The sequence below is a fragment of the Apium graveolens genome, chromosome 10 (assembly GCF_009905375.1).
Source record: "Apium graveolens cultivar Ventura chromosome 10, ASM990537v1, whole genome shotgun sequence".
NCBI lineage: Eukaryota > Viridiplantae > Streptophyta > Magnoliopsida > Apiales > Apiaceae > Apium > Apium graveolens.
Genome location: NC_133656.1, coordinates 210,744,623 through 210,888,801, shown reverse-complemented (window position 1 = coordinate 210,888,801; position 144,179 = coordinate 210,744,623). Strand labels below are relative to the sequence as shown.

Here is a 144,179-nt window from a genome sequence, read left to right as displayed (position 1 = left end):
GGAGATCCCTCGAAGTGTATTCAATGGGTAATAACAAGTTGTAAGGATGAATTGGTAGTACCTTTGCTACATAGATGATACTATAGTATCTGAGTCTATCCCCTGTAAACCTAGAAGGTACTGACACTGTTAGAAAAGCAAGAGTGTTAAAACTCTGAATGGGATCAAGTCAATTGACGAGATAGAGGCAGTATATCTCTGGAGATGCCCAGCTAAGCGAATGTAATTATGTGGTCGCAATTAGATGATAGGGTTAATCCTTGAAGCATTCGACGAACAGGATCGAGACATGACCATTAATGTCTCAAAGCCGTAGATTGGCACCATAGCCTTTGACTTGTCGTCGTCTATGGAATATGGTTATACTAAACGGATTAAGATTCAAGGTGAAACATTCCATCTAAATCTGATAGCCATTGAAGTAGAGGAATTATGAGGGTTCAAACCCGGAAGGGTACCGACTCTGAAAAATAAGTCATAATGGAAAATTAATCGTATTTTTGTATGGATTTGTGGGGGATTGTTAGAAAATTAGGATTTTAGAGCTTAATTTAATTATGTTCTTGATATTAATCCTAAAATCTAATGATTGGAAATTGTTCAATGATATTTGAACTTAAATTTTCATGTATGGTTTTAAGAATTTTCTTAATGAAATCCATATGAATTGAGAGTTGAAAGTAGCTTGGAAAAGCTTGAAATTTTGAGAATGTTTGTCCCACATTGAAATAAAAAAAGGGGGTTGTGTGCTTTATATGGTATTACCCACATGAGTAGTATACAACTACTAAGGTGTGTGATGGTCCATTGTGTTGTTGTGTGCTTCACCCGTGCGCGCCGCCGCCGCCCCGCCACGCCACGCACCGGGTAGGGTCGAAGGGCGATTTGGGCAAATGTCTCGGCGTCTCGCGTACGCGAGGCGACCTGGGCGAGGATTTTATTTATTTGAGAATTAATTTTAATTCGAATTTATTTATCGGTGACTGGATTATCATTATTATAATAAATTGTTGGGCTGGGTTTGATACTGAATTGGGCTAAGTCACTTTGTTACTGAGCTTAGTCTAAACACATTGAACCTGGACAAATAATCTGATCTGTAACTGATGAATTAAAATTAAATCTGATAATAATGTGGGCGTTAAGTGAAAAATTGTTACAAATAATTTAAATTCAAAATCTGATCAGTTTTGATTTTTTAAATTAATGGTGCAGTTTAATTCAGACATTAAAGTGTGTGGAACAGTTTTATTTTTCCTCTCCTATAAATAGAGGCTAAAGTGAATGTATTTTTTACACCACACAACATTCTCGTCTCTTCTCTCTCTCTGCATTTTCTCTCACAAAAACACAAGTTCGAAGTGCTGTAGGTTGGTTTTCCGGCGAATGAGGTGCTGGTCGAGATGGAGGTTTTGTTGCTACTGTTAACATAAACTCCGAGCTGTTTTATCCTGGTGGAGATATTGCACGCATCCCAAACACGGCAGGTAGGGGGCAATATTCTCTTCAAGAGCAGCCAGGACTTCGAGCAAGGCCTGGTGACTCAGCTGTGATCATATTTTCTTGGCATTTTGTATCTGTGCACCATTATTTTTGGTCACTGTTGAAAGCTATGGTTTCGGGTACATCTTCGTTTCTCTCTTCGTTATTTCAGTTACTGATTTTGTTTGCATGCATGCTTTATTTTGTTGACTGTGGTCTTGGCCTGAACTTGTTAAATTCTTTATACACTCGCCTCTCTGTTGCAATATTTGTTAGTGAAATTTACAACACAATTTGAATGGTTTGATATATACTTTAACAGTATAAAAGCAACTCAAATGCTAAAAAGTCCTTAGCTAAATTTATAGGTGGCATAATATAAATATAAATTACAGAGATTTTGTAAAAAAATTATGCACTTGAATATTTTTTTTGTTTAAAAATATAGCCAACCTCTTGATTTGATCATATTTGATGAACCTCGATCCAAATACAATATATCAAAATGAAATATATTATTTGTATCAATTTGAAATAATGATAATATACTATTTTTAAAATATAGTCAGCTCTATCATTTTGATTATGTGAATAATTTCTTGATTTAACAAATATAGCCAACTAAAAAAATTATCTTTACTTTTTGCTAAGTGAATACGGAGAGCAACAACCAATCAATCAATATATATACTTATATAAAGGAGAAGACAAGACCGTTTTTGTGGCGGCTCTCAAATCATTTTATTATATTTTTCTAATTTTCTCAATTTTTTAGTTAATAAATGTCAAAAACTATAATTACCTTAAATTTACCTAAATATATTTTCATTAGTCGTAATATTCTCCTAAAAAATTTACAATATCTTCCATTAACATATTTGAACACATTTATATATTTATTTATTATCCATAATTTCAGATTGACCAAAATTAATTAAAAATACAAAAAAATAAAATATTATTTTAGAAGCTCGCTGCGAAGCGCGACTTATTAAACTAATTTTTATATAATCTCCAAAAATGCCACATATATATGACATATAGATGTCACATAAAAATATTTTAAAGACTTATATTTTACTGATTACCTTTATAATTAATAGATTATAAAATATTTTCTTTCCAAACTACAATACTAATTACCTTTTCTAATTAGAATATGTTATTTTTCTATTTATCCCAACCAAAACATCTCCTTTTACAAAAATATCATGAGCGGGTTTATTTAATAATCTAGAATATAATAGTAATAATAATAATAATAATAATAATAAATATTATGATTATTACTAGCTAGCCAATTATTTTTTCAGTTAAAACACATTACCTTTGTTTTTACAAGCCGCCATTCTTTTTCAAAAAATAACGATGATCATGCTATTTAATAAAATAATAATTTTTTATCTCGATGAACAATATGTTAGTTTAATAATAAGCTATATTACATCTACACCAATGACCGTGACATACAAATAATAAATTGTAATCGCATGTTCTCGTGAAAAGATAGTTAAACGATATTTTGAAGATAATGTATATACAAATACAAGTACCCATTTTATGCATTCTCGTTGAATTATGAGTACCCTCTTCATCATGTACCAATGGAGCCATCATTTGAGTTATCGATTAAAATTGCGATCTCATACAGAATTTTATCATTAAATCAAGACCCCTGCTTACAATCAAGAAGCGAAATATAAACATCTCACCGGGAAAAGAAAATAACCTGAAAATACAAGACAAAAATTGTGTCGGGGTTAAACCCAATAGGTAGTATGGACTTGGTGATACAAGACATAATTGGATTGGGTAATAATTGTATTTGTTGACAATTATTATCATAATGGGATTGAGTAATAATTGTATGTGTTGACAATTATTATTATAATGGGAATGGGTAATAATTGTATGAGCAGACAATTATTATTGTAATCAGATTAGGTATGTCTTGTTGGCTAAGTTTGTGATGACTAAATATACATAGTCATGTTATTGTTTTGAGGTATGCTTAAGAGATGTAGTCGTCTTAGGTATCGTGTGGGAGATGCTTGAGTATTGGTTGGCTCAAGTATCAGTTTGGCACACCATTGAGGTGTTATGTATTGATGTATTATTGATAATTGTTTTGATTAATATTACAAGTTGGGACGTGGGTTTTTCACGTTAAATATATTGTTGTGTATTTGTGTGTGTACTGTATATTGGTAGAATTGAATCTCGAATATGTGTGTATTTTTCCTCTTAACAAGTGGTATCAGAGCCGAGGTTCGAGGTTCGTGATGAATTGGGTTGGAGGAACATTCGAGGTTCAATTGGTATAGTGGAGTATGTTGATGGATTTGCTAACAAAGTTACGTGCGGTATTGCGGTTGACTTGCACCGTGGATCAATTTGTTTAGACTCGAGGTGAAAGATGTACAGGATCATTACAATAGTTTCAATGGTTTGATAACTGATTAACTAGATGAAATTTTTTGGATCATACTCGTGATGTTCTTCAAAAGAGGCCGAAGGATTGTGAAAGTAAGGATCGGGTGACTCAATGCTGAAAGGAGGCACTCGTGGTTGATGTATGTGATTTTGTGGATCGATATACCGTTAGGATGAAGAACGGTAGTTTGGAGTTATTGGAGGTAACTATACGGGCCTTAGTGATTCTCAAAAGTTGGAAGAACGAGATGAATGGATTCTTATTCGAGGGGCGGCATCGGCGAACGGACGTTGATGTTTTGATGGTTACCATTCAACCTGATCTGGAGTATTGGGTTGAAGGGGAGGATTGTTGGGATTAAACCCAATAGGTAGTATGGACTTGGTGATACAAGACATAATTGGATTGGGTAATAATTGTATTTGTTGACAATTATTATCATAATGGGATTGAGTAATAATTGTATGTGTTGACAATTATTATTATAATGGGAATGTGTAATAATTGTATGGGCAAACAATTATTATTGTAATCAGATTAGGTATGTCTTGTTGGCTAAGTTTGTGATGACTATATATACATAGTCATGTTATTGTTTTGAGGTATGCTTAAGAGATGTAGTCGTCTTAGGTATCGTGTGGGAGATGCTTGAGTATTGGTTGGCTCAAGTATCAGTTTGGCACACCATTGAGGTGTTATGTATTGATGTATTATTGATAATTGTTTTGATTAATAATACAAGTTGGGACGTGGGTTTTTCACGTTAAATATATTGTTGTGTATTTGTGTGCGTACTGTGTATTGGTAGAATTGAATCTCGAATATGTGTGTATTTTTCCTCCTAACAAATTGAAATAAAAACAAATCAAAACATGATTCAAAAAAACTTAAATTTAACAGACGGAACCACAAAATAGGCGGTTAACTCTTGAATCCAATAAGCCCTGTTTGAATTAGAAAAAAAAAACCTAACAAAAGTCCTGATGACGTAAATCTAAAAAAATAAACCAAATTTAATAAAAAAGATATAAATTTTTCTTATTTTAATTTTAGTTATCATGAATCAATTGTATAATTTTTTTAGCCTGGATGAATAACGTATATTGATTTATTTTAGTCCGACATAATTATAGTGACTAATGAATCATCTCTATTTTCATTTTATTAGAATATTTTTGGAAATTACAGAAATTGAAAAACCCCGTAATTATATAAACCCAAACATTTTACACACAGATCTGCAATCAAATTTTTATTATTTCGGCTATTAGGTTCGTATCCCGATTATCCCACAATCCTAAGCCTACATTATATCTAACAATGAATTAGGTAGACTTTAATTTTATTTTAACACAAATCAATAATATAAGAATTACCTTTAGTTTGAATTAAATTTTAGATTTAGCATAGATTAATAATATACATAATTTTGTTTTAGCTTTAGGCCTGTTATATCAACCATCTAATTACATTTATTTTGTTTTTAATTTTATTTTAACTCTGGTTAAATATTATTTTGTATTCAGCTGAATAGATAATATATTTTGTTTTATTCTGATGACATTATATCGACCAACACATTATGTTGTATCCCGGTATGATAAAATATTTTTTAGCTAGATCGATAGTATTTATTAAATTATTTTACCCTGAGATAGAAAATCTTGGTTTTAGCCTCAACCCCATAATGTCAACCAAATCCAACTAATTATATTTAGTTTTTTGTTTAATTTCATTTTAGTCCGTAATGAATATTATTATGTTTTAGACCAAATTGATAATATGTATAATTTTATTTTAGTCGGATGACATTATATCTGCCAAACGAATTTACTTTCAATTTATTTTGGTTTATCTCGTTTTTTTAGCCTGATGACATTATATCGACTGTAACAACCCAAATCCGGGGTCAAGAATTGGTGTCACGAAATAATCTTTACATAAAATAAAATAATATTCAATTAACCCCTTGAATCCGGATCGTTTACAGGTTATGGTATGAAAAAAGAATCTAATCTTTTACAACTCACAATAACTAGAATACAAATTTAAATACCTTTATGCTAATGTTTGTGTCTTATTATCTCACATCTTCGTCCTTTCGCAGTGGAGATCTCTCTAACTTCTGCTGTCTAACGAAAACTATTCACTTTTATCTTTCTCTGCTTCTAAAAGAAATAAGAGTTTACAAAGCAAGAGTGAGCCAAAAATGCCCAGCAAGTAAAAAAAATTGAGTTCCAAATATTAATAACAAAGGAAAATTCCCGGACAAAATCTCTAAACAAATTTTAAACAGTTTAATTTATTCGAGGGAGTTGAGCGACTAAACCTTGGTTGTTACCAGCCTTTAGATATAAATCCAAAAGTGACAAGCGATTCCCAGATTCATCTCCTGAATCAGGGTTTTGCCCGGTTTTTGGAATCATAAAATTTTCGAGAGAGAATGTCGTTAATGGAGATCAACAACAAATTAGACTGGACACTAGTTCACACTTATATCCTGCTGATCAGTCAGGATAAAGTGTAGATCTATTCCCAACCGTATAGATCCATTCAGGTACCTAGGCATTATCGCCCAAGGGTCCGGTCCATCCCCGGCCCATAGGATCTAGCTCATCACTGGCCCTTACAGTAAACATCCAGCCCGTAGAGTATTTTGATGTCAAATCATTTTGATTTCAAAACATCCCAATTCATGGTTCGCAAATAACCCGAAAGAATGGGTATTTGCTCAAGAGAACAATCCATAATATAGGAACAATAATGAAAAAGAACTGGCATGATAAGAGTAATTACAGCGAAATATAAAATCTTTAACTATTCTGAACTTAGAATAGGAACGAAGAAATATTTGCAGTATTTTAAAAGAAAAATCAGGAATACTTGCCTCAATAAGCTTTAATCGCTATTATCGGTTGAGTTTTGAATTGCCTTGAACGTTTGGCTTTATCGTCCAGCCACTATCATATTCTGGATACAATCCTATCCTTCATGTCCTTCGATTGGAATCTTGTTGAGTCTGATAATTAATCACTAGATCATTCCTAGTCCAACGTTAAATCTCGGGTCTTCCAACTAGGACCTACAGGGTTAAAATATCCTAATTCAAATAATATTTTCGCTTAAGCTCAACTTAATACCATTATCACTTCTACCCATGCGATTTCATAACCCAACTTATATTTACATGTATTATTAAAATACACATAGCAATTAGGGTTCACATCTTCAAAACTCGGTTTGGTATTTATTTTCGGAAAATACGTATATTTGTTGTTTTGAAAATAGGGTAATCGATTATTCACAAAATATCTTATCACGTCACGTAAGTAGGTTTCGTAAAATTGAATTATATATCCTCGTTCGATGTCTCCAATAATTACAGGTTACGTTTCCGTATTTTCGGAATTAATTTTCCCGAAAATCGGGCAGCGTTTCCTTTCTTTATAGGCCTACCCGTTGAATCATTTCGACGTCAATTTCAATCAACAAAAACAACAATAATCCACAACTACAATTCACAATTCCCAAACACCAATGTAATTTCAATTATTTATTATTATTACTGTTAGTCCCTTAACAATATAACAAGAATTACAGAAGGGGGGTTGAATGGAATTCTTGAAACTTTTTCTTGATTAAAAATATTCTAACTCGAATATATATATATATATAATTGTGAATTGATTAGCACAATGCGGAATAGTTACTTAAATGAATCAAAACACAAGTAATTAAAAACAAGAGTCTTTAAAAACTTTTTGGTGGATTTGAATGATTCCACCAGAGATATATATATAATATATCGAGAGAACTCTGTGTGCAAAATGCTCACAGCTGCTTACAAATATTGAACAACTAAGAATGCAGAGAAATGATAAGAATTCTGCTTACTAATGTTTCTCTGCGTGTATCTCAGCTTATTCCTTAGTTGCTACTTCTTGGTTTATATATCACCAAGATTACAAAGTAATGAGACAGGATAATAAAACAAAAACTATCTAGTCTATTACAATGCTACTTCATTACTCTATTCCAGCATCTTTGAAATCTTTATAATAGTATGGAAATGGCAATGCTTCTTTGTTCTCGAAAACCCAGTTGAATAGGCTACCACATTCCATTTGTATCCACTCGACGCATGTGACTGTGTTGTCACTGTCAACAGATTTTTGAATTCTTTATCCGTCGGGTTCATAATCATCCGTCGAGTTATTGATCATCCGTCGGGTTGTTGATCATCCGTCGAATTCATTGTTATTTATCCGTCGGGTAGCAATCAGGCACTTGACTTCATTTCACTTATACAGAATTACAAGACATCATCTATATACAATTAATCAACCTATTCTGCATATCTAACTAAAGTCAACATGACTTAAGTACTACTACAGATTCTAAATAATGTGTATGCAGAAATGTGCTACAGACTTATTGTTACATAAACTACTCACTCGATGGATATAAGTCATCATCCGTCGGGACTATATTGAGTCATCCGTCGGGACTATGAACCTTATACGTCGAGTGCTACATAATTTCACTAAGTAAAATCTACCAAGATGTTTTGTTCATGAAATCATCAAGTACACAATATATACACAACAATCTCCCCCAATTTATGTCTACTGGAATTGTAGCCATAAATTAAGAGACACTTGATGATAACAAAACATCTTAAAAATACAACTTTTAAAAGACAGTAGATAATACTGAAAAGTGCTTTAATTAACAAAATGTACAAAGTTTTTGCTCACAGTAATTTTCAAGATGCTCCTCTAGCCTGAGCAGATTTATCTAGTTCCTTGAAGGTCTGGATCTTTTTCCAAGCTTTCTGTTGTTTTCCTCAATCTGATTTTGGAGCCTGTGGAATTCTAGTTCATCAGATTCTGAGAGATTTAGCTTTCCTTGCATTTCCAAAAGAGTCTCATTGCTAGAGATGCTCAATCTTCTCACTTCTTTGTCATCCATTAACTCCATCAGCCAGTAGGGCCTTAGATGCACTCTTCTCCCTGTGTAAGGAATGATTAGAGTCTTTGGGAGTGCATCTTTAGCTCTAACACTCCTTAGCTCTTCAATCTTCTTCAGTACCAATCTTCTTGCAGTAATATTGAACCCAAAGTTCTTCTTGAAGGATGGATAAACTTTAATCAGTACAGCTTGGCTTTCTTGAAGGATCCTGTGAAGTGGCCACTGAATCTCCGTTCCTCCTTAGTACTTGAACACTAATCTTTCAGGTAGGTTTCTGTATGCATCAATTCCTCTCACTTCATCTAGTTCATCTAGATAGAGGTTTAGATCATAAAATTCTTTGATGTCACACAAGTATATGTAATCTCCCTTACTGACTTTAGATTGAGCTTTGACTAGAGATTTGGATTTGAGTGGTGACAACTTCACTTTCTTGACTGCTCTTGACTTTGTTCTCTTTGGCTTATTAAGGATTGGAAAATAGAAGTCAGGAATTGGTATGTTCTCCCATTCTACTGGTTCATCCTTAGGCACTATAGGTTCACCATGGATGTTCCTGTAAGGATCCACCACTTTGATATCTTCAAATACCACAGAGGGTTTTGATGCTTGAGTTGTAGTTGGAGTGGATTCCTTGGGAAATTGATTCTCCAATTCTTTATCAACAATGTCCAGTTTCCTTTTAGTTCTTTTAGCCAATTCCTTGATTCTTGGAGATTTCTTCTGTTGTTCAACTTGCTTCTTTGATTCAATAATTTTATATGGCTGAGAAGGAATTTGTTGTGATGTATTTACAGCATGTAGCTTGGCCAAGATAACAATTTGCTCTTTCTTTTGTTTAGTCTTTTTAGCATCCAGAGCAGCTTGCTTCTTTTTCTGCTTTAATCTAGCCTTTTCTTCTCTCTTTGCTTGAGCAAATTAAGGATGTCCAGCCACCACACAAATTTCTTTCTCATTCCTGAAAATTTTAACAATTCTTCTTTTGGAAGCTGAATCAGCTAGATCTTTGTAGAAAGCAATTGACCTTGACAAAATCTTCTTTTCATCAGGCTTAGGTGTCTCATACACAGTATCCAAAGGGTTTTTTAATGATGATTTTGAGTAGTTCACCCTTGGTTTCAGAATTATTTCAGCCTTTGGAGATTTGATGCAGGATGACTGTCCTCTTTCCAGATAGTTCATGCTCATCTCATTCACACTAATTTGCTTGACTTGAGAGTGATGGATGGCTGACTTAACTGGCTCCTTGACAAGTTCAAACTTCTTTTGTATTTCCTCATCAATCTTCTCCCAGTTGACTAAACTCAACTTCTCCTTATCAGCTGCTCTTATGTTGGTTGCTGCTGCATTGATCAGATCTATACTGTCTATAACTGGTGGCTTTGAGATAGTAATTGAAGGCACAATTACTTTACTGATTTGAATCTGAAGCCTCTCCCCCTCACTTGGTCCTTTCTCCCCCTTTTTGTTATCATCAAGTTGAGTAGAGGAGGAGGTTTGAGCAGCCACCAATTTTTGAAGTAAATCTGTCTGTTGAGCTTGATGAAGATGAATGGCTGTTAAAGATGCTTCCATGGCTGACATTCTTGTGTCCAAGGCATCTATCTTGGTTGAAAGATCAGAATTTTTCCTTAATTGCCTCTTGATGTCAAGCATTGTAGCTTCTAGAAGTTTAGAATCTATCTTGTCTGAAATGGCCTTCTTCATCTCCTCAATATCATTCTTCATGGTGTTTACATCCCTAGCATGTTGGAAGCCTTGGATTTGTTGAAGTTGCAGGGAGGCTAGATCTTCCTGAAGGAGCTTCTTGGTGCTGGCATTAGTAGTGGTTTGAAGAGTAGTGTTTGTCTGATTGATTAGCTGGATCAGGTTTGTCTTGAATTAGTGCTCATCACAGTGCTTTGAAAATGCCCATGATGGCATACCTGATCTTGAACTTGAACCTACTTCTCCCCTATGTCCATTGCCTCATCTTCACTATCCCCACTCTCATCACCAAAGAAATCAGCTGATCCACCAGTCTCATAGTCCACATCACTAGCTGTAGAAGGCAAAGCTGTGATGGCATCCTTAGCTCTCATCATAGACTGTGTGGTATACACCAAATTCAGCATCCTTTCTGCATTGTCATTGCCATGTTCAGCTAGAAGTTGATAAGCTGGAACAGGGTGAGTAAATGCCTCAGCATCAAGGGAGGTGGAATCTATAACAGCTTTAGGATGCTGAGATAGTCCCTCCCTGTCTGCATCCTGGACATTCATTGACTCACTAGCAATGACATCTATCTTTATAGCTCCAGTGCATCAGGGTCTCACCCTGGCTCCCCACCCTCACACCCTCACCTTCACCTATTAAGGTGGGACTCCTCTCACTTTCTTTTGCCAATCCTGAAGAAGTGGATTGCATAGTTTCACTCATTTCCTCTCCTTTTTCCTGGAAGCAACCCAGACTCTCACTCAAAACACTCTTCTCTCTCAATCCTAAGAGTGACTGTACAACCACTAAATCTTCTGCACTTGAAATAAAAGAAGTTGAAGTTGTGCAGAGATACTCGACGGATGAGTGATATCCATCGGGTGAGTGGTTTTGCTATTCGACGAATAACTGCTGTTAAGCTTATCCGTCGGGATACAATCACTACTCGACGGATGAGCAATATCCGCCGAGACAGTAGAAATGAATGAACTGGGAATAGAAACTATTGTTGACTCTGTGCTGATTGAAGATATTTTGGGCACAGATGATACAACAGTTCCTGAAAGAATTGGCAAGTGAGCCAACAAATCATCTAAAAGATGATGCTCACTTGCACTAGATTTTGGCTTCCCCAACAGAGTTAAAGAAGGGGAATCAGGAATTTATGTGTTTATCATATCCACATCCAGAGAATTTGTTGGTGAGTTTGGTGTTTGAGGTGCTTCTATGACTAGAGATTTTGGCTGTGACTCCACATTTATTGGAGCCACATCAAACTGAATTTGTGAAGGTGCAGTGACTGTGTCTTTAGCACCAGTTTGTACAGTGTGTGTACCCTGTGCATCCCCAAGGGTTTTAGATTTCTTCTTTCTGGCATAAGTTTGGGGTGAGTTTGTGTCCCTAACCCTCTTGGTCTGTACTCTTGGTTGAGAGCTTTGTTCAATAACTACATCATTTTTGGAGGATGCAGCTAGAAATGAGCTTTTATCCTTTTTAAGCACTACAGTTTGTTGGGAAACTGCAGTGTGGCTAGGCTGGGATCCACTCAACTCTCCAACCTTATTCTTGGGGTTTCTTTTATGTTCACCCCTTCCCTCGCCTATCTTTCCCTCCTTCACACTCCCCTATCTGGTTTTAGTGGATTTTTCAACTGACATCTTTTGGGAGATACCAGAGGGGGCTTTCTTTGATTTGGGTTTGAAAATTTTTGCAGTTTTGGTAGCTTGGGTAGGCAACTGTTTGGTCATTGACACAGTTGCCATAGCCACACTGGAACTCAAAGAAATTAGTGAGGTTGGAATAGTGGTAGGGATAGATGAACTTACCTCACTTACCCGAGGTGCTTGCATTACAGGAAAATAGAACAATGGCACATCCTTGTGATGATTGGCCCTGTTCAAATCTGCAATGAGCCTTCTCTCTTGAACCCAACAATCTAGTTTGTTGTTAGGGTTCTTAAGCGCAATCTTTTCACAGAGGTGGTTAGCTAACATCATAAAGAATCTAGCATAATACACATTTTTACCTCTTTTAGTTAACTCTCCTAATTTAAAGCCTAACTCAAACAAGACAAGGTCGCTAAAATTATAGAATTTATCTGTAACTAGCATGTTAAGCATTGAGATATTGACTGAATCAAAATTACTGACTTTACCTGAAAATACCTTTGTCACAACATCACACATAAAACTCCATTCTTTCCTAAGACCCATTCTCCTAATGTCACTTAACTTAGAAGTAGAAAGAGCATAGTTCATGGAATTAAGCATATTAATTATATCAGTGTCAGTGTGTGAAGGTCACACTGTTATCAGGAATCTTGAAACATGCTTTTATAACATCACTATTGATATAGAACTCTTTACCTTTAATGGTGAGTGTGATTGTCTTATCTTTTGAGTTGTAGGTAGCAGTAGTCCACATCTCTTCAACAACTTCACAGAAGATTGTGGGTGATTCCAGCATGGCATAGTTGAGCTTGCAATTATTCACAAAGTCCATCATCTTGTGATAGTCACCAGATTGCTGAATACCCTTGTTCACTAGTGCAGTGAAATTGTTCTTCTCATAAATGAACCCAGTTTGAGACATAATCTTTACAACAGGTGACATTGTTAGAGAGTAAGAGCTTGAAGAGAAAGAGAGTAAGTGCTTTGAGGGAGAATGAAATTAGAGCAGTTGAATTGAGAATGATAAAAGAAAAGCGATTGAAATGAAATAAGCTTTTATACTATCTCAAAAATAACTGTTAAAAATAATAAAGTAAAATAAAGTAACCAATAGAAATTGCCTAAAATAGCCGTTTAAAAATAAACTGTAAAAATTCCACCCATTATTCGTCGTGTTATGCTTACAAACTGTAAGTATACTCGATGGATAATGTACAGGGAATTAACGGCTAAGATTAAGACAATTCGACGGATGAGGATAAATGGTTATCCGTCGAGTCATAAAATATTCCAGAAAAATAATTGATTTTTATTAGCAAATAGTATTCCGACGGATGATCAAACTCGATGGATAAAGATCATCCGTCGAGATGTAAATTTTGACTTGGCCAAAATTTCATCCTAGACTGAGAAATCAATTAAATTTATGGCTGCATTTCAACTAGCAAATTAACTCATATGGATTTAAGAATAATTAAGCATACCTAACTCACTTACCAACCTTGAAAATGTGGATTTATCCAGTGGCTTGGTAAAGATATCTGCAAGCTGCTTCTCACTTGGAACAAAATGAAGCTCCACAGTACCATTCATTACATGTTCCCTTATGAAGTGGTACTTGATATCTATGTGCTTTGTTCTTGAATGTTGTACTGAATTTTCAGTGATGGCAATTGCACTTGTGTTATCACAGAAAATAGGAATCCTCTCAACTTGCAAACCATAGTCTAGCAATTGATTTTTCATCCATAATATATGTGCACAGCAACTACCAGAAGCAATATATTCAGCTTCATCTGTAGAAGTAGAAACTGAATTTTACTTTTTACTGAACCAGGACACAAGCTTGTTTCCTAGAAATTGACAGGTTCTTGTTGTACTTTTTCTATCAATTCTACAACCTGCATAATCTGCATCTGAATAACCATTTATATCAAAACCAGAATCTCTAGGGTACCAAATGCCAAGTTTTGGTGTTCCCTTGAGATATCTGAAAATTCTCTTAATAGCTATTAAGTGAGATTCTCTAGGATCAGCCTGAAATCTAGCACATAAACATGTAGCAAACATTATATCTGGCCTACTAGCTGTTAAGTACAAAAGTGAGCCAACCATACCCCTATAACTTAAAATATCCACAGACTTTTCAGTAGTGTTTAATTCAAGCTTAGTTGCAGTGGCCATGGGAGTTTTTGCAGATGTGCAATCCATTAGATCAAACTTCTTTAAAAGATCAAAGATATATTTAGTTTGACTAATGAATATTCCATCACTAACTTGCTTAACTTGTAAGCCAAGAAAGTAAGTCAGTTCTCCCATCATACTCATTTCATACTTACTTTGCATCAATTTGGCAAACTTTTTCAAAGTTTCTCATCTGTAGAGCCAAAAATAATATCATCTACATAAATTTGAACAAGTATACTAGAACCATTAACATTTCTGAAAAATAAAGTTTTATCTACAGTACCTCTTATGAAGTGATTTTCCAAAAGGAACTTTGATAAAGTGTCATACCAGGCTCTAGGTGCTTGCTTCAGTCCATAAAGTGCTTTCAAGAGATAATAGACATGTTCTGGAAAATTTGAATCTTCAAAACCAGGAGGTTGACTGACATAGACTTCCTCCTCCAAATCTCCATTCAGAAAGGCACTTTTGACATCCATTTGATAGACCTTGAAATTGGCATGGGCTGCATAGGCTAAGAAAATTCAAATGGCTTCAAGTCTTGCAACAGGAGCAAATGTTTCATCAAAATCTATTCCTTCTTGTTGACAATAGCCCTTAGCAACCAATCTAGCTTTGTTCCTGAATACTATGCCATTTTCATCCATCTTGTTTCTGAATACCCATTTGGTGTCTATTGGATTCTTTCCTTTAGGCTTGGGCACCAGCTTCCATACATTATTCCTTTCAAATTGGTTTAGCTCCTCCTGCATAGCTAAAATCCAATCAGGATCCAACAAAGCTTCTTCTACCTTCTTTGGTTCTTCCTTGGAAAGAAAGATGTTGTATAGATATTCTTCTTGAGTTGCTCTTCTGGTTTAAACTCTAGAAGAAACATCACCAATTATTAGCTCAAAGGGGTGATCTTTTGTCCATTTTCTTTGTTGAGGTAGATTAGCTCTAGATGAAGAGGCCTCATTGTTGTCTTGATGTGTGATTGAGTTTTGATTGTTAGAAATTCCCCCTGAGTTTGTGGATCTCTGATTTGATAAAGGGGAACTTTCTGTAGGTGATCTATCTTGACTTCCTGCTCCTCTTGATAACCCGACGGATGGTGAATTTTGAGTACCGACAGATGAAGCTGGTTGTCTCCCGACGGATAACACAGATTGCCTCCCGATGGATGAAGCATTATGCAACTCGACAGATGTTGAGTTTTGTGCTTCATTGGTAGTGGATTTTTCTGCATTATCCTTAGATACAGTTTCTTGATCACTTTCATCATCACTGTCATCACTAACCATCTCTACATTGTCGAATTTGAGGCTCTCAGGGTAATCTCCATCTTGCAGTCCTTCAATCTTTTTATCATCAAACACAACATGTATTGATTCCACAACAATGTTGGTTCTTAGATTATAGACTCTATATGCTTTACCAACAGCATATCCAACAAAAATTCCTTCATCTGCTTTAGCATCAAACTTCCCATTTTGATCAGTTTGATTTCTCAAAATATAGCATTTGCATCCAAAGACATGAAGAAAGTTTAGAGTTGGCTTATTGTTCTTGAATAATTGATAGGGAGTCATGCATCTTGCTTGATTAACCAGAGAAATATTCTGAGTGTAGCATGCAGTATTAACGGCTTCAGCCCATAAATATGTTGGCAGTTTAGATTCTTCAAGCATTGTCCTTGCAGCTTCAATAAGTGATCTGTTCTTCCTTTCCACTACTCCATTCTGTTGTGGAGTTCTTGCTGTTGAAAACTCATGCAGAATCCTATTTTCCTCATAAAATGCTCTCATGATAGAATTCTTGAACTCAGTTCCATTGTCACTCTTGATTCTTCTAACCTTGAAATCAGGATGATTATTGACTTGCCTTATGTGATTGATGATGATTTCACTAGCCTCGTCTTTAGACTTTAGGAAATATATCCAAGAGAACTTTGAGAAATCATCTACAATTACTAGGCAAAATCTTTTCCTTGAGATAGACAACACATTGACTGGTCCAAACAAATCCATGTGTAGCAGTTGCAAAGGTTCTTCAATTGTTGAATCAAGTTTCTTCCTGAATGATGCTTTAATCTGCTTCCCTTTTTGGCATGCATCACACAGTCCATCCTTCGAAAACTCCACTAGAGGAATGCCTCTAACCAGTTCTTTCTTTACTAGCTCATTCATGGTCTTGAAGTTTAAATGTGATAGCTTCTTGTGCCATAGCCAACTTTCATCTTGACATGCTTTACTGAGAAGACAAGTAACAGATTCTGCATTAGATGAGTTGAAATCAGCTACGTACACATTTCCTTTTCTCACACCAGTGAGAACCACTTTGTTGCTTCTTTTATTAGTCACAACACAGGCTTCTGAGTTGAAGGTTACTGAGTTGTCTCTATCACAAAGCTGGATGATACTCAACAGATTGTGTTTGAGACCATCCATTAAGGCTACCTCCTCAATGATGACATTGTCCTTTGAAATCAAGCCATATCCCACAGTATAACCCTTGTTGTCATCTCCAAAAGTAATACTTGGGCCAGCTCTCTCCTTCAACTCTGTGAGCAGGGTAGAATCACCAGTCATGTGTCTTGAACAACCACTATCCAAGTACCAAAGATTCTTTCTGTTTCCCTGCACACATCAAAATCAAATCAAGTTGATTTAGGTACCCAAGTTTCCTTGGGTCCTGCCTTGCTAGCTTTCTTTTTCTGTTTCTTAGGCTTTATCTCCTTTGACTTGGGGATATCAGATTCATCCTTGGTCATTTGAGTTGGGTCTTTGAAACCATTCATTGCAACAGAATTATCATGCATATTATAATCAACAGAGAATGGCATGCTATTAGTAAACATGTTATTCCAGTAAGGCATGCTAAATGGCATTTGTGGCATACTAAATACAATATAATAAGGATTAGGTGCAAATGGCATGTTAGCAAACTGTGCATTCATATTCTGTGTAGACATAGCATTCATAGACATGGGAGGCATGGCATTCATGTTAGGAAAGTGAGGTGGCACAGACATGGAAGTAGGCATGGCAGATTTGCAATTAACAGACAAATGATTTACACTACCACACTTGACACAGATTTTTCTAGGAGCATATTTATCAGGTGTGTAGTTATTGTGTTTGTTAATCCCTACTTTATCATTTCTATTGTTTTTCCTTTTAGCCTCTGTTTTTACCTCAATCTTTTCAAGTCTGTCACTTAACTGTTTGACAGTCATGTGACCAACATTAGCCTTTTTCCCTTTCTTAACTTGACTCGATTCTTCTGAAACAAAGTTCTTGGAAACAGACCCATACTTCTCATTCAGCTTAACAATTTTGGCTTTACTGATAGGCTTGCTCACAGCCGACGGATGAGGATTTTCATCATTCGACGGATAACCCTTTTTGTTATCCGATGGATGATCCTCATCATCCGTCGAGTCTACATCTGTTAGAACTCCATCTACCAAATTTGATTCTAGTTTCTCTTTGTTCTTTTTCCAGGCTGCATCACAGAAAGACTCAATTCCTTGAACTTTGGTGATTTGAGCATGGACATCCCTGGATGTTTTCCATGCCTTAATCACCTCTTGTTCATGCTCGAGCTGCTTCTTTAAAATTTCTTCTTTCTTCAAGGACTCAGTTAATTCCTCATTGGCAATCTTACACTCAATTCTTAACTTTTCAAAATCAATGAACTGAGACTCAAGCACATTATTTCTCTCACTCAAAAACAAATTGTTTTCTTTGATTTTAGCATGTTCTTTAGTAAAAGACTTAAGTGTAACACGCAAATGATATAACTCCGTAGACATGTCATTTATGGCATCATTACACTCAGCTTTAGATAAATGTGCAAGGTTTGTAGTAATTACCTGATTACTTGAAGAACTTGTTTCTGTCTCATCAGACTTGGCCATTAGGGCTAGATTAACATAGCTGACATCTTCATCTTCATCCAGACTATCTGCTGCCCAGTCATGTTCTTGTGTTATGAAAGCCCTTTCCTTTTGTTTGAGCAGCTCAAAGTATTTTTGCTTATAATCCACAGGCTCAAACTTTTTCTTGTTGGAATCTGACTTCCTACACTCACTGGCAAAATGCCCTGCCAAGCCACATTTGAAACATTTGAATTTTGATTTATCCACCATGTTTCTATTTGGCTTGGCTGCTCCAAAGTTCTTCTTGAACTTGAGCTTGGCAAATCTCCTGGAAAGAAATGTTAGGTGTTCATCAATGTCTTCCATGTCATCTTGGCTCAAAGAATCTTCACTTTCTACTGTAAGCCCCTTGCCCTTGCTTTCACAGACCCTTGAAGTTGACTCAACAGCTTCCATCTTCATCTCCTTCTCTTTCTCTAACTCAGCAACTAGTACAATGGATCCTCCTTTCTTCTTTCCTCTTTCCATCCTCTCATCTTGCTCTATTTCAAGCTCATAAGTTTTCAGGATGCCATACAGTCTCTCCAAAGTAAACTCATTATAATATTGTGAGTTTCTTAATGAGACTGTCATTGGTTTCCATTCCTTTGGAAGAGATCTAAGGAATTTCATATTGGAGTCTTTTGTCTGATAGACCCTTCCATGCAACTTTAGAGCATTTAGTAGTTTTTGAAACCTACTAAAAATGTCAGTGAGAGACTCACTTTCTTTATTATGAAAATGCTCATATTGCTGAATCAAGAGCTGCATCTTATTTTCTCTAACTTGCTCAGTGCCATCACATATGATCTGTATTGTATCCTAAACATCCTTGGCAGTTTTGCAGTTGATAATGTTGTCAAACATATCTCCATCAACTCCATTAAATAGGATATTCATGGCCTTTTTATCCTTCCTGACTTGTTCAATGTCAGGATCAGACCATTCATGCCTTGGCTTGGGGACTGATGGCTCATTTCCTGTTGCAGCTCTCATTGGAACATGAGGGCCTCTTTCTATGCAGTCAACATAGGCCTCATCTTGAGAAAGCAAATGAAGATGCATCTTTACCTTCCAATGATGGTAATTATCTTTATCCAGAAAAGGGATCTTGACTCCAACATCCTTCTTGTTCATCTTGCTGTATTATTTTGTGAAATTCGATGGCTCGATAGATAATATTGTATTCTAACTGTCAAGGCAAATGGGACAGTCTCTTATGTAAATGGGACAGTCCCTTTACAAATGAGACAATGAATGGGACACTCTCAATTAACTGCAGAATGTAAATGACAGTAAATAAAATGCATAATGCTTAAAACTTAATAAGTAAAAACACCATAAGTTTTCACTTGGTTCGGCCCCTACACCTAGTCTATGGCCTACATCCAAGTCCCTATGCCAACTAGCATAGAGAATGTATTATATCCACTTAAAACAAAGTACTTACAAACTTTCCTTGATTACAAACTTGGCCCACTTGAAAGAAACCTTTCCCTAGCACACAGCTACCTAGAACAAGGCTACTTGGCCTTCCTCTTGTAATCAAACTCCCACAACCCGGGGCAAGTGATATAATACACCTTTCTGATACAAGAATATAATGTGAAAGTTTACAACTCAAACTAGGCTTCTTTTTTACTGGATATGTATCTCGGGTATAGAACAAGAAGGTATTTTTCAGATGATAAGAATTGACGTGAAAAGCATTAGCTGAATCCTGAAAAAGTGAGTTGTATTTATAAGCAAAGTTCTAACAAATTTATTTTCAAATAAAGGATAAAATAGATAAGATTTGAAAGCAAGTTTGTTTGAAAATATTTGAATGAAACTTGAGAAAACTAATATGTTAGTAATTTGAAAAAGATAAACCAAGTAAAGGATAAGTCTTGAAAGATTCAAACTTGGTTTATAAGATAGGGTTTGTTTGAGATAAGTTAAAGAGATATTTATCCAGTCAAACAAGATATACATAAAACCCTAACCCTTATCTAAACCTAGGATAGCTTCCTGAAATATCTGAGCAAACTGCAATGCTTGAATCTCGGTTGCTTCCATTCTATTTTTCTGCATTTTGTTGTTGAAAGATCTTATCATTATAAACACGAATAACTAACATTCTCCCCCTTTTATGATGATGACTGATAAGTGGCATTTTATACCACTTAAAACGTCTTAAAATGGCTTAAATTGGTGTCTTGAAATCAAGTATTTTGTGTATTTGATGCGTTTTTCTAGTGTTTATGCATTTCAGGGTATTAGTTGCATTTCGGAGGAGGAATCATCAAGAATAAGCCTTGGCATGTGTTCACCATTGCGAGAGGAAAAGAACGGGCAGATTACGGCGAAGAAATGGAGCAAACCTGGAATTTTTCCAGTAGGGTCCTGCGCGCCCGTGCAGCAATGCTGAGCGGCCGCGCAGCAGCCTTGCGCGCCCGCGCAGAAATGCTGAGCGGCCGCGCAGGGTCGGGGAAAAAGCTGAATTATTTTAGACTTCTACTTCTGTTTGGCTTCCAACTTCTATGTAATCTGAGTTTTATGGGACTATTATATAAGTAGATTTGAGACGTTTTCATAGAGAATAAGAAGGAGATTATGTTTTAGATTGTGTTTGGCGCAAGAAGCGAAGGAGATAAGGAAGAAGACCGATTTAGCACACCGCAACGAAGAGGAAGCATATATTCTTGTGATTCTTGTTTCGTTGTAACGTTGGATGCTAGTTTTCTTGCTTTGACTTATTTACTCTTGTGACGTACTCTGTTTTAATATAATTAGTTTAGTTATTATTTTCTTGTGTTGTTTATCATGATTTCATATGAACCCATGATGGCGATAAGTTCTATTATGGGCTAATCGTGATCATGGGGTTGCAACGGATTTATTATGAAATTCTTTAGTTAATTGTTTAATACTTTAGTGTGTGATGATTGCATGATATCTAGTATTGGTTGTGCGTATTCGTCTTATGTGCGTCGCGAACATATAAGATAGGGTGTTAATCTCTTGTGAAGCGACGGTGGATCTTGAGATTTAGAACTTGCCATGCTAGCATAGGTTCATGTACGTTGTGCATGATTAGTGGGTAACTCTAACAGTTTTATTTGCCCTATGTAATCAAAAGGAATAACTTGTGCTTAAATCGTTGTGTTGTCAATTTCTGTAGACATATAGGAACTCAACATGATTGATGACTATTCAACTTCTATCTTAATTGTGGATGTTTGGTAGAATGGTATTAGTACAATGAAAGTTGGCTTTTATCAGTTTCGTGTTATTCGATTAATATCATCACTGTCACATGCTAAAGGTAATAACAATGGCTATAGAAGGAAGTAATAATGAAGTTGTGATCTCATGAGTGTTTTATTATTGATAAATTGAAGTGTTAGTTAAGTGGTTAATTAAGTAGTTAATTATAGTTAATATTTAATCAACAATTTTAAGTGTTACCTTAACATTGAGAAGTAATCATACATTGGTGAGTGAGTTTAATTAGACAATAACTTAGTCTGAGTCTCTGAGGGAACGAACTAGAAAGTATTCTATATTACTTGCGAACGCGTATACTTGCGTGAATATTAGTGCATGTTTTCGCCCTAACAATGACAAAGAAAGAATAAATGCTCCCCCTATCAAAAACACTAAAGGCCTATAAAACAGAGTTAGATACAACAGAATATATTGCAGTTTGTAATATATGCAACCAATATGTGAATGAGACAACTAAAGAAAGAATGAGACACTAGATAAATATGCATGAAAGAGACAGTCTCAAACATTATATCATTAAACATATCACCCATTCAAAATAACTTAACTAACAACCCATCCATAAACCAGGATGTCCAGTTGTTATCAATACGCATCATATAAACCAATTCAAAAACATCCATCCAAAAACCAAAGTCAAAAACATCAGCAGTATAAAAACAAAGTCTTTAAACCATCATGAAATGAAACAGTCTGAAAAACATCTCATAAAACTTAAAAACTTCTCCCCCTTCATCATAAAAGGGGCTCTTAATCTGAATCATCATCAATGTTGACTGGAGCTTTGCCTTTCCCTTTGCCTGAACCAGAAGCCTTGTTCTGGGATGCTGGGAAAACAGGAGTTGAACCATACTCTGAAAAGAGCTTGTCAAAAGCATCTTGAGCTGGTGCTTTTCCGTCCCGTTCTCTTAGCCAATCACAAATCTTCGCTTTATATTCTTCCTTTGTCATGTCGAAGACCGAAGGTGGAGGGATGGCAGGAAGTGGCAGAGGAGCTGTGATTTCTTCCAAAATGCAATTGCCAATCCAGTCTCGTTTCTTGTGCCAGTACATCTTGCTTTTATCTTGCATTGCTGACAACTGCTGAGACACAAACTTCGTCTCTGATCCCAGCTTGAAAAATAATTTTACAAACTCTTTTTCCCAGGCCTTAGCCAAGGAAACCATTCCTTCTTGCAGAGTCCCAAACTCAAAGTCTATTTTCTTGGCTAACTTGACATCAGAAGCATGCAACACAGAAAGCTTTGCATTGATAGAGTCCAAAGACGAACAGACAAACTTTCGAAATAACTCAAAAGAAGCATTCATAATACTGACTTCAGAAGTCAGTGACCCAAGAGTTTTGACAGAGGCAAAATGTTGATTAATCGAAGCTAAAGCAGCAGAATTTTCTTGGCAAACAAAGAATTGAGGACAGTATTGGTGTTTTAGTCATTTGGTTCTAATGCATAATGGGGGGATTTGGGCAAACCACCAAAAGAGCGGTGGGTATCATCAAAAAACAGATCATTTGACTCAGACACTACGAGACCCTTCGCAGTCAAAACAGAAAAGTCAAAAACAACATTCAGTTTCTCTGACTTAGCAGACTCAATAGAAACATGAAAATACTGAAAAATCTTTGTCAATAAGGCAGGATATGGAAGATGCATTGATTCATGTTTAGCACAATGATTCATGTTAGAAAAAATTAACGAAGCTAAATCACAAGGGGTTTTCTTGACAAACACAGACAAAAGAATAAAATCTTGGAAAGTGACTCCATCACGACCAGACTTACGAGGAAGAACATTCGAGTGAAACAGTTTAAACAACAATAAACACATAGGAGTTAAATCAGTTACCAATGGTTTGACAGACACATAAACAAAGTTGTCACCGAGAATAGCTTTGAGTTGTTCCTCATACTGCAATCCTGGAATTTCGCCAAAGGCCTGGTGGGTAGTAAACGGGCAGGGGCCTTGATCGGATACGCATGTGAGTCTAGCCAGTAAATCCGCCTTAAAGCATACCGGACTTCCTTTCACCGAAGAGAACACAATATTGTTGGTCAAAATTGAAAAATTCGCATAGAACTCCTTCAGTAAATCTGGATAAATCACATCTGGAGGCGACAATAACGCAGCACAACCAACGTCTTCAAAAAGCGCTGATACTCCGACCCTAGTAAGAAGATCAATATCACATAATTTTTCTTTCAAAATAGACTTGTGCCACGCCTTCGTACTGTTGTCCTTTGCATGACATTCAAAAGAGTTTCCTGACTCTTTGCTAGACGTTGTTACTCTAACTCGGCGGCGTTTAGAACCTAAGGCATCGACTGGGGGTGTTCGCTGAACAGTGGATCTCGATCGACGGGCCATTGGTGAGAAGATTTAGGGTTAAGAGAGAAGATGAGAGGATTTTGAGAGAGAGTGAATGAGTAGAATGAAGAAAAATGAAAAGATTAAGAAAGAGAGTTTAAATAGGAGAGAGAACTGAAGAGTTAGAGATAGAAGAGAACACGAACAGATGAAAAGGTGAAGTGATGTATTGAAAAGAAAATACATGCACGAAGTACAAGGAGATGAGGAGTCTAATCAAAAGATTTCCTAAATCTATTTGTAATTAAATATGCAACAACACACGGACTAAATATAAAATAAAATAATACTAATAATTATACAAACAGATAAACACATGTAACAAACAGATAAGCACATGTAATAGTTAATGATTAACATTAAAAAAATAATCACATAAAATTACACAAAATCACGTAACAAATTAGAGAGAACACGTACCTAATTCACGACGCATTATACAAAATCTATCTTCAGCTAAGGGCTTAGTGAAGATATATGCACGCTGTTTCTCAGTAGATATATAAATAAGCTCAATATTACCTTTAGAAACATTATCTCGTAGAAAATGGTGACGAACATCAATATGCTTAGTACGAGAATGCATGACAGGATTTTTAGAGATATTAATTGCAGAGGTATTATCACAATAAATAGGAATATTTGAATAAGAAATACCAAAATCCTGCAATGTTTGTTGCATCCACAAAATTTGAGCACAGCAACTTCCAGCTGCAATGTACTCTCCTTCAGCTGTAGAAAGAGCTACTGAAGTTTGCTTTTTACTATGACATGCAACTAAACAATCTCCTAAAAATTCACAAGCACCACTTGTGCTTTTTCTATCAACCTGTGACCCTGCATAGTCAGCATCTGAAAAACCGATTAAGTCAAAGGAAGAGGTACTAGGATAAAATAATCCCAAATCACTCGTACCTTTTAAATATTTAAAAATACGTTTAACGGCATTCAAATGAGATTCTTTAGGCTGAGATTGAAAACGAGCACACAAGCATACACTATACTGAAAGAGATATGTCCTAAGTCCAATCATGTATGATGATTTAGGAATAACTTTTATGTAATCTGTTTTGATTTCATTGATATTAATAAAAGACTTGTTTTGGTTTTATTGCGGGCTTTATCTATTTAAGTGTTTAAATAAGATATACCATAGTTTAGAGTAAAGCTTTTTATGGATTATGATGAGATCATAATAATGAGACCTAAAAGATGATAACTCTAAGCTTAAATATTTCCTGGTCGTAGGATTACTAACTGGTAATTAGTAATCCGCAAAGATCGGTACATACTATGTTTGCTTCATTATGAAGGATGTCTGTTCTCATAGACATTTGTGTGGTGACATTATAGCTAGTATGTAGGTGCTTATTATAGAATAAGTTCACTGAACATGACTCACACAGCTGAACAACTGATGAAGTTCACTCACGTGTCAGCAGTTGTTCACATAGTGATAGTTGTACAAGTATCCTTAGACTTGAGGTCATCATAGTCATCTTGTGTACACTGAACTATGCTTTGGTTTAGTTCTTAGTCTCTAGGGACAATTATAAGGGCTCTACTGGGTATATGAATTTGTACACGAAGATAGTGTATGATCAATAAAGGATCTACCCCTTCCAGTGAAGGAAGAGAATGTTCAATGCTGATCCACTTATGCTAGTTCAGGAATCTCTGGCCAGAGTGAATGAAATTAGAAAGGAGTTTCTAATTTACATTAAATAGAACTAAGCATAGTGAATGGGAAAGCAAATGATTAAATAAGATAGGCTTGACACAAGTTCCATGCCTTGTATTTAATCGTGACATTACAGGGTAGAAGGAATTGATTGTACGGTAACTACTCACTGAATAGGTTCTTGGTATTCTAAGCAGTGAATTCGTATAATCCGGATAGTCGCGATATGCTGAGAAATATCCCTCACGATGTAGAATAAATATGATTAATTTATTAATTAATCATATTTAATGAATTAGAGAATTTATATAAATAATGATAAAATAGTTTTATTATTATTTATTTCTACTATCGGCTTAATATTGAACCTACAGGGTCACACCATAAAAGAGAATGATTTAATGGTGGAGGAATTAATTAATAATGACTGGTAATTATTTATTTGTGAAATAAATAATTAATTAGAAGATTTAATAATTGATTAAATAAGATTTAATTAATTCTTAATATTATTAATTAAGAATTTAATTTTAGAAATTAAATCAAGTGAGAGAATTATTTTTCTAAAGTGTTTAGAAAAGGGATTAATGATTAAAAGGTATTTTAATTATTAGTTAATTGGTTAATAAGAATAATCAATAATAATAATAATAATATTTTATGGAAAATTTTCAGCTAAAAATTTTGCCTATAAATATACTATTATAAACCCTATTTGCCTCAATCCAAATAATTAACCCTAATTCTAAAGTAGAACAAGAGGGAGGCAACTAATTCTCTCAACCTCTTCCTCCTCCATCACATCGTACTCTTGGTGGATACCGGTGTAGTGCTTCACACTTGAGAAGCAGCTGCTAGGGATTTCCGTTCATCATTCTTGGATCGCTATTAAAGACCTCCATCTTTCCATTAACGTAAAGCTTCTTAAGGTAAACATACTGAACTACGAATTAAATATTATTTTTCGCATGGATCCTGCGGAGGGTTTCGGTTTTATTTAAGATTTAAATTTACGTTTTCGTTGCGTTTATTTGTTAAAAACCCTTCAATGGCATCAGAGCTACTTGCGAAAAGTTTTTAATTCGTTTATGTGTTTAACTGTTTTCGATATATGAGCATGTACGTGATTCGCCATGATTTGATGTTGATATAATATGCTTATATATGTATGGTTTTGAATATATGATATTCATGTGAGTTGTATAATCATAAGATGATTATGTAATCTGTATATATACTGATATATACATGATTTATATTTGTTCTAATTATGAGAATCATATTAGATATGGATTCTGAATTGGCTGCTGCAGATTTGCTAAAATCTGGGTCTGCTGTCCGATTTACGCAAACGAATACCCTATTCCATAGATAAATGAGCGTCTGACCAAAACTGATAGTAAAAGCTATCAACGACTCGTCTGTAAGGCGTTTGACGTCGTTTACTGCCCGTAAACAGTGATTCTTGTTTTTCTGATTTGATTCTGATTTTTCTGATTTTTGTCATATTTTTTTTTATGATTAGATCATGGATAATATGATATGTTAAGATCAGATTATGTGTTTTAACATGCTTTTATGTGTTGTATGAGCATGGTGGATGGTTATGGCCTTTCAACCTTAGTGTAATGGTTTTGGTTTTGGTTTTAAATACGACTTCCATGTCGTCAATCTTTGTAATCATAAATCTCGAATGTAACTCGAGTTATTCTTGTAAGTTCATTAGATTAGTTTTACTTTCAATCTATGTAATGTAATTGAAGACTCAAGAAGGCTATCCAATGGAGGTGATACAAAGAAGAAGACGAGGCATACAAGAAGTCTAAACAAAGAAGAAGACTTATGTAAAAAGTAGTTGTATTTATTTCCATCAACATATTAGATTGACCTTGATCTTTATCATGAGCTTGATAAAGATCACATAGGATGGGGCCATAACCAAACACATTTACTTTATTGCACTTTACATTTACTTGTTTATTTAATTTTATATATGAGATATATGTCTATGTTTACCATGCGATGATAGATTTAGGTGAACTTAAATCAATATAAGGCGTGCTCTAGAAAATCTAGAATAGGAATCATTTCTTGCCTTAACAATAATATTATGAATACAATCATGAGATACTTGTGTTTATGAAATACATAATTAAATATGAATTTTCAATATTGAGAGAAAGGATGATTCTGTCAAAAGCAGATTTCTATCTGTAAGAAAGGGGTATTAAGTGACGCCTCTTGACAATGCTCCCCCCGATCTGGGAATCATCTGATTATCGATTATTGATTTGAAATATTTAATTTAAAAGGAAGAATCTCTTTATAATATGATTATGATTGTAACATAATATAATCCCTCTAAAATTAAATAATATCAAGTAGTAATTGGCCAATGACACAACGGGCTTGTGTCGGTCATAGCCTTCCAACATGGTAGAAAGTGGTTCTTTGTTTTTAAATCATTGTCGTTTCGTGCTACAGCCGAGGGCTTTGATTTCAAAATAAGAAATACTTGTCTATTACATAGAGATGTGTACATTGAATTAGAATCTAAAGGTCGTTACGTGCTACAGCCGTGGGCCGTTGGAGACTGATTCAATTGTACGAAATATTGGGTTAGACTTTACTTGGAATATTGAGTTTGTCGTGCTACAGGCGTGACTCTTTATTAGGGAATAACATAAGATGTAATTGACAAGAGTTGTCTGCCTATTGAACATCACATGATCTTTCGTGCTACAGCTGAGGTTGTGTGATGGAATGTAGGATCCTTATTCCCACTAGCATTATGAATGCTTAATTTTCACTTAGGTTTTGTATAAATTAGATAAATTAGTGGGAGCCACTTATGAATAAAGACCCGATTCATATAGTGTCTTGAAATTAAATTGAATATTTGCTAAGTGTTGTTATGTGTTCATCATTTACAGATTTACTATATTCGTTATGTCTTCTGCACTATCACTCCGGAGTATACTAGATGCTCACAAGTTGACTGGTCCTAATTTTGCTGACTGGCTTCGAAACTTGAGAATTGTTCTCAGGATTGAGAAGCTGGAATATGTGCTTGACTCACCTAAGCCTACGGAACCTGCTAGCGATGCACATAATGATGAACATGTTGTGTATCGTAAGTGGATAGATGATGCAAATGTTGCTCAATGCATCATGCTAGCTTCCATGAACATTGAGCTACAGAAGCAATATGAGCATATGGATGTTCACACTATCCTTATGCATCTACAAGAGTTGTATGATGTGGCAGGAATGATAGCTCGATATGAGATATCGAATGAACTGTTCGGTTATAGGATGTCTGAGGGATCATCTGTGAATGACCATGTACTTAAGATGATCAATTTGATTGAATGTCTTGGACAACTTGGTTTTGCCATGGATGGGGAGCTGAGCCAAGACTTGGTCTTGCAATCACTTTCGAGTTCATTCTCGCAGTTTGTTGTGAACTTTCACATGAATAAGCTGGATGTCAGCCTACCTGAACTCCACAACATGTTGAAGACTGTGGAATCGAATTTTCCCCCTAAGAAGAGTTCTGTTCTTCTAATTGGTGAAGGTTCCAATCCTAAGAAAAGGAAGAAGAACCCTTCCAAGAAGAAGAAAGTAGGTGAGAAAAAGCGGGTTCCACCAAAATCTGAAGACCCCAAGAGCAAAGCTGTTTGTTTTCACTGTAACAAGGTGGGGTACTGGAAGAGGAACTGCAAGGTTTATCTTGCAGAATTGAAGAAGAAGAAGGGTAGTGAGACTACCCCTTCTGATTCAGGTATGTTCATGATCGAAGTTAATATGTCACTAAGTCAAATTTCTACTTGGGTATTAGATACCGCCTGTGGTTCTCATATTTGCAATTTGTTGCAGGGACTAAGGAGAAGTAGGACTCTTGAAGAAGAGGAGGTGATTCTACGGATGGGAAATGGAGCAAGAGTTGCTGCTGAAGCTGTAGGATCATTTCATTTACATATGCCTACGGGCAAGACTATTGTTCTAAATAATTGTTATTTTGTTCCCTCGATTGTGAGGATTATTATTTCTATTCCACGTTAGACTTGGCTGGATTTTCGTTTGTTATTCAGAATAATAAATGTTCAATTCTTAGAGATAACGTTCTTTATGGAAGTGGTATTTTAAATAATGGTCTGTATGTATGTGACGTAGAGCATAATTTACTACAAATTGAACATACTAATAAAAGAAAAAGGGATGATGAAAATCTCACTTTCTTGTGGCACTGCGGACTTGGTCATATTAGTGAAAATAAACTGCGGACATTGCATAAGGAAGGGTTACTTGACCCCTTTGATTTTGAATCATATCCTACATGCGAGTCTTGTCTATTGGGTAAAATGACCAAATCTCCATTTAGTGGACATGGAGAGAGGGCTGCAGATTTGCTAGGATTGGTACACACAGATGTATGTGGACCAATGTCTACGCAAGCCATGGGTGGATTTTCATACTTTATTGCTTTCGTAGATGATCGATCTAGATTCAGATATGTGTATTTGATGAAACACAAGTCTGAAGCCTTTGAAAAGTTCAAAAAATATAAGTATGAAGTGGAGAAACAAACCAAACATAGTATTATAACTCTTCGATCAGATCGAGGTGGTGAATACTTGAATGGAGAGTTTCTAGCTTATCTCAAAGAAAATGGTATAGTCTCCCAGTGGACTCCTCTATATACTCCACAGTTGAATGGGGTATCTGAAAGGAGAAATCGAACTTTGTTAGACATGGTTCGGTCCATGATGAGCTATGCGAATCTTCCAGTATTCCTCTGGGGTTATGCATTGGAAACCTCAGCATATTTACTGAATAAGGTGCCTTCCAAATCTGTTCCTCAAACTCCATATGAGATATGAAAAGAAAGGAAACCGAGTCTTAAACACGTTAAGATTTGGGGATGTCCATCTTATGTCAAGAAAGTTGACCCAGATAAGCTGGAATCTCGATCTGTAAAATATAATTTTGTGGGATATCCTAAAGAGACTTTAGGGTATTACTTTTACACCAATCATCGGGTGTTTGTCTCCAGACATGCTACCTTCTTGGAAAAGCAGTTTATCCTTGAAGGAAATAGTGGGAGCAAAATTGAACTTGATGAAGTTCAAGAAGCACAAACTACTACGGATCAAGTGGAAACACCTGTTCAGACTGAACAACCTTCTGTGGAACAGCCCATTCATAGGTCAGGGAGAGTGTCTCGCCAACCTGAGAGGTATTATGGCCTTGTTATTGAGAATGAAAATGAGTTTTCAATCATTGATGATGACAACCCTGTGACCAAAAATGAGGCTATGAGTAGTGTTGACTCAGAGAAATGGTATAGTGCCATGAAATCCGAAATGAAATCTATGTATACCAACCAAGTATGGACTCTGGTTGAGGTGCCTGAAGGTGTTAAGCCTATTGGGTGCAAGTGGGTATACAAAAGAAAGATTGGAGCAGATGGGCAGGTGGAGACCTATAAGGCCAGGCTCGTGGCAAAAGGATTCAGACAAAGGCAAGGGATTGACTTTGATGAAACTTTTTTGCCTGTAGCCCTGTTAAAATCAATTCGGATTTTGCTTGCGATTGTTGCTTACTACGACTATGAGATCTGGCAAATGGACGTGAAAACGGCCTTCCTCAATGGGGAACTTGAGGAGAAAGTGTATATGACACAGTCAGAGGGTTTTCTTTCCAAGGGAAATGAACACCTAGTGTGTAAGTTGCTGCGAACCATATATGGTTTAAAGCAAACTTCTCGTAGATGGAACATCCGTTTTGATGAGACAATCAAAGAGTTTAGTTTTATCAAAAACATAGATGAACCATGTGTCTACAAAAGGTTAGTGGGAGAGCGGTAACATTTCTTGTATTGTATTGAAAGAGTAGACGTCAAGAGAGTTGACACACATAACAACGTAGCAGACCCACTCACAAAGCCACTTTCTCAAAGTCACTTTGATCGTCATAAAGACAAGATGGGTATTAGATACCAGAGTGATTGGCTTTAGTACAAGTGGGAGATTGAAAGAGATGTGTCCTAAGTCCAATCATATATGATGATTTAGGAATAACTTTTATGTAATCTGTTTTGATTTCATTGATATTAATAAAAGACTTGTCTTGGTTTTATTGCGGGCTTTATCTATTTAAGTGTTTAAATAAGATATACCATAGTTTAGAGTAAAGCTTTGTATAGATTATGATGAGATCATAATAATGAGACCTAAAATATGATAACTCTAAACTTAAATATTTCCTGGTCGTAGGATTACTAACCGGTAATTAGTAATCTGCAAAGATCGGTACATACTATGCTTGCTTCATTATGAAGGATGTCTGTTCTCATAGACATTTGTGTGGTGACACTATAGCTAGTATGTAGGTGCTTATTATAGAATAAGTACACTGAACATGACTCACACAGCTGAACAACTGATGGAGTTCACTCACGTGTCAGTAGTTGTTCACATAGTGATAGTTGTACAAGTATCCTTAGACTTGAGGTCATCATAGTCATCTTGTGTACACTGAACTATGCTTTGGTTTAGTTCTTAGTCTCTAGGGACAATTATAAGGGCTCTACTGGGTATAGGAATTTGTACATGAAGATAGTGTATGATCAATAAAGAATCTACCCCTTCCAGTGAAGGAAGAGAATGTTCAATGCTGATCCACTTATGCTAGTTCAGGAATCTCTGGCCAAAGTGAATGAAATTAGAAAGAAGTTTCTAATTTACATTAAATAGAACTAAGCATAGTGAATGGGAAAACAAATGATTAAATAAATAGGCTTGACACAAGTTCCATGCCTTGTATTTAATCGTGACATTGCAGGGTAGAAGGAATTGATTGTACGGTAACTACTCCCTGAATAGGTTCTTGGTATTCTAAGCAGTGAATTCGTATTATCCGGATAGTCGCGATATGCTGAGAAGTATTCCTCACGATGTAGAATAAATATGATTAATTTATTAATTAATCATATTTAATGAATTAGAGAATTTATATAAATAATGATAAAATAGTTTTATTATTATTTATTTCTACTACCGGCTTAATATTGAACCTACAGGGTCACATCATAAAAGAGAATGATTTAATGGTGGAGGAATTAATTAATAATGGCTGGTAATTATTTATTTGTGAAATAAATAATTAATTAGCAGATTTAATAATTGATTAAATGAGATTTAATTAATTCTTAATATTATTAATTAAGAATTTAATTTTGGAAATTAAATCAAGTGAGAGAATTATTTTTCTAAAGTGTTTAGAAAAGAGATTAATGATTAAAAGGTATTTTAATTATTAGTCAATTGGTTAATAAGAATAATCAATTAAAGGGTTAATAATAATAATATTTTATGGAAAATTTTCAGCTGAAAATTTTGCCTATAAATATACTATTATAAACCCTATTTGCCTCAATCCAAATAATTAACCCTAATTCTAAAGTAGAACAAGAGGGAGACAACTAATTCTCTCAACCTCCTCCTCATCCATCACATTGTACTCTTGGTGGATACCGGTGGAGTGCTTCACACTTGAGGAGCAGCTGCTAGGGATTTCCGTTCATCGTTCTTGGATCGCTATTAAAGACCTCCATCTTTCCATTAACGTAAAGCTTCTTAAGGTAAACAAACTGAACTACGAATTAAATATTATTTTTCGCATGGATCCTACGGAGGGTTTCGGTTTTTTTAAGATTTAAATTTACGTTTTCGTTACGTTTATGTGTTAAAACCCTTCATATACATAATGTCAGGTCGTGAGGCAGTTAAATATAACAATGAACCAATCATACCTCGAAATTTAGTGACATCTACAGGTGTACCTTGTTCATCCTTTGAAAGCGTAACTGAAGTACTCATCGGAGTTGATTTAGGAGTGACATGATCAAGTGAAAATCTTTTGAGTAAATCCTTAATGTACTTGTCTTGGTGAATAAATATTCATGCATTAGACTGATTAATTTGCAAACCTAGGAAGTACTGCAATTCACCCATCAAACTCATATCGAATTCCTTATGCATGCAATCAGAAAACCACTTACACAAAGATTCATTAGAAGATCCAAATACTATATCATCTACATAAACTTGTACTAAAAGAAAGTTATCACGTTTATGAAATATAAAGAGAGTTGGATCGAGTGTACCGCGAATGAAACCATTGTTCACAAGAAACTGACTGAGACGCTCGTACCAACAATGAGGGGATTGTCTCAATCCATAGACAGATTTCTTGAGCTTGTAAACATAGTTAGGGTACTTCTCATGAATAAAACATGAAGGCTGTTTCACGTAGACTTCCTTCTTGAGATAGCCATTTAGAAAATAGCTCTTGACATCCATCTGGTAGAGCTTGAACTTCTTGTGAGCTGCAAAAGCCATTAAGATTTGAATAGCTTCTAATCGAGCTACTGGAGCATATATCTCGTCATAATCGATTCCTTCATGTTGGTTGTATCCCTGAGCAACCAAACGGGCTTTATTTCGAATGATATTTCCATCTTCATCTTTCTTATTCTTGAAAACCCAACGAATACCAATGATCTTGGCATCCTGAGGAGGTGGGACGAGTTCCCAAACGTCACAAAGCTCGAACTGGTTCAATTCCTCCTGCATTGCAACAGACTAGTGTTCGTCTGCAACTGCTTCTTGAGCGTTCTTTGGTTCAAACTCAGCAACAAAAGCACAGAATGCACACAAATTATGAAATCTGCTTCGAGTAGAAATCCCTTGATCTAAATCAGTGAGAAGATTGTTTGGTGGATGGTTCTTCACAGTCGTAGAAGATTTAGGAAGTTGAATATTACTCATCTCTTCCTCATTATAATTGTCTGCCTGGAAATGAATAGGAGTTGTCGCATTCAAAAGAGACTGCCTCATTTCCGCTTGTGAAGATTTATCTAGAGGAGTAACAGAATTCACATTTGAAACACTATCGGGAGTCTTTAGAGAGCCAGAAGATTCATCTGAAGATTGATTAGATCCTGAAGAATTATCAGAAGACTGAGATGGACCTGGAGAGTCTTGAATGCTTGATTTGTCAGAATGAGACTGACTCTTTTCAGAATGAGACTGTCTCATTTGGGAATGAGACGGTAGATCCGCAGTGTCTTCATCAATCGAAGATATATTCCTTGAGGATTCATTGAAAGCAATATTGATGGATTCTTCTACTTTGTTCTTGACAGAATTATAAACACGATAAGCTTTGCTTGTTGTAGAATATCCCAAGAAAATTCTTTCCGTAGATTTTGCATCGAACTTGCCTCGATTATTCTGAGTATCTAGAATAAAACACTTAGAACCAAATACTCGAAAATAACTAATGTTAGGAGTCCTTTTCTTAAGCAATTCATACGGAGTTTTAAGCAAAATAGGATGAATAAGTACTCTATTTAAAACATAACAGAAAGTGTGTACCACTTCAGCCCAAAATTTTCTTCGAAGCTTACTCTCATGCAGTAGAGTTCTAGCAGTTTCATGTAAAGTCCTGTTCTTGCGTTCTACTACTCCGTTCTGCTGAGGAGTACGAGGAGCTGAGAATTCATGAGTGATTCTTCTCGATTTGCAGAAGGTTATGAAATCATTCTCGAATTCACCTCCATGGTCACTACGGATAGTCTTGAGCTTATATGAATACTTAGTCTCAAGGTTAGTAATAAGATCCTTAAACTCAACAAAAGCTTCATCCTTAGTACGCAAAAATAGTACCCAAGTAAAACGAGAATAATCATCAACTATAACAAAAACATAATTCTTACCTCCCAAACTTACATACCTTTCTGGACCAAAAAGATCTAGATGAAGAAGCTGCAAAAGGTCAGTTGTTGACATACGATTCTTAGTAGTGAAAGATGTCTTTACCTGTTTTCCTAGGTGATATGTTGTGCAAGGTTCAATCTTCTTGAATTTCAGTTTGGGTAGACCTCGTACCAGATCATGAGAAGATATCTTCCGAAGAAGATCCATGTGAACATGACCTAAACGTCGATGCCACAGATTCTGCTGATCTTGAACAGTAGCAAGACAGATTTCCTCCTGCTGTTCATCAAAATCTAACACAAAAATGTTTCCTTTCCTTTTGGCAATTAAAGCAAACTCGTTAGTCTTAGTACCAATATAACATACATCTTTATCGAACTTAACCTTGTGACCAGCATCAGTAAGTTGACTTACACTAATAAGATTATATTTCAAACCATCTACTAAACGAACGTTAGAAATAGAAAACCTGTCATTACCAATGGTGCATTTTCCAATAATTCTGACGGTATTTGAATCTCCAAGAGTAACTAAGCCACCTTCCTTGGCAACTAGAGATAGAAACTTGGATTTATCACCAGTCATGTGATGTGAACAACCACTGTCGATGATCCATTTATTTCGCGGAACATGGACCTTCAAGCAAACCTGCAAAAATTGATTTATCTCTTAGGTACCCACTTAACCTTGGGTCCTGGTTGGTTAGTATCACAAATCTTATATAAATATCTATCTGATTTCTTAATCCATATATGAATAATATTAACAGATGTATTAGCAGATTTATATCTCGCAGATGATTTATAAGAAGAGTTAGAGGAGTGGCCCTTGATACCACATAATCTAGATTCAGATGTAGGGTGACCAGCTTTGCCACAATCTCGACATTTCTCATAAGACATCTTATACTTCATAGGAGCTCGCTTGTAACCGCCTTGAAATGCACGTTTCTTGATTGATTCACATCCTAAACCTCCTTTATCAAGAGAAGATTTTTGTTCACCAAGTAGAGCATTCAAGGTTCCTTCTCCATAAAAATATTTCGCTAAATCCTTTTCAAGCTGTGCCACTTTCTACTTTAATTCCGGAACCAGGGGATCAGGAGCACTGTCTTCTTTAACGGTTTCTGGATCGACAGATATTGACTCTTTCTTCAAGGCTTCAAGACATACATTTTTCATCTCAATTTCATTTTTGAGATATTGATTTTCTTCAGTAAGTTTTGAAACCCTTTCAAGCAAGGATTTGTTCTCAGCAACCAAGGCTTCTTCCTTCATGGGGTCATCCATTTCACTAAGAACTTCACTTAATGCTTGTTTTAAATAAGCATTCTTTTCTTTTAACTTCTTAACCTGGACCTGCAAATTTAAAATAGATGAAGATATATTTGAATTATACTTTATATTCTGTACCTCATCATTGTCACTGGAGTTGTCCTCGAGTGCTGCAAAACAAAGTTGAGCAACTTCATCGTCTGAATCGATCTCCACGACGGATTCATCATCACTCCAAGTAATTAATGCCTTCTTTTTGTTTTTCAGCTTGTAGCAGTCCTTTTTGAAATGTCCTTTCTTTCCACACTCAAAACAAGTGTCCTTGCTTTGATTTGTTTTACCCTCCTTGCTCGGATTAGATTTGAAGTCCTTCTTTTGAAACTGTGACTTCATAGGTCGTTTGGAGGCATTCCGTTTGGCAAGAAATTTATGAAACTTCTTTGTTAAAAGAGCAATCTCTTCATCAGAATCATCAGGAGACTCGTCTGCATCTGCATTAAGTGCAAGAGTTTTCTTACGAGGAACTTCATCTTCTTCATCATATCTGTGTAGCTGATTTTTGAATTCTTCCAATTCACTGAACAGTGTTAGAGTATCCATAGTCGAAAGCAGTGTTGAATCCTGCAGAATGGTAACCTTTGGAGCAAACTTCTTTGGCATTGCTCTGAGGATTTTCCTATTGATCTCAAATTGAGGAATGATCCTTTCCAGAAGTGAGATAGAGTTCATCTATGTCAGGAATATCCCTTGAGCATCTCGCACGCTTTCAACTCTTTCCAACCTGAAACTTTCACAGTCACTCATAAGCATACTTAATTTTACTTCACGTACCTTAGACGTGCCTTCGTGGCTGACTTTGATCGTATCCCAGATCTGTTTGGCAGTAGTACATGCTGATACTTTTCTTAATTCTGTAGATACCATGCCATTGAGAAGTGAGTTCATAGCTTTAGCATTGGAGTTCATTGCATTCAATTCTTCAGGAGAAAGATCCTTGAGAGATTTTGGCTTCCCTTATTTCATAGGAGTTGTAAAACCATTTTCGACAGCATCCCATTCGAATGCATCACGCTGGAGAAAGATTTTCATCCGGAACTTTCAGTCATTGTAGTTTTCAGCACCATGAAGCAGTGGTGGATAATTATTTGAATACCTATCTGGCTGAGCCATGGATCGCTAGCAAAATAAACACTAAAAAGAGAATTAAATGCACCTGCTCTAATACCAATTGAAATTCGATGGCTCGATAGATAATATTGTATTCTAACTGTCAAGGCAAATGGGACAGTCTCTTATGCAAATAGGACAGTCCATTTACAAATGAGACAATGACTGGGACAGTCTCAATTAACTGCAGAATGTAAATGACAGTAAATAAAATACAGAATGCTTAAAACTTAATAAGTACAAACACCATAAGTTTTCACTTGGTTCGGCCCCTACACCTAGTCTATGGCCTACATCCAAGTCCCTATGCCAACTAGCATAGAGAATGTATTATATCCACTTAAAACAAAGTACTTACAAACTTTCCTTTAATACAAACTTGGCCCAATTGAAAGAAATCTTTCCCTAGCACACAGCTACCTAGTACAAGGCTACTTGGCCTTCCTCTTGTAATCAAACTCCCACAACCCGAGAAAAGTGATATAATACACCTTTCAGATACAAGAATATAATGTGAAAATTTACAACTCAAACTAGGCTTCTTGTTTACTAGATATGTATCTCGGGTATAGAACAAGAAGGTAATTTTCAAATGATAAGAATTAACGTGAAAAGCATTAGCTGAATCCTGAAAAAGTGAGTTGTATTTATAAGCAAAGTTCTAACAGATTTATTTTCAAACAAAGGATAAAATAGATAAGATTTGAAAGCAAGTTTGTTTGAAAATATTTGAATGAAACTTGAGAAAACTAATATGTTAGTAAGTTGAAAAAGATAAACCAAGTAAAGGATAAGTCTTGAAAGATTCAAACTTGGTTTATAAGATAGGGTTTGTTTGAGATAAGTTAAAGAGATATTTATCCAGTCAAACAAGATATACATAAAACCCTAACCTTATCTAAACCTGGGATAGCTTCCTGAAATATCTGAGCAAACTGCAATGCTTGAATCTCGGTTGCTTCCATTCTGTTTTTCTGTATTTTGTTGTTGAAAGATCTTATCATCATAAACACGAACAACTAACATTTTGATCTTTAAACTCTTTGTAAGTTAAGAGCTTGCTCTGATACCAATTGTTAGTCCCTTAACAATATAACAAGAATTACAGAAGGGGGGTTGAATAGAATTCTTGAAACTTTTTCTTGATTAAAAATATTCTAACTCGAATATATATATATAAGTGTGAATTGATTAGCACAATGCGGAATAGTTACTTAAATGAATCAAAACACAAGTAATTAAAAACAAGAGTCTTTAAAAACTTTCTGGTGGATTTGAATGATTCCACCAGAGATATATATAATATATCGAGAGAACTCTGTGTGCAAAATGCTCACAGCTGCTTACAAATATTGAACAACTAAGAATGCAGATAAATGCTAAGAATTCTGCTTACTAATGTTTCTCTGCGTGTATCTCATCTTATTCCTTAGTTGCTACTTCTTGGTTTATATATCACCAAGATTACAAAGTAATGAGATAGGATAATAAAACAAAAACTATCTAGTCTATTACAATGCTACTTCACTACTCTATTCCAGCATCTTTGAATATCTTCATAATAGCATGGAAATGTAAATGCTTCTTTATTCTCGAAAACCCAGTTGAATAGGCTACCACATTCCATTTGCATCCACTCGACGCATGTGACTATGTTGTCACTGTAACAGATATTTGATTTCTTTATCCGTCGGGTTCATGATCATCCGTCGAGTTATTGATCATCCGCCGGGTTGTTGATCATCCGTCGAATTCATTGTTGTTTATCTGTCGGGTAGCAATCAGGCACTTGACTTCATTTCACTTGTGCAGAATTACAAGACATCATCTATGTACAATTAATCAACCTATTTTGCATATCTAACTAAAGTCAACATGACTTAAGTACTACTACAAATTCTAAACAATGTGTATGCAGAAATGTGCTACAGACTTATTGTTACATAAGTTACTCACTCGATGGATAATAAGTCATCATCCGTCGGGACTATATTGAGTCATCTGTCGGGACTATGAACCTTATCCGTCGAGTGCTACATAATTTCACTAAGTAAAATCTACCAAGATGTTTTGTTCATGAAATCATCAAGTACATAACATATACACAACAGTTACTCGCATATTTATATTTTGATTCGAAATTTTCGTTTCGAAATTAATTTCACAAACTAATTTTATTTCATTTATAAACGTAGGACTCAGATAAAAATCATCATCGCCCACCGTCAGCTCGCCGAGGCTCATCGCCGACGGCGGTAAAATTATCGGTGCCCGATATTATTCGGGTTTCCAAATAATTCTACCGGTTAATTAAAATTTTATCTCGCACGTAATATTTATTATATCACGAAATTAATCAATAAGTTCCTGCAGAATTAAATCAACAAAAATTCCATCAGAAATAATCAAACCGAATCACAGAACCACTGAACACAGTCACAATCGCGGCCACGCACCGCCATGCCTCTCGGAACTTCCGAGAGGCGGCAACACAGAAGCAAAGAACAGATACCCACATACATACATACATACATAATCGTATATCTATATATGCGTATTAATAATCTAGAAAACAGGGGGAAAACGAAAGCCACACAGTCAACACACGCGCAAACGCGCCACCGCGCGTAGCGGCACCGACACCCACCAACACACACACGAAACGCACACACACACACTTAAACGCACACATACATCACGTACACGCACATATATAAATCGAGACATCTGAAAAGATCACCGAAATCAAGCCGGAAAAACTCACCGGAATAGCAGGGGAAAACAAGAAAGAGAGGGAGGAAGAAACAGGGAATTAAAACGAGAACAGGGGAAGGGGAGAGAAGAGATAATGGAATAACTGATTGAGAGATGAAGAGAGAGAGAGAGAGAGAGAGAGAGAGAGAGAGAGAGAGAGAGAGAGAGAGAGAGAGAGAGAGAGAGAGAGAGAGAGAGAGAGAGAGAGAGAGAGAGAGAGAGCTTAAGAGAGAGAGATCAACTGGAGAGGAGAGGGAGAGTGATTAACCGAGAAAAAGAAATGAATTGAGGGAGAAAAGGATAAACTTATTGGCCCTTATCTGATTTATGTGTTCCGAAAATTCTAAATTCGTACCGACACATCAATTCAACGAATAATTTACGGGAAAAATGATCTGAAAATTTACCAGAACACGTAGAACTTCTCGGAATAATCAGGGGTTAATAAAATAAAATTTCTGGAATTTCTAAATCATTTTTGAAATGCAAATCGGACCCGCATTTTGACGATTAAACGAAACAATGTGCGGGTTAATTTAATCTCAAAATTTTCCAAAAGAATTTTAAAATTCTCGAAATATTCCAAACTTAATAAAATAAAATTTCCATGATATTTGAAATTTTTTGGAATTAAATACTTATTTTACAATTAAATGAAATCAGAAAATCATTTAAAGACAAATAATCAATAAAATGTTGATTTCTAAATTTTATAAACTCCTAAAAATAATAAATAAAATTGTTAGGTCACACACACTGTAGAGGGGGTGAATACAGTGTATAGCACAATCAAATCGAACTCTAATAGCTCAAGTAACAGAAAACAAACGTTATTCAAAACAATAAACTCTGTTACAGTATGGAACTGTCCTCTCTCAGTGATGAACAAATATCACGAGAGCTGCTAGGGTTACAATAAATAATCTTCTCGACAATGATAACACTTATAGTATAAACCCTATGTTTGTGTTTATATACTACACAGTTACAAGATAATCGCTAATTGATATGGAATATAATTCTGCTTCCTAAAATATATCAATCAGATATCTTTTCTTCCAAGTATTCTATTCTTCATAGAATTCCTTCTTCATGCATATCTCTTCTTACGTTTGTCTTGATCTTCTTTTCCTTTCAATCAGTCGCCTTCCTTATCTGAACGTTTCCTTTAAGTCATGATATTATCTTCTGATAAATATCTCTTGAACCTTAAGTACTGATGACTTAAGTTCTGACTTCTGTATAAGTGTTGATTTCAGTTAAGTACTGATTTATCCTGTTTAAGTAAGATCTGAAAACTAAACATCAATCATATTAGACATGACATTATCAAATATATCTAACAAAAATTATAAAGCAATAAAAATAATTTTAGAAACAATTTTAGCATTTATAAGAATAATATTCAATAAAATTACTTTAAAATGAATTAAATTCATACAGCTCGATAATTAATTATAAAATTAATCTTCGCATCCAGCAAATCACAAACAATTAATAATACAGCGACACATAGCTGATAGAACCATCACATATTTTATTTGTTTAATAATTCGATAACTATATTTACATATCGAATTCAAAAATAGGTTACTTAGCCGCTAAGTAACTAAAAAGACGATACAATTTTAATACCAAATTTAGATAATTATCAAAACAGAGCTTCCTATAAAATACTTTATACAACAATAAGGTAATAATATCTCGCCTTTTGAGAATACGGATTTTTTCGTACTATTAAATGTTTTGCGTATCGAAAATTTTACGCCGGGACTTATACGAGTCAAACCGTATTCCGGATCGAAAAAGTCAAAACACGAAAAGTGTTCAGAATTATCAGATTAGGTTAGGAAGAAGTTTTCGGAAGAGTTTTGGGTTGTAAAAACGCAAAAACGGTTGAAGTGGGACGATTTCTGATTCTAAAAAGTAATTTTACAATTATATAAAAATAATCATTATTAATTCTATAAATTCTTATAAAATCATACGATAATCCAAAAATTACCAGAAAATACCAAAATTATCTAGATTTAATTATGGATAATTAAAAATTAAAATATCTAAATTTTTATCAGAAACAAACATCCAAATATTAATATCAATTATCAAATAATTCACCAAAATTCACATAAAATCACATAATAATTATTTATAGATAAAAAAAATAATTACATAATATTTCTCAGACGTTACATCGACCAAACGAATTTGCTTTCAAAAATTTATTAGTCTTTATTATTTTATTTTAATTCGAGGCTGCAAATCCAACTGATTGTACATAATTTATTTTTATTTTTATTTAAGATTGGATTAATAGTATATTTTTATTTAATATTATATATTATTTTGTTTAAATCAAAACCTTTAGACATATTACAACTCTATTTGTATTTATATATTTATATTGTGAATAATAATCTAATCATTAGAGTGTTTTATTTTAAATATTACTATAATTACGGTGACCAGACTGACTAACAACCAAATTTTTGTTGTTTCGTTTTTAATGTAATAGTATAGATAGATAGATGTATTAGAAGGTAATTAAGAATTCATAAAACATATTTTTTTTAAAAAAACTTCTTACGCTTTTCCTTTAATTTTAGATACATTTACAAGAAATGCAGTTAGAATTCTTTTTACAACTAGCTTTATTACCGTGAAAGGCACAGGCTAGCTTTATTTATAAAAAATTGCTATTTTTTGTGTACTTTTACGATATTTGCGTGTTGTTTCATACCATATTGTTTGGTTTATGTTAGAAGGACTACTGTAATGATGAACATCCTTAAATTTATATTGTGTCACGAATATAAAGTTTAGAGTGCACTCTTACCATTAAAAATAATGGTTTTCTATTAAGTCTCAATGAATTTTTCAACTGGAGATACCAAAAATATTATGATGTTTAGGTGTCATGTTTATCAAAATATGGGGGCAAAATAGTAAATTTTTTTGCACGGTCGAACTCGAACTTCTAATTACTCGGCTCATAAGGTTCACGAGTCTTATCGAACCGATATTATTTTTTAATAGAAATATATTTTTATCTAAATATTTAATATTTTATTAATATTTAATATATTTATTAGAATCGAATTCGAGCATAACCTATCATATTTTGAGTTTTTGTCAATATTTGGTGAAATTGATTCAAGTTTTCGAGCCGAACTTGAGGCTATCGGACTATTTACGACCTGAGTTTCATTCTTGATTTAAGATTCGGGTGAAACCGAGCTCGTGCTCGAGCCCGGACATTTTTAATCGAGTTTAAGTCTGAAAGTTTTCGACTCGGCTCGGCTTGATTATACCCTTAGTTGTTATAAAGTTGGTATTTCGAAGTAAGTTAATTACCCAAGTCTCAATATTTAATAAACTATTATTAAATGGTAATATATTATCAATAAGTTAATATGGTAACATAATATCAACAAGTTATTTATTTAATATTTGTAAAAATTTTATAAATAAAAAAATAATTAAAATCAAGTGGTTGTACATGAGTATAAAGTTACTATATTGTAGTGAGCTAATTACTCAAGTCTTAGAATGATTTTATTTTATATCAATATTAGATTATATAGGTTTAGTCATCTAATATAAAGTATATAACTCGGTACTTGATGTTATCAAAATATAATCAAATGAGCCTCAAGCTCAATCGATTGAAGTCACATGTTTGGATATAGGTGTCACAGGTTCAGTTCTACAAGTCAATAATTTTTTCCCATATTTATTCAAATAAGGGCGCAAAATATTAATTTCGAATTATATGTTTTCCCCAAAAAATTTGAACCTATCAAACTTTTTACGACCTGAATTTCGAGCTTGAAATTCAGAGTTCGGTTGAACGCGAGTTCGCGCTCGAAACCGAACATTTTTAATCGAGTACGAGCCTGACAGTTTTTGACTCGATTCGGATTGATTATACCCTTAGTTGTTACACGAGTATAAAGTTAGTATCTCGACGTGAGTTAATTATCCGATTTTCGATAATTAATAAATCTATATATCTATATATTTATATAAAGGAGGATCTAGGGAAGATGACGTGGCATCATCAGATGATCAGAACCAATTTTTCTCAAATTCTCATATTTTAGCTATTTTATTAATTTCCCTCACTTCTCGGCTTGTGATGCAAAACTCCTTGCATTCCTAATCGATGACCTTTTATTTTTCAAATAAATACTTGTCATTAATTCTTGACCTTATGGATTCTTTGGAGGTGTCTATATGTACACGCCACAGAAGTTTTCTGGATTGTTTGTCATGGCCAAGGGTAAGCATAGGGTAAGCATGTGATTTTCCTATATATGTCTCTACATTTTTATATGCATCTTCAACAATATCATCTATACGCTATATGATTTGTGTGTGTGATTTTGCATGTTTTTTTCTCCCTTTGTTTATTGGTCTTGCAGGTTTATATCTTGCAATTTGCTATCCATTTTTAAAATTTTGGAATGGTCAAAAGCGTCGATCATCAATAAAAAAGTGGTAAGGATTACTTATCCGTATTTTTATATTTTGATCAACTTCATGTAATTTTTCCATTTCCTGTATATATAGTGGGTGAAGCATTTTAGACGGAGTGAAACTACAAAGTAATGTATTGAGTGTTATTGAGCACCCTACTGTAAATGAAGTTAATTGTTAATGAAGAATTTGACTTTGATGGCAGAGCAGTGCTGACTTTGCTTAAATGGAAAATAACTGGCGTGAGTATCTAATGACACATACTACTTGATGTATGATTTATGGAGTTGGCTGGGATTAAAGGTGGTGATAATAAGAGTCATTATATTACTCTTTTTTTGGTCAGCCACCGGTATGAAATTCCGTAAGATAAGCAAGCCAAGGGTTCATTGCTGAAGACCTTGGACTCCAATGAAGTCGATTGACCGGTGTTATAAAGTAGTGCAATCCAATGAAAGTTGTTTTAGTTGTTTATATATAGGAGTTAAAAATATTAGTCAAATGGCCTAAATTGTAAAAGTCACTCAGGTCACTAAAAGAGAATCACTCAAAGATTTTTATTACTTCTTTTAACGCGTGACCCACTCATTTTAAAAAAAATAAGCAAATGAGTGAGTTGAGTTTGGTCAATACCATGGACAAAAATATTTCCCAGATTTGTAAGTGCAAGTCCTGCAACTTGGACCAATACAAATACAACATGCAGAACTCCGCTATTTTTATTTAATTTGTAATTAATTTTTAAAAAAATGGTTTTAGAGGATACAATGATTAAATTAAACGGTTGCATAAATTGAAGGTTTGTGAAACACTATTTTTTTTTAAATCATATCATTTTAGTAACTTAGATATTCTCCAATAAATCATACATAAAAAGAATCATAATTTTAATATAAAGAATTAAAATAAAAAGTTTATTATTATGTTTTTTTGAAATTTAATGAATAAAAATATTTAAAAACGTAATTAAACTGATTTTATTTTAGTACAATTAAGCTTGATGGTAATGAGAAGAAAACAAGCTTTATGTTCATGTGATCATCCAAGTAAATCAAACATTAAACAATCATAATACTACTTGACACACATTTCGTAATTTTTTTTAATATTTTTTATTAAACTTTAAATATTAAATTTTTATTTAAAAAAATTAAAATAATTTATTTAACCATAATTTAGAGGAGTATTAAAATATGTACCAAATTTCCCGTCCCCCGATGAGAAGAACCCAATAGGACTGAGGGAGTAATAGGGAATTTTCAATTTCAATAATCAACAAAGTGAATGAGGATATAATTAAAAAGTTAATTATAAGAATACTCTAAACTTAAATTTTATAATTTCCAAAGACGCGTTTGTAAATCATGGATGAAAAATTGACAATTATATATAAAAAGTTTAAATTATACAATATCATAATATCGAGCCCTTTTAGAATAAATAATATTATTGAGAGTTTGTAGAAAATCTTTTTTATAAATTATTATTAGATGGTAAGATATTATCAACAAGTAAATATGATAATATATTATCAACAAGAAGTTATTTATTGAATGTATAAATTAAAAAAAATATAATACTGTTGTTGCACATGAGTGTAAAGTTATTATATTGTAATCATCTAATTACCCAAGTCTTAGAATAATTTTATTTTATAAAAATATTGAATTATATAAGTTTAGTCACCCAAAATAAAGAAAGAAGTATGTAACTCAATACTTGATTTTATCAAAATTTAATCAAATGAGCTTCTAGCTCAATTGGTTGAAGTCATATGTTTGTTATAAGTGTAAAGTTAGTATATCGAAGTGAGTTATTCAATCAAGTCTTGTTTTATATAAATATAAAATTTAATATAAGGCAAGACAACTCGTGTAAATAAGTAAGTTGTAACTCAATAATTAATGTTATAAATATTTAACCAAAAGTGTTTCTAGCTCAAGTGGTTGATGTGTTTAATTTGCAAATAGTTGGCATAAGTTCGATTCGATTCCTTTCAACAACTATTTTTGAAATTTATTAATTTATTAAAATGTATGGGAAAAAAAGTAATTTCGAATAAAATGTTTCCCAAAAACTTGATGTTGTAGTATTATAAAGATAATAGATTTTCAAAAGAGGGTTGTAGTTCCAATTGTTTGCAATTTTGTTCATCGCCTTTTGAGGTTTTATGTTTAACTAGCATAATAACTCGTGCGAAGCACGGGTCATTTTCTAGAGTTTTTTATGCATGCAATTATAATGTTTTTAGTTATTTTCTTATTTGTAAATATTGTATAATATCTAACGTACATGAAATACAAGTTGATTGTTTATCAATGTGTATCATTTTTATACAAGAAATTACTAAATTACACAATGTTTCCTATATAGCTCATTAAACAAAATATATATATTCTTATTTGTGTTGTATAATTTGTATTCAATGAATGAATATAAACAGGATAGTCAGTGTACATTTAAAATGAAACAATTAAACTTAATATGTAGAATGTCGTTGGTATGTTTACAAAGAAAAAGCTAAAAATTAACATATATGTTGAATACAGAGTTGACCAAAATTTTTAATTTTATTTAAATAAACTATATGTACTGGTCTATATTATTACTGAGTTCACTACTAACTTACAGTTATCTTACTCAATTTAAAAAGATAAAAAAAATGAATAACTGAATTCAGAATTACTTGCAATCATAATATACAATAATGTAAAATTTACACTACTGTTAATATAAAAGTTGATTTTAATGAAAAATGTTAGTTTTTGAAATTCAATGTATGTATGTATGGAAAAATGTTAGTTTTTTTACACTACTTTTAATAAAATAAGATTAAGTTATATATGTTTGTGTTAGTATGTAAATTATCGTATATTACGTTTCTTAGAAAATTACGATGGTTTCAATTATTTATATGTTAAATATATGATTTATGTACATGTATAATCATTATAAACATCTAGTGAGACAATTTATTACTTAAATAACATGTATTTATAATTATTCAAAAATTAAAATAATGTATAAATAAATTACAATAATTTATATATGGTATTTGTTAGATATTTTAGTGTACTTGGATTAACTAGTTGACCAATGTGATTGTAATATTTCATCAAACAAGTCGGGAGAGTGCGGAGTGCATGCTTATTTGAGTTTATTATGATTTTCAGTATTGGCGGGGGTTGGTGTTAATGTGAAAAGACATGTTTTTAGACACAACCGTATACCTCAAAGGACGTGTCTTAGGACATGACTTTTGGACATGTATGGATGTGTCTTAGGACATGTCTTTTGGACATGTATGGATGTGTCTTAGGACATGTCTTTTGAACACCTATATAATACTTGCAACAGATTTGGTCATCTATATAGAAAAAAAACAAAAGGTTGGTTGTTGAATTCACACAAAATACATCATTCTCTGTTCTTATATTCTGATTTTATCCGGTTGAAAAGTTTGGATAACCACCAAATTATTTCAATCTGAAATTGTTTGTCAAGACTTCAGAATAATCCAAGTTATCCTCAATTTTTCTACAACAAAGATTGAAACAAATTTGTTTTCTGAAGATGGCGAACAACGAATCTGTAAAAGACATGACTATCAAGTTTGCAAAACTAGACAAGTTTGAGGGACATGACTTTAGAAGATGGCAAAAGAAGATGCATTTCTTGTTAACCACATTAAAAGTTGTGTACGTTTTGAGTACTCCAATGCCAGAAATGATTGAGGAGGATACTGTGGAACAGACTAGAAGACGCTGTAAATGGGAGAATGATGACTACATCTGTCGGGGTCACATCTTGAAGGGTATGTCTGATTCTCTTTTTGATATATACCAAAATGTTGAGTCTGTAAAAGAATTATGGGATTCCCTTGAATCCAAGTACATGGCTAAAGTTGCTTCTTGCAAAAAGTTTCTGGTTAGTAATTTTATTCACTATAAAATGGTTGATATTAGACCTGTCATGGAACAGTATAATGAATTGTTAAGGATTTTTGGACAGTTTGTTCAACACGACATGAAAATGGATGAATCTATTTCGGTTTCTAGTGTTATAGACAAATTGCCACCCTCGTGGAAAGATTTCAAACACACCCTGAAACATAACAAGGAAGAGATGACTTTGGTTGAACTTGGAAGTCACTTCAGAATTAAAGAGGCTTTAAGGGCTCAAGAAATTGAGAATAATTTTAAGGGAAATAATCAAGTCGGTAACTCTTCTGTAAATATGGTTGAAGATGGTGGATCTTCTAAGAATTCAAACAAAGACAATGGTAAAAAGAGGAAGTTTAAAGGAAATAACAATACATCTTCCAACAAGAAACCAAAATAGGCATGTTGGAAGTGAGGCAAACCTGGTCATTTCAAGAAGGATTGTCGGGTTGGTAAAGGCAAGCATAACGCTGGTCCAAGTGGATCTAAGGATCCAGAAAAGCAACAAGGTCATATTTTAGTACAAAATTATAATTCTGGGCAGAATTATGTGTCACTAATCTCTGAGGCATTTTATGTGCAGGATGATAATGTTGCATGGTGGATTGATTCTGGAGCAAAAAGTCGAGTATGGAAAGATCTTCGTTGGTTTGAAGATTTTCTACCAATCGAAGATGGATCTATGTTAAAGATGGGAATAGTTGCAACTGAACCAATAAAAGGACTAGGAAATGTAAAGCTTGTTTTTACTTTTGGAAAATATGTATTATTAAATAATGTGTCGTATGTTCCTGGAATTCGAAAGAATCTCTTTTCTGGTGTTGTATTGAATAATTGTGGTTACAAACAAGTATATGAAACTGACAAGTATATCTTGTCAAAGCATGGTACTTTTGTTGGCTTTGGTTATTTATGTAATGGCATGTTTATGTTGAATGTTAATGTCTCATTTGATGATGAATCTGATTGTAGGGCTTCTAATAGTGCTAGCAATAATTTGAATAAATCTAAATTGTGACATGCTAGACTGGGACATGTACATTATAGAAGAATAAAGGATATGTCTAAAATGAGTCTCATGCCTGCTATTGATATAAACAATGAGAAATTTAAAACATGTATGTTAACTAAGATAACCAGAAAGCCTTTCAAGGACGTAAACAGAATATCTGAAGTGTTGGAACTGATACATAGCGATTTATGTGATTTTCATGCTACACCTTCGTTGGGAAATAAAAAATATGTCATTACATTTATTGACGATGCATCTAGATATTGCTATGTTTATTTGTTGAATACTAAGGATGAAGCTCTTGATAAATTTAAAATCTATAAAGAAGAAGTAGAGCTACATAAAAGTACTATGATTAAAAATCTGCGTACTGATAGAGGAGGTGAGTATTATGATCCAGTATACTTTCAATCTACTGGTATAATACATCAAACCACTGCTCCTTACATACCACAACAAAATGGTGTGGCAGAAAGGAAGAATATGACTTTGAAAGAGATGGTTAATTCCATGTTATCCTATTCGGGTTTGAATGAAGGTTTTTGGGGTGAGGCTATGTTAACAACCTGTTATTTGTTGAATAGGATTCCTACTAAGAGAAATAAATTTACCCCTTATGAACTTTGGTATAAAAAGCCACCAAAATTGAGTTTTCAAAGAGTTTGGGGATGTAGAGCAGTTGTAAAGCTCACTGAACCCAAAAGGAGAAACTTGGGTGAAAGAAGTTTAGATTGTATTTTTGTGGGGTATGCTGAGCATTCCATTGCATATAGGTTCTATGTATTAGAATCTAATGATTATGTATCTGTGAATACGATTATCGAGTCAAAAGATGCTGACTTTGATGAAAATAGATTTACATTTATACCTAGACCAAGAGACATGATTCAGAATTCTTTCAGTAGGAACCCGGTTCAAACTGAAGATGTTCATGGACCTTCTGAACCAAGGAGAAGTTTTAGAGCTAGAAAAAACAAATCATTTGGACCTGATTTTTAACTTTATTTGGTTGAAGGTTCAAGAGATGAGGTAGAGATTGAGTCTGAGTACCAATATTATTTTATTATTGAGGACGATCCAAAAACATTTAATGAAGCAATGACATCAAGAGATGTTGCATTCTGGAAAGAGGCTATTCAGGATGAGATGGATTCTATCATGAATAATAACACATGGGAATTAAGTGATCTACCTCCTGGCTGTAAAGTATTAGGAAACAGATGGATCTTCAAAAGAAAAATGAAAGTGGACGGTACCATAGACAAATTTAAATCCAGATTGGTTATACAAGGATTTAGGCAAAAAGAAGGGATTGATTACTTCGATACTTATACTCCTGTTGCTAGGATTTCTACTATCAGGTTGTTGATAGCACTTGCATCTATACACAACCTTGTAATTCATCAGATGGATGTAAAAACTGTATTCTTGAATGGTGAATTAGATAAGGAGATTTATATGAAACAACCGGAAGGGTTTGTTATGCCTGGTAGTGAGCACAAGGTGTGTAAATTGGAGAAATCTTTGTATGGTCTTAAACAAGCACCAAAATATTGGCATCAAAAATTTGATAGTGTGGTTTTGTCTAATGGTTTTCTTCTTAAACAAGCAGACAAATGTGTATATAGCAAGTTTGATGCTTCTGGTAAAGGAGTTATAATTTGCTTATACGTAGATGATATGTTGATTTTTGGTACTGACCAAAATCAAGTGGATAAAACCAAGAAATTTTCGTCATATAATTTTGATATGAAAGACTTGGGAGAGGCTGAGGTGATTCTTGGTATAAAGATCAAGCGTACGAAAAATAGTATTTCAATTTCTCAATCTCATTATATTGAGAAGATTCTGAAAAGATTTAACTTTAATAATTGTTCACCAGTTAGCACTCCTATTGATCCTAGTCTTAAGCTAGTATCTAGTAAAGGAGTTGTAGTATCTCAACTTGAATTCTCAAGAGTGATTGGTAGCCTCATGTATGCCATGATAAGCACTAGGTCAGATATAGCCTATGTTGTTGGTAAGCTTAGTAGGTTTACTAGCAAACCAAGTTCACATCATTGGCAAGCTTTAAGCCGAGTGTTCAAGTACTTAAAAGGAACCATGGATTATGGTTTGACTTATACTGGATTTCCTTTGGTTCTTAAAGGTCATTCGGATGCAAGTTGGATTTGTGATAAAGAAGATTATTCTTCCACGAGTGGTTGGGTATTCCTTCTTGGGGAGGTGCTATTTCTTGGGCATCAAAAAAATAGAGTTGCATTACTAACTCAACAATGGAATCTAAGTTTGTAGCATTATCATCTGCTGGTAAAGAAGTTGAATGGCTAAGAAATCTGATTTATGAAATTCCATTGTGGCCTAAACCGATATCTCCCATATCTATCAGATGTGATAGCGAGTCTGCCTTGGCTAATGCTTATAGAGAAGTGTACAAAGGCAAGTCTAGACACTTAGGTGTTAGACACAACATGATTCGAGAGCTTATCATGCATGGTGTTATATCAATGGAGTTTATAAGAACTCAACATAATTTAGCCGATCATTTGACCAAAGGGTGAGAAGAGATCTTGTGTGCAAATCGGCTGTAGGGGTGAGATTAAAGTTCGTCTAAAATTTCTCATGTTGAGATACCCAATTCCCATCTAATATGACATTAGATGTTGAATTCAATGCGGAAAGCTTAACATCTAGAGATTGGAACACATTAATAGTATCATCCCAAGGTATGTGTTCAGACCTGCAAGTTGAGGAGGTTGAAGTTTATCTTCTTAATAGTTCTTTTGAAAAATTGCATATGCAGGTGCAAGAATAAAAGAGCTACCTATGTGAGCATGAAGTTTAGCCGCTTCAAGAAGTTAGGACTTGACTTTATTATGCTTATGAAGGATTAGGACACAAGGCTAGTAAAAGATAGTGTCAAGTGAGAACATTTGAGAATGTAAATTTATGTGTATATTATCTTCATGTATTCATTATGAATAACAGAGGTTCAATCAGTTGTGATACCTTGATATTCGAATATCTGGGATGTGTAATATACTAATATGAAATTCAATCGTCATGATATTTCATTTATGCATAAATTTGTTGTTTGTTGTGATTTTGTTTAGTTAATCATGGATTACGCTTAAATGGGGGAGAATTGTTAGATATTTTAGTATAATTGGATTAACTAGTTGACCAATGTGATTGTTAGATATTCTTGTTTGTGTTGTATAATTTGTATTTAATAAATGAAAATAAACAAGGTAGTCAGTGTACGTTTAAAATGAAACGATTAAATTTTATCTGTAGAATGTCGTTAGTATGTTTACAAATAAAAAGCTAAAAATTAACATATATGTTGAATACAGAGTTGACCAAAAATTTGAATTTTATTTAAATAAACTATATGCACTGCTATATATTATTACTGAGTTCACTACTAACTTACAATTAACTTACTCAATTTAAAAAGATAAAAATTGCATAACTGAAGTCAGAATGACTTGCAATCATAATATAAAATAATGTAATATTTATATTACTGTTAATATTAAAGTTATTTTAATGAAAAATGTTAGCTTTTGAAATTCAACGTATGTATGAATGGGAAAATGTTAGTTTTTTATTTACATTATTGTTAACATAGTAAGATTAAGTTATATGTATATGTGTGTGTTAGCATGTAAATTATTGTATGTTATATTTTTTAGTAAATTATGATGGTTTCAATTATTTATATGCTAAATATCTTATTTATGTACATGTATAATCATTATTAACATCTAGTGAGAATATTGATTACTTAAATAACATGCATTTATAATTCTTCAAAAATTAAAATTATATGATAAATAATTTATTATAATTTATATATGGTATTCACATTATCACTGATAAACAATCCATATCTATTTTTTACACAACCGATTATCAATCATGGTTGGAACATAAAAATAAATTATATATTTTTAAGACTTATTATTGATATTCATGATTTTTTTCAAGAATTTGAAGGAAAAATTGTAATTATATCGTTATTTAAACCATTTTTAAGTTTCTTTCAATACGACTCTAATATTTCTTCATATAATAATTTGATAACATTGTATCATATTCTCCTAAAATTAAATAATTTTCAATTCGATAAAGTTTTATAAATAGGGAATTTATCAAAAATAACACTTTTTATGAAGATATTTGCAAAAATACGGATGCGGGTTACATATATGGTAGCATATGAGATTGAAACGGTTGCATATGTGGTTGAAACGGTTCCATATGTGGTAGCATATGAGGTTGATCCGTATTTTTACAAATATTTTTTGCAACTTGGGTATTTATGCAAAAATCCATTATAAATATTAGTTGAACGGGTTAATTCTTTCAAATTATTGAACAATATATATATATATTTTTCTTTAAATAATATAAAATGCATTGAATCAAATGCTACAATATAGTATAGATATAAATTTTATTTGAATAATTCAAAATATTAAAATAATTTAAAATATTTGTACAATATTATCTTGATCAATAAATATTGCTTATCTAAAAGATTTTTTTTTTAAAAAGCTAGTTTTTTTAAGTGAAATATAAAAAAATTGATTTAATATATCATCGTAGTTTTAACAAATCTCGTGAGATCTCATATCAAATTTTGAATATTTTTAAAATCGGACAAATCCCAAAAATAATAATGTGTCACCAGTGAAATTAGTAATTTTAATATATATAATCAATTGACTTGATCCAATAAAGGCTTCAAACACATTAATTTATATTAACATGACATATTAAAAAATTTCACATTATTAGTAAGATATTCTCGCCGAGCTTGTAATTTAAATTTACTAAACGTACAATGTGACGATATTTTTCGGCCGGGTCATGTAGTCAGATTTCGAGTATTTTTTTTAACAATGGGTCAAGTTGTGATTTCAAATTCGAAATAAACTAAAATGCATTGACTCGTTATATTTCGAACTTATATAAATATGTAATACCAATATAGATTATTTATATATAAGCGACTCTATTTTCAATATTTTTTTAAAAAATTATATATGTACATTTTAATTACTTTTTATAATAAAAAATATGTTAAAAATATATGAAATATATTTTCAAACTAAAAATTGATTAATAAATAAGATAATAATTCATTTATGTACTATGCCTAACTTTATATCTGAAATTCAACTCTTTAAAATTAACTATACAAATATTCAAGTAGCTATCCTTTTTTTACAGAATTTAAGTAACTATTTTTAAGGTTAAATAAAATATTTATTTAGCACACTTACATATTATGTGTATGAAGAAAAACACATGTGACAATATGGTGTATTGGTATGAGGTTGTATAGAAAAATGGAACATCTCGAATTCGATTCCCACAAAACACAACTTTTATATAAATATTAAAAATAGGGGTAATTTAGTCTCATAACGGCGAGGTAATAATATTATTCAAGAGTGAGCAAATGGTACATGTTTCTGTAATTTTTGTTAAGAAAACATTTTTTTTTCTAAAATCTCGAATCAGCTTCGTTCGAAATTACTTATCAATTATGTAATTAAGTGTAATTTTACGTGTTTTAAGTACATAGTTAAAAATATATTTTTAATTCTTACTTGAAAAATGATTTTAATTATGTGATACAAGTTACCATGCAAAATTTCCAAAATACTCTATAGAATGAATAAATCAAATGGCAGATGGAGCAAAGTAATGCGAGTAAAGTGGTAGAATCAGTCTCCGCTCTTCAGCGAAGAAAAATATTAGATGTAGTTACTATTTTTAGAAAATTTTGTAATGTAAAAAAATGAGATGGGTGTTAGAAAAAAGTGTACCAAATGAGTAACTACTAAACTCAGTCATTGGCATTTACGAATATGATGGTTTTGTAAAAAAAATCTATGGTTGCGTCTTGCGGGTTCAATATCATATTCTAACCTGCGTAACTGCCGTTTAGTACAATAATCTTCTACTTAAATTATTTGATTGAAGTGCAAAGTCAAGCTTTGGATCACAAACGTATCATGTGCAAAGTATCCTGAGTCCTGACAGGGGAAAGCTTTCGCCAAGGGCAGTCTAATAATTCCATTGCACAACCCATAAATTGATGAACAGCTGTATAGTGTATAGAATCAGAGACCCACATGGCCCAACAACTTGATCACCAGCATTCACTTGCATCCAAGTCTTTCAAGTTATTGCATCTTCAATACACCGCCTTTTCTATGTTAAACCTTCGGGATTTATCTGTTGTGTGCCCATCAACACACAATATAAAATATATCTTTTTATATAGCTTAAATAGACCCTTTTTTAATAGGGAAAAATTGAGGAAATCAACTAAATACAGTAATGATCTGTCTGGCGAACAACTTACACGTACAGCGGTGATTATTAACTTATCACTTATTTAGCATATATTCATTTTAAATCACTTATTTTAAATTATTGTTTCAAACATGCGACAAAATATATTTATTATGATACATGTGCAATTAAATAAGGATAAAAACAAATATTAAAGTTGGCTGATGCATCCAACTTCCACCGGGTTGTAGTCTTGCAGAGCATGATCAGACCTGCAAACGAACAAAATCGAATCGAGTTTAACTTTTTTATAAAACGAACCGAGTTAAGTCAAGTTTAAAAATCAAGCCGAAAGTTATGTTCAAATTCGGCTCGTTTATAATCGAGTCGGGCCAAGTCCAAGCCAAACACGAGTTTGTTCATGAATAATCGAGTTAAGCCGAACTCGAGTCGAGTTGAGTTTTCCACTTATAATTTACATATATTTTTCAATAGACCGACCAAGAAGTATAATTTATAGTTTCATAAGTTATATGGAGATCAAATACTAATTTTATTTTATAATTATATACGCACACTCACATACACTTGTTTTTTAATTAATATGATTTTATTTTTCGCGAACATTTTTTAAGAATATGTTCAATTTTATTTTAAATTATTGACGCATTCGTAACTTTAAAAATCGTACACTTCTTTTTCAACGGTTGATGTCAAAATTTTATTATGTTTTGATGTATAACTTATATTTGATTTATGTGAATTATAAGTTATTTAATGATGTTTATATGAATAATTGGAGATGGATATATAATGATAACAATGTTAGATAGTTTCGTTACGAAAAAATCAAGTGTTAAATTTAAAAACACATAATTTTTTTTAAAATAATTAAATATTAATAAATGATAAAAAAATGTAATAATTATAATATTTAAGTGATTAGTAATCTATACTATTATATTAAAAACCAAACCGATAGTAAATATAATTATGTAAATCATTGTTTGATTGATGTTCAGTGATATTATTGTAATCTTTGTAATTAGTGTAGGACAGCTAGGCAATCATCTAGGACAGTTAGACAAATCTCTAGTAATTACAGTAAGGATATCTTCTATAATTACAACCAAGATTCCCTTGGTGTGTATATATAGTTCTGAAATATAATACAAGGAGGTCAAGGGGAATTATTCAATAACTAGCATGGTATCAGAGCCATCTACCCTACCCTTATTCTTCATCTTTTCTTCTTCTGTGAAGTTAACATTCTTCGAATTGTGTTGTCTCCTCCTGTCTCTTGCATATTTTTGCAATGACAAACTCTGTAACATCTTCTGGTGCAGCAACACCACTTATTTCCCCACCATCTTCTTCCCTACACCCTTCCCAAACAGTCAGCAACATTCAAAACTTAATTCCCCTCACTCTCGACCCTCAGCAGGTTCAGTACCACTCCTGGGCAGAACTCTTTCAGGTAGCTGCTCGTACTCACTGTGTCATGGATCATATTGACGATACTACTCCTGATCTGATGCTCAGTAAAGCCAAGTGGGATCAAATTGACGTTGTTGTTCTATCATGGATTTATGGGATTATCACACATGATCTTCTTCTCACGATCCTCAAACCAGGTTCTACGGCTCGTGAAGCATGGCTCCGCCTCAAGAATCTTTTACATGACAATAAAAGTGCTCGTGCTGCAGATTTGGAGAACCAATTTAATCATGATCAGTTGGAGAATTTCTCGTCTGTTGCATCTTATTATCAACATCTTAAAATGCTATCTGATCAACTCTCGGATGTGGATCAATCAGTAAGTGAACAACGACTAGTAATTCAACTAATTAACGTTTTATCCCGTGATTATGATACAGTTGGTATAATCATTAGCTACACCAGTCCTCTCCCTTCATTTGATATAGCACGTAGTATGCTCCTCCGAGAAGAGACACGTCGTGGTCAACACTTCGACAATCAGCCCTTAGTTACTCAACTGGCTTTAGTCACTCCAATAACGCCACATGTCCCTAACCCTCCCATCATCTCCTCTAATAATCGGCGAGGAGTTAATTGAAGGGTTTTTAGCACATAAACGCAACAAAAACGTAAATTTAAATCTTAAAAATCGAAACCCTCCGCAGGATCCATGCGAAAAATAATATTTAATTCATAGTTCAGTATGTTTACCTTAAGAATTTTTACGTTAATGGAAAGATGGAGGTCTTGAATGATCACCATGTAGCCCGTCGCTGGAACGATCTACGCCTTGATGGTATCCACACGAATGATCGCCCAAATGATGGGTGTGTACTAGCACGTTCTTGAGGTCGCCTTCTTGCTCTCTCTATCTCTCTTCAAGCTGCTAGGGTTTATGTTTTATCAAATAAAACGTGTAACCCTAATTCTATTAGAAAAAAGATATTATATAGGAAAGAGCTAATGGGCCTCCAACCCTAAACTGAATTTTAGAGTTATTATTATTATTAAATTCGAAATTCTAATTATTGTATTATTAAGTCTCACTTAATCATCCAATAACTTAATTTCGGATTTATTAAATTCGAATTTCCTATTTATTTAATTAATTAAGTCACACTTAATTAATAACAAATAATTCGAATTACTTACATTTAATTTAAATCCAAATTTAAATTAAATAATCCTCCAATCATTCTTTGTGCGACCCTTAAGGTTATTATTACGTTGGCAACAATTTTAAATCTAATTTAAAATCATAAACAATGAGCGGCATCTAGTAATACATCATTATTACCCAAGTAATAATAATTAAATCGGTGATCAATTAAACCTTTCGTGAATAATGTACAATGTAATATAATCCTTTTAGCCTTATATTATAGATCAAACTCGAGGCATGCATTGTGTCATCCTCTGTTAACGTTCAATCCTTCTTTCCTTGATCAATGAGTAAACTATTAAACAAATCAGTATTTGAGCACAGCCATGCATTTTATAGTTTTACTCAATCAAGAGGCCAATAATATCACTCCTTTAATAAAGGAGGGCTAAATCTCATCTAGATCATTCATATTTCTCATACGATTCATAATGTACCCAATGTCTACTTTTATTATTATCCGGTCAAGGATAACTTTTAATAGTATCAAAGTATATTAATTCTCGTATAGAAATATAATGATTTCAGGTCAAAGGACCAATACATCATTATCACTGTGAGATTAACTTATGACACTATAAACATGTAGTATCTCACAACAGGTCAATCCAGCACCATGTATTTAATACATGTGCCTGTGTTTTGACTTTAGTATCACCATACCTATGATCAATGAGATGTGATCATCAGCCAACAAACACACTAGTCTCAATATATTTATTATCATTCCTTAACAATAATACTTGACTAGGGACCTTTAGGAATATCAATACTATTCTCATAATCTCATTTCTAAGTCACGTACTTAGAGATATAGATTTACATATCATATTCCAAGGATATTTATTAATCTAACATCTTATCGCAGAAAATAAAGATATAATAAATTACTAAAGAATAATCCATATAATCATAATTAATAATCCAAATGTTTCATAATATAAACATAATAGTGTCGTCTCTAGGGAACAAACACTAACATTAATAACAATATTAATCGGAACCGGGGAAAGAATAAGGGCTCACGTAACTATAATCGTGGCCAGCCTCATCACATGACTCCTCAACAGCCTCAGAACATGGCACCTCAACAACACAGATTCTCACAATGGCCAGCTCCTGGACAGTGGCCTGCACCTTTAATTTGGGGGTGCACCATGGGCGATGCCTCATTATCCTTACCCTACCAGCGGCCCGGCGTATCAGCGTTCCCCCTCTCCTGGAATTCTTGGTTCATCACTGCGATCACAAGCTCTCCATACCACTATATCTGATGGTATCTCTAGGAAGTTTACATATTTGCCACATGTTTTTTCTGCCATGACCATGCAACCACCTGATGAATCATGGTATATGGACACGGGTGCTTCTTCTCACATGCATGCTAACCCATGTACATTTCACACTATTTCAACATCGAGCAATGTTCCTTCTGTTTATGTTGATAATGGAAATCACATTCATGTTGTTGATTCTGGTACTGCACAACTATCCCCGCACCTAACCATGACTAATGTCATGCATACTCCTCACATTATTAAAAATTTAGTGTCAGTCCGTCAACTTACCAAAGAAAATAATGTCTCTCTTGAATTTGACTCATTTGGTTTTTTGTGAAGGATCTTTAGACAGGGGATACGGTCATGAGATGTAATAGTTTTGGAGATCTTTATTATGTTTCTCAAACCACTGTGGCTTCTACCCCTCCACAAGTGTCCTTTGCAGCCTTGTCTTTCCATGATTGGCATTTTCGTCTAGGACATCCTCGAGATCATATTTTTAATTTTCTTAGGTGTAATAACCTAATTTCTTGTAATAAAGAGCAACGCTCCAAAAGTTTGTGTTCCTCTTGTCAAATTGCTAAACATAAGCGTTTACATTTCTCTCCTTCTTTCACTCCTACTTATGCACCTTTTGATATTGTTCATAGTGATATTTGGACTTCTCCCGTGTTAAGTAAAAATGGTCACCGCTATTACCTTGTTTTGCTTGATGATTTCACTAATTTTGTTTGGGTTTACCCTCTTAAATAAAAATCTGAAGTTTACAATAGATTTCTTCACTTTAGTACATTCGTGAAGACTCAATTTGAGTGTGACATAAAATGTTTTCAATGTGACATGGGTCGCGAATTTGATAACTCTTCTTTTAAATCATTTTTTCAAAATTATGGGATGATCTTTCGCTTTTCATGTCCTCAAACTTCTCCTCAAAATGGGAAAGCAGAAAGAATGATTTAGACTCTAAATGACGTAATCCGAACTCTGTTAACACATTCATCCCTTCCGCCTAATTTTTGGGTTGCCTCCCTTCATATGGCAGTTTATCTTCATAACATTTTACCTACCAGGCTTTTAAATTTTAATACTCATACTCATTCTTTGTACCTTCGTTCACCTTCTTACTCTCATCTCAAAACATTTGGATGTCTTTGTTTTCCCAACTTGAGTGCTACGGCCCCTCACAAGTTGTCCCCTCGTTCTACTCCTTGTGTTTTCCTTGGTTATCCCATTTCTCATCGGGGTTACTATTGTCTAGACTTGTCCGCTCATAAACTTTATATCTCCCGTCATGTCACTTTTGACGAGGATATTTTTCCTTTTTCAAAGATAGACAATGTTCCCTCCTCATCGTATAAGTTTTTAGCTGACGATACACCTTCTCCATATTTGTCAGAGCATTTCATGACCATCCCAGGTTCTCACTCCCCACCTACACCTACACCGACCAATTGACCCGTCCACCAATAAAATAAAGACCCTCCGCTACCATCTCGACCTCTATTGGTCTACAGTCGTGCTCCTAAACAGCCTCCAAACAGACAGCCCCAACCTCCTCCTATTCGCCAACATCGAATAATTACCCGATCCTAAACAACAAACCAATATAATCTACACACCACTTATCTCTCTCCCTTGCCTTGCTCCCATCTTAGTGCCTTTGAAGACCCTAATTGGAATGTTGCCATGCAAGAGGAATATAATGCATTGATTAAAAATGGTACTTAAGATTTGGTCCCATGTCCTACTAATTCTAATATTATCCGGTGTATGTAGTTGTTTAAGTGTTTAATTCTAATGGCAACTTGCAACGCTATAAGGCTCGTTTGGTGGTTAATGGTCGATCTCAAGAGGTTGGGGTTGACTGTGATGAGACTTTTAGTCCTGTTGTGAAACCAGCCACTGTTCGAACTGTACTTAGTCTTTCCCTCTCTCAATCTTGGAAAATTCGTCAACTTGACGTCAAAAATGCCTTTCTACACGGGGATTTGAAAGAAACTGTCTACATGCATCAACCTTCGGGATTTGTTGACCATTTATTCCCGTCACATGTATGTCTACTTCAGAAGTCTTTATATGGTCTAAAACAGGCTCCACGTTGTTGGTATCAACGATTTGCCATATTTATAACAAAGATGGGTTTTGTAAGCAGTAAATGTGACAATTCTTTGTTCATTTACAAGCATGGGGGTGATACTGCATATCTTCTTGTGTATGTAGATGATATTTTCCTCACTGCCTCTTCTCCAGCATTCATTCAAAATATCATCTCCACTTTGAGTTCAGAGTTCTCTATGACTGATTTGGGGCCACTAAGTTACTTTTTGGGTATTTCAGCTCGTAGAACGGGTGATCAAATATTTTTTTCTCAGCAGAAGTACGCTGAGGATATTCTTCACAGGCTAAGATGGATAATTGTAAACCAATTCAAACACCTGTTGATACCAATAACATGCTAAGTGCTGATTTAGGGGACCCACTATCCGATCCATCTTCTTATCGGAGCCTTGTCGGTGCCCTTCAATATTTGACATTCACTCGACTTGACCTTAGTTACGCTGTTCAACAAATTTGCTTATTCATGCATGCCCCGCGAGAGCCCCACCTTGCTGCCATGAAACGTATTCTCAGATATATTAAGGGAACTCTTGAGTATGACCTCCATCTTTCAAGTTCATCTTCCCCTAACTTGATAGCATACTCTGACGCTGATTAGGGCGGGTGCCCTGACACTCGTCGTTCCACGTCTGGGTACTATGTGTTATTGGATAACAATTTGATCTCTTTGTCCTATAAACGACAACCAACGATGTCCCACTCCTCTGCCGAGGCAGAATATCGAGGTGTTGGCAACGTTGTTGCAGATACCTCCTGGATCATGAATTTACTACTAGAGCTACACCAACCCATCCAAAAAGCGACCCTGGTCTATTGTGATAATGTCAGTGCAGTTTATTTGTCATGCAATCCTGTGCAGCACCAACGTAATAAACACGTTGAGATGGACATCCATTTTGTACGTGAAAAGGTTTCTGTTGGTCAGGTTCGTGTTCTGCATGTTCCTTCCTCATCTCAATATGCCGATATCTTCACCAAAGGTCTACCTTCCTCCTTGTTCACAGAATTTCGTTCCAGTCTCACTGTTCCTCCTTACCTTACTTCGACTGAGGGGGTGTGATAGTAAATATAATTATGTATATCATTGGTTGATTGATGTTCAGTTATATTATTGTAATCTTTGTAATTACTGTAGGACAGCTAGGCAATCATCTGGGACAGTTAGACAAATCTCTAGTAATTACAACAAGGATATCTTCTGTAATTACAACCAAGATTCCCTTAGTCTGTATATATAGTTCTGAAATATAATAGAAGGAGGTCAAGGGGAATTACTCAATAACTAGCACAAACAATGAAAGTTTGGATGTTAGTCGGTCTGGTCACCGTAATTATAACAATATTTAAAATAAAACACTCTCATAAACATATTATTATTAAAAATAGAATTATATAAATACAAATAAAATTATAATATGTTCAATGAACTTGGTTTAAACAAAATAATATATAATATTCAACCGGGTCGGGCTAAACAAAATTATACAATTGATCCAATATGAAATAAAAATTAAAAATAGACTATTTTAAGTCTCAAACTAATACAAAATAATAAAGACCAATAAATTTTTTTAAAGAAAATTCATTTGATCGATATAATGTCATCAGGCTAAAACAAAATATTAAACGGGCTAAAACAAAAATAAATATTTGAAAGAAAATCGTTTAGCTCATTTAATGTCATCAGACTAAAACAAAATTAAATATATTATCCATTCGATGTATGAGAAAATAATATTTACCTATTTACCCCAGGCTAAAATATAATTAAATAAGAAACTATATATAATTAGTTAGATTTGGTTGATATAACGGGCCTGGGACTAAAACCAAAATTTATTACCTCATGTTAAAATAAAATAATAGATATTACAAATTAAGCTAAAAATATTTATTGAACCGAGTTACAACAAAAATAAAATTTGAAATCTAATAAGTTGATTGATATAATATCATCACGCTAAAACAAAATATATTATCTATTCAACTTAAAATAAAATAATATTCACCTAGAGTTCAAATATAATTATAATAAATTAAATTTAATTATCCAGTTGATATAACGGGCCCGAAATTAAAATAAAATAATATATAGTATTATTCTACGCTAAAATTAAACAAATTAATATAATTAGTTGATCAATTATTCTTATTTTTCTAAAACTAAAATATTAAATTATACATGTATATATTTAAAATTATTATCAAATTATATTATTAAAAAAATTAATAATTAAATTTCATAACTTAAATTTTTTACTTAAAATTAAATTTAAAAATTATAAAATATTAAAATTAGTGCATCGCACGGATTTTAGGGTAGTATTTATTATTTGTAATATATACGAACTTTACTCGAGCCGAGTTATCGAGTTCGAGCCGAGTCCAAGCTAAACGAGTCGAGTCCGAGCCGAGTCCGAACACGTAAAAAACTCAACTCAGCTTGTTTATTTATTTATTCGGGCTCATTTTCATGAGCAACAGTGACTCATTTTTTTACTAATCGAGCCGAGTTCACTTAAACAAGTCAATCCCGAATTTAATTCACGAGCCTGAATGACTTTGTTCATTTGAAGTCCTGAGCATGGGTGTGGGGGTGTGGGGTTGGTAGCCCAGTCCATATTATGCCTGAACAAATGAACAAATGAACCCAAGCCCAATATTAAACGGGCTAAAACAAAAATAAATATTTGAAAGAAAATCGTTTAGCTTATTTAATGTCATTAAACTAAAAAAAAATTAAATATATTATCCATTCGATGTATGAGAAAATAATATTTACCTATTTACCCCGGGCTAAATATAATTAAACAAGAAACTATATATAATTAATTAGATTTAGTTGAAATAACGGGTCTGAGACTAAAACAAATATTTATTACCTCATGTTAAAACAAAATAATAAATATTACGGATTAAGCTAAAAAATATTTATTAAACCGGGTTACAACAAAAATAAAATTTGAAATATAATAAGTTGATTAATATAATGTCATCACGCTAAAATAAAATATATTATCTATTCAACTTAAAATAAAATAATATTCACCTAGAGTTAAAATATAATTATAATAAATTAAATATAATTTATTCAGTTGATATAACGGGCCTGAAATTAAAAATAAAATAATATATAGTATTATTCTACACTAAAATTAAACATATTAATATAATTAGTTGATCAATTATTCTTATTTTTTTTAAACTAAAATATTAAATTATACATGTATAAATTTAAAATTATTATCAAATTATATTATTAAAAAAGTTTAATAATTAAATTTCATAGCTTAAAATTTTTACTTAAAATTAAATTTAAAAATTATATAAGATTAAAATTAGTCCATCACACAATTTTAGGCTAGTATTTATTATTTATTTATTATTTATAATATATACAAACTTTACGTGAGCTGAGTTATCGAGTTTGAGCCGAGTCCAAACACGTAAAAAGCTCAACTCAGCTTATTTGGCTCATTTTTTTAAGAATCGAGCCGAGTTTACTTAAACTCGTGAATCCGAATTTTATCCACGAACTTGTTCATTTGAAGTCCTGAGGGGTAGGGTTGGTAGCCCCGTCCACATGATGCCTGAACAAATGAACCCAAGCCCGACACCTCATGAACCCAATCCCAATACCGCATGAAATGAACGAAACCAATATCCTGTAGAATTTAGAATTTCTGACACTCTGCGACATTTACCGGAACAAAATATCGGAACCATTTTGCATTGAGGAACACGCAGAAAACATATTGAAACAGAAAAGCATAAGAATAAGAACAAACATACAATACAAGGATGAAATTAGGCAGTAGTGTACAAATACTTACACAATTACCAAGCCACGGTGCCACAAACAACAACATAATAGTAATAAACAAGTTGACAACAAAGAAACAACAAAGAAACAGGAACCCATCAGACTACTACATCAACTTGGCAGCTGAAACCAGAAAGTAGTCTATTGCATCCCTCCCTTCACATCTTCCCCTGCCGCGTCTCTTTGCGCTCTACGATTGTAACATCCACATCCTCGTCTCCCATCCTACCAACGTCGTTGAATGCCTGACCATGCATCTGATCAGCTGCCTTCAGAGCTTCCGCCACCGCTCCCGGCCTCGTTTCTCCAGTAGTTGCTACTGCCTCCTGCTGCTGCTTTTCCTTGACAATTTCACTAGGCATTGTCAATTTCCCTACTATCGCATCCTTTACACTTCCCATTGCACCAAATATGCTACTCTTTCCAGCACTTCCCCTGCCATGCCATTCACACACAGATGTAGCATCATCATCCTCATATCAACTCTAGACTGATGGTGCAACTCAAATAGTACATGGAAATAATGCATCTAATCCAACAAAATCTAACACTTACTATATTGTACTATAATTGCACCTCACATATATAAACACAGAACCAATGCATTATACCGAATATGATATGATTGCAGATATTGATTACTTTATCCTCATTTTAGTTCTTAGCAAGGTATTTACCTATCACCAGTAGTTTCTCTATCAGCCTCAGCCCTCTGTTTGGCTTCATCTTTAACACCCTCTTCTTGCAACGTCAACTCCTCCATTTTCTTTCTTGCAGAAAATTCAGTGTCTTCGTATTTTTCCTACACACAGCTCACTCTTTCAGCAAGTGAAACGTAGTACATTTTTACACATTTAATTAGTATTCAATCACTAAACAAATACATCTAATTAGTAGTATCCAATCACTAACTTAAAACAGGAGCAAATTATAGTAATAATCACTTACCTTGGCAACCTCGGCCGTCTCTCCTGCCTTGTGTTTAACTTCCTCTTTCTTGCCAAGAAACATATCCATGGCTTTCCTCGCCGCATCTGCAGCTGAATCTTTCAACTCTGTCATCTTTCCAACACTGGTGTCTTTTCCTTCCTTAGCCTTCTCAGCCGTGTAATCCTTGTACTCCCCTGCCTTACCCATAGTAGTGTCCTTAGCTTCAGCCGCCTTCTGAGCCGCATAATCCTTATACTCACCCGCCTTCCCCATAGTAGTATCCTTGTACTCAGCTGCCTTCTGAGCTGTAGTATCTTTAGCCTCAGCCGCCTTCTGAGCTGCATAATCCTTGTACTCACCGGCCTTACCTAGAGTAGTATCCTTAGCCTCGGCAGCCTTCTGAGCCGCATAATCCTTATACTCACCAGCCTTTCCCATAGTAGTATCCTTGGCCTCTTTTGCTTTTTCTGCAGTATAATCCTTATACTCTCCAGCCTTCCCCACAGTGGTATCCTTAGCCTCAGCCGCCTTCTGAGCCGCATAATCCTTGTACTCACCGGCCTTCCCCACGGTAGTGTCCTTAGCCTCAGCAGCCTTCTGAGCGGCATAGTCCTTATATTCACCAGCCTTCCCCGCAGTAGTATCCTTAGCCTCTTTGGCTTTCTCAGCAGCAGTATCCTTAGCCTCTTTGGATTTCTCAGCAGCAGTATCCTTAGCCTCTTTGGTCTTCTCAGCAGTAGTATCTTTAGCTTCCTTGGCCTTCTCGGCAGTATAATCCTTATACTCAGCAGCCTTCTTTTTGGCCTCCTCCGCCTTCTGCCCGGTCACATCTCTAGTTTCTCTCCCCTTATCATAAGCATAATCCGTATTCTCCCTGGACACCTCTGCAGTATCATGAGCTTTTCCAACCACAGCCTCTTTAGCCTGTCCCAGAGTCCCCTGAACAGACTTCAAAATGCTGCCAATAACACCAGGACCACCACTTGTTTGTTCCTGATGTTCGACAACTTTAACACCTCGTTCTTCTCTGTCTCTGTTCACATCTTTCAGCTCTGCAGCAGCCTGAGCAGTCTCTTCCTTTGCAGCTCTCACATCTTTACCTGACGCCATCTTTTCCGATCAAAAACCAAACAACAGTTGCTTGTATAAATATAATTATTTGTTCGTTCAAAGTAAATACTTGTAGCACAGAGTATTATTTGTGTCTATGTGATGCTTGGATGAGGAAATTGAATATATACAAGAGCAGTTTCGAAACTGGGGGTAATGAGGGGCATCGTGGTTGTGACACGTACTATAGTCGCTAGCTGTAAAATTAACACGTAGCATTGCAACTGCCACGTGGTGGTAATGGAAATAATTGGCTTATCGCGAGGATGGCGCGTGAGATAAAACTTAAAAGTACATTAACACAAATGACGCGTGCTTGGGCTTTTTATTCAATCTGGGCCTTATTTGTGGCAGCTGATCCAGATATCCCCGCCAATACATACTTTTTTTAATAATTAGAATATCCGTTCCAAAAGAGTTAAGAAGTTCATATCCCGTTAGTTTTTTTCTGAAAATATCCTGTAAAATTGTTTTATCATACACATGATAATCACTTAGTTGTATAGGCTTCAACAATGTAACAAACGAAAATATTGTTAATTTCTTGATTTTTCTCGAAAATGTTATTAAGTTTTTGATGAAGATGAGCTCAATTATGTATATTATTTTAGTGTTATTTCTTTGAAAGAATATATATTATTATAGTGTTCTTAACAGAAAATGAATGTTATCTGCACCAGTTTGGATTTAAATTGTAATCTTCTTCTTATCTTTCAGTTTCAGAAGGACTCTTTAAATAATCATAAAACAAACTATTGTGATCCCCTGAAAAAAGGAAGTATATTAACGTCCAAAGATTGGGTAGCAAGTAGTGTTTATCTAAAGTTTCACTTATCGATGGACTGTTGTTCACTATATATACTACAACTCTTGCTGCACAAAATATTTCTCATCTTTTTCTTCCCCCATTCATACAATGTGGATCAAATCTGTGTTTCTAAGCCTTTTTTTACTGTCAATTTGTATAGCTTCAACTGCACTTAACGTTACTTATGACAGCACATCACTGTTATTCGATGGTCAGCGAAAACTTGTTATTTCTGGAGCCATTCACTATCCACGTAGTACTCCAGAGGTATACATTGTACTGTAAATTTGTATTAGACATCATTGTGTTCTTAATGCAGAGCTTCACTCACATGTTTCTTTTGTGTTAGATGTGGCCGGGATTGATACAAAGAGCAAAATATGGAGGCTTGGATACCATCGAAACATACATTTTCTGGAACCATCACGAGCCACAATACCGTCAGGTACAGATCATGTTTTTCAGCTTATGCACTTGTGTCCAAGTCTATTACATTATTCGAATGTTTTTCTATAGTTGGATTCTTCTTAACCTTCTTTTCCACACTTCAGTATGATTTTTCAGGAAATTTGAATTTTATAAAGTTTCTCAAGACTGTCCGCGACAATGGTCTTAATGCCATTCTTAGAATTGGACCATATGTTTGTGCAGAATGGACTTATGGGTAACTGTACTATCATAATATTCAAATTTACGACTGTCATGTTATTAATATTACATGTACTGAATGGATTTCATATATTGTGTTTGTAGGGGATTTCCTGTGTGGTTGCATCATATACCTGGAATAGAGTTTAGAACCTACAATCAACCTTTTATGGTAATATATAAAATTCCATAAAAATTATTTTTTGATACTCAGAGTACCTAGCATGACGTGTTTGTTTTGTTGTTTTTCTTTTTCCACTGAGTAGAATGAGATGAAGACTTTTACTACTTTGATTGTTGATATGGTTAAGAAAGAAAAACTCTTTGCTTCTCAAGGCGGCCCGATAATACTTGCTCAGGTTCGTCAAATCATTATTAGTATATCAGTTTTGTTTATTCTCTAGTAGAGCTTTATATATGAATTTTCTATACTGGTTTTGTCATGAAAATTAATAGATTGAGAATGAGTATGGAGATGTCATGGGGAGCTTTGGAGATGGTGGACTCAAGTATCTTGAATGGTGTGCTCAATTTGCTGTATCGCTTGATATCGGTATCCCTTGGATGATGTGCCAACAGAATAATCCTGTTGCTCCACCTCCCATGGTAAAATTATTTGATCTCGACTGCTTACACATGAAACGTACACACTGCACACACACACACACAAGATGTAGATGTACGATGATTCTATGTTAAATATATAGCTTGTAATCTGTTTCGTATCTTAATTGAATAGCTTGTAGCATGCAATGGTCCGTACTGTGATAGTTTCACTCCAAACAATTCATACAGCCCTAAGATGTGGACTGAAAATTGGGTTGGCTGGTTAGTACAGATAAGCTAACATGTTTGATTTAACTACTTATCTATAATGTTATTTTGTTTAATTATGTATTATTATCTCAATTATACTAACAGATTATGATTTGAATGGACTATGTCTATATAGGTTTGAGAATTGGGGTCAGAGTGTTCATCACAGACCTGCAGAAGATGTTGCATTTTCTGTTGCTCGCTTTTTCCAACTCAATGGCTCAGTGATGAACTACTACATGGTTTGTTGATAAATTTGTTTATTTTTAGTTACTCTGTAGGATAATCAAATGCTTTTTTTCCATGAACAATATCCTATCAAACACTTTGTTTTCATAGTATCACGGAGGTACAAATTTTGGCCGCTCTGCTGGGGGACCTTTGATCACAACATCATATCACTATGATGCACCTCTGGATGAATATGGTATGAATACTATGTCTTATGTTTGCAGACCATCCATGACAATATGAAGCATATTTTTCTTTTACTTAAAAAGTATGATCTTTATGTTTTGCATTGCAGGTGGTTTGAATCAACCAAAATGGGGTCACCTCAAAGATCTTCATCTCCTACTGAAATCATTAGAAAAAATCATGCTTTATGGAACTGCAACAACAAAGACTTTTGACGAAAATAATTTGGAATCTGTATATTTCTATTCTTCATTGGCCTATCTCTAGTATAAGGTAGATTAATTACTGCCTGTCTCTGATTATATAATGCATTGTTTCTGCATTTTTTCAGTCGACCATTTTTGAATTGAATGGAACAAAGGCCTGTTTCCTCGGAAATTCACACGAAGATAAAGACATTTCAATTGAACTACTAGGCAAAAACTTTACGATACCACCTTGGAGTGTGACAATCCTTAAAGATTGCAAAACTGAAACTTATAACACTGCTAAGGTATGTATTGCACATTTAAGTTCATTTGTGGTTCTGTCTTCATGACATGATTTTTTTTTCTGATTATTTGTTGGCTATAGATTTCTGTTTATTTATTAAAATAACATTTTGTACAGGTTCGAGCACAAACCTCAGTTAAAGTAAGAGTTCCAAGTAGAACTAATTTACAGTGGGCTAGTAGAAAAGAGAATCCAATTCACTACAAGGACCCAATAATTGATCGACCTTCTTTGATAGAAAACAAGATTTTTATATCTAGTGAAGCTCCTGACCAAAAGATATCAAATGATACTAGTGATTATCTCTGGTACATGACCGAATTCACAGTCCATGATCCCAAAATGGGCGAGGAGATCCTCTTGCATGCTAATGTTAGTGGACCTATAATTCACGTGTTTCTTGATGGGAAGCACATAGGTACATAATCTGACAATTCTTCATATGTTTGAGATTTAAATGATGAAATATGTTATATTTATGAGGATTTGAAATTTTTCAGACCGATGGTCCGGTTCATATTCTCAGAGTGGATTCATATATGAGCAACTTCTTAATGTGGAACGTGGGAAGACCTATCGTCTATCCATTCTCACCGTCAATGTTGGATATGCAGTAAGGCCTCCAGAAAACTTATTTAAGTACCCCTTTGACTGGGATATCTCTATGTATAGTAATGTAAATCTGTTTGTTTTGCTTTGCTGCTAGAATTATCATGCACACTATGACAGATATGTGAACGGAATTAGTGGTACCGTTAAATTGATTTCACAAAACAGTATGCATAGCTTGGCCTTGACTAAGTGGGAGCTGAGGTCTGGTCTTAGTGGCATTCTCAGAAATATGCCTCTCGGGAGAGGCAGATGGAATCCTGATGTTCTTTCAGATAGGCCTTTCGTTTGGTTCAAGGTAAATTTAACTTTTTAAAACAGTATATATAGTTAAATCTCTCTTTTTATATAACTGATAATAATTTGACTGTGTGGCAGACTACATTCGATTCTCCAATGGGAACAGATCCTGTTGTAGTAGATTTAATAGGTATGGGGAAAGGACTTGCTTGGGTGAATGGGTTTAACATTGGTCGATTTTGGCCCAGTGCTTTTGCAAATAATCAAGGATGTGACTCTTGTGACTACCGGGGTGATTATGGTAATAGTAGAGAGAATAAGTGTCGATCAGAGTGTGGAACTTCTACACAAAGATGGTAAATATATATAAATCTAATCTTTCAGCTTATTGGATTTCTGAAACATCATCAGATTATTCAACTTCTACTACAACATCTTTTCTAGGTATCACATACCGCGATCTGTTTTAAAGGACAATGGAAACACGCTGGTTTTATTTGATGAATTTGGAGGCGACCCTTCAAATGTGAGCATTCAAACTGTACCAACAGGGGAAGTTTGTGCAAATGCGCCAGAAGATACCACACTAGTGTTATCATGTGAAGACAAAATGCTTCAAAACGTTCCTCCTGGTTTCTATGCGGCTGCGGCTACAGGAAAAATCTTTACTGAAGTTTCTTTTGCTAGCTTTGGTAATGCTAATGGCACCTGTGGAACCGTTCCACAGCCATATCAAAAGGGCACCTGTGATTCTCCCAACACTCTTGCTGCCATAAAAAAGGTATTTTTAGGTGTGCTTAATTCAATTTTTTTGCACAGATATCTTGAATTTTTTTTAGTGACGCACGCTTGTATTTTAAATTGGCAGGCATGCCTAGGAAAAGAACTGTGTGTGATTGATGTGTCAGAGAAGACTTTCGGGACTAGTAACTGCAAAAGCGATGTTGCCAAGAAGCTCACTGTTTCACTTAGATGCTAATAGTTAAATACATAGTTAGCTAGCATTAGTGGTATACTCTTTTTCTAATAGAGTAAATGTTTCTGAGTACTAGAAATAGAACAGAGGTTTATTTTGTTGCGACGTTTAGAATCGATTGATGTATCAGGTAGTTCCTTCCTTTCTTGGATAAATTTATCAGTCATAAATTTTTAGAAATTTAGTTCCAAATTTAGTTTCGTCTGGTTTCATCAGTGGTGGTGTTTTAATTTAATTGCATGAGTACATTTCAGACTTGGAGTCCTAGAATTTAAAAGCCGAAAAATATTAAAAACTGTGACATGCAGGTGATATTATTCTTTCTTATTTGGTATGCCACTTCCAGCTTTGTAAGTCTTTCCTGCTGCAAGGTAGTTGAAGGTATATTCATAGGTGCATTTTGATTTGATTCTGCCGGATGTCCCATGTTTCCTTTCTTGTTTCCTTGACCATTTCAATAATTTGCAATTACACAATAAATAAATTAATACTATATGATTTCTGTTAATCTGTTCTACTTTACTTATAGTCTTATACTAATGCTATAACTAAGTTTCTTATTTTGGTTTAAAGATCATAGTCCTGCTGATTTTGTTTGATTTCTGCTATATCATTTTGAAAGTTATTGGGAGAGATAAGTAGAGATGCCCCTATTGAAAGGGTGTCTCCAAAAATTGATCTGGTGTTAGTATTAGACTGTTTGGGGCACAGTAGAGAAGGGTGTCTCCAAAAAATGATCTGGTGTTAGTATTAGACTGTTTGGGGCACAGTAGAGTTCTCTGTTGTTTTAAATGTAGAGCGAGGTTTCTTCATGTTTAGAACCTGTTTTGTAGGCACCCTTTACTAATATAATGGTTGCAGCCTTTGATTCAGTTGGTTTTAAGCTGCTCTTTTTTTTTTAAATTTTTTTAGGTCGCGGACTTGAAAAGAAAAATACAGTTGTAAACTTGGAACAAATAGTTGCAACCTTTGATTCAGTTCTGTATTCAGCACTGGTTTTAATAGTGTGCGTCTCAAATATCTTGTGTATTAGATATGTCCTGACTACTGATATATAGTAGACCGATGGCAACTGGTTTGTCAGGGCTAAATTGTTTCATTTGTGGATTCTTGTGCTTTTTTCTGGCATCTTTCCCGACATCAATCCTTTAGCATGTTTTGCCAGCGGTAACAAATATACTGTGTGCATATTTGCATCTCACTTGTTTTAGAAATTATGAAGCTCTTGAACTTAAGATGAAGGATCAGAACTGGAAAAGATGTTTATGTGGTAAGCGGACTTACGTTAAATAAATTACAAATTTAATTTTTGTTTTTGTTGCTGATGCCTGTTTATGTAGGCTATTAAAAAATGTTAAGTCTATTATCAATCCTGCAAGGTTTGTGGGATAAATAAGTCATTCTCAGTTTTGATATCGCAAGGTATCTAATGCATTAAATAGTTCTTTTGAATACAGTATATTAACAAAAATTGTAGGACTCCACTGACCAATATCCCAAAAGCCATTACCTCATGGTTCAACAGCTTGATAGAAATGTTAAGATTTATAGCATTCAACAGCAAACAATTTGTAAATCAGATTCAGTGTTTGTTGCTGCTCAAGTCCCACAAAAGTGATCATGGAGTAAGTTGTAGTGATGGTCTGATAGATGACATAGGAGCATTGAAACTATTGCTGCTGATGCTGAGATGGAGCATTGAAACTATTGCTGCTGATGCTGAGATGGATACTATCGAGACAGAAAATGAAACTAAATAGAGCAACCGTCTGTGATGTTTGCAGCTGGGAGATTAATCTTGGACATCATTCATACGATACTTCAGCTAATATCAGTCCATTTACAAAGGTTTCGGATGTTGGAGAGGTGGTGAAGAATTGATTGAAAAAGGATGAAAAGCTGTTCTTTCTTTGCAAGTGCTCATGTTCTTTCTTGACATATTGAAAAATAATTAAGAAAAGAATATCAACAAGAACGATAACGTCTCTGAGTTTGTAGCTCATTTTACAGGATATGGTGTAACATCTCCGGTGCCACATTATGCAGTGTTACTAGTCTACACAGAAACCGCAATCGACAATGCAGAGCACCTCCAACCATAACAACTCCTTGGCTTAATGTTTTGAAACTCCCACTCTGTTTGTTATGACATACTTGCAATGCAAGATGAAAATCACAGGCAAGTCCCAGGCTACAGCAGCAAGCTAGTAGCTGGTGATTATAACAGAAACAGACCACCTGTTCCTTTCAACTGTTACTGAACACAATTTCAATGCATCAATGAATTTTATTTTTACTGCAAATGAAAATTTAGTTCTAGTGAATCGTTTGCAATCTATTCAAATTCATGAAAATGTGGGGAATTGAGTATGTATTTTATCTTATATTTTCATAAATATAAAATCAACTTCAACCTCTAAAACTAAAATAAATTAGATGTTCTTCTTCTGTATTTTCATTTATTATTTTTTTTAAATTGTGCCAAAGAATTTTTTAATTCATATTTTACTAAAAGAAAAGTAAGATGCTTAAAAAACAGTGACCTCGGTTATACTCATCGTCGTCTCTCTCGATAATCGTCAATTCCATGGCCGAACCTAGAAAACACCAGGTATATTTCTACTTACAGATACTTACAAACTCAATTATTCATGTATGTATATTCAATTATGGATCTGTGTAATCTCGCTAATTTTGTTTAATTTCTGCTAAATCATTTCAAGCACTATGCAATTTTCAATTAAGATGATGTGAAAATTATGTTTAATTAGGTCTCATTGCGTGGTGCAAGTGCTAAAGAGATCACTAGGGATGCGTTACTTGAGAGAGTTTCTCAAGAAAGGGAGCTTCGTAATTTTACTCGAAGAGCTACATCTGCTGCTCTTTTTATACAGGTTTTGTGTCTATTTTAGTTGATTAGTTTTGTGATATTTAGTTGATTAGGTTATGTGATTTTCGAATGATTACGTAAATTGTGTAGAGAGTTTGGAGGAGCTATATTTCGACGAAGATGTTGGCGTTGCAGCTTCAACGAGATTGGCAAAAGCTGATTAGTTGTCACACGAGATCCACGATCACAGCCTCGTGGATTTCTAATACTTTGTTGAGACCGTTTCTTTTCTTCACTACGTGTTTGTCGACTAGATATCGTAAAATTCAGGCTAGAGATGTTGATTCTATGCAGACGTGTTTTAGAATATTGTTGGAGAGCTTAAACTCAACTGGTTAGTTATTTTATTTTACTACTTGAGTACTGATTGTTTTGTATCCTTTATTTAAGACTGTAATTTAGAACGTACAATGTTGGAGATGCCATTTTAATTTTGGTATTTCACAACTCGCAGATGCTCATGTTTTGTTAAACCTTTGTATACTTGTCAATGCTGAATTTATTCAACGTAATTTCTAATTATCTCAAAGTTTATTAAAGTTTTTCACTCATACTATTGTTTTCCTCATCCTAGATCCTCAGAAGAATTTCTGCACTCTAAGCACGTGTTCACCAGAAGAAAGAAGGAAATGGCTTTATCAAGCAAAGAAGCTAATTTCCTTGTGCTTACTCACACTCGCCGAGTGTGACTATACTCGACAAGGGGCTAATGAGTTTGTTCTTCTTACATCTCTAGGAATGCGTTTTCTTGTTATGTTGACCGATGTAAAAGGGTGGAGATATAATTCTGAGAGCAGTCTTCAGGATGCCAACAATGCAGTTAAAGACTTAATTCAGTTTATGGGAAGTAACAGAAGTAATTTGTATGTTTGTGTCAGAAGTTATATCATTAGATTGGATGCTCCTTTTCCACAAGTGACCGGTGCGGGCCTGAACGACGATAAACTATTAATTACAGCCAGTGCAATCACTATATCTCTACGGCCCTTTCATTTATTGGATATTGAGAAGAATGGCTCCTTAGAAGTGCAGCACGCTGCTGAACAGTTTTTCATTTTTCTACTGACTATCCCATGGTTTGCACAACGTCTACCAGCAATTCTACTATCTTCGCTAAGACATAAGTCTGTATTATTTCGTTGCTTGAGAGTATTACTGGTAAGGTCCTTCAGGAATGAAGTATGCTTTGACAAGAATCTTGATGTTGCTGAACTTTTGTCATACACTTTTGTCACCCAGGAATTTGTGCACTTAAATAATGTAGGACAAAAATCAAGAATTAAGAATAAATAATGATCAATCGAACCTTATTAGATAAGTAAGCTTGCATGAAATGACCGCAGAAAATATATCACATGCTGAAGAGTGAAAGTTGCAATTTGCAACTTTATAAAAGAGGACCTGTAATTCCAATAATCTGTTATAATTAAATGTAAGTTTAATATGTTGGAGGAAACATGACTTATAGAGGAGTCCAACCCTGATAGGTGCTCTAATTTATTACACTGAATAACATTATAGTATAATTATAAATAAAAAGTAATATCATAATTCAGTTTTAAATCTTTGAGACCACACATATAAAAGAAACAAAGATATCATTATCTCTATGTTAGACATAGCTCATTTTTTTAATAGTGTATAAAACATGATGCTGATCATTTATCTATTTTTACCTTGTTTATTGTCAACAAACGTTGTTTCAATTTACAATTGCATATCCAGAAGCCGCTGAAATAATAACATGTAAAAAATTATATGTAAAGGTAATATGTTTATGTGTTATTTATTTGCGTTCTGATAAAATAATGCATTAAAAGTTGATGGTTTATATGAAAACTCTAGGATGCTGATCAAAGTGTGGCAGGTGATGGCAGATTTCAAAAGAGAGAATGTTAAAGGAGATTTCCAAGGTGGATCACTTGATGATATCATCTTCATCTAGAATGATGCCAAAAGTTGGTTGGGCTCTTGGAAACATAATATGTCTTACAACAGGCAGTCACCATATAGTTGATGGTCATGGAAACTTCACCCAAGATCTAGACTATGAACTGTACATTCATGTCGTTATCATCCTTGCTGAGGAATTGTTATCTTGCCTTGAGAAAATTGGAGGGTTTAGAAAGGTGGATCAGGATTCCTCTGGTTCTGATGAATCGGTTGAGACGATGCTGATTGATGTGTGCTCCACTAACATGTCTTTAAAGATGTCCTACATGGACTATTTTAAACCTACTTGTCAGCAGTGGCATCTTATGAAACTGTTAACCTTTGAAAAGGATTTTTCCATTCCTAGTATCCATGACACGCCAAGGGACATTTCAGAGTTCCCTGGAAAATGGGAGCTGCTTGATGTTGCATCCTATTATTTTTGTATGCTTAGGATATTTTCTAAACTTCATCCCGTGGGATCATTGCCTCTTCTCAACATTTTATCTTTTACTCCTGGGTTTCTCCTTAAACTATGGGAAGCACTCGAAAAATCTATATTTCCTAGAAATAATCCTCAAGCAGGAAATAATGTAACTAAACCATCCGGAAGCAATAGTGGGAATATATTAGAAAGGAAGAAAAGGCAAGGAACTAAAGATGGAGGAAACAAATGGTTACATGTCTTGCATAAAATGACTGGCAAGTTGAATTCAGATTTCGATAATATGAATCTAAACAATGACAGTTCTACTGCTGATCAGATTGATGAGGATTCTATAGAATTTTGGGATGTAGAGACTTTAAAATGTGGTCCAGAAGGCTTATCAAAAAGTTCCCGTTGTCTTTTTCATCTCTTCTGTGCTACTTATTCGCACTTGTTGTTAGTTCTTGATGACATTGAATTCTATGAAAAACAGGTACAATAACTCTCACAATTCTTTTTTTGTTCCTGATGTATAGTAACTTTATGACTTCAGCCTTCTTTAATGAAAGTCTTAAATTAATCTACAATCAAACTAGGTTCCCTTTACTCTGGAGCAGCAACGGAAAATTTCATCAATGCTTAATACACTAGTATATAATGCCTTGTCCCACAGTATTAGCCAACTGAGTAAGACTTTTATGGATGCTGCCATACGTTGTCTACACCTATTGTATGAAAGGGACTGCAGGCACCAGTTTTGCCCTCCATCTTTGTGGCTATCACCAGCTAGAAAGAATAGGCCACCAATTGCTGTCGCTGCCAGAACTCATGGAGTTTTATCTACTAATATTAAAGCTGATGACTCTTTGGCGGTTCCAAGCACACATTCCGTCATTACGACTACTCCACATGTATTCCCATTTAAAGAAAGGTAAGTATGATATTAAGTGCTGAACCTATATGCATTTTCATGAAACATGTTTGTGAGCTAAAATTACATGCCATACATTGTTTGCTTACGAGACTCTGCCTGGAATTATTTTTTATTTTGGTTACAGCCAAATGTGATATTACACTGTTTTTTGGAAATTGTCTGTAATAATTTATTTTTCAAATTTTTGTTGCACTATCTGTAAATTTTATCCTCTCACCCTCCCCCCAAAATTCCAAAAAAACACACACACACACACAAGAGTCGAAGAATTTTTAAACTGCTCATTTATACCTATGATATAATTTTTGTTTAGCAGAGTTCAGATGTTCAGAGAATTCATTAGCATGGACAAAGTATCTCGAAGAATGGCTGGTCAAGTGGTAGGACCTAATTCACAAGCCATTGAGATCGTTATTCGTCGTGGTCATATTGTCGAAGACGGATTTCAACAACTAAATTCCCTTGGATCAAGGTTGAAGTCTAGTATCCATGTATCATTTGTTAGTGAATGTGGTCTTCCAGAGGCTGGCCTAGACTATGGTGGTTTATCTAAAGAGTTTCTGACCGATATAGCGAAGGCTGCATTTTCGCCAGAGTAAGTTTAAGGTAGCACTTGTGTTATCAACTGCTGTCTTATTTTCTTCTCTTGTGCATTTGAATGACTGTTTAATACTATTTGTCTAAGCTATGGGCTATTCTCCCAGACCTCGGCTTCAGATAGACTTTTGATCCCTAATACAGCTGCAAGGTTTCTAGAGAACGGTGTGCAGATGATTGAATTTCTAGGAAGAATTGTTGGGAAAGCACTGTATGAAGAAATATTACTGGATTATTCCTTTTCTCTTGTTTTTGTTCAAAAGCTCCTAGGTCGCTATAGCTTCCTTGATGAATTATCAACACTTGACCCAGAGCTCTACAGGAATCTTATGTATGTAAAGGTGAGCCCCACATCAAGCTAAATAATGTCATAGTTCTTAAGATATTTTCTTTATTTCCTTTCTGCACTAGATTTTACGGGTCAAGGAAGGATCAGTTAGTGATCATGTCCCATTTGATTGATATCAGTAACCTTTAGAATATAGTAACAAATTTTAGCCTTGCATCATTGTCCTTGATACACTTTCAGTTCATCACAAAACTTAAATGATATAATGAGTTTCACATTGGTCTCATGACATAAAAAAATGTGTCACTTGCATTAAAATTCATATATTCATATCATTAGACAGTTCTAATATGTTTGTTCAGACAAGTGCAAATGTAAGTTCTTGTAATGCAATTTTTTAATCGAAATAATTTATAATTATTCACAGAAATTCTGCACCCTCTAGCTGCATATCTTGTTTCACGCCTGACTAGATAGAATTCTTGTACAGTTTTTCGGATTACACTTTCAAAATTGTTTTTAAACAAATTATGTACATCATTACCTTTATGCGGCACATTATCAACGTCTCGAACATATCCATCCAATAAGTAATACCAGGTTTTCTTTGGCAATAATATTCATTTTTGTTAACTAGTTTGGCATGTTCCTTGACGAATTGTGTATGTGTCCGGTTGGCAAAGCATGCTTAGGTGTTTTAATTATTTAATTTAGAATCTTGAACGATTTGAAAGTTTGCGGTTGAAATTAGCTTGGACCCCAGAGACTGCTTAAACATCTATCTTAGCGGTTATAAAATCGTACAAAAATAAATGGGCCATCTTGCTTCTAGCAGGATGAATTATTAAAGAAAACTGAAATAGTCGGATATAAACTCAAATTTGTACCTTTTGGTGATTGTTGTCGAGTTTATTGTGTGGTAGAGGAGGCTTGCGTATGTTCACCCTAAAGAAAAGTGCATTATGTCATTGTTTAAATGAACATTTGCTGAATTATACATATGAGGATTCTGTGAACTTGTGGGAAGTAAGGAGTTCATCTAAAATATTTGTATTCCGCAAGGTCAGCGGTTCAAAGCCTGGAGACAGGTTTACTTGTTCCCGAATGACAACTATTATATGATAATATTGGTGTTTAAGATTATTTTTTTAATGTCCCATGAAATTTTAGCTTTAAAAAGATTCATTAAGCTCAAACACGGTTCTAAAAATCGGCAAAATCGCCGATTAATCGTCCGGGGAATCGCTATACGGGAGGTCACCGATCTGATACTGCAAAAACGGTCAAAAAATCGTTTTTTCACAAAACGGGTCAAAATCGGGTTGACATCGGGTCAAACTCCGAAAAATCGGATGGCATTCAACTGATATCTAAAGCTTTTTGATCAATTTTCACAAATCAAACCCAAGATGTACATATATGTGTGTATTGTATATTTCTTGGTTGCATCGGAACGAGAGGTTGATATGAATATACGAATAGATTGTAAAATCTTGTTGAATTGACTTTAAAGCATTACAAGAAATGATTAGATGGTTTAGAATGGTTTGTTCACATGTGTAAGGGTAAGAAGACGATGGGCGAGAGTGATGAATTGGGGAAGAAAGAGTAATGAACTGGGGTGGGGGAGATCAAAGATGTACGCATCGGCTTGTTACTGGACTAAGTGGGACTAAATTAGTGTAAAGATGACATGTGTTACATTTGTTCGAGCCCGATGGCCCATGTAAACCCATATCTTAGACTGCTAGGATATTATCTGTATATACGCTATGTTTATAATATATTTGATAAAATATATTATAAAATTGTACCCGATTTTTGCTCCGATTAATCATTCCGATTAATCCCCGATTTACCGATTAATCTCTAATCGGTATCTCCACCGATTTCCGATTTTTACAACCATGAGCTCAAAGTATAATAAGCATTTTTGAATTTTATAAATATGATAATCATTTCATAAACAAGCTTATAACATACATCTTTTGGACATTTATCCATACTGTTCTTCTGTGCACCATTCTGCATATACATAGATTCTTAGTACAAGCCTATGTCATTTTTGCAGCATTATGATGGTGATGTCAAGGAACTCTTTCTTGATTTTACTGTTACTGAAGAGGCATTTGGGAAAAGACAAATAATTGAGTTAAAGCCTGGTGGAAAGGACGTGTGTGTGACAAATGAAAACAAATTGCAGTACATTCATGCAATGGCAGATTATAAACTTAATCGGCAGGTCTGAAAGTTTTTCTGCAATTTTTTTAAACATTGTACTTGTCCTGATATATCACAATACTTAAATGCAGGTACTGTATTTATCGAATGCCTTCTTCCGAGGATTATCAGATCTTATATCTCCATCTTGGCTGAAGTTGTTCAATGCAAGTGAATTTAATCAGGTAATTTCTTTGACATTAAAGTGTATTGTTAAATTAGGGAATAACTAGTTATTAGATATAATTTTGCTTGTTTCTAGATGAATGAAGCTATGTCTCATTTGATTATCTTGTGATCCGTTATACTTCTATCAGTTTTTTATCTTTAATTTTTGCAATTAAATAGTGGTAGGATCAAGGACCTTGTCCCAATCTCTTTCCCAGATGTATCAAGTGATCTATTTTTGCAGTTGATGAGATTGTGACAGTTTACTTATTCCAGTCCTTCAGATTGTTTTTCTTATAATTTTGGCCTCTTTTGTAAACTGTAATGATGAAGCTCAAAAAAATAGTTCAAGTTGGAGTTAATTTTTATCTTTAAAGCTCACTCATAATCTGTTATACTCAAGAGTCTCAAGTGCGATGGATAATCAAATTTGTTTTGATAATAATATACACTCATACATAATACCCCCATAACAAAGCAAACGAGGAGTCTAAGATATATCGAAATAAAATCATAATTTTTGAGTATTCGATTAAGGTGAATCTAAGGTTTAGAAAAGTATAAATTTAATACATGTTATTTAGAGGTAGATAATTTTTTTTAGAGTTTTATTATTTTATTTGTTGAATATTATTATTAAATATGTAAATTTATGTTAGATCTGTCCATATATTATACGGGCTGGATCAATTTAGAACTTAGCTAATATTAGAATCTTAGAACTAATATTAATGTTTCATGTAATTTTTCTTTTTGTTTTTAACATAATATATATTTCAAGAAGTCATTGTATATGTGCACAATATGTTTTTTAATACATATTTTCTTCTCATGTTTTAACAATAAATATTATAAATATATATACAATTCTTTCGCAAAATATAATTTTTCTTTTACAAATGACCACAATGTTTTCTTTGTGATCTACATATTAATTTTTTAAGGAATGCAATATTTTTATGATTATCAGGATATTTGTATGTTCCTTTCCCTGAGTCCCTGGTGTTGGCAGATACAGTCTAAGGTTATCACGGCGCCAAGTTGACCCTCGACGCCCGAGTACCTTCGTGAAGACTAGTCGACAAGTCGCCCGACTAGTTGTAAAAAGTCGACAAAGTGTTCATTATACATATAATTAATAGATTTAATATATAATATATTTGACATGTTAGTTTTATAATTTAGATCAAAAGTAATAGAATAATAAGTTCAAAATAAGCATGGTACATCACAATTATGGTTATGAAGGCCCTAAGTCGGGTTACGAGACTCTTGGGTGACCTTCACGTCAACTAGTCGACAACAAGTCGGGCTTGGAGACTCTCAGCGGCTGAGTACCTTCATATCGACTAGTCGTCAACTAGTCGTCTTCGTGATATCCAACATCTAGGAACCAACTATTCCCGAATACAATCAGTTTGATGATATCTCCTAAGAGTTAAGAGTTAAGAGCTAAGAGCAGGGATTCTGGGAGTTGTTCCTGATTCAAAGTAACTAAGTAAAGGTAATTCGGTTCAAGACCAGACAATTCTTTTTTAATCCAGTAATTACGAAATAAGAATCGATCTCCAACAATTTAGACATCTTAATTTGGGGGGGGTGCTGATTTTGTGTTTTCGGAATCTCTTGAGGAAATCTAGAAAACAACTTTAATCTAATAGTAGAACTCTGAATAGAATACAAAGGGAAATTTTATATATGTAGAAGTCTAAACTACTTTTCAAATTGAACTTATTATCTAATAAGTAATTATATTATTCCATTTTTAAAACTAACAAATAGTCCTAATTATTGGGCTTCCAAAGCATCTTATATAGCTCTCAAATAGTCTCTTTGTCCTTTTCATTGCTTGTCGTGCATCACACGGCTAGAGTTGTGAGAGTACCTTTGCCACCACTCTGTTATGATCCATTTAAGGCTTTCCTCTAACTCTAACATCTTAAGATGTTAAATGAGCTGATTAGTTAACATGGTATCAAATCTCCAATTTGTTTAATTTAATTGTTTGCTTGCCTGTTTGGTGCAGGGCAATATCTAAAACTTGGTTACTTAAGAAATTACAAGACGTGCTGCTGATAATTGTGCTTTAGAACAAACTTGTCTTTACGATATTCTAGAGCATGACTACACAAGTTATGTTTTGTTGTATTATTAGTTGATGTCTATTGATTAGACATGTATATATATTGGCGCATGGAAGATTGGCATGCATACATTTAAAACAATTCTTATTACTAAGCATTTGAAGCGTGAATAGTTTTTTTACCTGATATGAATTATTAGTGATCTGAATACCAATTTCAATCTGCAGTTGCTTTCTGGCGGAAATTATGACATAGATGTTGATGATTTACAAAAAAATACCCGCTACACTGGTGGCTATACCGAAGGTAGTCGGACGGTTAAGTTGTTCTGGCAGGTAAACAATGGGTATAAGTTTTGTTGTTCTACACAACTTAATTCTGATTGGCTAGTGTACCGTCCTTGAATAAATAAAATGGGGTTAATAGGCTAATTGAACCTATGACCAACTTGCAGGTGGATCATTGAAATTAAAAAGCTTGCTAATGGTACACTGAACTAGAATTAACTTGTTATTTAGTCATTGAACATTAAAAATTTGGCACAAATATTAACTCGTTTTTGACTTTTTAACGGAATTCGTTAGTTGTTTTTAGTTTTTTTTTTGTTTTTTTAAAAAAGATTAGTTATTTTTTTTCCTAAATTAATTAGTTTATTTTTTTTGTTGCTAAATCTAGGTTTTTTTTTGCGAAATAAATCAAGGGAATTTACCAAAAATACAATTTTTTGTAAAATTATTTGCGATTTTACCAACTCCTAAAAAGATTTGCTAAAATACTATTATTACTCTGAAAATATTTGCAAAAATACGATGTTGCATAATAGGTTGCAGTTTAATTCAAATTGTGTAACTGTTTGTTTATGTTGCATTCCGAGTTGCATGTTATGTTGCATATTAGGTTGCAAATATGGTTGCAATTTGCAGAACGTACTTTTGCATTTTTTTTTATAAATTCAAGTTGCAAACGTGGTTGCAAAAATGGTTGAACGTATTTTTGCAAATATTTTAAAAAGTGATAGTATATTTGCAAAAAGTTTGTAAAACTTGGGTATTTATGAAAAAATCCCATAAATCAATTAGTTTTGGTTTGTTTATTTGCTATATAAATTCATTTATTTTTTTGCTAAATGAATATGTCAGTGTTTTTTTTGCTAAATTGATCCATTAGTTTTTGCAAAATTATTCACATTTACATATTTTTTTTGAAAAAAGTACCTGTAAATTTTACGAAATTATAGATTTTATGAGATTATAAATTTTATGAAATTTGTAAATTATAGATATTACAAAATTTGAAATTGGAAATTACAAAAGTGCCCTATAAAACTTGAAAATATGTAGGTGTTTTCCAAAAATTTACTTGCCCCAAAAAAAAAATCTTCCATCTAAGAACTAGGGTCGACGGCAAGAAATTATGATTGCCTTTACCTAACTGCAAGTTGGCGGTTAGTTCAATTATGATATGGCCGCCTATCAATATTATTTCCGTTCATTCCGTTAGTGTATGTTAACGGCATGTTAACGGTAATTACTTGAATGCAAGTTTTTTTCAATTTGTTTAATTTAAATGTTTGCTTGCCTGTTTGGCTGGTTCTTTACCACTCTAATCTACCTCTGTTTTAGGATGGAATATATATACCCCAAAATGGGAAGGTAAACAAATAAAATATGACTTGTGTATATCTCAGTCAGTTTTCAATGCAAATAGTTTAATGTGTTAGAGCCTTAAAGAGCAACTGTTGGCTTCTGGTATAATCTCACAGTCTGAGGATATTTTAAGAGGTACACTATAATGGTCTGATTTCATGTTTTGTCATTACAAAGATTCATAAGTTTCTAGTCACCTTACAATAATTTTGGTCAAGTAAAAGAGTAGCAGGGAGGGTAACGCGGGCATGTATGTATCAGTATCACTGCATCTTGCAGTACACCCCTTAAATTACCAAAGTGAGAAACATAAATGTACTGCAATAATTTTGTTTCGTCTAAAAAATCTGCTATCATATAGTTGATGAGGAGAAGATCTGAGATCTACTTTTTCTCTGCAAATTTGTTCTTTTACAATCTACAAGAAATTGTTTGTTGAATGAAATTGTTTGGGCCTCTTATATAGACTTGCTCTAATAATTAAGTTTAATCTGTTTGCATCATAGGTGTTGGCGGGGTTTGAACCTAATGAACGATGTTTACTTCTTAAATTTGTGACAAGTTGTTCTCGAGCTCCTTTACTTGGGTTCAAACACTTGCAGCCAACATTTACAATTCACAAGGTATCATTTGGTATCTTCATCTCCCTTGCTAAGAGGATAAAGCTTTTGCAAGCCTATATATTTCTTGTTTTTCCATATAAGTATGTAGGGGCAATATGTAAGGTGTTCCTGGAAGTATTTCACTATCTGAGTCATTAATCAATGTTTTTAGATTTGTACATAGCCATCTCTGTGCTTGTAAAATAGTTTATAATACCACGGTGCCCTTGCACGGATTTAATAAACATTTAACTAATACACTGATAGATACTTGTATGATAAGTTCAGATGTTATATGTGCAATTGAATTCGGAATGTTGGAAATATATAAATCTAAGTATACTTTTGACATTTCATGGCCCAACTAACTAAAAAAAATGTTTTCAAGTTGGAGAGGGTGGTAAATATTCTATGTCTAACGACGAAATTTTTTAAGATATGGTTGTATCCCTGATTTATTAGTAGGTAACATGATTGACAATTTTTAATATTGGTAGATGTTTTTCCCATTCGTACAGTTGAATACCGGAAACGAGGGTAATCTTTAATCGAGTTGCATGAGTCGTTGTCCTCTCCATGTCCCGTATACTATGCTATGTCCCGTATGTTAACGAATTAATCATCCGCAGCCCAAAGAAAATCCTTAAGGTTAGCTACAATGAAGATCTTAATCAATAAAATTACAGGCATACATGTGTTAGTAAACATGACAGCCTGCTTCAGCTGGGAGGGGGGGGGGGTACTTTGTTTTTGCTAACTAATTTTTTTTCCTGCTAAATTGGGGGTGGGGGGGGACACCTTATTCGTTGCTTGGTTGAGTTTTTCCTCTGTGCGAGAGACAGGATAATAGAAAAACAAGATTTGTTAATCTGAACTTATAATCTTTACCACTCGTCTGGCTCTATCATTTATAAGTGCACCCTTCTTAATCATGTGTACAACTTCTATTTTTAAGCGACAAATCTAACTGTTAGAATAATAATAATGTAAGATCTTGTAAAGGGCCTTCCTCTAACACCTTCAGGTTTTAGACAGAGTGTTTCCTGAACGTATAATAGCATTCAACAGCTTTGACTCTTTACCGGACTGTTGGTATAGCTGATGTGTATTTTTCTCTAATGTAGAAGGTTGAAATACCAAAGCTCTTCTATTGTGTTGCATTCCTCTTCAGATATAATTAAAGTTTCATACACTCGAAAAGTTATTGTAGAAGTTAACAAAGCAAATTCTATAGGTAGCAGGTGATATGCCTCTATGGGCAGCTATTGGTGGACAAGATTTGGAGCGCCTTCCATCAGCATCGACATGCTACAATACTCTCAAGGTATATATCTATCCAACTATCTAGATATTTTGGAGAAGGGTTTATTAAAATTTCAAAGCCTAAGAACATACACGAGAAGTTTATTGTCTATATTACTTGTAGAATTTGAATGTTTGGATGCTTATTTTGTCCTATTAAATGGATCCAGCTTCCGAGCTACAAACGTTCGAGCACTTTGAGAGCAAAGTTACTCTATGCTATCAAATCTAATGCAGGATTTGAACTTTCTTAAGATATGGACTAATATGTGATAGGCTGAAAGCTTTGAGGTAAACATCTTCTTTCTTGAGAGTTGAGTGTATATCCTATGTTATACTAATATACTATTTTTATGTATATTGTTGTAGAGAACAGTACATACACTTTACAATAACAGATGCTTGTAAGAAAAGTCAGTAAAAAACAATCACAATTACTTGCAAATTTCATTTTCTTGTCTTTATCATCCGTAAATTTTATGATCCAATAAACTTTGCATCTTAAAGACTACCATGGCATGTTTTGGTAAAATACTAAGCCAGGGAATTCTAATTTTTTTCAACTCAATTGTGGGATATGATAATGTTAGGAATTAAGTGATACATTGTAAATTTTTGTTTAAAGGGACAATGATATATTTAGTTTGAATTATATGAAGGAAAACCTTTATGGCTGATTTTGCAATTCTAGAAGAAAGAATGACCAAAATACCTCATTTTGGGGGTCCAAGTAATATATGATTATTATTTATTTATATATTAGATGATGACGATGATTATAATATACTACTTAACTATTTATAACATTTACAAGAATCTTTAGGCAAATACATCAATAAGTTTTCAACTTAATTATAATATTTAAATCAGATTCCGCCATTGCGTTCAATTTGGAATTGTAGTAGTATCTGTTACAAATTTATTATGAGATATAGTGATATACAATAGTAATCATGTTTTAAATATAGTATGGGAGGGATAACCAAAAAACAGTACTAGGTGATGACATCATCAAAAGAGCCTTTTGGCTTTTAATGAAGGTTATGGATTTATTACTCTACTTAAATTGTGTAAACTTAATAATTTTTTTGAAAGCTACCTCAAAAACAACTTTCTTTTAAATAGTGTAGAATTTTACATACAAAGTTCCTGAAATTTTTGAAGTTTGTTTTTAGGAAGTGGAAGTAGAAGCCCTTTCAAGCATAGACTGCCGAAAACTGGTTTGGAAATTGGCATTGCAACGCGGAGATGTTTCAATTGTATTAGACTACCTGTCCAGCAGCCGGTTTTCGTCTACTTGAATGCAATATTATATAACATATGTATGTATTATTTTTATATTTGTGTAGGAGTGGTGTATATAGTCTGAACAGATGAGATTTGGCTTGTTTTACTTCTGGCCTTCGCTTAGTAATCCGGGTTATCTGAACAATTTCATATTTGAATATTGGCACATTACCATCAATAGTTAGGCGCAGGAAGGAAATAATTAACCAAAAGAAAGAAAGACAAAAGGTTTAAAAAATGATATTTTGTGTCAATGAGTCGGAGGCAGCATAATGCTACTTATTTCTGATTGCCTCTCAAAAATTTCATCAACTTTCTAAATTTCAGGTGGTGCTCCAAGAAGAAATTGTACTCGTTTTATGTCTTGTGTGTGTCTTGGCTAATCTTTTAGTTTTTGAATTAGATTTAGGAAGAGTGTTAGTTCTTCCCGTTTTATAGTCCGTACATGAATACAATCAATCTTTCGTTTCTCCAAGTAAACAAATATTTTTGGACTTTGAATCTTGCACTCTTTTCTTTAGGAAGTATTTTTTTTTAAGACACCACTCCAGAGAGAGAAGCTGGTGCAAATGTTGGCAATTACTTACCGCCCGTCACACCTTGGGAATTGGTTTCGCCCGAAGCATCGACCAAAGATGTAAAAGAAATCAATCATAAAATTTAGTTAAATTCTGATAACAAAAATTTGAATAGCTTTTTTAATTATTTATTATAATAATTAAAAATATAAGAATACAAATTAAGTTAATTCAACCTCACGGAGTCACTACTTATCTATAATATACCATTATATTAACCTAACTTAATTTTTTTAAAAATTTTATATATTTTTTTAAAAAAATGAATTTAATTTTGTTCATTTAAAATTTTAAATGATATGATTTCATAATAATTATATTAGTAGACGTATATGTTCGTAACTTTTTAGTACATTTAAATTTATTTAAAGTGATAACATTGTAAGGAGAGAAATGTTATTATAAAGAAATTATTATTTTATTGAGGATAAAAATATAATGTCTTCATTATGTTGGTTTTGGTTTGACATTTTTGGTACACGCACACGAAAGTACATGGATGAATTTAGTGTCGGTTTTGGATTTACACCTGGGTACACGATACGAAACGAAAGTACACGAAATAAATAAATTTGTAAAAATTATATGAATACGTATATCTTACAATAATATATTACATATAAGATTTACAGAAAATAGATTCAAATTTAAATTTCATAAAATTTGACTACACTCGAGTTCTTATCACTTATAGATTTAAGACTTGACTAGTAAAAATTTTATATTTAAATATATATTTTATTTATCTTTATTATTATTATTAATTTTAAATTACACGGAACACGACACGAAATGTACACGAAATGAAGGTACACGAACACGAAACGAAACGAAACGAATCATTAACGGTTCGGGTTTGGGTTAGGCATTCATGACACGAAACACGAAAATACACGACACGAAAGTACACGAAACGAACGAATTGCCAGCTCTACGGCAATGCCCAATACACCGACCAAATCAAATTAATTATTTTTAGTTTAATTTAAAAAAAAGTGTGGGTCAATAAGATAATTTTGTTTTAAACTGATAATTAGTATATATTATTTTATTTTTGTTGGTCGAATTGTATTTTTAATTTAGTTTTGTGTTGGTATGAATCAATTGTATAATGTATTTTTTTATCCTGGATAAATAAAATATATTATTTTGTCTATCCAAGTTCATTTGTATAATTTTTTTAGGAGTACTGATAATATTATTATTTTATTTTATCCCGATTCACATGACATATCAACTAAATCTTAATAATTATATTTAGTTTCTTATTAATTTAGTCTGGAGTAACAAATTAGAATAATATAGAACTCGATATGAATTCAAATATAAATTAGTAGAAGAAGTTGAATTTAATATAAATTATAATGATATAGAGTTCAATATAAAATATAATTGAAATTGGTAAAGTAATAGAGAAATTTGACTTTAACATCAATTAGATCGACCCCATAATTAGAATTGAAATAATTAAGTAATGATAATTAAGTAATTTCACCAAGTATAGACATACTACCAAATTTTTAATGATTCGTCTATTATAATATATTATATAATATATTATAGATAGATACGAAAACTTAAATTTTTGGATATTGGTCATTTGCTCACTTAATTCGGTCACATCAATTTGATGGGAACCGTTATGTATAATTTTAAAAATTATTGTTAAAGACGTATAAGGTTCGAAACTTAACAATGATATATTAAAATTGTAATTTATTATATATAATAATAAAAACAAGTGATTTATGTACTAGTATAATATTAAAAAAGGAAAAGAAGGGGTGGAAATTACAATAATCCTAAACTTGTAATCCAATTGGGGCGGAATAGGACCCGACTAGAGGCGTAGCGGATCCTCTTCTCTTAGCTTCTGAGAAGTGAAACTAAACTGAACCACATCATTTACTCGGAAGCTGCTAGAGAAGCAAGTCCTTACTGTTAAGGTTAGTCATCGGAACTTAACTTCCCTGATTCATTTTACAAACCAGCTCTTGTTTCTTTATATATGTGTGTGTCTGTATTTATTTATTATTTATGCTCGCAAGATTCTGATGTGTTGCATTTGTGTATCTGTACACCGTTATTAAGACTTGTTGTTTTTTGTATCTGTTCTAAATTTTTTAAAAACCCGAGACAGAGAGAATAGGGGATTATTAATTTGCTGAACATTCTTAAAAAAAACAAGTTTAGGACTGTTTGGGAATAATACATACTACATAGGGTGCCATTTCGTGATGTACAGCTCAAAATACTTGATCATCTATATTGGATTCCGCCTTGTAATTTTATGAAAGATATTAGGACTTTGCTATCGAAGAAACATTCTTAACTGCAGTTAGGCAGCTGGAAGTTATTCTTTACGGGAAGTAATTTGCAGATGTTTTAGCATTTAGATTATGGTATCGGGTTTGTTATATGTAGAGATAAGTAATTATTAATGGAATTATGACATAGTAAGATATTCTACAGCTGCCATTTTGTGAAACCAGAATTACATAGTGATATGGGAAGAGTAAGATATACGTACGTGTGCCTTACCTTTACACCGAGAGTAGGAAGCTTTTTCTGCAAAGACCCCCCTCAGAAAATTTGGACAATTTCTGATTCGTTGCATAAGCTATTTCTTGGTTTTTAGCTATCCTGACCACTATAAATGATAAGACAAGAAATGAAAAGGATGTTTTTGTGAATTTATTGGTTTCAGGATGATAAATCTTGGGCTTATAGCTTTGGCTTCATTTCCAAATTCGATTTGGAGAGAAAAGTTATCTTATCTAATCATTTGAATGATGCTTATTGTAAATTTAAGCTCTTTTTTTTTGCACGTCTCAACTTCACATCATCAAACCCCTCTCTTGTTTCTTTGTTCCAGGATCCTCAATGTCATGTTCTATGAGATCCACTACCATAGGACTCTTCAACATTGGTCTATTTCCAGGAGTCAAGGTTTTGCATAGAAAAAGTGCTGAACCTGTTTCAAGATCCTCACGCAGATTATTTAAAGTCCAAGCTGCACAAACCAATGGAGGACCGAGACGACTGGTTGACATAATTCGAATTATTCCAGAGATCTCAAGTAACTACTTCAAAAGGCCTTCCCGCAGGGCCCTTTTTGGAGGTATATCCTTATTAGGAGGATTTTATGTTGCTCAAACCATTTCCCTGTCTTTTGGAGCTTTAGGTGTCAATGATGTTATTGCTGCGGTGGTGTGTGTACTTCTTACAGAGTATGTGACTAGATTCTACTACAGCCGGCCAAAAGTGACTTTTCCTGTGGCCCTTCTGAATAATTTTAAGATGGGTTTCACCTATGGTCTTTTTATTGATGCTTTCAAGCTTGCCAGCTAAGATAAACAAGATATATATAAATCAAGATCAAATTTGCTGTCAAGGTTTGGACTTTGGAGTGACGACCAGTCTGATTCAATTTTTTTAGTTATCAGCTTTAGTTAAAATGGGCGTGTCTTAAATTAATGACATCAACACTGATCAGTGAGTGAAGAAGGTATGTTGTAAAATCATCAAGAGAATGCAGTTCTTTGTGGTTGCTTATATGAATGAGAAGCGTCTCCAGACTCTGACTCTGCGTATATGAATTGAGAATCATCTCCTGACTCCAGCACGCTTGGCTTCAAAATTCCATCACAAATAGCTCATCACTCGAGTTTAGAATCATTTTTTAACATAAATGTTTCAATTCGGAAAATGTAGATACCTTGTCTGGCCGGAATTTTTCTCAGAAGTTTGAATATGTAGAAACCTTTTTGCCACGGCAATTTTTTGCTTAACTTCTGTAAAAATTATCTGAGGAAGAAATTATAATTCATATTTTTCTATAGGGAAACCAGAAACAGATAATTTCGATGTTATTATACACTTGACCAAAAAAGTTAAAAGTTCCAAGAATAGTCTAGGATCAAATTTGGTACTTCAAATTTGCAGGGAATATGTAACTAAGTTCTTAAATATCAAATGTAATATTCTCTAAATCAATCAATCATCAATAACAATATATACTTATATAAAGTAAAAGATTGGGCAGTGAGATGGCGTATCTCACAGCATCATTGTCTCTCTCTCTCGATTGCAATGTCAATGTTCAGTTTGTCTCTTTTTCTCTTAGAGAAATGCTAGATATCCACGTATAAATAACAAAATGAATCTTATTGCATTCACATTAATTTTACCGGTTAAATAATTCATAATGACATATTACTCATGGCATTTTGAAATTATTTTTTTTTCTCAATTTTGATTTCTAGCACCACTCTTTCTCTGCATGACAGATTACTCATGTCATGTCATTTTGAAATTATTTTTTGTACTCTTTTTTTATTCCTATCACCACTCTTTCTCTTCAATGGCAAAACAATGGGGCATATTCAATTAGATTTTAAAAGATTTATGACAATTCATTGATTTTGAATGATTGTTGATGATTTATGTGATTTTAAATATACGCGGATTTTAGCATAATTATTGAATAAATATTGTCAAATCTTGCTGATTTGAGTAGTGACTTCTACAAATCCATTAAAATCTCTTCGATTTTTTTAATATTTCTAAAAACATAAAATACACTGATAAATCCATCAAAATCTGCACTTTTATAAAATACCAAAAAATCCATGAAATTTTGAATACCGCCAAATTTTAATGGATTATTTAAAATATAAATTGAATATCACCATATTTTAATGAATTTTTTAAAATCAAAATTTCTCTCTCGATTGCAATATCAATGTTCAGTTTGTCTCTTTTTCTCTAAGAGAAATGCAAGATATCCACGTGTAAATAATAAAATGAATCTTATTGCATTCAGATTAATCTCACCGGTTAAATAATTCATGACATATTACTCATGGCATTTTGAAATTATTTTTTTTTCTCAATTTTGATTTCTTGCACCACTCTTTCTCTGAATGACAGATTACTCATGCCATGTCATTTTGAAATTATTTTTTGTACTCTTTTTTGATTCATATCACCACTCTTTCTCTGAAATTCAATGGCAAAATAATGGGGGCATATTCAATTAGATTTTAAAAGATTTATGACAATTCATTGATTTTGAATGATTGTTGGTGATTTATGTGATTTTAAATATACGCGGATTTTAGCATAATTATTGAATAAATCTCGTCAAATCTTGCTGATTTGAGTAGTGACTTCTACAAATCCATTAAAATCTCTTTGATTTTTTTAATATTTCTAAAAACATAAAATACACTGATAAATCCATCAAAATCTGCAATTTTATAAAATACCAAAAAATCCATGAAATTTTGAATACCGCCAAATTTTAATGGATTATTTAAAATCTAAATTGAATATCACCATGTTTTAATGAACTTTTTAAAATCAAAATTAAATACCTCATATTTCCAAAGACTTTTTTCAATTTCTATTGAATACCATCAAATTTTAAAAGATTTTTCAGAATCCAAATTAAATACCATAAGATTTTTAAAATTCAAAAAAATACCTTTAAAATATACACCACTCAAAAATGTTTCTCACTTTCTCTATAAATTTTAAAATTTGTTGAATCTGTAAGATATTGTACTTGGTTAGCTATATTTTAAAAATAGTATGTTATTAAAATTTTATGTTGTTATAAATAGAATATATTACTTCAATATGTTAATAAATTATTAGATTTTTTTTTACAAATTTTTTTTTAGTGGTTCAACAAATATAGTCAATATCAAGAGGTTGTCTATATTTACAGACAATGGGAATTTATCATTGGAGATGATTTTTTTTTACATAATCTCTATATTTTTTATTTATAGTATGTATTAATGATTTTTAGTTAAGGGTTATACATGGTTGGAGATGCTCCTAGTCTCGAGTGTCCTTGTTTAGTGAAGAATGACCCCTTAATGTAACTTCCTCATAAAATAGCCCCAAATAATACCGTTTTCATAAAAACATAAAAACGTCCGCCCTAACTTTTTTTAATGAAAGAAAAACGCAAGCTGAATGAATGTTTTTCTCTTTCATTTTTTATGGTAGAGAAACTGCCGCCGCTATTCAGCTGCGCACGGGATAAACCCCACATATTCACGCAAGTTAAAACGAAGTTTCAAAGTTGGTTTGATGCGTGGAAAATATAACTTCGAGTCTCATTTTTCATTTTTTTTAATTTTAAATTAACGAAAACGCAATTTCAAAATTTGTTTTCTTGAAAAACCCAAATTGAAGTTTCGTTCTATATCCTTTTAAACTAATTTGATTTCATCAAAATTAAATTATTAATTTTTTTAACTTTTTCTCAAAATGTTAGATAATATTATGTTTTCAAGCTCAAAATTTTATTCGAAAAGGTGTTTTGTTCATATTTTATTCATATTTATAAATATTTTAATAATTTTAAAACCTAAATTGAGAATTAGTGAATCCTAAAATATTAAAAATGAGTAATAATTAGAATTTGATTGCTAGGGTTTAGGGCCTAAATGCCCTAGACCCTAGATTAAATTATGGTTTAAACTCCAGGGTTTAGGGCCTTCTAAACCCTAAATTAGTGTATTTTTTATTAATATATTTTTTAATATTTCTAAAATTCAAAAGGGGATTGGTGGACCCTAAAATTTAAAAATTACTAAATTAGGCGGGTTTTCATTTAATTTTTTAATTTTTTTAAAACCCCAAAAGGATAATTGAATCCTAAAAAAATAAAATCTATTAAATTAGGGGTCCACGCTTAAATTTTTAAAAATAATTTAAAATTTTAATATTTTTGAAACCCAATAAAAATATAAATATTAATTAAAAACAAGTGTTATTTAGGGTCTACAAACATGATTTTAAAGTATTTAAATAAATTAACGGGGAAAAAACCAAAAAATGGTGTAAAAACGAAAAGCAAATTCACGTTTTTATCTTCTTTGAAGACGGAGCACGGAATTGAGTTATGAAATGATACTTGAGGTCGTCTTTTTGTAAAGATGTTAAGGGTCATTCTCCCCTAATTTCAATATATTTCAATATGAACACGGAGCCGCAGGTTAGGTTATTAAAGCCCCAAAAAAAATTAGGTAGGGCTACAAATGAACAAAGTTGTTCGTAAATAAAATTCGGGATTGACTCGTTTAAGTGAACTCGGCTCAGTTCAATTTTTTTAAAAGAGCCGGTATTGAACATAAAAATGAACTCGGATAAATAAATGAGCCGAGCCGAACTTTTTGTCTGTTCGGCTCGGACTTGGGTCGTTTAGTTCGGGTTCGGCCCAGACTCGGCTCGAACTCGGTAAATCGACTCGGCTCAAATAAAGTTTATATATATTATAAATAATATATTATTACTAATCACTTAAATATTGTTACTAGTACATTTTTCAGCATTTATTAATAATTCAATTATTTTAGAGATTTTGTATATTTTTCTAATTTTGACACTTACTTTTTTCGTAAGTAAACTATTAAAATGTTATCATGATACATTCATCTTCAATTATTCATATTTCGTAGACATCATTAAATAACTTATAATTTACATAAATTAAATTTAAGTAAAACAACAAAACATAAAAAAATTTGACATCGTCATTTTAAAAACTAATGTACGATTTATAAAATTATAAATGTCTCAATTATTTAAAATAAAGTTGGATATATTTTTAAAAATCGTCTTAAAAAGTAAAAATGATATAGCTAGATTAAGAAATAAGTGTAAAGTGTGAATATGCATATATAATTTTAAGGTAAAACTAGTAGTTGATATCGATATAACTTGTAAAATTATAAATTATAATTTAAGGTTATTCGATTGAAAAAATATATTTAAAATATTAGTGGACAACTCGACTTGGCTCGTGTTCGGCTCAGTTCGGTTGTTCGTGAACAAACTCGTGTTCGGCTCATGCTCGACTCGTTTATAAACAAACCGAGGGTGAACATCACTTATCACTTTCCGCTTGATAATTAAAATCGGCTCATTTTAAAAAAATAAATTGAGTGGGGCTAGGCTCTCGGCTCGGCACGGATAGCAGAAAAAATGACAAAAATAGCCGATTTTTGAAAAAAATTAACAAAATTAGCCTTTCTAAAAAAAGTGACCAATTTTGGCCGATTGAATACTCCACTGTCAGTTGGGTATCCCAATTTGTATAATTTGTATAAGATACTCCACTGGTAGTTGGGTATTTCATATATGGGATACTCCCCTGTCAGTTAGGTATTTTGTATAAAGTGGATACTCCACTGACAGTTGGGTATCCCATCGGCTAAAGTTGACCAACTTTTCAGAAATTAGTTATTTTTGTCAATTTTGTATAAAAACTGGCTAAATTTGTGTTTGAACCCGGATAGCACTCGTCTCGACTCTATTAAAATTAGGTACTTGATTCGAAGTAAAGAGAGAAGTTTCTCCAGTAAGAGGGTTTTGTATTCTATTTTCTTATCTGAATCAACAATTGCGAATCGGTGTTCCGGCATGGGAAGTGAACGGAGCCGCCGCAGCCGGCGTAGGTCACGTGACTCTGATAGTTCAGACGATAGTGAATACGAGCGAGAGCGTGACCGAAAGAAGAAGAAGAAGAGGATCACCGAAGATGATATCGCCGATTATTTAGCCAAGAAGGCTCAGAAAAAGGTACTGCCTTATCTATAATTACATATTGTATCGAGTATTTGTATGTATTCGTTTTTGCGTTTTCTAGGGTTTCGTATTCGTACTGAATGATTTTCTGAATTGATTTAGGCTATGAAAGTTGCTAAGAAGTTGAAATCACAGTCGGTTTCTGGATATGCGAATGAGTCTAATCCGTTTGGCGATTCCAATCTCAATGAGAAGTAAGTCGTCGTATTTCAATTCAATTTAAGCCGTGCTAGTTAGGTTTTGTATATGTAGACTAGACTAATCTGTTCGGTCATTTTAATTTTAACAAAAAGTTAGCTGTTGTATTTCTAATTTATATTGGTGGTCCTAGTTAGGTTGTTGATGTTAATTTTAACAAGAAGTAATTCGTGTTTCACAATAATTATAAGAAGCATTCATCATGAGGGATTAACATTTGAGAGATTTTTGTAAACTGTCATTTTATTAATTTTTCGAAAAATTACTGGTGTTAGTTATGATGATTGATTTCATTACACTTGATTGGAAAGGCCCAGTATACAAATTACATGTGTGTGCGATTTTGTCTTTTAAGATGAAGTTAATGTAAGTGTAATATAAGATATGTCTAGATGAATCAAAACCTATGTTAAATTTTAAAAAGCACACAGTCCCAATTAAACATGACTGAATTAGGGCTGAATATGATTTTCAACACTTTCTGAGTTCATATTTCTTGCTTAATTCCCCATCCATCACCTTGAAAACTAAAATCTAACCTAATTTACTATTTAGGAATTGAACTAAGTCTGTACTTATATATGTAACTTCATTTTTGCTAGCTTCTATTTCCTGTTTTTCTTTAAAAAGTTGGGTGTTCATTTCTCCAGTTGACTGTATTTTTTTTAAATAGCGGGATTAATTTGTAAAACAATTTTGTTTTATGAGCTGCTATTACTTTTAAGTACACCTTGACAATGGAAATTTACAATAGCAAAGTTTCTCATTAAGTTGTATTCTTGGGTTTCGAGTATTAGATAGCTGAATAATAGCAAAAAAGGGGAAGACTTTTTGTACTATTTTTTTTGTTGCTCAATGAGTATTATGATAATCTGCATGCAGATTTGTTTGGCGAAAGAAGATTGAGCGTGATGTTACCCAGGGTGTGCCACTTGAAATGTTTTCAGTAAAAGAAGAAAAGAGGAAGCAGAGAGAGAGAATGGTATGGGAGCTGCAGTGCCATTTTACATTGCTATGTGTAGCTTTTATTACTTGTTACTTTTTAGAGAAGTCAACATGACAACTAGCAATGAATTATTATTTCGTTTACTGGTAAGAAAGCTATTAGCCTGATGAGGCTTTTTATGCATGCTGTGAAGCGCGGGTTTTTGCTGCTGTGATATGCTCGTCGAGAACCCAAAAACATATAATAAGTTATATTATGACCAAACCACCCCTCAATTAGGTGCCTTCTCCTTCCTCAAAGTATGTAATCCTTTAAAAATGAAGTGTAAAGAGTCACTGACATGTTCACCTGTCATATGAGGTACACTTGACCTGGGAAACACTGGTTTGCAGGGAAGAGCATCTCTTTGAATTCATCAGATAAACAGTAGTAGAGTTTTAATTTCTAGAGTCGGGAACAAGTTTTAGACATAAGAAAACACTCCTACAGCAAAAAAGAGAAATTACATCAGCCCCTTAAATTTTAATGAATTGTGGAACCAAAAGTGTTGGGAGTTTTCCCATAGTTTGCAGGAAAAAGTAACCGTGCAATTACATTCTATATATTATTATTATTTTTTTAAAAAGTTTTTTAAATTTTCCACTACAGTTTAGAGATTAGTTGCTATAAAAAGTTTCCACTATATTGGGCTTCTATGATGCTAAATGATGCGGAGCATGAAATAATTAAATTTTTTGATACCTATATTATATTATTATTTAGGTTTTTATGTTTTGTGGTTAGTAATTATATTGTCTATGTAGAAGTGTTCTAGAAAACGAATATATGATAATTAGATATATGGTAGTAGATGACTAAGAGGTGTTAATTGTATCCTTTTGTTCATGAAATTACGTGTTCACCAAGTTTTAGGAGTTCTATATAAACATTTTTAATCTTCTTTATTGAATAGAGATCAGTTATATGAATTAAATATACGGAAATTTTATGTGTTCCTTACTTGTTCTCTGCAAAGATGGGTATTTATCCTTGTTTTTAGCCTTTTCCCACCTTTGTCCTATGTCATTTGATTATGCTAAATCCCATGGAGTCATCAAATACAGGCCAATATGGATGTTTCAAACTTTTGTTTTACTTATCCATTTTGTTCGAATGTCATTTTAAATGCAATGAAAAACTGTCATGTGTTTCCCTTTTTTATTAAATATCCAATCACGTTCCACCTATTAATGTGAATAGATAAGCATAATGAGAAGTAAAATTAGGCATTCTGTAAATGCTATGTAGAAATATGCTGTGACATGTTAGTTTAATTTTATGATGCAGGCAGAGATTGAGAAAGTGAAAAAGAGAAGGGAAGAAAGGGCCCTTGAGAAAGCGCAACATGAGGAAGAAATGGTAAGCCTAAATGTAGTTTAAGTTTTGAGATATATCATTGAGTGTCTTGTACTATTAAATAATTTGAAAGGCCCAATTATAAAGATCTGTATGGCTGATCTGCTTGTTGTTGGAGAACTCTACAAGTTCCTTGATATCACCAAAATTATTCATTTGCAGGCCTTACTGGCTAGAGAGCGTGCACGAGCCGAGTTCCAAGATTGGGAAAAGAAAGAAGAAGAGGTACATAAGAACAATCAGTTATATAATCTTTTTTCCTGTTTGGCTCACATATTTTTATGCTTTTTGTTTCTCATTTGATTACCTCTATTCTCATAGCATTGCATTTTCACTTGCAATTTTGCAGTTTCATTTTGATCAAAGCAAAGCTAGGTCGGAGATTAGGCTGCGTGAAGGCCGTATCAAGCCTATCGATATTCTGTCTAAGCACCTTGATCCTTCTGATGATATTGATATAGAAATAGATGAACCATACTTAGTTTTCCAGGTAAGCGCCCCCTTCCCTAAATAAAGTACCAGTATGAATAATCTCATTAATTTAAATTTCAGTTTAAATTGATTTTGTTGACAAACTTGCAAAAAGGTTGGGGATTTATCAGATTGAAAGACGGTTATAAACTTATTTTAATCGCTTCTCCCTGAATCATTCATTTTTAAATGAACGACTTTGGAGAGAAGTTTGGTCTGATCTTCTCTTCTTTCCTATTCTTTTTGGAGAAGTTTTTAACTTGTTATGAGATAGGTTGGATCGGATCTTTTCTTCTGTCCAATATATCTCTTCTCTTCTTAGCTTTCCTAATCTCGGCGCAGAAACACTCTATAACTGCAGGTGTGTGTTGAAAGATAGTAAAGATTTTCTCGCATTTTGCACTCCAGAAACTCTTCCCAAAGCTATTTGCTCTATGGTAGTAGATTGAAACTTAGGTTGCCTTGTGCATGTTTACTGATAAGTATGGAATTTTAAACCATAAATGATGAAAATGACATAGGTAGGAGAATGTGTATGACGTGTCTTTCTCTGTTACGGTCCTGCGCAGGTCCTGTGCGCAGTATATATGTTAGGAGGTATATATAATCATGTATTGCTTATATATTAAATAATTATTTCCCCAATGTCGGGTATATCCTACAGGGTTTGACAGTAAAGGATATGGAAGAACTCCAGGAGGATATTAAAATGCACTTGGACTTGGACAGGGCAACACCAACTCATATACAGTATTGGGAGGTAATATTTGTTTTCTTATGCTGGATGTATATCTGAAACAAGCACTCTACTCTAATGAAATTTGTTCTTACATTGCAAAATCATGTTACTTTTTCATCTTCATTTACATGATTCATACGTTGTTCTTTCATTTCGCGGAAATCGTCACTTGGAAAAGTCTCACTGTATTGTTCCGTGTCGAAGTCATAGTCATAACACCTTTAAAATGTACAGTTTGAAATTACACCTAGAGGGGGGGGGTGAATAGGTGATAATGGCTAACTAGGATTACTTTTAAATTTTACCCGATAATAGCTTACTGAGATTTTATCAACTGAGCTATAATCTGACAATGATAGTAAGCTGAGATGACTAAATGCAATGCAGAAAATAATGTGCAGGAAAGTAAATAGAACACACAAGAATTTTAGCCAGGTTCGACCCCTAAGCCCCTATGGTCTACGTCCTGGTCCCTTACCAACTTGGTAAGAGAATATATTATTGATCAATGAAGGTTACAACTACAAGATACAACAATATATCTCCCTTTATCCCAGCTGCTGATAATGGCTTGCTGAAACCCTGTTTAAGAACCTGCTCTCTAAGTACTATACTACCCCGTAGTACAAACTCCTCTAGCAAGTACCACTAAACCCTTGTTTCCCTAGCCAACTTATCCAGCAACTAATCAATACAATTGAACAATACAAATCAGTGATAAAGTTTACAACTCAAACTATAAACTCTCTCTAAGATAAAACACGTGTATATATGTAGAGCTCGAGAGTATTTTGAAATCAATAAAGATCAGGAGTTGTATGTGTTCTTGCTTGCAAATTCCTCATCATAAAACTGCAAGAAAACCTCTTATATAACCACACATTAACGTTTGAAAACAACCTCAACAAATTACAACGGCTAGAATCCAATTCTACCGTGTAAGATCGTTGGGATGGTTTCCAACGTTCATGTGTACGTTAGATAGAAGAGAAAGAAAGATGTCCAACGTACAGAAAATATCTCTTCTATTTAGTAGAGGATAAAACGTTTTAAAAAGAATATAAGAGAAAGAGTTTGAAAGAGAAACAAACTCCTATTATTTAGGAAATCAATTTGAATAAGTAAAAACGTTTTATAAATGAGCTCTCTATATATCATGCACGTATATTATATTAGAGAAGTCCTTACAACTGATATATATGAAGATCCTATAAAATCTCCATGAAATTCGACTTCCTTGTTGAATCTGGACTGTGCATCTTAGCTTGCTGTTATTCTGACAATCGTGATCATAGCTTGCTGAAATAGATTACTATCTTATGATAGCTTGCTGTCATGATACTTAAACAGCAATGACATTAAGCTGTTGTATCCTGCAAACATTCTCAAATAACAACATGATGGCTTGCTGTGTTGTGATCATCAAAACTAAAGAGTTACAATCTCCCCCTTTTTGATGATTACACACATTTAGGAGAATTATAAAAACTCCCCCTAAATCTATGCATATCTCAAAATTGTATAACCTGTTACTGCAATTAAAATATAAATGACACACATTTATATCCAAAATAACCAACATAGCAGCATTATATCATTACATCAATTCTTAAAAACTAAAAGACAATTAAGTCTTAAATAACAGCCAACATAAACCAAGTAGCATCATAAACCAAGTAGCAAACCACAGATTAAACATAAGCCAACAGATAGTCTAAATAATCAGGCATAAACATAAGCATAAGTCATAAACCAAGTATAAATAACCAACATAGCAGCATTATATCATTACATCAATTCTTAAAAACTAAAAGACAATTAAGTCTTAAATAACAGCCAACATAAACCAAGTAGCATCATAAACCAAGTAGCAAACCACAGATTAAACATAAGCCAACAGATAGTCTAAATAATCAGGCATAAACATAAGCATAAGTCATAAGTCTCATAAAATAAGTCTCCTAAATTTCTCCCCCTTAAAGCATCAAAAAGATCTAGGTTGAGGGCTGATAAAAATTATAAGATAAAGCATCAAAACACACAAACAAGTAACAACAATAACCAGATAATGACATATCATAATTTAAAAATTACATTAAACACAAAATTGCCATTTAAATAACCAATCATAGTAAGCTAATATGAAAAATGATAGTAAGCTAACATTACCAAATTTCCAAAGATAGCTTGCTATTATACACTGCACATGCCAAGTTCCCTTCGAATGGTAGAAAATCTTGCTTCGCCAAGGGGTTTTGTAAAGATATCTGCCAATTGATATTCAGTAGGTACAAAAACTAATTCAATCTTACCTTTGGCAGCATTATCTCTCAAGAAATGATGACGAACATCAATATGCTTTGTTCTTGAGTGATTAACTGGATTCTTTGATATGTTGATGGTGCTAGTGTTGTCACAATAGATTGGAACTTTGCCACACTTGATTCCAAAATCTCGTAGAGTCTGAATCATCCACAAAATTTGAGAGCAACAGCTACCAGCTGCCAAATACTCACCTTCTGCTGTGGATAATGCAACTGAAGTTTGTTTCTTACTTTGCCAAGATACGAGACTTTGTCCTAAATATGTACAAACACCACTTGTGCTCTTTCTATCAGTTTGACAACCTGCATAGTTAGCATCACTATACCCCACAAGATCAAATGTGCTTGTAATAGGATAAAATAACCCAAGATTAATAGTCCCACTTAAATATCGAAATATTCTTTTAACTGCATTTAAGTGTGATTCCTTAGGTTTAGCTTGCAAACGAGCACAAACACATACACTATACATAATATCTGGCCGAGAAGCAGTAAGATATAAAAGACTACCAATCATACCTCTATACTTCTTGATATCAACATCTTTACCTTTTTCATCCGATGTCAGCTTGCTATTTTGATTCATTGGAGTAGATTTCGGCTTGACATTGTCAAAACCAAATCTGGTCAGCAAATTCTTGACATATTTTGATTGATGCACATAAATTCCATCTTTAGATTGTTTAATTTGGAGCCCCATGAAATAATTGAGCTCACCCATCATGCTCATGTCAAATTCACTGCTCATACACTTAGAAAACCACTCACACATAGAATCATTAGTGGATCCAAAGATTATATCATCTACATATATCTGGACAATCAAAATATCATTACTATTTTGCTTAGTAAATAAAGTAGGATCAATTTTACCTCGAATGAAGCCATTTTTGATCAAAAACTTACTAAGCCTCTTGTACCAAGCCCTTGGTGCTTGCTTTAAGCCATATAATGCCTTCTTGAGCTTGGAAACATAGTCCGGATGTTGTTCATGTTCAAAACCAGGGGGTTGCTTAACATAAACTTCCTCTTCCAGAAATCCATTAAGAAAAGCACTTTTGACGTCCATTTGATGTAGCTTGATCTTCTTGAAGCATGCACAAGTAAGAAGCATCCTAATTGATTCCAATCTAGCTACTGGAGCATAAGTTTGATCAAAGTCAATGCCTTCTTGTTGGTTGTACCCTTGTGCTAGTAGCCTTGCTTTATTTCGAGTAACAGTACCAAATTCATCCACTTTATTCTTGAAAATCCATTTTGTACCAATGATTGAAGCATCCTTTGGTGGCTTGACCAGTTCCCAAACATCACATCGTTCGAATTGATTGAGTTCTTCTTGCATAGCCGTGATCCAATTTTCATCTTCAAGTGCTTCTTTGACATTCTTGGGTTCCTCTTGAGCTAAAAATGCAGCATAAGCACAAAAGTTTGCAGTGCCTTTTCTTGTCTTGAGACCATCAGAAATATCACCAATAACCTGTTCTGGAGGGTGATTCTTCACTGTCCGTGTAGCTTTTGGCAATGAATGCTTTGCAATATCTTCATGTGAAGTCTTCCTCATCTTAGATGGAGGAGCTAAGTCTTCACCATCATAGATTGGCATTTTATCCTTTGCTCTATTTCCTCTAGGACCATCAAGAGTCATCTTTGCCATCTTTACAATTGCATCATCAACTGGAGTAGAAGGTTCTGCTTGCTGATTTCCTGAGGCAGTTTCAGTTTCAGCTTGCTGTTTTCCAGAATCAGTCTCTGTTTCAGCTTGCTGTTTTGGAGTAGCCTTCTCTGTTTCAGCTTGCTGTTGTCCAGCTTCACCTGCATCATCTTCCTCGTCTCTTGGAAGATCGTTGTTAGGTTCTTAAAAAGTAACATCTATAGATTCCTCAACAATATTCTTAGACAAATTATAAACTCTATAGGTTTTACTATTCATAGAATAACCAAGAAAAATAGCTTCATAAGATTTAACATCAAATTTACCATCATTACCAATTGTCTTGAGCACAAAACATTTTGAGCCAAAGGTTCTGAAGTAACTGATGTTGGGCCTCTTTTTCTTGAGCAATTCATATGGAGTCTTGTCCAAAATAGGTCTTATCAATACTCTATTCAGAACATAGCATGCTGTGTTGACTGCTTCTGCCCAAAAACTTCTAGGTAACTTGCTTTCTTGCAACAAAGTCCTTGCTGTCTCTTGCAGTGACCTATTCTTGCGTTCCACCACACCATTTTGTTGTGGAGTCCTTGGAGCCGAGAATTCATGTGATATTCCTCTTTCTTCACAATAAGTAACAAAGTCTTTTTGGAATTCACCACCTCGATCACTCCTTATTCCTACAAGCTTTGTATTGAGCTTATTCTCAAGTAATTTAATTAGTTTATCAAACTCATTAAAAGCAGTATCTTTAGTTCTAAGAAACAATACCCATGTAAAACGAGAATAATCATCAACAATTACAAAACCATATTGCTTACCTCCTATACTTTTATAAGCTTCTGGACCAAATAAGTCTAAATGTAAAAGTTTTAAGGGTTTAGAAGTAGATACCATTTTCTTTGCTTTGTGAGTACTTCTAATTTGCTTGCCTAATTGGCATGCCGAACACACCTCAGTCTTGACATACTTGATTTTGGGTAAACCTCTGACTAGCTTCTTCTTTGAAAGCTTGTTAAGTAAATCCATGTGAGCATGACCCAATCTTCTATGCCAAACATAAGGATCAGTGTCTATTGCAGCAAGACAGCAAGCTGTTTTCTGCAACTCAAAGTCCAAAATATATATATTTCCTTCCCTTCTAGCAACTAGGGGGACTTTGTTAGTACCAATAGTAATAATACACTTATCAATACCAAAGTTAACAGTATGACCATCATCATATAACTGACTTATGCTAAGCAGATTATATTTAAGGCCTTTAACATATTGAACTTTATCAATTGAAATGTGTTTATTACCTATTTTACCTTTTCCAAGAATTTGAAGAGTTTTGCTATCACCAATAGTCACTCTTCCACCCTTTTTCATCTGAAGACTCAAGAAATGTGCTTTGTCTCCACTCATATGTCTAGTACATCCGCTATCTAAAATCCATTGAGTTGATTTGACTCGAGCGGCAAGACACATCTACAAAACAAATAAAACAACTCAACCTTTTGGTACCCAAAGTTTGTTGGGTCCGACATGGTTAGCAGATAAAACATATAAAACATGTAAATCAGATTTCTTTATCCATTTTTGGATAAATCTAGGTGATTTAACTCTGCCAGCCTGATGATGGTAAGCTGTCTTTGTTCTGCCATTCTGATCATAGTAAGCTGTTTTCTGTTTGTTTCCTCCATGGTATGATTTTTGTCCATTCTGAACTTTGCAATGCTTTTCAAGATGCCCTTTCTTTCCACATCTGTTGCATATCTTCCAAGGCATAGCATAATCATAGGGTATGCCATGTTTTCCTTCATATCTTAGAGCTTTGTCCTTCTTGTTTGCATTCATTCCAATTCCTTCTCTGACCAATGGAATATTTGTGTTGTTCATCATAGATTTGAGACTTTCTTCTCCTTGAACAAACGATCCCATGCCCTTTTTCAGATCCTCAACTTCCTTTGTGAGCAGATCAATCTTTTCAGCTTGCTGACTTATGATTTCAGCTTGCTGAGATGGTTCTTCTGCTTGATTTGAAGGTGTTGCATCTATTGATTCTCTGATTTTGAACAGCTCCAAACATTCATCCCTTGCTTCAATCTCCTTCTTTAACTCTGTGATCTCCATTAACTGAGTCTTGTTTCTTTTAAGGAGAATTTTGTTGAAGTTTTCCACATGACTAACTTTAGCTTGAAGATCCTTGATTTCAGCCTCTTTGTCAGCTTGTGTAGGTACCCTTCTTGTCAATCCAATTATCTACTTTGCTCATCAAATCTTGAACCATAGTCTTAAGATAATTATTCTTCTCTTTTAGCTTGCTATTTTCAGCTTTAAGAGAATAATATTCACCCATAGATACATTCTTACATTCCTGCATGGTTAGTGGTTCCAAAACAATATTTTCAGAAGATAAATTATATTTACAAGAGTTTACCTCACTCTGATCTTCTTCTGAATCACTTTCTAGGTATCCACTTTCTGAATTTCCTCGAACAGAATCATCATCAAGTCCAACTAGGGCAAGATTGACCATGTCTCCACTTGAATCATCACTGGAAACCGAGTCATCATCACTCCAAGTCATTAGAGCTTTAGCTTTCTTCTTATCCTTGAAGACAGTTTGCTGTTTTGACTTCAATTTATAGCAGTCCCGTTTATAATGGCCTGGCTTTCCACATTCAAAGCATGTCTGATCTTTAGAATCCTTGTTGGGCTTCTTGTTGTTGGAAAATCTGCCTTTATCTCTTTTCAGCTTGTTCTTCTTCTCGATCATCTTTCTGATCTTCCTGGATATTAAAGCTAGTTCTTCGTCTGACTCATCTTCAGATTCCAGTAAGCTATCATTAGTGTGAAGAGCTAATTGCTTCATTTGAGCAACTGGAGCTTGCATAGAACTTGATTGGCTTTCCTTGATTTTGCTTTCAAATTGTTCCAATTCTGCAAAAACAGCCAATTGATCCATAGTATCTATAGTTGGAGAGGATTCTAGAGCTGTTACCTTTGGTTCATAGATAAATGGCACAGCACTAAGTATCTTCATGTTGATTTCCTCTTGTGGGATATGTTTGCCAAGCTGCTTTAAGGCATTCAGATTTATCTGGAATCTAGCTTGACTGTCTCGAATAGTTTCTCCATCTTGAAGCTTGAAATTTCCAAACTCATTCATTAGTTTACTCAATTTCACCTTTCTTAAACTCTTGGATCCACGAATTTCACCTTTCTTAAACTCTTGGATCCTTCGTGATACAATTCCAGAGTATCCCATATCTCTTTAGCTGATTTGCATGAAGAGACTTTATCACATTCACTAGGACATAACCCATTCATGAGAGAATTCCTAGCCTTTCCATTGAAGCTGTATTTGATTAGTTCAGCCTTTGTGAGATCATCAACGTCTTTCACTTTGCCTTCTTTGTCCTTGAACTCAAAAGGACCCTTCTGAACAACTCTCAAAGCTAGTGGCTCCCTGGATAGATACACTTCCATGCGACCTTTCCACCAGTTATAGTTTTCTGTACCAAGCAAGAGAGGTGCTCGGTAATCTGAGGTTCCTTCGGGATATTTGTCAGCCATTTTGATCGAATACTATTCCTGTTACAGAAAGATTAGTATACCAAAGCTCTGATACCAACTGAAATTACACCTAGAGGGGGGGTGAATAGGTGATAATGGCTAACTAGGATTACTTTTAAATTTTACCCGATAATAGCTTACTGAGATTTTATCAACTGAGCTATAATCTGACAATGATAGTAAGCTGAGATGACTAAATGCAATGCAGAAAATAATGTGCAGGAAAGTAAATAGAACACACAAGAATTTTAGCCAGGTTCGACCCCTAAGCCCCTATGGTCTACGTCCTGGTCCCTTACCAACTTGGTAAGAGAATATATTATTGATCAATGAAGGTTACAACTACAAGATACAACAATATATCTCCCTTTATCCCAGCTGCTGATAATGGCTTGCTGAAACCCTGTTTAAGAACCTGCTCTCTAAGTACTATACTACCCCGTAGTACAAACTCCTCTAGCAAGTACCACTAAACCCTTGTTTCCCTAGCCAACTTATCCAGCAACTAATCAATACAATTGAACAATACAAATCAGTGATAAAGTTTACAACTCAAACTATAAACTCTCTCTAAGATAAAACACGTGTATATATGTAGAGCTCGAGAGTATTTTGAAATTAATAAAGATCAGGAGTTGTATGTGTTCTTGCTTGCAAATTCCTCATCATAAAACTGCAAGAAAACCTCTTATATAACCACACATTAACGTTTGAAAACAGCCTCAACAAATTACAACGGCTAGAATCCAATTCTACCGTGTAAGATCGTTGGGATGGTTTCCAACGTTCATGTGTACGTTAGATAGAAGAGAAAGAAAGATGTCCAACGTACAGAAAATATCTCTTCTATTTAGTAGAGGATAAAACGTTTTAAAAAGAATATAAGAGAAAGAGTTTGAAAGAGAAACAAACTCCTATTATTTAGGAAATCAATTTGAATAAGTAAAAACGTTTTATAAATGAGCTCTCTATATATCATGCACGTATATTATATTAGAGAAGTCCTTACAACTGATATATATGAAGATCCTATAAAATCTCCATGAAATTCGACTTCCTTGTTGAATCTGGACTGTGCATCTTAGCTTGCTGTTATTCTGACAATCGTGATCATAGCTTGCTGAAATAGATTACTGTCTTATGATAGCTTGCTGTCATGATACTTAAACAGCAATGGCATTAAGCTGTTGTATCCTGCAAACATTCTCAAATAACAACATGATGGCTTGCTGTGTTATGATGGCTTGCTGTGTTGTGATCATCAAAACTAAAGAGTTACACAGTTTGTATAAAAACATATCTCAGTTTGAGAAACAAAATATTAGTAGGAAAGCACTACCATGTCTTCTTCTCGAACATTTTTCACTTCATGGTGTTTACTAGGAACTTACTAGAAAGGACGGCTTATCCCGCCTGCCATATTGGTAACCAGTGAGTAACTATTTCAAAACTAACCTTGCCTGTCCCCCACAAAAAAAACTTTCCTACTCCCTAGTGAAAATTACAGGTTTGTTCTCATAGTTTATTGCTAGCCATTGAACTACTATTTTCTATGGAAGGTTTTACTTGGGTTGATTTTTTTGATAAGTTGTATCACTTCAACAATAATCTCGAAATACGTGTAATAAATTGAATAGAATCTTAGACTGAAATTTAATTACTGTGTTAGTTATATAATGAGTTGTATACTTCTTGTGTCCAATATCAAGTGCACCCAAAATCGACCGACAGAACTTAAAGATTATAGATATCCATCTGCTTTAAGATTTCAAGGTTTGTTGTCTACATCTTATTGTCCAAGTTCTTTACTTCCAAACTTACTGTTGAGAACTCTGCCTGCGATTTCATGCAATATATACTTTTCTTGGTGTTAACCAAATATCTGTCATAGTGTCTCTTGTATGGAAATTTTTTTGGAAAATGTCAGGGATGTACCATCAATTCACTTCAGTAGCTCTTCAAATATGTATTCAACACTGGTTTGACATTTTGTTTTCTCCATATCTACATAATGAGCAGGCACTTTTAGTGGTTTGTGATTGGGAACTAGCTGAGGCTCGGAAGAAAGACGCTTTAGATCGAGCCAGAGTGCGTGGAGAGCAACCACCTGCAGAGTTGCTTGCTGAAGAAAGGGGGTTGCACTCGAGTATTGAAGCCGATGTCAAGAACCTTCTGCAAGGAAAAACCTATGGTGAACTTGAAGTATTACAGGCAGAAATTGAGTCCCAGATGCGTTCTGGCACAGCCAAAGTGGTGGAGTATTGGGAAGCGATTCTTAAACGTCTCCACATATACAAGGCCAAGGTACATTCTGCAACAATTAATAGTGTCAGGATTGTTGCTCTCTTGATTTAGAGCTGTATGTTTGACATCTTATATGACAGGCCTGTCTCAGAGAAATTCATGCCAAGATGTTACGGAAGCATTTGGAACATCTTGAACAACCTTTGGATAGTGAAGAAAATGTAGAGAGGGAAGAAGACATGGAAAGGGATCACAGAAGCTTAACCCCACAAGAAGTGGATGCTGGTCAGGATGAAAAGAGTACGTGTAATAATCATCTCTTCTTGTAGTTTTGCCCTGCTTGGGTGCCGTGTTACTTGTTGTTGGGGTCAGCGTGTGATGTATTCTATAGATTTGTAGTAGTTTTTTAAAAGCTTCTCTTTTTTGTAGTTGACCAACCTTTATCTCCTGAGCCAATAACAAATGAGGAGATTGAGGAGGCAGAAGAGGCAGGTTCATATTCTCCAGAGCTATTGCATGGTGAAGAGGCTGAAGAAGCCATTGATCCTGATGAGGATAAGGCTATACTGGTAAACTCATATTTCTAAATCGTATATCTCTATCTCTACAATATGCTTGGTGTATAACAAACCGTTTGTGATGGTATATTTACAGGAAAGGAAACGTGTGGCTGTATTGGAAGAACAACAGAGGCGGGTACAAGAAGCATTGGCCGCAAGGCCAGTTCAGTCCACCGAGGATAACTTTGAGTTGAAGGCGACGAAGGCAATGGGAGACATGGTGGAAGGTGATGCAGTATTCGGAAACAATGATGAAGTAAATCTTGATTCACAGGTAATCTTATTTACTCTGTTTTTTCAGTATATTCTAAATGGAAAAGCATCAGCATTGGTTTATGAATTACATTGATGTATATATGCAGGTGTACTGGTGGCATGACAAATATCGTCCAAGAAAACCAAAGTATTTCAACCGTGTTCACACTGGATATGAGTGGAACAAGTACAATCAAACTCATTATGACCATGACAACCCGCCCCCAAAGATTGTTCAAGGATACAAGTTCAACATCTTTTATCCTGATCTTGTTGACAAAACAAAAGCTCCTGTTTACACTATAGAAAAGGATGGAGATAGTGCAGAGACCTGCATCATAAGATTTCATGCTGGACCTCCATATGAAGATATTGTAAGTTATCATCTGTTGGTTTAGTTCATTGTTGATTCCTCTTTTTAACAAATTTGACTAGAGTGTTCTTATATTGTTACAGGCATTCCGGATGGTGAACAAGGAATGGGAGTACTCTCACAAAAAAGGTTTCAAGTGCACGTTTGAAAGAGGAATTCTACACGTATATATCAACTTCAAACGCCACCGCTACCGCCGGTGATGCATGTATGAGTGGACTACAGCTGTGTACGATTTTTTTGAAGAGGTTGCCATGGGTGTTGATTATGTAAACAGGAAACGGTTGCGCACTAGTGGGAGACGGGGCACACATCGTTTTGGTGTCGACCTTTTTTTACCTGAATGTCGAATGTAGAATGTATTTTAATTGTTGCCAGTAATTCGTGATATCAACAGTTGCTGAGATAGTATTAGTGAAAAAGCACTCGATGAATATTAAACTTGCTAATAGTAAAAATCAACACTAGGAATTACACTTTTTTCCGGTGATAGGAAATCCACTCTTCGGTGAAGTTTTTTGTATGTACTTTTAATGGCATCATGTTCGTGGGTGCATTTGCGTTGCTCTCTATTCATTCATAATTTTGAAAAGCTTTTAAATCGATACATTTTTTATTGTGAACTGTGGGGGACATGTAGAAGTAAAAAATGTTACGAACTCCACTTGCTACCTACCAGTTAGGAGCTAATAATTGATAAATGGCTAAATGCCTGCCTTTAGGTTGGTTTTTTGGACCAGAGCAAATATATTACAAGCAAATAGGACAAATGCCGACCAAACGCTTTTGTGGATTAAATGATTAGATACGCATTATTTTTTTTGAAAAAATTAGATACGCATTATTCTTCCCATGTATTCACGTGGAAAATTATAAAATTATGTTTTTGGTTAAACTTTTTTAAAAAAATATGCTCCCTCCGTTTATGTGACCTCCTTGGTTTTGGATGTTTCAAAAAGAATAAATCTTTCATTTATAATACTCCCGTGCTTTTCAATTGTTTATGTTTTTTAGAAAGTGTCCGACACGTATTTTAAGGTGCATATAAGGTATAGTTATATTAATTTTTTTTATAATTTTGTTTTTCTGAATAAAAATTAAAACATTCAACTTTTATTCAGAAAAAGAAAATTGTAAAAATAAGTTACATAACTATATTTTGTATGCATCTTAAAATACGTGGCGGACACTTTCTCAAAAATGTAAACAATTGGAAGAGATTGAGGGAGTATATATTTAAGATTATTATAACCATACATTTTATATGATACACTCATGTTAATTCACACTATCTCATTTGTGTAATAATTTTTAAAAAAATGGGCCATAGGGAATAGGCTTTTTGTATAGTGCAATTTTCTAAAATTCGTAGCCCATATTTCCTGTATTCTAGTATTCCTGTCTCTCATTATGGTATTTGATCGATGATCTACGAGTGAAAAAAACTATACAAAAAAATTGCGGAAAAATACAAAAAAGGAATACTAACAGTCGACGTGGGGAAACCTTATTGGGCCAATAACCACACGTACCAAGCTAACAGAGAAACTTCACACGCATTAATTACACATTTCGCAGACCGTTAAAACAACAACCCTCCTCGCGCCCTCCTTCAGCCGCCGCACCTCTCTCTCTCTCTCTCTCTCTCTCTCTCTCTATTATCTCCCTCTCTCTCTCTCTGACACGCACACAACAATTGCAATTGCAATGGAGGCCATATGTTTCTCGACGCCTCCTCACCAATCTCACCTCCACCGCCTCAATCACCTCCATCTCCAAACTAAACACAATTCAAATGCCACCGCCACATTCACAAACCTTAAAAAACACAATTCATTCAAAACTATCGCAAAAATCTCCACGGAGCGGCCGGTCGCCGTCACCGCGCCGCCGCAAAGCATAACAGCTCCTCCATTGCTAAAAGTTTCACCTTCATCTCTACAATACGAGGCCGGTATGGTTGGTGCTGTACCCGACCATAAGGTTACACCTGGTCCTCTCAATGCTATGGAGTATCTTACTAATATTTTTTCTTCCAAGGTCTATGATGTTGCTTACGAAACGCCTCTAGACCTTGCGTCGAAGCTTTCGGCTAGATTAGGCGTTAATTTCTGGCTCAAGAGGGAGGACCTTCAGCCTGTATGATATCTTTGTCCCCAATTCTGTATCTTCATTTCGTTAATTTTGTTTACGATTTTTCTTAATGTTAGTTGGTTAAATGCTGAATTCATGTCTACTTGATGCATTATTGAAGTATGCTTGATACATTTATTGAAGATACCGAAGAGGATTGTGATTAATTGTTCCGATTAGTTCAGATTTTGGAGTTTTATTTGGTTTATAAGGTTTCTCATTGTAAAATGTATCCATGTTTCTTGCTGTATACCTGCAAATTCAATTTATTTAGCTTAACAATTCGATATTGTCAGTTAAATATATTTATGCAAGTTGAGCATTTGCAACTTTGATTTGTATTGGTTTTTAGTTTATTACAAGTACTTTGGATGCCGCATGGATTTCATTTTAAATAGATGATTGTACCTTATTTATGCCCATTTCTTTTTTCTGCTTTTAGACTTCCCTGCCCCAACTCCAGGGATATAGATAATCATGTTGAATAGAGACCGCAATAAGTTGCACATTGTATTTTTTCCTTATTGGCACCTTTTAGTAAACGTAGGACCAATATGGAACTCTAGTGGTGAATAATTTTATTTGTGATTATTTTTATTCTTTACCATAATTCACCCAGATCGGATTGATGATTATTTTAATTGATTATCGATGCTATTTCATTGACACCTTACATATCAATCTGGTGCAGGTTTTCTCCTTTAAACTTCGAGGGGCTTATAACATGATGGCTAAAATTCCAAAGGATCAATTGAAAAAAGGCGTTATCTGCTCATCAGCTGGAAATCATGCCCAAGGTGTTGCATTGTCTGCCCAGAAGCTGGGTTGTAACGCTGTAATTGCTATGCCAGTCACTACTCCAGAAATTAAGGTTGGTCTTGTTTGTATTAGTAATATCCTGTTATGTTTTTTAGTTAAATCCTTGCATGGTCATATTCTAGCTGTTATATATGCTATACAATGATATTGCAGTATTACAATACACTTATTTTTGCTACAACATTTTTAGTGGAAGTCAGTTGAGAGATTGGGTGCAACAGTTGTTCTTGTCGGGGACTCATACGATGAAGCACAAGCATATGCTTTAAATAGGGCCAAGGAAGAGGGGCGAACATTTGTTGCTCCATTTGATGATCCAGATGTTATCATCGGTCAAGGAACTACCGGTATGGAGATTGTGCGTCAAATGAAAGGTCCAATACATGCTATATTTGTGCCGGTGGGGGGTGGTGGGTTGATAGCTGGTATAGCAGCCTTCGTGAAAAGGGTTTCACCAGAGGTCAGTTGACAGTTCTTTAGTATTTAATTTACTTGCACCGACTGTTGTAGAAGCAACCTTACTCACCATAAAATATATTTTAGGGATGCCTACTATTCTGATTTTTTTTGTGCCATCAGCTGTCCCTGTAGTAATATACCATTCACTTTAATTATACAAATATAGAAACTACAACATGAATACTTACGCTGCGCAAACATATAAATAATCAAGTGGATGGTTGCTATTAAATGATGTTAATTTCATCATGTGATGCCTTTACATGTAATATAACTGTTTGGAAAACTTTGACATTTGAATGAGGTATTTGTTATCTACTAATGACTCAAAAAGGAAGGTTGGGTCTTAAAACTCTGTCCAGTTTCACACTTGTGGTATATGGCATGTGTGTTGCTTTATTGGTGCTTACCTAGATGCTAATTGGTCCTACTTGTAGTTTACCGATTTGTGAAAGTCTCTACTAAAAGTATGCAAACCAATAATTCTTTCATTTCCATAGATCTCATTTGTATCGTTTGGAAACATGTAGTTATGTTTGTGTTGTTCTTCATCTCAAATGAAATGTAAACAATTATGTCTCTGAAGGATGTGATGAACTCTTTTAAGAAAATGATTCTAGCTATTCAGCTAACATGACCTGCCAATCCTTTCACGTAGTGTTCTATAAGTTCTTTGCTTACGTATGTTTTAGTGGTAATTTTGAGTCCAAAGACATTCTTTTGAGGACGTATTTATACTTTATTGCTTCTGTGGAAAAGCTTATGAACTTGCGCTATTAGTAGTTAATTCTGATTTCCAAGAGTTAATAAAGAGGAGGGGGTTTACCAGCCATGAGAATTCACAGTAAGCATTAACCACCTTGTGTTATGATTTACAATCAATGTTACTGAGATTTATAGATGTCATCATCTTTTATTAGTAAGATCATTTACTTTCCTGAGTAGCATTATCTTGTAAACTTATGACACAGGTCAAGATAATTGGAGTTGAGCCATCTGATGCAAATGCAATGGCCTTGTCATTACATCATGGTAGGAGAGTAACACTGGATGAAGTAGGAGGTTTTGCAGATGGTGTTGCTGTGAAAGTGGTCGGTGAAGAGACGTTCCGCCTTTGCAGGGAACTTCTAGATGGGGTGGTTCTTGTTACCCGTGATGCTATCTGTGCATCGATAAAGGTGAGTTATTTGTTGGAGTCCCGAAGTCTCCTCTTTCCTATATTATGCTCTACACGAAAATGAAGTAGTAATGTCTGCAGACGCATATTCCCTTACGGGGATGCAAAAGAGACTTTTTGGTGCATTGCAACTAAAGAAATATATTTTCTTATATACATTTAGTTGCTCAACTCTGGTCCAGGCAAACTTATTAGTTCTTGGAATTTTCTTAATTACTTGCAAATATTTAACTTACTCGATCCTTATTAGAAATACGAAATGGTTGCAATTTTTATCCTACCTACAAAGGTTGTGGGCTGGTTTTGTTCAACTCACACTTCTTATCAGTTTGATGTTAAATTTAACACTTCCAAATTGACCTCATAATACTCTTCTTATCCTTGTTGGCCACATCCATGATACTGGTCACTTTGATTCCCTCAATCAGCTGATAATGTACAGTGTTCACATGTATATAGATCTGATTATTACTTGTTTAGACTAAATGAAGTTTTTCCATTAAAGTCCAGATTTAACATCATTTGTTTAACTGCCAATTAGGATACGGAGTTCTTGGTTTGAAAATCTTAATATATGTGTTACAGGACATGTTCGAGGAGAATAGGAGCATTCTGGAACCAGCTGGGGCTCTTGCTCTTGCTGGAGCTGAAGCATACTGCAAATATCACAACCTTAAGGATGCTAATGTAGTTGCTATTGCCAGTGGGGCAAATATGAACTTTGATAGGTTGAGATTGGTAACTGAACTTGCTGATATTGGTAGACAACGAGAGGCTGTTCTTGCAACCTTTTTGCCTGAGGAGCGTGGAAGCTTTAAAAAATTTTCTGAAAATGTGCATACTTTAATAGCATTTCTCTGGACCTCTTTATTTCATATAAACTTGTCTTTTTTTTTACTAAAAGTTTGTAGTTGGCAGGTTGGACCCATGAATATAACCGAGTTCAGATACAGATATGTTTCCGATAAGGAAGAAGCCCTAGTATTGTACAGGCAAGATTTCTCAAACTTTATTGTTGAATAATTGCTAAAATTTAAGTACCTGCATTCTGAAACAGTTCATCCCTAGATTTCTAATGTTCATGAATCATATGATCATAAGAGTATTAATATTAACATTTTCTTGTAAAGATGATTTCTCTTTGTATCCAGGACCTCCATTTGCTTGTATTGAAAGCTTTCTGAAAAATATACTGTAGTTAAAAAGATTAAAAATGCTAGTTGTAAAATGTGAACCATATGATATCATTTCCCCATATTATCTGCAGTGTTGGTGTACACATAAAATCAGATCTTAATGCTATGGTGGAGAGAATGGAATCATCTCAACTTCGAACTATTAATCTAACAAACAATGACCTGGTCAAAGATCATTTGCGTCATTTGGTAAGTTCTCTACCTTTTCTTAAATCCAAGCTGCATTATTTCACAAGTGTTTGCGATCAGTTTTTATAAAAAAATAGTAAATGTCCGCTCAAAAAAAACAAGTCACAGTTTTTTCCTCTATTTTTTGTTTAGTTTTGCTGCTTTTTGCCTGTCAAAGTTGTTAAAACAACTTGGTCAATCTTTTATGTAACGTCCTAAACCCGGGCCTGTATGAACCCGTGTTGGCGCACTACCGCAAACACACAACTAAACATTTATTTACAACCCGAAAGTTAACATAATATTATTACACCTCTAAAGTTGATACAGTCTAGTCAAAAGTTACATAACATTTAACTTGACGAAACAAAAGGGTACAAGTCTTCTGATTTTCCTGCCAGTCACTAGCTACATTCACGAGGGTCCACAAAATCTTGTCCACCTGAAATATTAAATTAAAAGAAATCTGTCAACCCTAGAAGGTTGAGTAAGCTCATGAGCTCCAGGACGAGTACCATGAATAATAAACGTTTTAAGAACACTTAATGTCAAAAGAGTTCATTAGCTCTTCCTTATACCCCCGCGAAATAGACTCGTCAGTCTTTACCTTATCCACTCCTTTCATAAGTCATGCAGTACACGACAACCAAAAGCACTTCGTCTAGTACAGCCAACTCCTGACTATAACTAGACGTGGCGTGTCAAAGATGTCATACCGGGACCTGACGGAGCCCTATGTTCGCTCAGCTGATATGAACCATCTTTGACCAGGGCCCAAAGAGATAAAATATTATTCTACTATTTCTAAATAAGAATTTAAATATGAGAGTAAATATATTGACGACCATTAAAGTGGATGACAAAGTAAGCATTTACTGACCTCCTGCAGGATTTCCACCTCATATTCTCTTAAATATTAATTTACCTTATTATGACTCTTCATTATAAATTAACTTATTTTAACATCTTAAGTATCAACATCTATAAGCCTGATTTAGGAACGCGTGCATGCCTCGATAAGCATATACTCCCTCCGTCCCCCCAATTCTTTACATTGGGGGACGGGGGCTCGGCACGCACTTTAATGCTCTTATTAAATGTAGTTGCATATTTTTTTTTAATTTTTTTTCTTCTGAATAAAAATATAATGTTCAAACTTTTATACAAAAAAAGAAAATTTTAAAAATAAATTACGGAAGTATACTTTATAGTTGCCTTAAAATGCGTGTCAAACATGTGAAAAAAACTGTAAAGAAATGAGGGGGACGGAGGTAGTAACAATTACACATAAACTATACAACTTAATTTTTTAAAAAAAGTTATTATTTGAATAAAATATTTAGTAGAGCTCACCTTGTAGTTATGGGTTCGTTTTCGCTTCTTTATAATATGCCAAGCTCTTATTAAGGTCCTGATTCTCTCGTTGGTACTAGTTGCTAAGCATGTAAAGGAAATGGAAGGGGGTATCACTATTTATAGCCTCTTGCACCGCCTTGATACACACAGTATATTAATATTTTATATTAATCCCAAGTGTTTGTACACTCTCTAGTTTCTTCTAATTTACTTCCTTTCCTTTACCCTTTTAGCTTATTAATAAATTAATATATCTATATCCTCCCTTACTTACATGCATGACTTATTATATCAATTAATTGTCCACCTTTTGGAAATGGATTAGTGCTTCACTTGATGATAACAAAACTAGTAACCCGCCTAAAATATCCTCGCATAGGTCCCAATATCTATTGTTGGATAGCACCACCTAAATAAATAAATAAAAAATAAATTAAACTTAAGCAACCTAACTGCTTGCCAAGTTAGCAATATGGACTATTTTGGTTCATGAATTTATATTATATCAGACATTAGCCTTAAAGTAATTCCCCCCCCCCCATCAAATAGATTAAATTTGAGCAAAAATAATAAATTAATAAATTTATACTTTTAATCCAAAAAGTAAATATTCGAAATTTAATAATTTAGGTTGGGTATTACATATTAGGTCCAGCTGTTTTCCAAGTAGAACAAGACGTGACTGTTTTATCAATTATAATGAATCCAATTGAAAAACTATATGAAATAGGTATATAGATGCAGGAGCAGTTGTGAATTATCTGCAGAAAGTGGGTCTATGTCTGTCAGTATATGAAAGCTTACTTTTCCTCAGCTCTGGTCATGATTATTCATCTTTTTCCGAACTTTTTCCTAAAAGCGTTCTACTACGAGTATTCTGAAAGAAAAGCAGACAATAAAATAAGTAGACCTTGAACTGGTATATGATCTTTTACTTCTTCTACCTGTATGTTATGCATTTATTTTTTTATTGTTTGCGGTGTACAAGAACAAGACTGAGTTTGGACTGAATTCAGAGAAAATGGTATGCAACGTTGATGAAGATTAACAAGTTTAAAGTTTAAAGATGTTCATCACATTCTTGGATCCAGTTAATCGGTTGTATAACTTTTTTTATATTTTGATAATTTGTTTATATCTTTTCACAATGTATCTTCTCCAGATGGGGGCCCGATCAGATGTTCAGAATGAGCTTCTATGTAGGTTTGTTTTTCCTGAGAGGCCTGGTGCTTTGAAGAAATTTCTAGATGCATTTAGTCCGACTTGGAACATTAGCTTGTTCCATTATCGTGCACAGGTATAGTTTCAGACATGTATAGTTTCAGACATTTAAATTTTTTACATTTGTTGTTTGCACTATGTCCAATGTACAATCCTGTTCCTGCTAACTATAAATTGTGTGTCTACCCTCTATTAAACTCGAAAGGGAGAATCAGGTGCGAATGTTTTAGTTGGTTTTCAAATTCCGATCTCTGAAATGGAGGAGTTCCACAGTCGTGCCAATGAACTTGGATACAGTTATATGGAAGAAACAAGCAACTATGCATTCCAACTTCTCATGCGATGATTATAGCAAGTTTAGTTGAATAGTCACATTTGTATTTAAGAATAAGAGCAAGATTGTCTTGTAATATCAGGCAGGGAGAATGTATAACTAGCTGTATACCCTTATGTTTCCCTCATCTTGGATGTATTCACCTGATTAGGTTGTACTTGAGCTACCGCAACAGTTGTTGAATCTTTGCATTAGTAAATGTTGCAATGTGTTGCTTATTTGATCCAGACTCTGTATAGCTAAGGAGTGGTCTGGCAACTCTTTTGGGAATCTTGTAAATAAAAGAGCTTGCATCCTTTTTTTTACTAATCAAGACTTTGTTATCTTGAAATTTGAGAGTTGCAATTTGTTCCTTTTAATTATTTGTTATTTCACTTTATATAATTTTTTTTATATAAATGTCAAGATATTAGCTGGTGTACTTGCAGAAATTTGAAAGAGAGGTACGTATTACAATGCTCTAATCTGAACGGTTAGACAGTGATATGATGATTAAGATTTTGGCAGAATAGTGGATGATTAAACGAGCTTGAGTTCGGTCAGCATTACCGAGTTCGGGTAGCGTTTTAAATTCGATTAAACATAAAATTAAATGAATCCGCTTGCCTGATTTGTTAAAATCAGTTTGTTTGGAACGAGTGGCTAGACTTGACTCGTCAAATTAAATGATTTGAATTTTGACAGAGGTTTAGACTCAATTAGGTAAATTAGGAGGCTCGACTCAATTCAATTAAATTTGAATCGCTCGGACCGAATTACAAGTGTTGTTCCGATAAAATAAGTAGTACTTAATCATCCATTTTAGATACTTTTCAAATAATTTTACATTTTAAATTTTCTTCCTGCCGAAATCGACTAAATTTTAATTGTATATCATAATTAAATTTTTACAGAAATAATGAAATGAAAAATATATTTTAGTGGTTACATATAATTAATAATATACCCTTAAAAAATCAATTATAAAATATAAATAAATTTCAGTTAAAATAATATTAATTTCACTGTGAGAAGAATGAAAATTAAAGAAATTGTGAGGGTGAGATCATTATGGCCCGGGTGACAAAATTCAGTTGTATGGCGGCAAATATCACTGGTCTCTCAGAAAGAATTTAATGTCTAGCTGTACGGTAAATAAAAGGACACGTCGCCCCCAATTGTTTATGAAAATTGAAATATATTGAGCTTAACTCAGTGAGCGAAGGTGAAGGGGCATGGCAAATCGTCGAATCACCGCAGCCGTCCGATCAATACATAAATCAACGGTAGAAGAAGGCTTCTTATTCTCGCGAGTGTTGGGACTGAGGGCCTGCTCCTCCTCGTCGTCAAATAAGCCTAAAAAGAACGTTAACGACCGTCTTTCCGGTGTGATAGATGCGGTTAATGACCGTAAACTTCCACCTGAGCTACGTGGCCAACGTAACGCCGTCAGGTATATATTATAATATACTTATTTGATTAATTCTTGAGCTAGGATCAAGCTTTTTCTATATATTGCCATGTTCCAGTGGTATCATTTGGTGGTGTTACTTTCTTATCTTTTTTTAAGAACAAAGTGTTAATTTAATAAAAAAGGCCACACGACTTCTACACCAATGATCGAGTCGAAGAAACAGTAAATTGTAATTGCACGTTCTTATGAAGAGTTAGTTAAACAATATTTGAAGATAATGTATATACAAATACAAGTACCCAATCATGAATTACTAGTACCCTCTTCGTCATGCCCCGATGGAGCTATCGTTTGAGTTATCGACCAGAATTGAGATTCCATACAAAATTTCATCACTAAATTAAGACTAAATTAAGACCCCGCATACAATCAAAAAGCGAAAAACAAACCTTTCACCAAGTAGAGAAAACAACCTAAAAATACAAGCCGAAAACCGAAATAAAAACAAACCGAAACTAACAAAAATTCAAAAAAAATAGATTTAACCGTCCGAGCCACAAGATAGGCGGTTAACTCTCGAATTCTATAGACCCCGGTTGAAGCTTTCGGCTAGAAATCTTTCTCCTAAGAGCATCTCCAACCCATTACACTATTTTGGTGTAATTTTTACACCAAGATAGTGTAAAAACTACACTATTTTCAAATTTAACTCCAGCCTACTAACACTAAATTTTACACCATTCTTGTACTATATAGGTTATTTTATTACTAAAGTACAAAAGTAAAGTTAAAAGTTATAAAGTGGTTGGATACAAATGGAACAAATTTGTTTTTAGTAAAGGAGTACAAAAACAACATGGGAATATACAAAACTCTAAAAATTTGGCGTGACACCAAATTTGGTGTAACTTTTAGTGTGACACCAAAATGATGTAATTTTTTGAGTTGGGTTGGAGAGGAGTTTTATACCAAAATGGTGTAAAACTACATTTTTAGAGTTGGGTTGGAGATGGTCTAAGAGGAAGATTATTGAAGGAAACAAAATTAACAAAACAAGTAAAAGGATTTGGGGCTTTCCACCAGATAAACCGGTGAAAGCCCCACCACACTAGCTATGGTGTTCTAGAGAGAGGCGGCGTTGAGAGAAAAAAGAGAGTTGTTTACTTAAAAAAAATAACTTCTTATCTTAATATAAATTGAAATATTAGTTCGAGATTACATAAAATAAAAATTAAATTATATAAGAATGAATATTGTTTTCATACAATAGTTTAAGTGTCAGTAGTTTAGCTTGATTGCAGAACTCGTATATAAATGAACAGACCAGTATGCTTCTAAAAAATGTATAAAATGGATGATAAGCATGTGTGCAATCTTTTATACAAAAAATCTAGCGTGTGTATAGTGTCCAATAGAATAGATGATTTGTTGAAGAGAATGAAGAACTACTGTGGCATTTGGTTGCAGTAGTTTGAACATTTCATACACAAAGAAATCAATTAGTCCATAGTTCAAGCTCAAAAAATTAGCAACAATGAAAAAGGAACCATAATTAAGTCAATAAATAGATATTCCATTGTAAATTGCTACGACTTAACCAAGCAACCAAACATACCCAACATAAAGGAGGGTATAATGTACGAAGCCTTACTATTTACTAATAATCTGATATTCCATTGGAAATTGCTGTTAATTACTATTTACTGGGAATATGATTAGTGTAGAGCACATGGTATTTGGTGGATGTTGCGACTTATCTGAAATTTGATAAAGATCCGCGAATTATTTGGACAGATCTGAAACTGATATTATCAATGTTGTTGAGCAACGAATTTGGCATTCAATGGAAGAAGGTCAATTTGAGAACTTACCTGGCAAAGGTAAACCGCTGGATCTAAGTTCAAATCCCCATGCAGATCCTGCTGATGACACCTTGTACAGGATCTTGTCAAAAAACAAGTGTTTGCCGGAGTGGGTTGAACTCAACAAAGAAATTACAAATGGGATTGTAGGATGGAGAGCGGCCCTTAAGAATGCATGGACATGTAAACTGGAAAATGAGCCTAAATGGATAGAGAGATCTGAGGTTTTAAAGCAAAGATTGCGTGATATCAATAATAAGGTCAGTGTTGGTCTTGATTGGATGCTGCACTTAAACTTTTTCCCTCTTTGCTGGTCAAATTGAGTATTTTCATCTATATTCATAGCCAGGAATGCGAATGTAAGAAATGCACCTAGAGTTTTAATTTTTGTGGTCGATTATTATTATTATTATTATTGCTATTATTATTATTATTTATTATTATTATTATTTCGACCCCATGGTTTGTCATTCATTCTTTCTTTCATACGAGGAGATGTATGACCAATTATAAGCCAACAACTCCAAATTTAAACAAGTTGCTCGACACACACGGGATTTCTTAATCTTCTTTTGCAGATTTTAGACTAAAGTGTATATGTGATCTATCGGTATATAGTAAAAGGTTTAATTTAGTTAATTCTATTAGTGTGCTCTGCTTAGCATATTAAGGTCTCTAGATAAAATACGAGCTCTGTATATGTTTATAAAAAATGCTTATTATTGTTTTGAGTGCAGGTTTTCCGCTACAACCTCATTGTTCCTTTTGGTCGTCAAATGAATGGACTTAATTGGGACAAAGAAATTATCAACTTGCACGGGGAACAACCTGCGAAGTAGAGAAGTGGTTCCATTCTGCTCCTTTGAATATGTTTTCTTCCTGTAGAATTAGTGCATGTAGTGATTTGTAATAAGTTAATATGCAATAATTTTATCTCTGCAAAAAAGTTGATCGTATGTACAAAATCTGAAAAACTTTTATCTTATATACAAAATTGAAAGGATAATCTTATGGATGTTTTATAAAGCATGAATTGATGGCTAAACTTTAATATATGGAGAACTTTGATGTATAAAGTGTACAAGTAGGACTTAAAAAACTGTAGCGGTGTGGTATGCTTGCAACTTCTTTTACCCATTACTATATCTTTAGATTTTATTGTGATTTCTTTGTGGAAAAGTTTTATTTTAGTAGGGACCACCCTTTGTAACTTGCAAGGATGATTTTTTTTTTGGGAATTAATTTAGAAGAAACACTCTCAAGTTTACTTGGGAGGACTGGTATTGATAGGTGTGCCTACTTGCATAATTTGTAGGATGAATCCAAATGTGTCCACTACACTAGTGGTTAATTCAGGGAGGCTAAGAACTTGAAGCAAGTGCTAGCTTTTACAACCTCATAATCCTCCAGATGATAGATAAGCCACGGACCTTTTACACCCGGTTTGGCCTCTTACATACCAGAACAACTGTACAAGTACAGCATACTGTGAAAAAACTGCTTCAGAGTTGTCATGGCTAATCTAGCTCATGAGGACCTTCATTTTATCTTTGTTTCCTTTAATGGCTCAAGGTCATACAATCCCCATGGTAGACTTCTCCGGCTCATTGGCCTAACGGTGATCACTGAGTCTACTCCTGTTAATGCTCTTCGGTTTCAATCAACTATATCTCGTGCTGTCCAGTCTGGACTCAAAATTCGCAGTGCTGGACTATAATTCCCTAGTGAGGAATTTGGGCTGCCGAAAGGGTGTGAAAATTTTGACATGCTCTCAACAATTAACTTATCTGGCGCTTTTTATGCAGCAATTGTCATGCTACGGGTACTATTTGAAAAGTTGAATCTGATACTGAACGCTTTGTTGTGCCTGGACTCCCTGATAAGGTCCAACTAACTAAAGCAAAGATCATCCTTCTGGTGAATACTTCAAACTCAACTCAAAAGACACCTCAACAGACAGCTGCTATGGCTGGCTTTTGCGAGAATATTATAGAATCCGAAAATAAGGCATTTGGGATTGTTGCCAACTCTTTTGAGGGGCTAGAACCCGAGTATATCAAAGAGTATGCAAAAGCAAAGGGTAAAAAAGTTTGGTGCATGGGACCTGTTTCGTTAAGTAATTAGCACATATCTGACAAGGTCGAGAGAGGCGACAAGGCTTTCTATCGATGTAAATGATTGTTTAAATTGGTTAGGTGGCCAGGAGCCAAGGTCTGTGCTATACGTGTGTTTGGGAAGCATAGCAAAGCTGGCAACTTCCCAGTTAATAGAACTCTGGCTCGGATTGGAAGAATTAAATCGGCCTTTCATCCGGTGTGTAAGATACTGTTATAGGGAGAATTTCGTATAACAATGTTGTGGAGGTTAATGGGCGAAACAAAGATCAAGGACGGTGTTTGAGGGCGGAGGAAGGTTGTTTGGTGGTGGCTGAACTTGTATGTGGACTCCTTAAGAAAGAATAGGGTTTGTTATTCTCTGTCAAGTGTCGACTCATGTCTCATACAAGTGCCTACGTACCCTATTTATAGGGATCAAGACTCACGTAGTTCTTGGGGAACAAGTCACGTAGGCTAGGATTAGGACTCTTCAGCCCGTGCAGCCCAAGCCCACGATAAAGTCAGGCCTTCAGCCAATTAGTCACGTAAATCTCGATCGGCTCCACACGCTTCCTACAATCTCGCGGCATCTCCGCAATCCTTCCCGTGATTGTAGGAACAACCCGTGTCGACCCCGAAATCTACGAGCAACTCAGTCATCTATGAGTCACTTTCCATGTTGCACACAAAGTCTTTCGATGCGGCCCGGCCTGGTCACCTCGGCCCGCACCGCCTTCAAACAATAAATATAATGTTACCTCTGTTTCTATAAGATGTGGGCTCATGAGCTCAGCCCGCGTGTGGGCAGCTAAGCCCACCTCGCATGAAGGCACCTGAGCCCACCTCGCGTGGGCACAACCGAGCTCAGCTCGCATATGAGAGCCCAAATGACAAATGTGAGCTCACCTTACATGTGTGAGCCCAGCTCGCATGTCCTCACTTAAGCCCAGCTCGCATGTTTGAGCCCAGCTCTCATGTCATCACTTGAGCCCAGCTCGCATATTTGAGCCCAGCTCTCATGTCATGAGCCCAGCTCGCATGTGAACCCAGCTCGCATGTTACGAGCCCAGCCCGCATGTGAACCCAGCTTGCATGTTACGAGCCCAGCCCGCATGTGCTGGCCCAAGTCATATAAATTCATGGTTCTAGCCCACACACGAGAGTCCAGCTATTTAGTATACCCATAGGGACCTGTTTAGGGCCCATGGCCGAAAGCGGGCATAACAGATACAAAACAGAAGAATTTGACAAGTGGATTTCGGAAGAAAAATTTGAAGAACGAATTAGAGGCAGAGGGCTAATAATATGGGGTTGGGCACCACAAGTTATAATATTGTCACATACAGCTATCGGAGGGTTCTTAACACATTGTGGCTGGAATTCTACACTTGAAGGTATTTGTACTGGCATCCCTTTGCTAACACGGCCATTGTTTGCGGAGCAGTTTGTCAATGAGGCTCTAGTGGTGTAAGTTCGTGTTGGTACAGAGCTGCCTACTGTATTTTGGAGAAGAAGAGCAGGTGAGAGTTTTGGTAAAGAGAGAAGATCTTATATTGGTTGCAGAAAGATTAATGGACAATAGCGATGAAGCAATGGAAAGAAGAGAAAGAGCTAGAGAGTACAATGGATGAAGAGAAAGACCTGGCGAAAAGGGCAATGGATGAAGGCTGTTCTCCTGATTCAAGAAATTATGGGACAGGCAAATGCATAGATAGAGCCATCAGTTCTTATAATTGTTTGTTTATATCCTGTCACTTTCAAACATGCAACTAATCAGTATGCTCTATACCACGACATTTCCAATGATCACTTTAAAAGTATCACTCTTTTTAAAATTTTAAATTAAAATCTCATAAAAACATTTCCAACAAGGGACAACTTAATCTCTATATTTGAAGTAACTTCATCTTCATTTTCAAATATAGAGCTACACTATTCATATAAAATATTAGATATATTAATGACGCATATTCTATTTCTTTATTATATTACATACTTCATCTATCTATATACTTTTATTATATATATCTTTATACGTGTGTTCTTTATTATATTATGTTTAAAAATATGTTTAGAGTAATGGTAGGAGAGATTAGTAATATGAAATAAAAGTGGTCAATATTTGAAGATGAAGTTAAAGTTTTAGTTGGAGATGTTCTTTCTTCTCCAACACTCCGAACCTACTTCCACTGCAGAAAAATATTACTCCCAGTGGGTCTCATTAAATTATATATATATATTACTTTTCATGAGATGGAGGGAGTATCTTCTTTTAGCTCAACATTGTTGCACTACTGTAATAGCAAGCCTCCATCGCTATGTTTTTATTCGGTGTGATATCGTCTATATACCTCTTTTCATCTAAATATCTGAGCACGAATATCTTAAATTACATGTAGTTTGAACTCGCCTGGAAGTCAGTCAGAATACACACGATCCTTCCAACTCTAAAATAATATTACCTTGCAAGGGCGGAAAATGTAGAGATATAAACAAGTTAACGTACAAATATATATCGACATAAGTACAAGACCTATAGTTCGTAGTGGGGCAGTTAAAAGTGAAAATATCTCACAATATTACATTTTGAAACAAAAGACCTCCCCAGTGCATGTTTTATGTTATTTTTTACAAATCCAGCTGTCTCTTTTACATTTCATGCATGCTCACTGTTTCATCCTATCAAAGATGTCTTAGCAGCAAGATGCATGAGGGAGCGCTTATGATATGTATTTCGCAACTTTTTATACTTCTGCACAAAAACTGGGAGATCACATTCTTTATAAAGAAGCTGTTTGTGGAGGGTTTCGGATTCTTCCTCTATGTTATTCAAATCCACTGCGCATGAAAAACAAAAGTTCAGCCTAAAATCGTGACAGAAATTTCTACTTAACCCTTATACAATCCTCCATAGCTCTCCCGCTAAACAGCCATAGGTCAAACGTCATGACCAATGATCTGGACGTTATTATATATAATAATATTATATTATTTACCTTGAATCTGATGGAGCAGGGATGCTGGAGAATAAAACTTCATGATCTCTGCCTTTTGTCTCTCGAGTTCGTTCAGCTTCTCTTGAGCAGTTGCCAGTTCAGTTGTTCTGATAATTCGGCACTGTATACCGAGAATGATACAGAAAACAGAAGGCCATACATTTAATTCAGAGATTAGGTTTATAAGACTTTAGGCCATTATATCTTAGCAGACAGTTGAGAAAATCACCTGATTCTGTAACTCCATCAGATAAGATTCTTTTTCCAGATTATTCCCTGTCAATTAAAGATCAATAGATTTACTTCTTTTGTATTTTTTGGTTTACAGTCCGAACAATAATGCAACATTACTGTAACAAATAATATCAGACTCACTTGCAAGCTGCAGAGTTTCATTTTTAAGTTCATCCCTTACCTATCACCGGAGAAGAAAAAAATTCAATGGTTAGAAAATTGCAATAGTTGCAGATAGTTACCTATCATTGTGGAAGCTAACTGCAATAGTTGCAGATTATTTATATATATATATATATATATATATATGCTGTCCATGACAGTAATTTCATTAGTTATTACAAGTGTTAAAAATAGCAAGTCAAAAGGATAACAAAACTAATCTTAGACCAACACAACTCAAGCAAAACCACATCCCAGAAGGGACTTCTTTTGATTGGCTCGTAGGATCATTTGTCGGCTAACAGGATTTAGCATTAATTCTGTTGATAATACACAGTGGTACTGAGATGTTGGAACTCGAGCAGCAAGAGAAAATAAGACTATATCTAGGATCCAAAAGATGAAGTTGGATAGTTCTAATTCTTGGAAAAATTAAGAGGAAATACAGGCGCATAGCGAACATATAATCAGCAATGTACACTGGTTAAGGTAAGATTGCAACTTACATGGTTTTGAGTTCTGACCATGTCAAGCGATAGTAATAACTGATGATAAGCATCTTTGTCAGCCAAGAGTCTCCGTAATTCATCAACACTGGGTTAGGAAAAGCACAAATAAACATTTTATGGGTAACTAAATAATTGTAGGGAAGTAAGAAATACGGTAGCTTGAAACTGAGCCACTGCAATTAATAACAATAGAGAAGAAATAGAATAGAGGAAGAAGGGGAATAAAAGAAGGGCAGAGTTATAGACGAGAGAAGTAGAGATAAAGATCGGATTGTATTTTCCATAGCTATGGTGGTTGCCTTTCTAGTCACTGGTGCCAGATTAATTTTTTTATTTCTAAATATAAAAACCACGAATGGAATTGTGATTGAGATTTTCAAAAGATGTTTGATGCAGGAAAGGGCTCTGATACCAATATAACAGTAGCTTGAAACTGAGACTGTTCCCTAATACTGCTTCCAATTTATATTAATAAAAGATAACCACTTAAATTAAACAAAACATCTCGGTCTGTAAATTGTTAGCACACTTCGTAATATGCACTCACTTATATAGATAACAAGGAATCACTCTGCAAGTAACTATAAACTGGTTTGGCTGCCTAAGCTGATCGTAATGCTCTATTACTTAAAAATTTACAACTGAATTGATATCCTATAATCCTATAAGAATGTATTTGGTAGGTTAGGCATTAGTTTAACCATAGAAAGTGCATAAGGAAATACCAATGAAAAAAATACCTCTTGTCCTTTAAATAGACAATAATGCTTGCAGCCTCAGCAGGTGAAACAGGAGAGAGAGATTGTGGCCTATCACCAGGCCTGGCTGTGAAGCTGCTTGAAGAGCTGCTATTAGGTGTTCCAGGCCGAGAAGAATTTTGAGAGCCAAGTACAGATGGAGGATACCATGAGTCTGTAGGGATTTCTTGAGGTCTCGGCTGAGCTTCTTGTTCTTGAGAACCCCTGAGATCAGTAGGGTTAAGAAACTCTAAAACCAGGATCTAGGCTTTCTTTCACAAGGAGTGCAAAACTTATGCATTGTGCAGATTTGTCTATCAAGTACTTGTTTCAGTAAAGCTTACTTACATGGATTTATGAAAATTGCTTGTTTGCTGATAACGTTATATTTAATTTTACTTGTTCTTTCTCACAAATTTATACAAATCCGCACTGCCCCTAAGACCTTAGTAGTTAGCATTTGAGCAGATACTGTTACATTTTCTGTACTACATTTATTTGTATTTAAGACATTTTTCTATGCTTAAGTTTCATCTTTTGACACTCATATATTTTCTTATAACTGATGCAAACCCTAGGAAATTTTTAAAAGGTATTCCAGAAGACACTGAGTCTTTTCAGTCCATAAATTCCAATATTTGCATGAAGGATATAGAAAATAATGAATTATAGAGTTTGATCAATGCTCCTGATTCAGATTAGGACAAATTCAATGAATAGAGTCCAAGCGTTCAAGCATATAAATCTAAACATCGTTAATATCATTTCGATAGAATCTTCCCAAGAACGCTACAGACGTATTTAATCATGATTGTTGGAGGTAGGCTATGTAATTATAATTACATTATGTCGAGCATTATTTTTGTTGTTGGAGGACTACCTTTACTTCTTCTTTTTTTGAGCACTGAACCCTCACCTTCTGTTACTTTTTCTCAATCTAATCTACTTACACTATAAGCCCGAAATCGAGATCCTGCATCAAGAAGTCCATAGTTAACTTACAATTAAATCCGTTTTCTAATTAGTTTTTTATCAATTAATTTACTCCATCTAAAGCTTTTCTTTTACCATTCAATTAATTACATCTCTCTCTATGTACACAGCGATATTAACCGTATTAGTTAACAAGACACCGGAAGGTGAATTAAATTTTTTAAATATGGATTTATATGCATAAAAAACCACAATCAATGAAACAAGTTATATCAAGCACGAGTGAAAATAAAAGTCAGCGATGCAATTATGTAAGAAATTTCACATAAATAGGTAAATACTAACAATTGGGTTTCAAATGGTTACCAGAAAGACTTGAACATGATGATTAGAGGATTATCGAAACTCGCAGCAAAGGAAACAGATTGCAGTCTAACAATTTAGATATCAGCGAAGCCTTTGCTTAATCCAAAACCAAACAACTTTGTTTTCTTTTTCTTTCTTTTTTTGACAGGAGAAAATAAAACTTATTTATATTCAAGGGCCCAGAATCCTCGCTCACGCCTATAAGAATTTATTAGAACTGATATTTATTTGCAAGTTTACAAGTCATATTTATAAAAAAGAAATGGTTTCAATAATCTTTCCAAAATACTTAGTTATCGTTATATTATTAATTTTTATTATTATTTTCTCGTGAATGAGTGATATGTACTCCTTTAATGTATTCAAAAATTCGAAACCTGAATTTCGATCCATTCCAATCCGAAAAAAGCCAGAAAAACCCGATCCGGAAAAAGTCCGATTCGGTTCGGCCCAGCTTGAGGGCCTTAAACGGACTGCCTTTTTCTTAAAAATTCGGCCTGGCCCGAAACCTTATAAAAATTTGAATTTAAAAATGCCCGGATAAAAGTTCCGTTTAAAAATGTTCGGATAAAAGTCTGGTTCGTCCCGAATAAAAGTCCGGGCTTTTTAAAAAACCCGGATAAAAAAACTGAATTTTTTATAAAAAAATTAAATAATATACAACATTTTTAATTTATTGTTTAAAAATATATTATACTATTACAACTAACTAAGTTAATCAAGCGGGTACTCAGGCGGGCAGTCATGATAGTTTTTTGAGGAACAAACTGTCAAGGTTCTGGCTTTTTTAACCGGGCTCCAAACTCCAATTTATTATTATATATTACATGAACATACTAAATTTTGGTTATGCGCATAATCTTTTATATAACTATATTAAATAATTATAAATTTTTTTTGTCAAGAATGAAATAATTTGATTGATAAAACTTCGAAATACAAAAAAACATATCTTCTGAAGACAAAGTTCATCATCTTACTGAAAGACATGCAAGTTGCCTCCGAACATTTAGACAATAAAACCTTAATGTATGAAATTGATAACCCACAAAAAAAGTCTCGTTAAAACCTCACAAGAGTAAACCCCAATGGAAAAAAACTTAGGGAGCAAAAAGAGTGTTCTCTATAACTCACATTTTATACAAAAACTAATAATGACTAGTGTCTTTCGATAGTTGTAAGAATCTCTCGTATCATCAATTTGAACCTAAACTGTTTTGTGCTTCAAGATCCCTCGTAAGATTTCGTAAGCTTTTGTGATATGAAGTCTGAAAAAAGAAATAAAGTAGAACCTCTTCCCATTATCCTGAAAATAAGACTAATGAAACAAGGAAAAAATATATTAAAACATAAAAAACGAATCTATATAAAACACGACATTAAAATAAAATAAGATCTAACCAGACGATAACTTTGGTTAGATACAAATTCTCATAATATGACACAATCAGTCATTAAAGGCTCATTAACCCAATAAATGGTCAACAACCATCATATATGACACTCCCGTATTGGCACAAAATCACCTCACATGACACATCATTCTATAATTATAATTATGTATATATTATTATATCAAAAAATAACTATTTGTATCTGTATTTAAATTACTCTAATATAATTCGAAATATAATTTTTTTGGACGCCTAAACTACTCATACGTCGATACATGAAATATAAAATAATATTTATTATATAAAAGTAGCCCAGATAAAATTCAGCTCGTCCGGTCCGGCTCACAGGCCTAAAATGGGCCTCATATTTTTAGGAAGCCCAATCTGATTTTTGAAAAGCTCGTCCGAATGAGTTTTTTGTGCATCCCTAGTATTCCTCATATATACATATAAATTTCATGAAATAAACTTGCATTATGTGTCGTTTTAAAATAATTTTTAAAACTATTTTTAGGTATATTTATCTCAAAGTCGAAAAAATGAAAGAGGTAAGTATCCCGACCTAACATAAACAACATTAAAATTGATTAATTATTTTAACAAATAACATATATTGGAGAAATTTATAATATAAAACATTACCGAAAAGGATAAATATTATATTTAAAATAAAGCAAAACTAAAATCTGAACACAATAACTAGTACCTCATTAGCTTAGTCAAAATAATAAAATGAATATTTTATAAAAATAAGTCATATCATCCATTTTAAAATTTGAATATACATAAGTTTTATATTTTTTCCTTATAAAAAAAGCGTAACTATTTGCATGATCTAAAATAGTATGCACATCAAATCAAAACGCCTATTATTATTCCCAAACAATCTAACAATTAGAATTGCAGAAGGGGGGTTGAATGTAATTTTTGGTTTCTTTTCGATTTTAAAAACTTCTCACAAATATAAATATATCAGTGTTTTAATGTGCAGGAGTGCGTAATGAAAATATAGATGTATTAAAACACAAAGTAATTAAACACAAGGATTAAAAACTTTCTGATGGATTGAACTTATCCACCAGAGATATATATTTATGAGAACTATGTAATGCAAGAATGCACACAGCTGCTTACAAGTATGATACACTTAGAACAGAGAAATTCTTAACAGATACAGCTTTTTCTATTTCCCAGCTCTTGCTTACTTTATTTTCAACTTGCTACATTTGGTTTATATATCACCAAGTTACATGATAAAAAGATAAACTAATAAGACAAAAGTGTCTTAGTCTAATTACATGATGCTCCATTTCTCCATCCAGCATCTTTGACTATCTTCAAGTTAGCATGGAAGTGAAAATGCTTCTTTGTTCTCTAAAACCTGTTAATAGGCTGCCACATTCCATTTGCATACAATCAACCCATGTGACTGTCAAGCCACTATCAACTATTTTTTGAATTGGATCATTCGTTGAAACTCTGTTGGATCATCCGTTGAGACTTTGTTGGATCATCCGTTGAGAGTCTGGTTGATCATTCGTTGAAACTTTGTGGAACATCCATTGAGAATATCTTCAGTTAACTTTATTTCACTTTTGCAAGATTACAAGGCATCTAATATTTACAATTAGCCAACATATTTTGCATATAAATTTAGTAGTTAACATGACTTAGAATATCCTGCAACTTATTATTCTCTAAGACATTACAATATGCAGGAATGTGATATCAAAACCTATTTAAACATAAGCTACTCTTTCAACGAATGACAAAGTATATTATCCGTTGAAAGCTACAATTATACTTAATCAGATCTACTAAGGTATTTTTATAGCATATCATCAAATCTACAATATATTCCTAACACCTATTATTACAACCCCCTGATTATTAATATAATAAAGGATACATGAAGTGACACAAAAAATTGTCCATTGTTATTCCCAGTGGACTAACAATGAGATTTATAGAAGGGGGGTTGAATGTAAATCTCAAAACTTTTTCAAGTTTTGAGCAGTTTCTAAGGCTAAGTGTTTGAGTGATCAAATGTGTGTGAATTGCTTGAAGCTGATGCAGACAGATATATATTCAAACACAAATGTAATGAGCACAAAGAACTTAAAAACTTTTCTGGTGGATTTGTTGTTCCACCAGAGATGTGTTATTTCAGAAAATCTGTGATTCAAAGAATTAAATCACAGCTGTTTCCTAGTACAAACTAGATGATTTTCTCTTTTGATATTTCTAAACAGCTCAGGAAAATTCATATCTAATTACTAGATGCTACTTGGTTTATATATCACCAAGTTTACAAGTGAAGACAAACTGTAAAATATAATTGAAAAGATTCTTCACATGTTTCTTCTTCATTTCTCTATCCAATGCAATCTAGGATAATCTGTAAATCTTTGAATACTTCCTTGTTTGCATCAGAATGGAAATGCTGCATTTTTTTGATTCCTCCTAGAGGCTTCCACATTCCAGTATGTCTCTGTCAACCCATGTGCCTCTGTCAGCTTGTGAATTGTCACTATCAACTGTTAATGAACTAAGCATCCGTTGAAGCTTTCATCCGTTGATGCCTTATCCGTTGAGGCTTTATCCGTTGAAGCTTTATCCGTTGATGCATTATCAGTTGAAGTCTTTATCCGTTGAAGCACTTATCCGTTGATGGATATTATCCGTTGAAGCATTAGAGACATCCGTTGAAGCTTTGTTTCTTATCCGTTGAAGGTCTTCAATATCCGTTGACACTTCTTCACTTATACAAAATTACAAGGCATGAAGTATTTACAATTAGCCCTCCTATTTGTACATCCATTAGTAGTCAACATGACTGATTATTTCCTAACAACATCTAAGAATTACAGCTTGAAACCAGAGAGTGAAATGTGCTACAATACTAAACTTATTGCTAAGTAAAGCTACTCCTTGAATGGATAGCCAAGATGGTCTTATCCGTTGAGGCTACAAACACTAGATTTCTACTTAAGTGTTTTGCTTAACTTATCATCAAACTAATACACATATTCCTAACATCCATGATCGACACATTCAATCATATTTGACTGTTTTAAGAGAATATTTGTAACACTCTAAATCAAATGGGTGCTGAAATATTAGAGTGTAAATCATAAGAATATGTTGTTTTTAGGTATGTTTACGAAAAAAAGAGTTTGGCTTACAAAGTGTCTAAATTTGTCTCGCGTGGATCCTTTTTGCCAAGATGCATCTAATTTATATTAGACCATGTTCATGCTGTTTTGTGAAATTTGCTATCCCCGACAAATTTTAAGAATAAAATTTGTTAATGTGGGTAATTACTAATTATATCTTGTATTTTTTTGATATGGTGATATTTTCCTAATTTGAAAGATATCGTTTGGAAATATTTTTCGTAATTAATAGATAGAGATCGCTTTCTCTCTCCTTTCAGATGAAGGATATTTCGTGGGAATTATGCAATGATTATTAATATAAATTAATATTAAATATTAAAAATTTAAGATTTATTAAACTATACCAAAATGTGACATAACAACTACCTCCGGTTATTTAATGTAATTTGCTGCAATAGAGAACTTGTCATTTTTAAATCTTCCAAATTTCTTTAAATTAATAAATCATATAGAGCACTACATTGTGCATATTTGTGTTGCAAATGCAACTATGACACTATACAAGAACCAATATAGTATATATACATGTTTGCGAATGTTTTCAAAGGTGCAAGCATAAATATTGTCGTTTTGAATTCACGGCGATCTTAATTGTCGAGTTAGAACTCGACATTTAGTATATAACCCGAATTGGCGTATACACTCTTAGTATTATCGACTTCTCGTAAGGATGTGTATTCATTAACCCCTGAGCCCCCGAGTTGGTGGTCACGGCCTTCAATAAGGGATACTAGACTCATATTTAAGATTATGATCTTTAAAATAATGTAATATATGTTACATGCATTTATTCTTGATAAAATATTTAATATACATGTAATTTTTATTAATTAAATATAGTGTTCTGCGAGCGAGAAACAAAGATGGTGATGTAGAGATAATAACCCGACCCTAAAATTTTATTCCTGTTCCCGGTCTTAATCTAGAAAAAAAATCCTTACTTTTAAGTTGCCCATCCCAATTTTTCAAAATTTTATTTTCAATTCTGTCTACGAATGAGATGTGGATCACTTTAAATCAGCGGGAAAAAATGTTCATGCATATATGTAAACTAATATTAGAGGTATGTATCTAATTCTTGAAATGAGCCGAGTTAAATAAAGAATTGTAACTATCAATCAAATTAGGTTCTAATTTTGTTAAATAAAGTAGAACTATCATTTAATTTTATAATTATGCCAAAAAAGTAGAGTACAAGTCTATTAGTGAATAAATTGAGTTAAATCAAACTCGACCTGCAAATTGTGATAGGTCCCGTAAAAGGGCTATATTAAGCTAGAAGGGGGGTTGAATAACTTAATTACCAATTTAAAAATTATTATGCCATTTTAAAATAATTTATCCCTTTTTAAAACTTTATCGAGTGGTTATGCAGTTTATATGTGCGGAAAATAAAGTGCAAGGAAAGAAAATACCATACGGCGATTTTATCCTGGTTCGCGATGGCGCAACCTTTAATAGATTCGCTCACCCCTACGTCCAGTCCCCGAACTCCTCTCCCGGACTCGGGATTTTCCCTTATAATAAACTCGCTCTTTTAGTAGGCGGAGAAGCCTTTACACCCTTACAAATATTTGTCTTGGTGCATAACGCAAGGGTCACCACCTCAAAATAAATACAGTACCTACACAACTTATCTTAGACAATAACTCCCCGCTATTTCTTCAAAGTTGATGTAGAACCCTTGTGTGGACTTGGCTTCCCTAGATTTTGTCGGTCTTGGATCTTAGTGATCTGGTATTGGGTCTTTCCCCCTCTTCACGGTGCAAATACTACTAACTCCCCGCTAGTACGTATAGGACTTGGGTCTTCAAATGAAAATCACCTCACGTCACTTCACCTCACTACAAAACTAATAAGACAATCCATAAAACAACAAGTATAGAGAAAAGATGGGTTGAACTAGTTGTTACGGTATTAGCCCACAAGATAATATAATATTCAAATAAGAATATTAAATATCAACTATTGTTAGGAAATGAATAACACACAGAGGGGTGGGGGGTGAATGTGTTTTACTGTTTTTGAGCTTTTCTTGAATGTTTATGGTTGAACAAAGTAAATTGATTCTTGTAGAGAAATGTGTTCATGCAGAATTTAAACTTGTAGAAAAATAAAGAACACAAATCTTCAAAAATCACTTAATTTTATATTAAAACTAAGACTGTTTTGCTACAAAATTTCTAGGCTCTTTGTTGATAAAGAGCTTAGCTTCTACTTGAGAGTGTTATAAGAAATCTGATCTAAATTGTTACAACTGACTAAGGACCAGTGTTAACTTTATAACTCAGTTAACTGCTGGTTTACACAGTGGATAATAAAACATGCTATTAGCTTTTCTAAACTGTCACTTGTCATTTCTATTTATAAGAAAGCAGATCTTCCATTTCTGGATTAACATATCTTTAGCATCCCGTGTTCACTTTAATCTTCCTCTGTCAGTTAATCTTTGCCATTGATCTTGCACACTCTTCAAGCTGCTTTTTTGTAGACTTATCAATCCAGCTGTTGGATTGTTTGTAGATTGTTTATCTTGGATATTGAACTGATCTGCAACCTTGTACTTTGAGACTATACATCGAGATCTCCAGTTTAGGTATATAGAACACTTGACATCTCAATAAGTATAGGCTTATCGAGATCTCTAGCACTCCATATTTAGTTTGGCTTGTAGAGGTCTTCAGCTTGTCGAGATCTCTAGTCTTCACATCTACACTTTGACTTATCGATAAGTCTTAGTTCTCTAGTGGCTTTTTGACTTGTCGATATCTCAGAGTTCTCAAGTCAAAATTTACCTTGTCGATATCTCAGAGTTCTCTAGTGAATTTTGACTTATCGATATCTCTGAGTTCTCTAGTGGAACTTGTTAGATATATTTGATAATGTCATGTCTAATATGATTTGTGTTTAGTTTTCAGATCTTACTTGAACAGGACAAATCAGAACTTAACTGAAATCATCACTTATACTGAAGTCAAAACTTAAGTTATCAGTACTTAAGGTTCAGGAGATATTTATCAGAAGATAATATTAGGACTTAAAGAAAACTTTCAGATAAGGAAGGCGGCTGATTGAAAGGAAAGAAGATCAAGATAAACGTAAAAAGAGATATGCATGAAGAAGGAATTCTGTGAAGAATGGAATACTTGGAAGAAAAGATAACTGATTGATATATTTTAGGAAGCAGAATTATATTCCATATCAATTAGCGATTATCTTGTAACTGTGTAATATATAAACACAGACATAGGGTTTACACTATAAGTGTTGTTATTATCGAGAATATTATTCATTGTAACCCTAACAGCTCTCGTGATATTTGTTCATCACTGAGAGAGGACAGTTCTACATTGTAACAGAGTTTAATAAAGTTTGTTTTCTGTTACTTGTGTTCTTTGAATTCGATTTGATTGTGCTAAACACTGTATTCAACCCCCTTCTACAGTGTGTGTGACCTAACAAGTGGTATCAGAGCCTATCTGTTAACACACAAACAATTTAAGATCCAAAAACAATCATGTCTGAAGCAGAAACTCCAACCAAGCCCACCAAAACTGAAGAACCCCCAAAGACTCAAATCCATAGTCGATATGAGGCTATTAGAGTTCCCATACTGAAACCATCTGAATATCCCATATGGAAGGTAAGGATGACTATGTTTCTGGAAGCTACAGATCCAGAATATCTTGACAGAATCAATGAAGGACCTCACAAGCCAACAAAACTCGCTGTTGTAGTTGCAGGTGAAGCAGCAAAGTCTGTACCAAAGGAGAAGAGTGATTACACTGCTGAAGATATCGCATCAATTGCTAAGGATGCTATGGTACGACACTTGCTGTATAGTGCCATTGATAATGTAATGTCAAACAGGGTAATTAACTGTAAAACTGCAAATGAGATATGGGATGCCTTGGAGACAAGGTGCAAGGGAACTGATTCGATTAAGAAGAACAGGAAGACAATACTCACTCAAGAGTATGAACACTTTGACTCAAAGCCTAATGAGTCATTGACTGATTTATATGACATATTTGTTAAACTCTTGAATGATTTGTCACTAGTTGATAAGGAGTATGATCTTGAAGATTCAAACCTTAAATTCCTGTTAACTCTTCCTGAATGTTGGGATTTGAAGGCAACAATTATAAGAGACAACTATAATCTTGAAGAAACAACTCTTGATGAAATTTATGGGATGCTCAAGACTCATGAACTTGAGATGGAACAAAGAAGCAAGAGGAAAGGAGGAAAGTCAAGGACAGTTGCTCTTAAGGCTGAGGAAGAATCCCCCAAAGCAGCTATCTCAAGGAAAGGCAAGGGAAAAGCGCTCGTCACAAAGACTAATACTGAGTCATCAAGTTCTGATAGTGATGATGACTCAGAAACTGAAAGCTTGCCTGAGATGGATGCTGATGAAGAGATGATGAAGCCGTGTGCTCTTATGGTGAAAAGGAATCACAAGGATTGCATACAGAAAGTTCAGGAAGGGAAAGAAATTTTCCAGGAAAGGTGTAAATTCTGATAAGAAGAGTTTCAGAAAATCTGAAGGCAAAGGAGGGAAGTCTGCCAGAGTAGATTACACAAATGTCAAATGCTACAACTGTGGTGAGAAAGGCCACATATCTCCTGATTGCAAGAAAGTGAAGAGTGACAATGGCAAGGCTCTTGTCACAAAGAAGAAAAGCTGGACAGACACTTCAGATTCTGAAAGTGAGGTGAACTATGCCTTAATGGCAAATGCTGATAGCAGTTCTGAAGCTGCTGAGTTAAAGGTACCTCAAACTACTTATGCCTTTCATACTGATGACATTAATGAGTTGATAAGATATCTTAAAACCATGTTCATTAGTTATATAGATCAAAATTTAACATGTGAAAGATTAACTTCTGAAAATCTTGCTTGTAAAAAGAGGAATGATTATTTAGAAAAAGAGTTAGTCATGTTCCATCAAACTCAGAAAGATAGAGATGATACTTTCTATGTTAGGGATGAAGTACTTAAAATGAATGAATCTCTAAAAACTGAGTTAGAAAAGGAAAGAGAGATTATCAGGACTTGGACTAACTCTGGCAGAACAACTCAGAATTTTTGAAGTAGTGGAAACTGGAAAGAGGGCTTAGGTTATGGAGATGATAAGAATGATAAAGGAACTGTAGAAATTAAGCCTATAGTTGTTAAACAAAAGCCAAAGGTAAAACCTGTTAAGTTTGTAGATGTAAAGTCTGATACTGAGAAATCAGAAGTTAAAAAGGAATTAACTTCTGACAAACTAAAACAGGAAAAGACAACTGAAGTTAACGTAGGCTTAATGATAAAGAAGCAGCTTAAGCATAAGCTGAAAGATGTTAAAAATATAAATAAGGTAAAGTCACCTAGGAAAAATAGGAATGGAAAGGAAGGTGTGAATAAAAGCAATGATTATAAGCCTATTCCTAATGCTCCTAGAAAAACATGTCATAACCGTGGAAGTTCTAACCATCTGGCTTCTTTTTGCAGGAAGAATAAGAACATAAACTCCTTACCTTCAAAGTCAGGAGTTAAGAGTCAGCCTGTTAGATATAGGCCACAAAATCCTTGTTTTCACTGTGGTAGTTTATGGAATTCCATTTATACTTGTAAGGAATATCATAGTTTGTACTATGATTATTATCAAATAAAACCTTCTTTAAAGAAAGTTAGCATTGTTCCTTCTAGTGTAAGTTCTGATACAAAGTCTGATAGTGTAAATGCTGATAAGAAAAATGTTAACATAAACTCTGATGATAAATCCGCTGCAAATGTTAACAAACTTAATAAGGCCAAAGGATCCAAGAAAGTATGGGTCCTTAAAACTAATCATTAATGGTCTTTGTGATTGCAGGGCAACATGAAAAATATCCTAGTTC

General features: G+C 34.0%; 9 protein-coding genes and 1 pseudogene across 11 annotated transcripts; 8 read left to right on the top strand and 2 right to left on the bottom strand.

Annotated features, from left to right (window-relative positions):
- Window positions 1–57,696: 57,696 nt before the first annotated feature.
- Window positions 57,697–58,458, top strand: LOC141691744 (uncharacterized). Its single transcript, XM_074496503.1, has one exon. The coding sequence runs from the start codon at window positions 57,697–57,699 to the stop codon at window positions 58,456–58,458; it is 762 nt and encodes a 253-aa protein (XP_074352604.1).
- A 7,733-nt stretch (window positions 58,459–66,191) lies between these two features.
- On the bottom strand, window positions 66,192–68,392 carry LOC141693076 (uncharacterized). Its single transcript, XM_074498080.1, has 3 exons — window positions 67,192–68,392; window positions 66,921–67,045; window positions 66,192–66,678 (listed from the first exon to the last, which is right to left on the bottom strand). The coding sequence occupies exons 1-3, from the start codon at window positions 68,281–68,283 to the stop codon at window positions 66,402–66,404; spliced, it is 1,494 nt and encodes a 497-aa protein (XP_074354181.1). The 5' UTR covers window positions 68,284–68,392; the 3' UTR covers window positions 66,192–66,401.
- Window positions 68,393–69,193: 801 nt separating this feature from the next.
- On the top strand, window positions 69,194–73,469 carry LOC141692334 (beta-galactosidase 15-like). The gene is made up of 17 exons (XM_074497133.1): window positions 69,194–69,358; window positions 69,441–69,536; window positions 69,643–69,755; window positions 69,845–69,911; window positions 70,006–70,098; window positions 70,196–70,345; window positions 70,479–70,567; window positions 70,692–70,797; window positions 70,895–70,982; window positions 71,082–71,206; window positions 71,304–71,465; window positions 71,582–71,882; window positions 71,965–72,077; window positions 72,171–72,371; window positions 72,452–72,669; window positions 72,758–73,094; window positions 73,182–73,469. Exons 1-17 carry the CDS (start codon window positions 69,200–69,202, stop codon window positions 73,290–73,292), a joined length of 2,529 nt encoding a protein of 842 aa, XP_074353234.1. The 5' UTR covers window positions 69,194–69,199; the 3' UTR covers window positions 73,293–73,469.
- A 2,282-nt stretch (window positions 73,470–75,751) lies between these two features.
- LOC141690111 (E3 ubiquitin-protein ligase UPL7) lies at window positions 75,752–89,817 on the top strand. Of its 3 annotated transcripts, none has more exons than XM_074494756.1 (15): window positions 75,752–75,900; window positions 76,061–76,183; window positions 76,270–76,513; window positions 76,754–77,337; window positions 78,057–79,031; window positions 79,135–79,469; window positions 79,789–80,067; window positions 80,158–80,410; window positions 82,430–82,600; window positions 82,671–82,763; window positions 85,058–85,165; window positions 86,983–87,099; window positions 88,313–88,402; window positions 88,551–88,671; window positions 89,556–89,817. In XM_074494756.1, the coding sequence occupies exons 1-14, from the start codon at window positions 75,877–75,879 to the stop codon at window positions 88,632–88,634; spliced, it is 3,480 nt and encodes a 1,159-aa protein (XP_074350857.1). In that variant the 5' UTR covers window positions 75,752–75,876; the 3' UTR covers window positions 88,635–88,671; window positions 89,556–89,817. The 3 variants fall into 3 exon arrangements, with proteins under 3 accessions (XP_074350857.1, XP_074350856.1, XP_074350855.1); XM_074494755.1 differs by having other exon boundaries at window positions 79,786–80,067; window positions 89,560–89,817; XM_074494754.1 differs by having other exon boundaries at window positions 79,786–80,067.
- A 2,222-nt stretch (window positions 89,818–92,039) lies between these two features.
- On the top strand, window positions 92,040–94,086 carry LOC141689069 (uncharacterized). The gene is made up of 2 exons (XM_074493242.1): window positions 92,040–92,191; window positions 93,121–94,086. Exon 2 carries the CDS (start codon window positions 93,129–93,131, stop codon window positions 93,594–93,596), a length of 468 nt encoding a protein of 155 aa, XP_074349343.1. The 5' UTR covers window positions 92,040–92,191; window positions 93,121–93,128; the 3' UTR covers window positions 93,597–94,086.
- Window positions 94,087–98,566: 4,480 nt separating this feature from the next.
- LOC141691460 (splicing factor Cactin-like) lies at window positions 98,567–114,125 on the top strand. Its single transcript, XM_074496199.1, has 13 exons — window positions 98,567–98,846; window positions 98,955–99,046; window positions 99,933–100,032; window positions 101,323–101,394; window positions 101,554–101,616; window positions 101,741–101,881; window positions 102,527–102,622; window positions 112,157–112,441; window positions 112,522–112,681; window positions 112,811–112,950; window positions 113,036–113,215; window positions 113,304–113,570; window positions 113,653–114,125. Exons 1-13 carry the CDS (start codon window positions 98,688–98,690, stop codon window positions 113,770–113,772), a joined length of 1,875 nt encoding a protein of 624 aa, XP_074352300.1. The 5' UTR covers window positions 98,567–98,687; the 3' UTR covers window positions 113,773–114,125.
- Window positions 114,126–115,160: 1,035 nt separating this feature from the next.
- On the top strand, window positions 115,161–122,736 carry LOC141693158 (threonine dehydratase 1 biosynthetic, chloroplastic-like). Its single transcript, XM_074498176.1, has 9 exons — window positions 115,161–115,708; window positions 116,394–116,573; window positions 116,712–116,981; window positions 117,952–118,158; window positions 118,743–118,991; window positions 119,076–119,149; window positions 119,425–119,542; window positions 122,040–122,174; window positions 122,304–122,736. The coding sequence occupies exons 1-9, from the start codon at window positions 115,277–115,279 to the stop codon at window positions 122,442–122,444; spliced, it is 1,806 nt and encodes a 601-aa protein (XP_074354277.1). The 5' UTR covers window positions 115,161–115,276; the 3' UTR covers window positions 122,445–122,736.
- An 815-nt stretch (window positions 122,737–123,551) lies between these two features.
- Window positions 123,552–126,827, top strand: LOC141693160 (uncharacterized). The gene is made up of 3 exons (XM_074498177.1): window positions 123,552–123,864; window positions 125,620–125,947; window positions 126,425–126,827. The coding sequence occupies exons 1-3, from the start codon at window positions 123,647–123,649 to the stop codon at window positions 126,524–126,526; spliced, it is 648 nt and encodes a 215-aa protein (XP_074354278.1). The 5' UTR covers window positions 123,552–123,646; the 3' UTR covers window positions 126,527–126,827.
- Window positions 126,828–126,945: 118 nt separating this feature from the next.
- LOC141693161 (UDP-glycosyltransferase 73C25-like) lies at window positions 126,946–129,569 on the top strand (annotated as a pseudogene).
- Window positions 129,570–130,270: 701 nt separating this feature from the next.
- LOC141693950 (vacuolar protein-sorting-associated protein 37 homolog 1) lies at window positions 130,271–133,918 on the bottom strand. The gene is made up of 7 exons (XM_074499139.1): window positions 133,721–133,918; window positions 132,425–132,646; window positions 131,682–131,769; window positions 131,155–131,194; window positions 131,009–131,055; window positions 130,780–130,900; window positions 130,271–130,621 (listed from the first exon to the last, which is right to left on the bottom strand). The coding sequence occupies exons 1-7, from the start codon at window positions 133,735–133,737 to the stop codon at window positions 130,458–130,460; spliced, it is 699 nt and encodes a 232-aa protein (XP_074355240.1). The 5' UTR covers window positions 133,738–133,918; the 3' UTR covers window positions 130,271–130,457.
- Between the last annotated feature and the right edge of the window lie 10,261 nt (window positions 133,919–144,179).

Bases quoted from the DNA above. Each gene is read 5' to 3' on its own strand.
- LOC141691744 (XM_074496503.1), top strand. From the start codon at position 57,697: ATGACAAACTCTGTAACATCTTCTGGTGCAGCAACACCACTTATTTCC.
- LOC141693076 (XM_074498080.1), bottom strand. From the start codon at position 68,283: ATGGCGTCAGGTAAAGATGTGAGAGCTGCAAAGGAAGAGACTGCTCAG. The intron at 67,046-67,191 runs GTAAGTGATTAT...AGCTGTGTGTAG, and splicing joins AGACGGCCGAGGTTGCCAAG to GAAAAATACGAAGACACTGA. The intron at 66,679-66,920 runs GTAAATACCTTG...ATGGCATGGCAG, and splicing joins AGAGAAACTACTGGTGATAG to GGGAAGTGCTGGAAAGAGTA.
- LOC141692334 (XM_074497133.1), top strand. From the start codon at position 69,200: ATGTGGATCAAATCTGTGTTTCTAAGCCTTTTTTTACTGTCAATTTGT. The intron at 70,798-70,894 runs GTTTGTTGATAA...TTGTTTTCATAG, and splicing joins CAGTGATGAACTACTACATG to TATCACGGAGGTACAAATTT. The intron at 72,078-72,170 runs GTAAGGCCTCCA...CTTTGCTGCTAG, and splicing joins CCGTCAATGTTGGATATGCA to AATTATCATGCACACTATGA.
- LOC141690111 (XM_074494755.1), top strand. From the start codon at position 75,877: ATGGCCGAACCTAGAAAACACCAG. The intron at 76,184-76,269 runs GTTTTGTGTCTA...TAAATTGTGTAG, and splicing joins CTGCTGCTCTTTTTATACAG to AGAGTTTGGAGGAGCTATAT. The intron at 76,514-76,753 runs GTTAGTTATTTT...TCCTCATCCTAG, and splicing joins GGAGAGCTTAAACTCAACTG to ATCCTCAGAAGAATTTCTGC.
- LOC141689069 (XM_074493242.1), top strand. From the start codon at position 93,129: ATGTCATGTTCTATGAGATCCACTACCATAGGACTCTTCAACATTGGT.
- LOC141691460 (XM_074496199.1), top strand. From the start codon at position 98,688: ATGGGAAGTGAACGGAGCCGCCGCAGCCGGCGTAGGTCACGTGACTCT. The intron at 102,623-112,156 runs GTAATATTTGTT...CATAATGAGCAG, and splicing joins CTCATATACAGTATTGGGAG to GCACTTTTAGTGGTTTGTGA. The intron at 112,951-113,035 runs GTAAACTCATAT...GTATATTTACAG, and splicing joins ATGAGGATAAGGCTATACTG to GAAAGGAAACGTGTGGCTGT.
- LOC141693158 (XM_074498176.1), top strand. From the start codon at position 115,277: ATGGAGGCCATATGTTTCTCGACGCCTCCTCACCAATCTCACCTCCAC. The intron at 116,982-117,951 runs GTCAGTTGACAG...CTTATGACACAG, and splicing joins TGAAAAGGGTTTCACCAGAG to GTCAAGATAATTGGAGTTGA. The intron at 118,992-119,075 runs GTGCATACTTTA...TGTAGTTGGCAG, and splicing joins TTAAAAAATTTTCTGAAAAT to GTTGGACCCATGAATATAAC.
- LOC141693160 (XM_074498177.1), top strand. From the start codon at position 123,647: ATGGCAAATCGTCGAATCACCGCAGCCGTCCGATCAATACATAAATCA. The intron at 123,865-125,619 runs GTATATATTATA...TTATTTGGACAG, and splicing joins GGCCAACGTAACGCCGTCAG to ATCTGAAACTGATATTATCA. The intron at 125,948-126,424 runs GTCAGTGTTGGT...TTTTGAGTGCAG, and splicing joins TGCGTGATATCAATAATAAG to GTTTTCCGCTACAACCTCAT.
- LOC141693950 (XM_074499139.1), bottom strand. The intron at 131,770-132,424 runs GTATTTTTTTCA...TTCCTAACCCAG, and splicing joins GTCTATTTAAAGGACAAGAG to TGTTGATGAATTACGGAGAC. The intron at 131,056-131,154 runs GTGAGTCTGATA...TTTAATTGACAG, and splicing joins TGAAACTCTGCAGCTTGCAA to GGAATAATCTGGAAAAAGAA.